General features: G+C 44.5%; 1 protein-coding gene across 4 annotated transcripts; it reads right to left on the reverse strand.

Moving 5' to 3' along the window:
• Positions 1 to 513: 513 nt before the first annotated feature.
• LOC115132268 (histone deacetylase 7-like) lies at positions 514 to 89,584 on the reverse strand. 4 transcript variants are annotated; one of them, XM_029664727.2, is made up of 26 exons: positions 76,336 to 76,608; positions 75,815 to 75,881; positions 34,324 to 34,505; positions 33,953 to 34,040; positions 31,751 to 31,871; positions 30,290 to 30,390; positions 29,592 to 29,714; positions 29,316 to 29,440; positions 15,427 to 15,528; positions 15,083 to 15,254; positions 14,536 to 14,738; positions 14,141 to 14,341; positions 13,199 to 13,409; positions 12,809 to 12,942; positions 12,553 to 12,673; positions 11,893 to 11,942; positions 10,969 to 11,076; positions 10,790 to 10,845; positions 10,285 to 10,372; positions 8,035 to 8,154; positions 7,703 to 7,800; positions 4,692 to 4,810; positions 3,895 to 4,028; positions 3,596 to 3,677; positions 1,806 to 1,944; positions 514 to 1,666 (listed from the first exon to the last, which is right to left on the reverse strand). In XM_029664727.2, the coding sequence occupies exons 3-26, from the start codon at positions 34,468 to 34,470 to the stop codon at positions 1,624 to 1,626; spliced, it is 2,886 nt and encodes a 961-aa protein (XP_029520587.2). In that variant the 5' UTR covers positions 34,471 to 34,505; positions 75,815 to 75,881; positions 76,336 to 76,608; the 3' UTR covers positions 514 to 1,623. The 4 variants fall into 4 exon arrangements, with proteins under 4 accessions (XP_029520587.2, XP_029520585.2, XP_029520586.2 ...); XM_029664725.2 differs by lacking the exons at positions 75,815 to 75,881; positions 76,336 to 76,608 and adding an exon at positions 89,368 to 89,584 and having other exon boundaries at positions 29,331 to 29,440; XM_029664726.2 differs by lacking the exons at positions 75,815 to 75,881; positions 76,336 to 76,608 and adding an exon at positions 89,368 to 89,584 and having other exon boundaries at positions 15,083 to 15,227.
• Between the last annotated feature and the right edge of the window lie 22,689 nt (positions 89,585 to 112,273).

A 112,273-nucleotide genomic window follows, 5' to 3' on the forward strand; every position in this document is an offset into this window, starting at 1 on the left:
AACAATGTATAAAGACATGTGTCCATGTGAACAATGTATAAAGACATGTGTCCATGTGAACAATGTATAAAGACATGTGTCCATGTGAACAATGTATAAAGACATGTGTCCATGTGAACAATGTATAAAGACATGTGTCCATGCGAACAATGTATAAAGACATGTGTCCATGCGAACAATGTATAAAGACGTGTCCATGTGAACAATGTATAAAGACATGTGTCCATGTGAACAATGTATAAAGACATGTGTCTATGCGAACAATGTATAAAGACATGTGTCCATGCAAACAATGTATAAAGACATGTGTCCATGCGAACAATGTATAAAGACATGTGTCCATGTGAACAATGTATAAAGACATGTGTTCATGTGAACAATGTATAAAGACGTGTCCATGTGAACAATGTATAAAGACATGTGTCCATGTGAACAATGTATAAAGACATGTGTCTATGTGAACAATGTATAAAGACATGTGTCCATGTGAACAATGTATAAAGACATGTGTCCATGTGAACAATGTATAAAGACATGTGTCCATGTGAACAATGTATAAAGACATGTGTCCATGTGAACAATGTATAAAGACATGTGTCCATGTGAACAATGTATAAAGACATGTGAACAATGTATAAAGACATGTGTCCATGTGAACAATGTATAAAGACATGTGTCCATGTGAACAATGTATAAAGACATGTGTCCATGTGAACAATGTATAAAGACATGTCTAAGAACAGCAGTGGAATAATCAGAATACAATCAGGGCAAACAGGAAGTTTTTGCAAATGCACTTAGAAATACTAATTTGTGTATACATGCATGAGTCTTCTTAGAATGTGAGTGGATTTCAGAGGAGAAAAATATCTTCCAATCCTCAAAGTTGAACAGATAATTAAATAATCTAGAGCCCCCCCCCCCTCGACGTTTGGAATTTTCAACGGTTCACATTACGGAATGCACAGTGCAAAAACAGATAAAACCACATCTTCATTTTCTTCTTTAGTGGTTAAACTGAATATTAATGACATCATCAAGGATTGACTGAGCCATTCAGCAGTTGCCAGGTGCTGGTCGGTCTCGGTCTCTCCCTCTCTCTCCAGGGCCATCCTCAGAGCCACTGACTGGTGTCTGCTCTGCTCACTGACACAACAAGAGACACCCACAGACCTGGTGCTAGTATTGCTTTACTGTAAAAATAAAAAAGTTTTGAAAAGGCCAAAAAGTGGTCAATATCACGGCACCGGGCTGGTATCCTTCTGAATACACACAATATAAATGATTCTGTATTGCTGACCATGGACAGAGTTAGTTTAATAATCAGTTGTATGTGTATATCTTTTATCTCACATATACACTGACAGGGCTTTGGTGTGGTGTCAGAAGGCTACATGAGTTCCACTGTGTTGAGTTCATTCTTCACTGTGTTAAGGTGCGCTGCATATAGTCTGAGGAGAATGGACGGTGGTCTTTGAGGCACTGTGTGATTTTAGGGCCTCATTGGTTAAGGCAGAGATCCACAATCTACACTCCTCCCCCTCGTCGTGTGACAGGGAAGGATCTCCGAGGCTATTGGGATGTCCTGAAGGAGAGGTCTGTGAGGTTAAAGGTCAGCATCTTCTACATGGAGTCCTCATCTTGCTCCATAGGCTCGTCTGGGTGGCTGGGGGAAACACAGAGAAAATGGTTAGGAAAAACATAACGCATCACATTTGTAACATACTGTACAGAGGAGTCTGCCCTTCACTGTGAACATTGTGGGGAGTATTTAGGAGTGTTGGGTACTGGTGGTCAAGTCATACCTCCTGCTGGTCAGGACCCCCACAGACAGAGAGGCCAGAGCATTGACAGCATCAGTCTCCTCACAGTCTCTCCTCTGAGCACCCAGGTAGGACAGTCCCACAGAGCTACTGAACAGCTTCAGGGACTGCCAATACTGACCTGAAAAACAGGTCACTTTATTTGCCTAAACCAAAGCCAGTAAGCACAAACACTTGGATGAGAGCTGTGGGCACTTCGGCTGCAGTCAGAAGGTCTGGACGTCCAACTGACATAAATGCTAGTCCCTCCTACCACATGGGTCCATATGGTGAAAGATCAATATCATTAATAGCCTTGTAGCCTACTGTATTAAATCATTGTGTGTACTCGGGAAGTCTCTGCATTTTACAATAATTAGGATCAGACAAGAATAAAGGGATATACAGTGGGGCAAAAAAGTATTTAGTCAGCCACCAATTGTGCAAGTTCTCCCACTTAAAAAGATGAGAGAGGCCTGTAATTTTCATCATAGGTACACTTCAACTATGACAAAATTTTAAAATAAAAATGTATTTGCAAATGATGGTGGAAAATAAGTATTTGGTCAATAACAAAAGTTTATCTCAATACTTTGTTATATACCCTTTGTTGGCAATGGCAGAGGTCAAATGTTTTCGGTAAGTCTTCACAAGGTTTTCACATACTGTTGCTGGTATTTTGGCCCATTCCTCCATGCAGATCTCCTCTAGAGCAGTGATGTTATGGGGCGGTTGCTGGGCAACACAGACTTTCAACTCCCTCCAAAGATTTTCTATGGGGTTGAGATCTGGAGAATGGCTAGGCCACTCCAGGACCTTGAAATGCTTCTTACGAAGCCACTCCTTCGTTGGCCGGGAGGTGTGTTTGGGATCATAGTCATGCTGAAAGACCCAGCCACGTTTCATCTTCAATGCCCTTGCTTATGGAAGGAGGTTTTCACTCCTCTACATGGCCCCATTCATTCTTTCCTTTACACGGATCAGTCATCCTGGTCCCTTTGCAGAAAAACAGCCCCAAAGCATGATGTTTCCACTCCCATGCTTCACAGTAGGTATGGTGATCTTTGGATGCAACTCAGCATTCTTTGTCCTCCAAACACGACGAGTTGAGTTTTTACCCAAAAAATATATTTTAGTTTCATCTGACCATATGACATTCTCCCAATCTTCTTCTGGATCATCCAAATGCTCTGTGAGGTGAGAACTTGCATGGAGCCCCAGATCGAGGGAGATTACCAGTGGTCTTGTATGTCTTCCATTTCCTAATAATTGCTCCCACAGTTGATTTCTTCAAACCAAGCTGCTTACCTATTGCAGATTCAGTCTTCCCAGCCTGGTGCAGGTCTACAATTTTGTTTCTGGTGTCCTTTGACAGCCATAGTGGAGTTTGGAGTGTGACTGTTTGAGGTTGTGGACAGGTGTCTTTTATACTGATAACAAGTTCAAACAGGTGCCAATAATACAGGTAACGAGTGGAGGACAGAGGAGCCTCTTAAAGAAGAAGTTACAGGTCTGTGAGAGCCAGAAATCTTGCTTGTTTGTAGGTGACCAAATACTTATTTTACACCATAATTTGGAAATAAATTCATTAAAAATGTGATTTTCTGGATTTTTTTCCTCATTTTGTCTGTCATAGTTGACGTGTACCTATGACGAAAATTACAGGCCTCTCTCGTCTTTTTAAGTGGGAGAACTTGCACAATTGGTGGCTGACTAAATACTTTTTTGCCCCACTGTACAAAAATACAATAGAGAGAGAAACAACTTTATTTGAGACATGGCTGTTTACCTACCATGTATCTGTATGACTCTCAGTAGCGAGCGAACACTGTTAGCATTGGGCTTCTGCAGCAGCACCTCCTCTGACAGAGGCTCCTGTATGGACAACACAGTGAGAGAGGAAGGCATCAGACCACTCATCAACAACATTCACCTTAACAGCCCTCCCTAGATTTCCTCTTACTCATATCATTGAATATTCCTTATGAGGGAATACACTTCACATAAACCTGTGTGGTATACTTAACATGATTTAGGAAGGGGTTTTAAAGTAGTTTATAAACTGCTTTAGTGCACCTTAAACCAGTCTCACCTCAATACCCAGCAGAGCGCTGACGCAGGCCTCAGAGGCGTCACAGATGGCCGTGAGGTCGTGACCTCCCTCCAGAGCCATGATCACCCGGCCTCCAGCCAGACCCATCAGCTGCCGGGTAAGAAACCCAAAACCTGACGGACGCATCCACATCAACACAGTTAATATGGGATGTGGTGGCCAACTAAGCACGGGAACTTAGCATGTAGCCTAAATCATGTTCAATACGGCATTTCAACCCCTTTTCTCGACTGACAACATGGGAATATACTGCAGGGCATGTATCAATCTTTACAACATTTACAGCGCAGATTAACATACAGTAAATCCCTAAAGACACACACTTACAACACTAACAAAAATACAACTACAGATGTAGGATCTTAATTTGAGCCAGTTTGCAACAGCAGGAAAATAATCCTGCAGCAACAGGAAATGTAAATGATTATGTGGATTTTTGTAGGAGTTGATCCATTTTTCGTGAGGGGAAAATCAAGTCTGAAATTTCAAAGTGGAAAGTACAAACTTTAGGAGCCTTTTTAAACATCAAATACACTACAAGTTGAACAGTTCCTAAATTTCAGAAAAGTTATCCTGCAACAGGGTGATTAAATTAAGATCCAACATCTGTATTGTCCCTCCAACTTGATTTTTTATCATGCCATTTTATATTGTGTACCAGGTCAATGCTTATAAATGTCTTACCTTCCATTTATCAAGAACTAACTAGCAAAGATGTAAAACCACTTTATAGGCTAGCTCGGGGTCTAAAGTGTACTGAGGAAAACCTTGCTTACATTTGGAGGTGACCTTGTAACCCCCTAGAGGTGCAGGGTGTCCCTCTGCTGCATCGAACCCCGAGGAGACCAGGACCACGTCAGGGGAGAACTCCTGAGCTATGGGCATCACCACCGTCCTGCAGGGAGAAACATTAAACAACTATGTCATTTAGTCCACTAACAGCCCTGCCTGGCTGTTTCAGACAGTGAGGAGAGCATGGTTGGGGTTGAGCTGCTAGGGAGTGGGCCTCCTGTTGTTTTCTGGGCTGGTGTCCATCACCCCTCTCTGTCAGAGAGTCAACCAGCACAGTGCAGAGCGGAGCCGCCAGCTAGCAAGGAAGCTAAACGCAGGCATCTCCGCTGCCGCCCGAGTTCAAAGCCGCCATAGGCGCGTCTGGTTCCCATTTGGAGCTTGTCACTCTCCTCACGTCACTGACAGCCTGCCATCTGGGATCCATTTGGGTTCATTATCCTGCGTTTGGATTCCTCCAGCCCAGACCCCCCCACTCCCCACCACACTAACTAACCCCGCCTCCCCTGTAGACCAATAAAACCTTCCATACTCCCCTGTGAGCCCAGCTATAGACAGACTACAGGGAGAACAAGAGAGAGAGGGAGAGGGCTCATTAAAGATCAATCAGAGAGAGGGAAGGAGAGAGGAGAACAGGAATGAGAGAGGAGACAGGGAGGTGGGGAGGGGTGTAGAGGTATGTGGTGGATGGCAGCATTCCCTACCCCTGGAGTTTAGAGAAACCGACTGACAATATTTCACCAACAAATTTGTTGCGCTTTCTAAATCTGTGTGGGACAGACGTGTGGCAACAAAATATGTATTTTCAGATAACAAAAACAGAGTTATAATTATTATTTCCTAGGATGGTGCATTATTGTGTGGAAAAGTAAGGTATATTAGGAATACTCTGGTTTGTTACTAATTACGTTGAAGTGAAAAACTTTTGTTGAAACTTTTCCAGTACTATGTTGTCATTCTCATTTTGTTACGCTGGCTTAACGGTGGGGCCCACCCACTTGGTTGTCTGCCTGCAGTGTGGACCCTCTTACTGTGTGGTTGCTACAGTTTCCTATGGTTGCCACCAGACAGCAGACCAAACAAACATATAGAGACTTCATTAGAACTTTCAACTTCCCACCGGTGGCAATTAAGTGCCATGGAGGAAATGTCAGTGAAATGTCTGTTTAATACAACAACAACCAAACCTGGAGACAATTTAATCTTACAAAAAATCTTATTAAAATGTTAATAATTGGGACCATACACATGCACTTCAAATGACTGGGATTCAGAAGTGTGTCATTCAATTTACAGTATATTGACAGCAGTGCTCGGTAAACTGGAGTGAAGGACACTGTGCCCCATGTTGTTTTGACGAATTGTAGAGCAAACTCTCCCCAGTGAGCAGTAGACTGAATCACGGTGACACCTAGATGGTTACTACCAATATTACCATTTATTTCTCGTGTTGGCTGCTATCCTAATCAAAATCAAATCAAGTGGGATGGAACAAAATGGCCACGTTAGCTCCCTACCGCCAGCGACATGTGGCATGTCACAGTGACATCCAGATGGTGACCAAGATGTTTCTCCCTCACCCGTCGAAATAAACATCACTTCATTTTACACCTTTTAACTAGAGTCATGCTGCATCATGAACTAGCTAGCTGGGAACACTGGCTGCTTAGGGGTTATCAGGACAACTGAGGAAACTAACCCTTCGTCTCCACCCGACTTTCAACTGTGAGACACGTCATTGATTTGGGCAACATGTCCGTAGAGCTTCCAACGTGTTGTTTAGTTTGGGAATCTTTTAGTGATGTCACTTCTTGCCACTGGGGAGCAGTAAAACAACGTGATGGGTCAGGTCAAGTTACATTAGGTTTAAATGTAGAGTCAGCGAGATGACAAAGACGCACCAAGTACACAGTAGTAGTGGGTCAATTTCCTCAACAACCAGGAGCGTTGAAACGTGAGGCTAAACCTCTCTGCTGTTTTGGTCCTGAAGCTACCATGTGGTAGCAGAGTGAAACGCACCCGTGCACATGCGCAGGTACTCTGTGTGACTGTGTGAGAGCAGTCTTGCATCGCACTTATCTCAATGGGCACGTTTCTCTACTCAGACGTTGCTGACGTCTGCCAGATCTCACAATACTGCTATAGCATATGATGTGGTTAACTGATACGTATAATATCTATCTATCTATCTATCTATCTATCTATCTGTTGTAAGATCTGGCATGCGTCAACAACGTCTGAGCAAAGGAACACAACCAACATGTTATCGCAATCTGGTGCCCGACTGCACAGTCGATGACATGGTTGATTCATGCAAGGTCTGAGCAGGGGAACGCGACCATTAGCTGCGGCGCTCACCGTGGCAACGTCATCTCACCGAGTAGCCCTTTCCTGCAGTCAATGACCAAAAGCGCCGTCTTTGACCCTATGGGTGGAATGTTGTTCATAATTTTCATAATTTCATAATAAAAACATGACAACAATCCAGTGTTTCTATGTCAAACAGTTTCGATATATTTATATTCTGTGATTTATGTAAAGTGTAATATTGGGATGCAAACTCAAAATGTTATACATTTCAACTCTATATCTGACATGGTCAAGTGTCTTGTTTTTTTTAGGTCTATACTTTTATTTCAAAGTAGATTTGTTTAAGACTACCAATTATTCATTCCTTTCCTGATTTAGCCCACTGCAGCAAAAGTGAATCTCAATGTGACCTTGCTTGAAAACCCCATTACAAAAAAGCTAGAAATCCCATTGAAAACTCCATTATATTTTTGCCAAAACTTTTAAGAAAGAGAACAAAAACTGAACATAATTCATTATGGTTTTTATTTTGGTTAGTTTTGGAGTCAGTCAAAGATAACAGTTTCAGTATAATTTTAGTATTTTCTGTTAGTTCATTATTTTATTTCAGTTGACTTTTTTCATGATTCGTTTTTGTTTTAGTTTCAGTTTCAGTTTACTATAATAACCTTGGTCGGAGCTGTCTTACCTAAAAGCAGTGATGTACTCAGCATCACTCATAGGGGGGTCCAGACCTCCAGTCCAGGCCACATTAACATTGAAGCCCTCTCCAGCACCAGATCCCACCTACAACACAGACAGAGACCTACTGAGACAAAGCATTCTCCATAGAGAGGAGGATACAAGTCAATAAGAGTAACATAGAGGTGCTAGAGGCACAGCACATGTAGTATAATCTCGACAGACATCTCTCCACTGTAACTTTGGAACCTAGCTAGCTCTTTGAGTTTCTGTTGACGTCGTCTGAGCCTACTAGCAGAATTCACCGTGTAGAGCTGAACCAATGATGATGTCAATTACCTCAGCCGGCCCGCCGCTGCCAGGGAAGAAGTTGCCATCGTCATAGCGATGCAGTGAGATATACAGCACACTGGGATCATTGTAAAACACTTCCTGGGTCCCATTACCATGGTGAACATCCTAACCGCAGGACAGAGATGGAAGAGAACATTTGGTAACATTAAAACCAATAACTGCTGTCTCGTGTTATGTCATATCCTAGGCCTAATCAATAGTAACCGGTAACTAATGTGAGACAGAACTCATGTGTATACTGTACCTGTTATGTCATATCCTAGGCCTAATCAATAGTAACCAGTAACTAATGTGAGACAGAACTCATGTGTATACTGTACCTGTTATGTCATATCCTAGGCCTAATCAATAGTAACCAGTAACTCATGTGTATACTGTACCTGTTATGTCATATCCTAGGCCTAATCAATAGTAACCAGTAACTAATGTGTATACTGTACCTGTTATGTCATATCCTAGGCCTAATCAATAGTAACCAGTAACTAATGTGTATACTGTACCTGTTATGTCATATCCTAGGCCTAATCAATAGTAACCAGTAACTCATGTGTATACTGTACCTGTTATGTCATATCCTAGGCCTAATCAATAGTAACCAGTAACTAATGTGAGACAGAACTCATGTGTATACTGTACCTGTTATGTCATATCCTAGGCCTAATCAATAGTAACCAGTAACTAATGTGAGACAGAACTCATGTGTATACTGTACCTGTTATGTCATATCCTAGGCCTAATCAATAGTAATCAGTAACTAATGTGAGACAGAACTCATGTGTATACTGTACCTGTTATGTAATATCCTAGGCCTAATCAATAGTAACCAGTAACTAATGTGAGACAGAACTCATGTGTATACTGTACCTGTTATGTCATATCCTAGGCCTAATCAATAGTAACCAGTAACTCATGTGTATACTGTACCTGTTATGTCATATCCTAGGCCTAATCAATAGTAACCAGTAACTAATGTGAGACAGAACTCATGTGTATACTGTACCTGTTATGTCATATCCTAGGCCTAATCAATAGTAACCAGTAACTAATGTGTATACTGTACCTGTTATGTCATATCCTAGGCCTAATCAATAGTAACCAGTAACTAATGTGAGACAGAACTCATGTGTATACTGTACCTGTTATGTCATATCCTAGGCCTAATCAATAGTAACCAGTAACTAATGTGAGACAGAACTCATGTGTATACTGTACCTGTTATGTCATATCCTAGGCCTAATCAATAGTAACCAGTAACTAATGTGAGACAGAACTCATGTGTATACTGTACCTGTTATGTCATATCCTAGGCCTAATCAATAGTAACCAGTAACTAATGTGAGACAGAACTCATGTGTATACTGTACCTGTTATGTCATATCCTAGGCCTAATCAATAGTAACCAGTAACTAATGTGAGACAGAACTCATGTGTATACTGTACCTGTTATGTCATATCCTAGGCCTAATCAATAGTAACCAGTAACTAATGTGAGACAGAACTAATGTGTATACTGTACCTGTTATGTCATATCCTAGGCCTAATCAATAGTAACCAGTAACTAATGTGTATACTGTACCTGTTATGTCATATCCTAGGCCTAATCAATAGTAACCAGTAACTAATGTGTATACTGTACCTGTGTTTACATACATGTACACATACTGCCAGAATAAAGGAAACACAAGTAAATGAGGGATACAAAGTGTATTAAAAGCAGTGCTTCCACACAGGTGTGATTGCTGAGTTAATTAAGCAAATAAAACATCCCATAATGCTTAGGGTTATGTCTAAAAATGCCCAGTTGTTCATTATTTTGGCTACCATGGCTAGAAGAGATCTCAAAGGAGCATAGGGGGTTTAAAGGGATTCTGGAGCGGCGCCTGAGTGTTTTCCACCACCATCAACAAAACACCAAATGATGGAATTTCTCATGGAAGAATGGTGTCGCCTCCCTCCAATAGAGTTCCAGACACTTGCAGAATCTATGCCAATGCGCATTGATGCTGTGCTGACGGCTCGTGGTGGCCCAACACACTATTAAGACACTGTTGGTGTTTCCTTTATTTTGGCAATTACCTGTACATAATTCATGTGTTTATACATACAGTACATCATGAAGGTCAGTACTAGTAGTTATTGTCAAAATAGTACTAAGTCAACTGAGACGAGGACACCAGCAACACAAATAGCGCTGCTACTGTCAATGTTACAACCACTCCAACTGTAGTCCCTTACCCAGTCAACGATGAGGATCTTGTTGGCACTCAGTTTCTGTTGCAGCTGTTTGGCTGCAATGGCCACTGAGTTGAAATAGCAGAAACCCCTGTAGCAGAGAGAGAGAGAGAGGGGCAGAGAGAGAGAGGCAGAGAGGCAGAAAGGCAGAGAGAGAGAGGCAGAGAGAGAGAGGCAGAGAGAGAGAGAGAGGGTGGAGGGCAGAGAAACATACATTATCACTACAAGATGATAGTGGTTAGGATAAGAGAGAAAATGGTGGAATTCCTAGGAGCCAACTCAGCACACTAATCGGAGGAGAGTAGAGAAGAGGCATAAATCTTCTCTGTTCTTCTCCTTCCCAGCTTCACTATCAGGCCATAAATATCCATCGTCAGACAGGCTGCTGACACTGCAAAGCTCAGCAGAGCCCGCTGTGGTTAGCCTGGGCACGCACCACCACAAGGAGTATAGTATACACGAAAATCAACACACACACAGTAGATATGAGAATATGAAACAGACTCACATTGGGTTGGAGGGGTCAGCATGGTGGCCCGGGGGTCTCACCACTGCAAAGCCATTCTGGAGAGAAACAGTCAAACAAAACATTATCATTCAGCATTCTTTGTCAAGTGGCCTAAGGCAGTTGGTGAGGCAGACCAGAGCGTGATTGGATGAGGAGTGGAGTACAGATCGGTGTCTTACCTTGAGTTCTCCTTTGGCCACTCTGAAGGCCAGCTCTGTGACGCTGCCTGCAGCCATGCGCGACGCCGTGGATGTATGAGACTCGTTCCAGATTGTGTCATTATCCACCTGCCAATCAACAACAAAACAACATGAGGGTGAGTGACAGGACAGCAGTCAAGCTGGATGGAACCGGTCATAAGCATGTGTTTAGAATCTGCTAGCATGCTATAGGGAGTTCCAGTGCATCAGGTGAAGTGTTTTTCTTTCCATGGTTTAAACAACACCAACTAATAGTACTACAGGCACACTGGTTTTGGAGGCAAACAGACCTCACCTCAATCATTTACGGGACTATAACATAGCTGTGTGATATATTTACACAGACACACTCTGTGCCATAGAGATTTGCTATCCAGGCAACAGAGGAACAGGACCATGCATACATGGTGTTGTATATACAGACCTGAGGGGTTGGCATTCCCTCAGGGACTTAAACATTCTCCTGTCCACTCCATTTTATCTATCCATTTTTTCTGTTTGTTCACAAACTCGCATTTCTAGCTGTCTGGCTCAGACAATGAAATTGGAGGCATGTCTTTAATCCCTCGTCATGCGCATATTGTTTCTATTAGTTTGAATTGTCATGGTCCGATGGAGATCGTCAGGCAATTTATTGACATGTCCCAACGCACTCATGTTTTCCTCTTTCATTTCCACCGCCTCGTCTTCTCATGGCCCTGGAAACAACAGCAACAACTACCATCACTCTAATCAATCTGAATGGACTGTATCATATAACCCTTGTCAAGGACTTGGAGGGAAGAATTACCAACTGAAATCGAGAAATGTTGTGCATGTTGTGAGTGAGAGAGAGCTAGGGGAAAATGTGTGTGTGTGTGTGTGTGTGTGTGTGTGTGTGTGTGTGTTGGGCCTCTCACGTACCCCTACTCCTCCACATGGCAGCATCACAAACATCCTTTGAGAGAGAATGCCTGAGGGAGAAAAATGCAAAGAGGATTTATTAACCAAACAATCAATGTTAACAGCTCCTTTTCAAACAATTTTACATTAGAAATGAGTATCAGACATTACTGTATGTTTGTGTACCATCACTGTAGTGACAACTTAAATACATGACTGAGTTGACTACTAAACATAACGGATTCCAAAGTGCTATCAATACTGTAACTTTAACCAAAGGCAAATCCCTAGTTACTAGGGACACCAGAGTTACTAGGGACACCAGAGTTACTAGGGACACCAGAGTTACTAGGGACACCAGAGCAAGTAGCTTTACTTTACAGTGCTGTTGCCAAACTGTTACCAGTTACGTATAGCAGTGGTTCCCAACTCCGGTCCTCGAGTACTCCCAACAGCACACATTATTATTGTAGCCCCTGACAAGCACACCTGATTCAACTTGTCAACTAATCTTTAGGCCCACAATGAGTTGAATCAGGCATGTTGGTCTAGGGCTACAACAAAAATGTGTACTGTTAGGGGTACTCAAGACCAGCGTTGGCAGCCACTGACCTAAAGGCTTCTGGCACAAGGCCGGATGCAGTAGACCAGTACATCATAACATCTGTAGTGAGGACGTACCGGACAGCTTGCGGTTGTCCAGTTTGAGACGGTTGAGAGGGTTGGTGCCATACAGAAGGACATGACGCTCTGAATGGACCGACTGCAGCTCCTCCAGAGTGGCCTTCCTACCTCGGATAGTCTGTTGGAACACAGACCAGACAGAGCAACAGATAAGGGACCAGGTGGATACAGCTATGGTGTCTTCTAGTAACTTGTAATCAGTGATATGGATGTATGTGTAATACGTGTGTAATGATAATGGTGATGTTTGTACCTCACACTGGCCCCTGAGACCTCTCTCCTGGAGACGTGACCAGATACTCTGGATCCTCCCAGCATGCTCTGGGTGGCTGCTGTTGTCACCACATGTGCACTGGTGCTTCAGCATCTGAGAGTCATAAACCAGACCTGCAACCAAACACAGACAGACATTAACGAGACTATTTCCAGTGGTTCCTACCCATTTCCTCCAAATCAACAGCTATAAGACAGATCTAACCACAATGAGAAAGTTCATCAAAAAAATGCAATTAAATAATATCAACTTATCAGAGAATCCCTGACCAGGCCTCAGATTGAAATACGGCCACAGTAGGGATAATAACGTACACCTAGGTAGGTCCTCGTGGTGGCAGTGTGCCTGTGTGTGTGGTTCACTTCTTACCGGTGGTGAAGCGTGGTTTGCTCTGTGGTTCTGGGGTGGACAGGGGTAGGGGTTTGTCTGGCAACGTGAGGGATGTGGAGGCTGGCGAGGACTGGGTACGGGAGAGGGGGCGGTGGGCACCGCCAAGCATAATGGGTACTGCCAGTGTCTCCATGTGGGCTGTCTGGCGACGCAGCTGCTGCAGCTGTTTCTGTTTCTCCCATAGCAATGACTAGAGAGAGAGAGGGAGGGAGATAGAGCGAGAGGGAGGGAGATAGATCGAGAGGGAGGGAGATAGAGCGAGGGAGATAGAGGGAGGGAGATGGAGATAGAGCGAGGGAGATAGAGCGAGAGGGAGGGAGATAGAGGGAGGGAGATAGAGCGAGAGGGAGGGAGATAGAGCGAGGGAGATAGAGGGAGGGAGACGGATATAGAGCGAGGGAGATAGAGGGAGGGAGATAGAGCGAGAGGGAGGGAGATAGAGATAGAGCGAGGGAGCGAGAGGGAGGGAGATAGAGGGACAGGGAGATAGAGCGAGAGGGAGGGAGATAGGAGAGGGAGGGAGATAGAGCGAGAGGGAGGGAGATAGAGATAGAGCGAGGGAGCGAGAGGGAGCGAGATAGAGCGAGAGGGAGGGAGATAGAGGGACAGGGAGATAGAGCGAGGGAGATAGGAGAGGGAGGGAAATAGAGCGAGAGGGAGGGAGATAGAGATAGAGCGAGGGAGATAGAGGGAGGGAAATAGAGCGAGAGGGAGGGATAGAGATAGAGCGAGGGAGATAGGAGAGGGAGGGAGATAGAGCGAGAGGGAGATTGTTGTGATTTTCAACCCACAGAAATCTATATAAATAAGAGTATGCCAAACCTGCACGAAGAAAATATAAAACCCTTTGCTGCTCTCTGCTGGAAGTTGAAGGAGACATGTTCTAGTGTTCCTCTACCATCCTCTGTGTCTGTATCTTACCTGGTTGAGTATGAGTGTGTGTTGCAGGTTGATCTGTCCTCCCTGGCTGTCTGCCGCAGACACGAGCTCCGCCTCCCTCAGTGACTCCGCCCTTGATCTGCCCTGATAGATATCGCTGGGCGCTGGCCCCACCTCCTCAGAGTCCATGTCCTCTGAGGGGATCTGTTTGAGACGAGGCTTCTCACTGGTCTTAGACATCAGCTTGAACACACAAATAATGATCCATTTAGCTTTATTCACTCAATTCTATCAATGTATTTTTGCCAAAAAAAGACAGCTGCTGGCAGATGAAGCCCTCCTTGGATTGTACAAAAAGAATCCATTACAACAGAGTGAGTGAGCATGAGAGTATATGTGAGCAAAGAGGGATTTGTGAGGGTGTGTAAGTCACTCACCTTTCCCAGATGTGTCTGCTGTTTAAGTCTCTCCAATAGTTGGCTGTTGTGGTGCTGCTGCAGCAGATGGGGGTGAAGGGATCTGGGGCTCTGGGGCAGGGGCTCTGAGCGAGTCCGGCTCAGAGGCTTGTGAGGGCCCCCTTCCGGGGCCAGATGATCCATCTGGGGGGAAAACTGCAGAGGAACAGGGCCCAGGCCTGGAACTGAGACCAGAGGAGACAGACAGAGTGTGGCTATAAGTCTGACTGTTTGTCAAGGCCACAAGGTGGCAGTGTCACAATACCTATGACAGCAGCATAAACATTTTCTTCATAGCTCTTTCACGGGAGGCTGAAGAAAAGTCCTGATGCCGACAGAATCCAGTTTAGCAATTCAGTATTGTTTCAGACTTTTAAGTAACACATTCCTGGCAAGGACTTCTCCTGTTCTATGTCAAAGTCAAGTTACATGTGAAAGGAATTTTCACTACCATATAGAAAGGCAATGTTTATTGGACGTCAAACTTATTTACAAGCCAGAATTGTATTTGAATGCTGTGGTGTCTCACCAGTGAGCATTGGGGCGTGCACCAGTCCGGAGGGCTCCAGGATGAGGACAGGCTGGAAGTGAGGGGACAGCGACCCACTCTGCTCCTCCCTCCCCAGGGGAAGGTAGACAGACTGGCCTCCCGTCACCATAGGCACCCGACCCACCTTCAGAGGGGACAAGTCTCCATCACTCTGCACACATACACATAGAATGTGGCCAAAAGTTAACTAGTTGCTATCAAAGAAGAATCTTAGTGTTGTTATTTTTTGCAATCTCATTATAATAATGAAAAGCATTGAATTCATAACCTCCATAACATCTACAGGTCTACATACTTTTCTTCAGGTTGTGTGATATGCTTACCCTGGCATTGGCTGGCAGGCCCAGGGTGATGGTGGGTAGGACTGAGGAACTCTGGACGGTGAAGTGGGCTAGAGACCCATCCTGGAGCAGCAGTCTCTGGGCCTGAGGGGATACAACATGAATTCAACCATATTGCCTTGACTGTGTACTGAGGTACCTCCGCAGGTGCAGGTCTTGTGTGTACTGTACGTGTACGTGATTAAGTGATTTTATGTTAGTGAATAGATAGTGAGTGTGTGTGAGAGTGTGTGTGTTTGTGTAGTGTTTAAGTGTATACACAAGTGAGAGTATCATACAAAATGCATGTGGGACAGCCTGCTTATTCTGATAAGCCAAGGCTAGACGACGAAGTGGAGAGGGTTTGATTAGGTGATCTGGTGTTGTGTTCAACTAAGTGGAGAGAGATTGATTAGGTGATCTGGTGTTGTGCTCAACTAGGTGGAGAGAGTTTGATTAGGTGATCTGGTGTTGTGTTCAACTAGGTGGAGAGAGTTTGATTAGGTGATCTGGTGTTGTGCTCAACTAGGTGGAGAGAGTTTGATTAGGTGATCTGGTGTTGTGTTCAACAAGGTGGAGAGAGTTTGATTAGGTGATCTGGTGTTGTGTTCAACTAGGTGGAGAGGGTTTGATTAGGTGATCTGGTGTTGTGTTCAACTAGGTGGAGAGGGTTTGATTAGGTGATCTGGTGTTGTGTTCAACTAAGTGGAGAGAGATTGATTAGGTGATCTGGTGTTGTGTTCAACTAGGTGGAGAGAGTTTGATTAGGTGATCTAGTGTTGTGTTCAACTAGGTGGAGAGAGTTTGATTGGGTGATCTGGTGTTGTGTTCAACTAGGTGGAGAGAGTTTGATTAGGTGATCTGGTGTTGTGTTCAACAAGGTGGAGAGAGTTTGATTAGGTGATCTGGTGTTGTGTTCAACAAGGTGGAGAGAGTTTGATTGGGTGATCTGGTGTTGTGTTCAACTAGGTGGAGAGAGTTTGATTAGGTGATCTGGTGTTGTGTTCAACTAGGTGGAGAGAGATTGATTAGGTGATCTGGTGTTGTGTTCAACTAGGTGGAGAGAGTTTGATTGGGTGATCTGGTGTTGTGTTCAACTAGGTGGAGAGAGTTTGATTAGGTGATCTGGTGTTGTGTTCAACAAGGTGGAGAGAGTTTGATTAGGTGACCAGATCTGGTGTTGTGTTCAACTAGGTGGAGAGAGTTTGATTAGGTGATCTGGTGTTGTGTTCAACAAGGTGGAGAGAGTTTGATTAGGTGACCAGATCTGGTGTTGTGTTCAACTAGGTGGAGAGAGTTTGATTAGGTGATCTGGTGTTGTGTTCAACAAGGTGGAGAGAGTTTGATTAGGTGACCAGATCTGGTGTTGTGTTCAACTAGGTGGAGAGAGTTTGATTAGGTGATCTGGTGTTGTGTTCAACTAGGTGGAGAGAGTTTGATTAGGTGATCTAGTGTTGTGTTCAACTAGGTGGAGAGAGTTTGATTGGGTGATCTGGTGTTGTGTTCAACTAGGTGGAGAGAGTTTGATTAGGTGATCTAGTGTTGTGTTCAACTAGGTGGAGAGAGTTTGATTGGGTGATCTGGTGTTGTGTTCAACTAAGTGGAGAGAGTTTGATTAGGTGATCTGGTGTTGTGTTCAACAAGGTGGAGAGAGTTTGATTAGGTGACCAGATCTGGTGTTGTGTTCAACTAGGTGGAGAGAGTTTGATTAGGTGATCTGGTGTTGTGTTCAACTAGGTGGAGAGGGTTTGATTAGGTGATCTGGTGTTGTGTTCAACTAGGTGGAGAGAGTTTGATTAGGTGATCTGGTGTTGTGTTCAACAAGGTGGAGAGGGTTTGATTAGGTGATCTGGTGTTGTGTTCAACTAGGTGGAGAGGGTTTGATTAGGTGACCAGATCTGGTGTTGTGTTCAACTAGGTGGAGAGAGTTTGATTAGGTGATCTGGTGTTGTTTTCAACTAGGTGGAGAGGGTTTGATTAGGTGATCTGGTGTTGTGTTCAACTAGGTGGAGAGAGTTTGATTAGGTGACCAGATCTGGTGTTGTGTTCAACTAGGTGGAGAGAGTTTGATTAGGTGATCTGGTGTTGTGTTCAACTAGGTGGAGAGAGTTTGATTAGGTGATCTAGTGTTGTGTTCAACTAGGTGGAGAGAGTTTGATTGGGTGATCTGGTGTTGTGTTCAACTAAGTGGAGAGAGTTTGATTAGGTGATCTGGTGTTGTGTTCAACTAAGTGGAGAGAGATTGATTAGGTGATCTGGTGTTGTGTTCAACTAGGTGGAGAGAGTTTGATTAGGTGATCTGGTGTTGTGCTCAACTAGGTGGAGAGAGTTTGATTAGGTGATCTGGTGTTGTGTTCAACTAAGTGGAGAGAGTTTGATTAGGTGATCTGGTGTTGTGTTCAACTAAGTGGAGAGAGATTGATTAGGTGATCTGGTGTTGTGTTCAACTAAGTGGAGAGAGATTGATTAGGTGATCTGGTGTTGTGTTCAACTAAGTGGAGAGAGATTGATTAGGTGATCTGGTGTTGTGTTCAACTAGGTGGAGAGAGATTGATTAGGTGATCTGGTGTTGTGTTCAACTAGGTGGAGAGAGTTTGATTAGGTGATCTGGTGTTGTGTTCAACTAGGTGGAGAGAGTTTGATTAGGTGATCTGGTGTTGTGTTCAACTAAGTGGAGAGAGATTGATTAGGTGATCTGGTGTTGTGTTCAACTAGGTGGAGAGAGTTTGATTAGGTGATCTGGTGTTGTGTTCAACTAAGTGGAGAGAGATTGATTAGGTGATCTGGTGTTGTGTTCAACTAGGTGGAGAGAGTTTGATTAGGTGATCTGGTGTTGTGTTCAACTAGGTGGAGAGAGTTTGATTAGGTGATCTGGTGTTGTGTTCAACTAGGTGGAGAGAGTTTGATTAGGTGATCTGGTGTTGTGTTCAACTAGGTGGAGAGAGTTTGATTAGGTGATCTGGTGTTGTGTTCAGCTAGGTGGAGAGAGTTTGATTAGGTGATCTAGTGTTGTGTTCAACTAGGTGGAGAGAGTTTGATTGGGTGATCTGGTGTTGTGTTCAACTAGGTGGAGAGAGTTTGATTAGGTGATCTGGTGTTGTGTTCAACAAGGTGGAGAGAGTTTGATTAGGTGACCAGATCTGGTGTTGTGTTCAACTAGGTGGAGAGAGTTTGATTAGGTGATCTGGTGTTGTGTTCAACAAGGTGGAGAGAGTTTGATTAGGTGACCAGATCTGGTGTTGTGTTCAACTAGGTGGAGAGAGTTTGATTAGGTGATCTGGTGTTGTGTTCAACAAGGTGGAGAGAGTTTGATTAGGTGACCAGATCTGGTGTTGTGTTCAACTAGGTGGAGAGAGTTTGATTAGGTGATCTGGTGTTGTGTTCAACAAGGTGGAGAGGGTTTGATTAGGTGACCAGATCTGGTGTTGTGTTCAACTAGGTGGAGAGAGTTTGATTAGGTGATCTGGTGTTGTGTTCAGCTAGGTGGAGAGAGTTTGATTAGGTGATCTAGTGTTGTGTTCAACTAGGTGGAGAGAGTTTGATTGGGTGATCTGGTGTTGTGTTCAACTAGGTGGAGAGAGTATGATTAAGTGATCTGGTGATGTGTTCAACATGGTGGAGAGAGTTTGATTAGGTGACCAGATCTGGTGTTGTGTTCAACTAGGTGGAGAGAGTTTGATTAGGTGATCTGGTGTTGTGTTCAACAAGGTGGAGAGGGGTTTGATTAGGTGATCTGGTGTTGTGTTCAACTAGGTGGAGAGAGTTTGATTAGGTGATCTGGTGTTGTGTTCAACAAGGTGGAGAGAGTTTGATTAGGTGATCTGGTGTTGTGTTCAACAAGGTGGAGAGAGTTTGATTAGGTGATCTGGTGTTGTGTTCAACAAGGTGGAGAGGGTTTGATTAGGTGATCTGGTGTTGTGTTCAACTAGGTGGAGAGGGTTTGATTAGGTGATCTGGTGTTGTGTTCAACAAGGTGGAGAGAGTTTGATTAGGTGATCTGGTGTTGTGTTCAACAAGGTGGAGAGGGTTTGATTAGGTGATCTAGTGTTGTGTTCAACTAGGTGGAGAGAGTTTGATTGGGTGATCTGGTGTTGTGTTCAACTAAGTGGAGAGAGTTTGATTAGGTGATCTGGTGTTGTGTTCAACTAAGTGGAGAGAGATTGATTAGGTGATCTGGTGTTGTGTTCAACTAGGTGGAGAGAGTTTGATTAGGTGATCTGGTGTTGTGCTCAACTAGGTGGAGAGAGTTTGATTAGGTGATCTGGTGTTGTGTTCAACTAAGTGGAGAGAGTTTGATTAGGTGATCTGGTGTTGTGTTCAACTAAGTGGAGAGAGATTGATTAGGTGATCTGGTGTTGTGTTCAACTAAGTGGAGAGAGATTGATTAGGTGATCTGGTGTTGTGTTCAACTAAGTGGAGAGAGATTGATTAGGTGATCTGGTGTTGTGTTCAACTAGGTGGAGAGAGATTGATTAGGTGATCTGGTGTTGTGTTCAACTAGGTGGAGAGAGTTTGATTAGGTGATCTGGTGTTGTGTTCAACTAGGTGGAGAGAGTTTGATTAGGTGATCTGGTGTTGTGTTCAACTAAGTGGAGAGAGATTGATTAGGTGATCTGGTGTTGTGTTCAACTAGGTGGAGAGAGTTTGATTAGGTGATCTGGTGTTGTGTTCAACTAAGTGGAGAGAGATTGATTAGGTGATCTGGTGTTGTGTTCAACTAGGTGGAGAGAGTTTGATTAGGTGATCTGGTGTTGTGTTCAACTAGGTGGAGAGAGTTTGATTAGGTGATCTGGTGTTGTGTTCAACTAGGTGGAGAGAGTTTGATTAGGTGATCTGGTGTTGTGTTCAACTAGGTGGAGAGAGTTTGATTAGGTGATCTGGTGTTGTGTTCAGCTAGGTGGAGAGAGTTTGATTAGGTGATCTGGTGTTGTGTTCAACTAGGTGGAGAGTTTTGATTGGGTGATCTGGTGTTGTGTTCAACTAGGTGGAGAGAGTTTGATTAGGTGATCTGGTGTTGTGTTCAACAAGGTGGAGTGGAGAGTTTGATTAGGTGATCTGGTGTTGTGTTCAACTAGGTGGAGAGAGTTTGATTAGGTGATCTGGTGTTGTGTTCAACAAGGTGGAGAGAGTTTGATTAGGTGACCAGATCTGGTGTTGTGTTCAACTAGGTGGAGAGAGTTTGATTAGGTGATCTGGTGTTGTGTTCAACAAGGTGGAGAGAGTTTGATTAGGTGACCAGATCTGGTGTTGTGTTCAACTAGGTGGAGAGAGTTTGATTAGGTGATCTGGTGTTGTGTTCAACAAGGTGGAGAGGGTTTGATTAGGTGACCAGATCTGGTGTTGTGTTCAACTAGGTGGAGAGAGTTTGATTAGGTGATCTGGTGTTGTGTTCAGCTAGGTGGAGAGAGTTTGATTAGGTGATCTAGTGTTGTGTTCAACTAGGTGGAGAGAGTTTGATTGGGTGATCTGGTGTTGTGTTCAACTAGGTGGAGAGAGTATGATTAAGTGATCTGGTGATGTGTTCAACATGGTGGAGAGAGTTTGATTAGGTGACCAGATCTGGTGTTGTGTTCAACTAGGTGGAGAGAGTTTGATTAGGTGATCTGGTGTTGTGTTCAACAAGGTGGAGAGGGTTTGATTAGGTGATCTGGTGTTGTGTTCAACTAGGTGGAGAGAGTTTGATTAGGTGATCTGGTGTTGTGTTCAACAAGGTGGAGAGAGTTTGATTAGGTGATCTGGTGTTGTGTTCAACAAGGTGGAGAGAGTTTGATTAGGTGATCTGGTGTTGTGTTCAACAAGGTGGAGAGGGTTTGATTAGGTGATCTGGTGTTGTGTTCAACTAGGTGGAGAGGTTTGATTAGGTGATCTGGTGTTGTGTTCAACAAGGTGGAGAGAGTTTGATTAGGTGATCTGGTGTTGTGTTCAACAAGGTGGAGAGGGTTTGATTAGGTGATCTAGTGTTGTGTTCAACTAGGTGGAGAGAGTTTGATTGGGTGATCTGGTGTTGTGTTCAACTAAGTGGAGAGAGTTTGATTAGGTGATCTGGTGTTGTGTTCAACTAAGTGGAGAGAGATTGATTAGGTGATCTGGTGTTGTGTTCAACTAGGTGGAGAGAGTTTGATTAGGTGATCTGGTGTTGTGCTCAACTAGGTGGAGAGAGTTTGATTAGGTGATCTGGTGTTGTGTTCAACTAAGTGGAGAGAGTTTGATTAGGTGATCTGGTGTTGTGTTCAACTAAGTGGAGAGAGATTGATTAGGTGATCTGGTGTTGTGTTCAACTAAGTGGAGAGAGATTGATTAGGTGATCTGGTGTTGTGTTCAACTAAGTGGAGAGAGATTGATTAGGTGATCTGGTGTTGTGTTCAACTAGGTGGAGAGAGATTGATTAGGTGATCTGGTGTTGTGTTCAACTAGGTGGAGAGAGTTTGATTAGGTGATCTGGTGTTGTGTTCAACTAGGTGGAGAGAGTTTGATTAGGTGATCTGGTGTTGTGTTCAACTAAGTGGAGAGAGATTGATTAGGTGATCTGGTGTTGTGTTCAACTAGGTGGAGAGAGTTTGATTAGGTGATCTGGTGTTGTGTTCAACTAAGTGGAGAGAGATTGATTAGGTGATCTGGTGTTGTGTTCAACTAGGTGGAGAGAGTTTGATTAGGTGATCTGGTGTTGTGTTCAACTAGGTGGAGAGAGTTTGATTAGGTGATCTGGTGTTGTGTTCAACTAGGTGGAGAGAGTTTGATTAGGTGATCTGGTGTTGTGTTCAACTAGGTGGAGAGAGTTTGATTAGGTGATCTGGTGTTGTGTTCAACTAGGTGGAGAGGGTTTGATTAGGTGATCTGGTGTTGTGTTCAACTAGGTGGAGAGGGTTTGATTAGGTGATCTGGTGTTGTGTTCAACTAAGTGGAGAGAGATTGATTAGGTGATCTGGTGTTGTGTTCAACTAGGTGGAGAGAGTTTGATTAGGTGATCTAGTGTTGTGTTCAACTAGGTGGAGAGAGTTTGATTGGGTGATCTGGTGTTGTGTTCAACTAGGTGGAGAGAGTTTGATTAGGTGATCTGGTGTTGTGTTCAACAAGGTGGAGAGAGTTTGATTAGGTGATCTGGTGTTGTGTTCAACAAGGTGGAGAGAGTTTGATTAGGTGATCTGGTGTTGTGTTCAACTAGGTGGAGAGAGTTTGATTAGGTGATCTGGTGTTGTGTTCAACTAGGTGGAGAGAGATTGATTAGGTGATCTGGTGTTGTGTTCAACTAGGTGGAGAGAGTTTGATTGGGTGATCTGGTGTTGTGTTCAACTAGGTGGAGAGAGTTTGATTAGGTGATCTGGTGTTGTGTTCAACAAGGTGGAGAGAGTTTGATTAGGTGACCAGATCTGGTGTTGTGTTCAACTAGGTGGAGAGAGTTTGATTAGGTGATCTGGTGTTGTGTTCAACAAGGTGGAGAGAGTTTGATTAGGTGACCAGATCTGGTGTTGTGTTCAACTAGGTGGAGAGAGTTTGATTAGGTGATCTGGTGTTGTGTTCAACAAGGTGGAGAGAGTTTGATTAGGTGACCAGATCTGGTGTTGTGTTCAACTAGGTGGAGAGAGTTTGATTAGGTGATCTGGTGTTGTGTTCAACTAGGTGGAGAGAGTTTGATTAGGTGATCTAGTGTTGTGTTCAACTAGGTGGAGAGAGTTTGATTGGGTGATCTGGTGTTGTGTTCAACTAGGTGGAGAGAGTTTGATTAGGTGATCTAGTGTTGTGTTCAACTAGGTGGAGAGAGTTTGATTGGGTGATCTGGTGTTGTGTTCAACTAAGTGGAGAGAGTTTGATTAGGTGATCTGGTGTTGTGTTCAACAAGGTGGAGAGAGTTTGATTAGGTGACCAGATCTGGTGTTGTGTTCAACTAGGTGGAGAGAGTTTGATTAGGTGATCTGGTGTTGTGTTCAACTAGGTGGAGAGGGTTTGATTAGGTGATCTGGTGTTGTGTTCAACTAGGTGGAGAGAGTTTGATTAGGTGATCTGGTGTTGTGTTCAACAAGGTGGAGAGGGTTTGATTAGGTGATCTGGTGTTGTGTTCAACTAGGTGGAGAGGGTTTGATTAGGTGACCAGATCTGGTGTTGTGTTCAACTAGGTGGAGAGAGTTTGATTAGGTGATCTGGTGTTGTTTTCAACTAGGTGGAGAGGGTTTGATTAGGTGATCTGGTGTTGTGTTCAACTAGGTGGAGAGAGTTTGATTAGGTGACCAGATCTGGTGTTGTGTTCAACTAGGTGGAGAGAGTTTGATTAGGTGATCTGGTGTTGTGTTCAACTAGGTGGAGAGAGTTTGATTAGGTGATCTAGTGTTGTGTTCAACTAGGTGGAGAGAGTTTGATTGGGTGATCTGGTGTTGTGTTCAACTAAGTGGAGAGAGTTTGATTAGGTGATCTGGTGTTGTGTTCAACTAAGTGGAGAGAGATTGATTAGGTGATCTGGTGTTGTGTTCAACTAGGTGGAGAGAGTTTGATTAGGTGATCTGGTGTTGTGCTCAACTAGGTGGAGAGAGTTTGATTAGGTGATCTGGTGTTGTGTTCAACTAAGTGGAGAGAGTTTGATTAGGTGATCTGGTGTTGTGTTCAACTAAGTGGAGAGAGATTGATTAGGTGATCTGGTGTTGTGTTCAACTAAGTGGAGAGAGATTGATTAGGTGATCTGGTGTTGTGTTCAACTAAGTGGAGAGAGATTGATTAGGTGATCTGGTGTTGTGTTCAACTAGGTGGAGAGAGATTGATTAGGTGATCTGGTGTTGTGTTCAACTAGGTGGAGAGAGTTTGATTAGGTGATCTGGTGTTGTGTTCAACTAGGTGGAGAGAGTTTGATTAGGTGATCTGGTGTTGTGTTCAACTAAGTGGAGAGAGATTGATTAGGTGATCTGGTGTTGTGTTCAACTAGGTGGAGAGAGTTTGATTAGGTGATCTGGTGTTGTGTTCAACTAAGTGGAGAGAGATTGATTAGGTGATCTGGTGTTGTGTTCAACTAGGTGGAGAGAGTTTGATTAGGTGATCTGGTGTTGTGTTCAACTAGGTGGAGAGAGTTTGATTAGGTGATCTGGTGTTGTGTTCAACTAGGTGGAGAGAGTTTGATTAGGTGATCTGGTGTTGTGTTCAACTAGGTGGAGAGAGTTTGATTAGGTGATCTGGTGTTGTGTTCAGCTAGGTGGAGAGAGTTTGATTAGGTGATCTAGTGTTGTGTTCAACTAGGTGGAGAGAGTTTGATTGGGTGATCTGGTGTTGTGTTCAACTAGGTGGAGAGAGTTTGATTAGGTGATCTGGTGTTGTGTTCAACAAGGTGGAGAGAGTTTGATTAGGTGACCAGATCTGGTGTTGTGTTCAACTAGGTGGAGAGAGTTTGATTAGGTGATCTGGTGTTGTGTTCAACAAGGTGGAGAGAGTTTGATTAGGTGACCAGATCTGGTGTTGTGTTCAACTAGGTGGAGAGAGTTTGATTAGGTGATCTGGTGTTGTGTTCAACAAGGTGGAGAGAGTTTGATTAGGTGACCAGATCTGGTGTTGTGTTCAACTAGGTGGAGAGAGTTTGATTAGGTGATCTGGTGTTGTGTTCAACAAGGTGGAGAGGGTTTGATTAGGTGACCAGATCTGGTGTTGTGTTCAACTAGGTGGAGAGAGTTTGATTAGGTGATCTGGTGTTGTGTTCAGCTAGGTGGAGAGAGTTTGATTAGGTGATCTAGTGTTGTGTTCAACTAGGTGGAGAGAGTTTGATTGGGTGATCTGGTGTTGTGTTCAACTAGGTGGAGAGAGTATGATTAAGTGATCTGGTGATGTGTTCAACATGGTGGAGAGAGTTTGATTAGGTGACCAGATCTGGTGTTGTGTTCAACTAGGTGGAGAGAGTTTGATTAGGTGATCTGGTGTTGTGTTCAACAAGGTGGAGAGGGTTTGATTAGGTGATCTGGTGTTGTGTTCAACTAGGTGGAGAGAGTTTGATTAGGTGATCTGGTGTTGTGTTCAACAAGGTGGAGAGTTTGATTAGGTGATCTGGTGTTGTGTTCAACAAGGTGGAGAGAGTTTGATTAGGTGATCTGGTGTTGTGTTCAACAAGGTGGAGAGGGTTTGATTAGGTGATCTGGTGTTGTGTTCAACTAGGTGGAGAGGGTTTGATTAGGTGATCTGGTGTTGTGTTCAACAAGGTGGAGAGAGTTTGATTAGGTGATCTGGTGTTGTGTTCAACAAGGTGGAGAGGGTTTGATTAGGTGATCTAGTGTTGTGTTCAACTAGGTGGAGAGAGTTTGATTGGGTGATCTGGTGTTGTGTTCAACTAAGTGGAGAGAGTTTGATTAGGTGATCTGGTGTTGTGTTCAACTAAGTGGAGAGAGATTGATTAGGTGATCTGGTGTTGTGTTCAACTAGGTGGAGAGAGTTTGATTAGGTGATCTGGTGTTGTGCTCAACTAGGTGGAGAGAGTTTGATTAGGTGATCTGGTGTTGTGTTCAACTAAGTGGAGAGAGTTTGATTAGGTGATCTGGTGTTGTGTTCAACTAAGTGGAGAGAGATTGATTAGGTGATCTGGTGTTGTGTTCAACTAAGTGGAGAGAGATTGATTAGGTGATCTGGTGTTGTGTTCAACTAAGTGGAGAGAGATTGATTAGGTGATCTGGTGTTGTGTTCAACTAGGTGGAGAGAGATTGATTAGGTGATCTGGTGTTGTGTTCAACTAGGTGGAGAGAGTTTGATTAGGTGATCTGGTGTTGTGTTCAACTAGGTGGAGAGAGTTTGATTAGGTGATCTGGTGTTGTGTTCAACTAAGTGGAGAGAGATTGATTAGGTGATCTGGTGTTGTGTTCAACTAGGTGGAGAGAGTTTGATTAGGTGATCTGGTGTTGTGTTCAACTAAGTGGAGAGAGATTGATTAGGTGATCTGGTGTTGTGTTCAACTAGGTGGAGAGAGTTTGATTAGGTGATCTGGTGTTGTGTTCAACTAGGTGGAGAGAGTTTGATTAGGTGATCTGGTGTTGTGTTCAACTAGGTGGAGAGAGTTTGATTAGGTGATCTGGTGTTGTGTTCAACTAGGTGGAGAGAGTTTGATTAGGTGATCTGGTGTTGTGTTCAGCTAGGTGGAGAGAGTTTGATTAGGTGATCTAGTGTTGTGTTCAACTAGGTGGAGAGAGTTTGATTGGGTGATCTGGTGTTGTGTTCAACTAGGTGGAGAGAGTTTGATTAGGTGATCTGGTGTTGTGTTCAACAAGGTGGAGAGAGTTTGATTAGGTGACCAGATCTGGTGTTGTGTTCAACTAGGTGGAGAGAGTTTGATTAGGTGATCTGGTGTTGTGTTCAACAAGGTGGAGAGAGTTTGATTAGGTGACCAGATCTGGTGTTGTGTTCAACTAGGTGGAGAGAGTTTGATTAGGTGATCTGGTGTTGTGTTCAACAAGGTGGAGAGAGTTTGATTAGGTGACCAGATCTGGTGTTGTGTTCAACTAGGTGGAGAGAGTTTGATTAGGTGATCTGGTGTTGTGTTCAACAAGGTGGAGAGGGTTTGATTAGGTGACCAGATCTGGTGTTGTGTTCAACTAGGTGGAGAGAGTTTGATTAGGTGATCTGGTGTTGTGTTCAGCTAGGTGGAGAGAGTTTGATTAGGTGATCTAGTGTTGTGTTCAACTAGGTGGAGAGAGTTTGATTGGGTGATCTGGTGTTGTGTTCAACTAGGTGGAGAGAGTATGATTAAGTGATCTGGTGATGTGTTCAACATGGTGGAGAGAGTTTGATTAGGTGACCAGATCTGGTGTTGTGTTCAACTAGGTGGAGAGAGTTTGATTAGGTGATCTGGTGTTGTGTTCAACAAGGTGGAGAGGGTTTGATTAGGTGATCTGGTGTTGTGTTCAACTAGGTGGAGAGAGTTTGATTAGGTGATCTGGTGTTGTGTTCAACAAGGTGGAGAGAGTTTGATTAGGTGATCTGGTGTTGTGTTCAACAAGGTGGAGAGAGTTTGATTAGGTGATCTGGTGTTGTGTTCAACAAGGTGGAGAGGGTTTGATTAGGTGATCTGGTGTTGTGTTCAACTAGGTGGAGAGGGTTTGATTAGGTGATCTGGTGTTGTGTTCAACAAGGTGGAGAGAGTTTGATTAGGTGATCTGGTGTTGTGTTCAACAAGGTGGAGAGGGTTTGATTAGGTGATCTGGTGTTGTGTTCAACTAAGTGGAGAGAGATTGATTAGGTGATCTGGTGTTGTGCTCAACTAGGTGGAGAGAGTTTGATTAGGTGATCTGGTGTTGTGTTCAACTAAGTGGAGAGAGATTGATTAGGTGATCTGGTGTTGTGTTCAACTAAGTGGAGAGAGATTGATTAGGTGATCTGGTGTTGTGTTCAACTAAGTGGAGAGAGATTGATTAGGTGATCTGGTGTTGTGTTCAACTAGGTGGAGAGAGTTTGATTAGGTGATCTGGTGTTGTGTTCAACTAGGTGGAGAGGGTTTGATTAGGTGATCTGGTGTTGTGTTCAACTAGGTGGAGAGAGTTTGATTAGGTGATCTGGTGTTGTGTTCAACTAGGTGGAGAGAGTTTGATTAGGTGATCTGGTGTTGTGTTCAACTAGGTGGAGAGAGTTTGATTAGGTGATCTGGTGTTGTGTTCAACTAGGTGGAGAGAGTTTGATTAGGTGATCTGGTGTTGTGTTCAACTAGGTGGAGAGAGTTTGATTAGGTGATCTGGTGTTGTGTTCAACTAGGTGGAGAGAGTTTGATTAGGTGATCTGGTGTTGTGTTCAACAAGGTGGAGAGAGTTTGATTAGGTGATCTGGTGTTGTGTTCAACTAGGTGGAGAGTGTTTGATTAGGTGATCTGGTGTTGTGTTCAACTAGGTGGAGAGAGTTTGATTAGGTGATCTGGTGTTGTGTTCAACAAGGTGGAGAGGGTTTGATTAGGTGATCTGGTGTTGTGTTCAACTAGGTGGAGAGAGTTTGATTAGGTGATCTGGTGTTGTGTTCAACAAGGTGGAGAGAGTTTGATTAGGTGATCTGGTGTTGTGTTCAACAAGGTGGAGAGAGTTTGATTAGGTGACCAGATCTGGTGTTGTGTTCAACTAGGTGGAGAGAGTTTGATTAGGTGATCTGGTGTTGTGTTCAACTAGGTGGAGAGGGTTTGATTAGGTGATCTGGTGTTGTGTTCAACTAGGTGGAGAGGGTTTGATTAGGTGACCAGATCTGGTGTTGTGTTCAACTAGGTGGAGAGAGTTTGATTAGGTGATCTGGTGTTGTGTTCAACTAGGTGGAGAGGGTTTGATTAGGTGATCTGGTGTTGTGTTCAACTAGGTGGAGAGAGATTGATTAGGTGATCTGGTGTTGTGTTCAACAAGGTGGAGAGAGTTTGATTAGGTGATCTGGTGTTGTGTTCAACTAGGTGGAGAGAGTTTGATTAGGTGATCTGGTGTTGTGTTCAACTAGGTGGAGAGAGTTTGATTAGGTGATCTGGTGTTGTGTTCAGCTAGGTGGAGAGAGTTTGATTAGGTGATCTGGTGTTGTGTTCAGCTAGGTGGAGAGAGTTTGATTAGGTGATCTGGTGTTGTGTTCAACTAGGTGGAGAGAGTTTGATTAGGTGATCTGGTGTTGTGTTCAACTAGGTGGAGAGAGTTTGATTAGGTGACCAGATCTGGCGTTGTGTTCAACTAGGTGGAGAGGGTTTGATTAGGTGACCTGGTGTCGTGTTCAGCTACAGGGCTACAGACAGATGTCCTTCTCCAGTATCACTGTTTTAATCATTTCATTACCCAGACTGCATAGCTTAGAGAAACACACTGAACAAACAGTCCAGAAACTAAGGCACTACTGGTCCCATCTCCACACAAACACACTAGAGAGGAGAATCAAAACTTCATGCATATTTATAGGTGTATGTGTGTGTAGGGGAAGGGAGGCTGGGTAAATACCAATCGGATAATAACCTCATGGGACAGCCCGCCAACAGATTGCAGCACTCCGTTCTCATTGGGTAGACTGTCGTTAGGCGAGCTGCAGCCAGACACTGGTGTGCTACTGCTGCTGGGGGACGAGTCTGCAGAGAGAAAAAGGGAGAAAGGGAGGGAGAGAGAGAAAGGGAGAGGGAGGGAGAGAGAGTTCATAACACAACATGTCCCAGTCATTCTATTAGCCCTGGCACCACAAAGTCTAGCGGGCAGCAGTGTTTGGGAGAGTGAGGTACTTACCCAGAGTGTCGGGCACCCGGTGTTTGATGGGGGACGGGGCACTGTCCTTGCGTGTCAGAGGACTCTTACGAGTGTTCAGGTGTTTCTTCAGCTTGTGTTTCACCTTCAGGTTGGGCTCTGAGGCTGCTCAACGACAGAGATAACATCATTAGTATAAATTTCTCCCAAAACTATCCAATACAAAAGAAAGTTTGTAGCTGAGTACAATGTAGAAATCGGGATCAATACCATTGAAAGATAGAATTTCCTCTCCATTCATACATTCTCAGCAGTTTAATTCTGCTGATGTACAGAATGTACCATATGTAGGAAACATTTAGACTTACCGTGAGCTTCTCTAAAACAGGTTCTACAGGCATTGTGAAGCCTAGATCCGATTCCAAACAGGTATTATGAACAGGATGACAGTGATGTGCAGCCCGAGGCTAATTAACTGTGTGTCAAAACGGTGTTATAATGAATACTCTGTCAGTCTTCTCTCTGGGCTGTGTGAAGGGCAGGCAACCGTGTTTCAGCTTACAGCATTACAGCTTTGTAACAAGGATCTTATGGGCTAATTGTAGAGTGTAGCCTCATAGCATCAGGCCCTGAGGCACAAGGCATGTGAAAACTAAACATTTGCATGGCAAACACCTGGTTTAGTGTGTGTGTGTGTGTGTGCGTGCGTGCGTGCGTGCGTGCGTGCGTGCGTGCCTCACCTGCCCTGCGTAGAGGAGTGTCATCTGAGCCGTCGCTGGAACCCTGTGCGGGGGAGGACACTAGAGGCTGGGGCGGCCCACTGGGGTCTGGAGCCAGCTCCCTACAGAAACAAAACAAAACACAGACACTCATCACAGTCTGTCGGATAATCAATTGGAACCTGAAATCAAGGTGAAATGACTCAGCACAACACACATACTGACACATAATGCAATGGTAAAAAATGAAAGCATGCTTCTGAAGGTGTAAAGAGTTCTCACCTGTAGCCCACATGCTACTGAAGGTGTAAAGAGTCCTCACCTGTAGCCCACATGCTACTGAAGCGGTAAAGAGTCCTCACCTGTAGCCCACATGCTACTGAAGGTGTAAAGAGTTCTCACCTGTAGCCCACATGCTACTGAAGGTATAAAGAGTTCTCACCTGTAGCCCACATGCTTCTGAAGGTGTAAAGAGTTCTCACCTGTAGCCCACATGGTTCTGAAGGTGTAAAGAGTCCTCACCTGTAGCCCACATGCTTCTGAAGGTGTAAAGAGTTCTGACCTGTAGCCCACATGCTTCTGAAGGTGTAAAGAGTTCTCACCTGTAGCCCACATGCTACTGAAGGTGTAAAGAGTTCTCACCTGTAGCCCACATGCTACTGAAGGTATAAAGAGTTCTCACCTGTAGCCCAAATGCTACTGAAGGTGTAAAGAGTTCTCACCTGTAGCCCACATGCTACTGAAGGTGTGAAGAGTTCTGACCTGTAGCTCACATGCTACTGAAGGTGTAAAGAGTTCTCACCTGTAGCCCACATGCTACTGAAGGTGTAAAGAGTTCTCACCTGTAGCCCACATGCTTCTGAAGGTGTAAAGAGTTCTGACCTGTAGCCCACATGCTTCTGAAGGTGTAAAGAGTTCTCACCTGTAGCCCACATGCTACTGAAGGTATAAAGCGTTCTCACCTGTAGCCCACATGCTACTGAAGGTGTAAAGAGTTCTCACCTGTAGCCCACATGCTTCTGAAGGTGTAAAGACTTCTCACCTGTAGCCCACATGCTACTGAAGGTGTAAAGAGTTCTCACCTGTAGCCCACATGCGTCTGAAGGTGTAAAGAGTTCTCACCTGTAGCCCACATGCTACTGAAGGTGTAAAGAGTTCTCACCTGTAGCCCACATGCTACTGAAGGTATAAAGAGTTCTCACCTGTAGCCCAAATGCTACTGAAGGTGTAAAGAGTTCTCACCTGTAGCCCACATGCTACTGAAGGTGTGAAGAGTTCTGACCTGTAGCCCACATGCTACTGAAGGTGTAAAGAGTTCTCACCTGTAGCCCACATGCTACTGAAGGTGTAAAGACTTCTCACCTGTAGCCCACATGCTACTGAAGGTGTAAAGAGTTCTGACCTGTAGCCCACATGCTACTGAAGGTGTAAAGAGTTCTCACCTGTAGCCCACATGCTACTGAAGGTGTAAAGAGTTCTCACCTGTAGCCCACAGGGGGACCACTGAGAGGGTTGGAGCTGGTTCTTCCCAGGGCTTGTTGTTTCTGCTTCTTCAGAATCACCTCCTGGAGTTTCTGCTTCACCAGGGAACTGGCCACAGCACCTGTCAATCAACACAGATATAGAGACCATCAGACCAATCACTCTGCAGGGATTGGTAACTGAACTCCTGTCACAACTACCTCATCCCCATACAGTATTTATTTACTTATCTTGCTCCTTTGCACCCCAGTATCTCTACTTGCACATTCATCTTCTATACATCTATCATTCCAGTGTTTAATTGCTATATTGTAATTACTTCGCCACCATGGCCTATTTATTGCCTTAACTCTCTTATCCTAACTCATTTGCACTCACTGTATATAGACTTTTTCTACTGTATTATTGACTGTATGTTTGTTTATTCCATGTGTAACTCTGTGTTGTTGTTTGTGTCGCACTGCTTTGCTTTATCTGGGCCAGGTCGCAGTTGTAAATGAGAACTTGTTCTCAACTAGCCTACCTGGTTAAATAAAGGTGTTCTCAACTAGCCTACCTGGTTAAATAAAGGTGTTCTCAACTAGCCTACCTGGTTAAATAAAGGTGTTCTCAACTAGCCTACCTGGTTAAATAAAGGTGTTCTCAACTAGCCTACCTGGTTAAATAAAGGTGTTCTCAACTAGCCTACCTGGTTAAATAAAGGTGTTCTCAACTAGCCTACCTGGTTAAATAAAGGTGTTCTCAACTAGCCTACCTGGTTAAATAAAGGTGTTCTCAACTAGCCTACCTGGTTAAATAAAGGTGTTCTCAACTAGCCTACCTGGTTAAATAAAGGTGTTCTCAACTGACCTACCTGGTTAAATAAAGGTGTTCTCAACTAGCCTACCTGGTTAAATAAAGGTGTTCTCAACTAGCCTACCTGGTTAAATAAAGGTGTTCTCAACTAGCCTACCTGGTTAAATAAAGGTGTTCTCAACTAGCCTACCTGGTTAAATAAAGGTGTTCTCAACTAGCCTACCTGGTTAAATAAAGGTGTTCTCAACTAGCCTACCTGGTTAAATAAAGGTGTTCTCAACTAGCCTACCTGGTTAAATAAAGGTGTTCTCAACTAGCCTACCTGGTTAAATAAAGGTGTTCTCAACTAGCCTACCTGGTTAAATAAAGGTGTTCTCAACTAGCCTACCTGGTTAAATAAAAGTGAAAAAAAACAACAAAAAAACAATGGGAATGGCCCTCTATCAGTCTCTCCCTCTATCCACAGATGGACTTGACCTTCCCAGTGTGTGTGTGTGTGTGTAAAGCAATGGGAACAGTGGGCTCTGTGTGAGGACCAGGTAACACGTGATGTCTAGCATGCCTCAGCTCCAGCCCACAACACACAGAGATAAGCAGCTCAGAGCCACAATGGTCCATTGACAGCCACTCACAGAGAACCAGGTTTGGGACCCACAGGGCAGAGGTCAAAACATCATTACTCAGCTCATCCTCTCCCCTCCCCTCCAGGGCCCTACCAGATACTGTCTGACTGGAGGAATGCTCCGAGACCACACAGACGTATTTATGGCCACACAAAGACAGAGCACAACATTACTGTTTTCCTCTGCTTGTTGTGAGAGATTTGGTATTACTTTTGTATAGGTACAATTGATGATGACTCAGTTTGCTGGGAAAAGGCCTCTCAAATGGGTGGGTCTACATGTTTTCTTCAGCACAAGGCATTCTTCAGTTAGTTGGGGTGAAAATGTACATTTGCAGAGTGTGTGTGTGTGTGTGTGTGTGTAGGATGTTTATCTTGTGAAAGTGACATTGATGGATCTATCTCTTTACACCAGATTGTGCAGAACATTTTCAAATCAGGGCAACAATACTACAGTGTACAAGCACACACACACACACACACACACACACACACACACACACACACACACACACACACACACACACACAATCATGTATGTTTTTCTATCCTTGTGGGGACCAAACAATTGATTCCCATTCAAAATCAAATTTTTCCTACACCTAACCTACCCTTAACCACTAACCCTAACTGTAAATCTGCCTAAAATAGCCTTTATCCTTGTGGGGACCAGCGAAATGTTCACACTTGTCCGAATTGTCCCTTGTTTTACAGTCTTTGTGAGGACTTCTGGTCCCCACAAGGATAGTACAACTAAACACACACACACACACAGTGAAACTCACTCTGTTGGCTCTTGTCCTTGTGCCACAGCTGCTGCAGCTCTTGCTGTTTCTCCTGCTCCTGCTCACGTCTCCGTTGTTCCATGTTGAACTGAAATACAATGAGACACTCAGTAAAGTATGTGTGGAAACAGGAAAAAGTGCCCCTCTGAACTGGGAATGTGTGACATATGGTTGACAAAAAGACTTGGACTAATGAGCTCGAATGGAGCATGAAAGTCATTACTAATATGATTTGCACAAATGTAAACATTACAGGTTTTAAACATTAAATACAGTACATGTAATGAAATGCATGGATTGGCAGTGTGTGAGTGTTTGGGGACTGTGTGCTGGGACTGTGCTGGGACTGGGCATAGCCATACAGAACGTACCCGTATGTGCTGGTGCAGCTGCTGCTGCGAGAAAGGGGTGCAGGGCTGGGGGGAGAAGGGGCTGAGGAGCAGCGGGGGGTGCAGGGGGGTCAGCAGGGCTGTGTCCGAACCCGGCCGCATCACACGCTCCGTCACACGCAGGTCCATGGGGACTGACCCCAGGGGCGCCGACACCGAGGACTCTGATAGTGGGAGGGAGGGAGGGAGGGAGGGAGGGAGGGAGTTGAGTTTCTCAGAAAATCAATTCCTTACTACCAACCTCTGGACTTCAGATCAAGTGTTTTCTTACAGTACAGCAGTAGCACTTAACTCCCAGGGCTCGATGTTCCTCCACTGGGCTGCACTCCTCTCCTAACTCTACATTCTTCAGTGACATAAATGGCAGATGTTTATGGCTTTGCATGCTGCTCTGGGACATTTGCATTGCATGGGGGAGTCAGTGGGAAGATGCCTCACCACGTTCAACAGGATCCAGGAAGGGTTTGGGAAAGAGATGCATGTCTTCATACACAGTACTGACACGTGCACACACACCCACCCACACACACCCACCCACCCACACACACCCACCCCCCCACACACACACACACACACACACAGACCAAAAAATGAAACACAAAGACTTGACATGACATTTCCCAGCCAGTCTTGGGTAGAGAGTTTATAACTACATGACATTTCCCAGCCAGTCTTGGGTAGAGAGTTTATAACTACATGACATTTCCCAACCAGTCTTGGGTAGAGAGTTTATAACTACATGACATTTCCCAGCCAGTCTTGGGTAGAGAGTTTATAACTACATGACATTTCCCAGCCAGTCTTGGGTAGAGAGTTTATAACTACATGACATTTCCCAGCCAGTCTTGGGTAGAGAGTTTATAACTACATGACATTTCCCAGCCAGTCTTGGGTAGAGAGTTTATAACTACATGACATTTCCCAGCCAGTCTTGGGTAGAGAGTTTATAACTACATGACATTTCCCAACCAGTCTTGGGTAGAGAGTTTATAACATTTCCCACATGACATTTCCCAGCCAGTCTTAGGTAGAGAGTTTTATAACTACATGACATTTCCCAGCCAGTCTTGGGTAGAGAGTTTATAACTACATGACATTTCCCAGCCAGTCTTGGGTAGAGAGTTTATAACTACATGACATTTCCCAGCCAGTCTTGGGTAGAGAGTTTATAACTACATGACATTTCCCAGCCAGTCTTGGGTAGAGAGTTTATAACTACATGACATTTCCCAACCAGTCTTGGGTAGAGAGTTTATAACTACATGACATTTCCCAACCAGTCTTGGGTAGAGAGTTTATAACTACATGACATTTCCCAACCAGTCTTGGGTAGAGAGTTTATAACTCCATGACATTTCCCAGCCAGTCTTGGGTAGAGAGTTTATAACTACATGACATTTCCCAGCCAGTCTTGGGTAGAGAGTTTATAACTACATGACATTTCCCAGCCAGTCTTGGGTAGAGAGTTTATAACTACATGACATTTCCCAACCAGTCTTGGGTAGAGAGTTTATAACTACATGACATTTCCCAACCAGTATTGGGTAGAGAGTTTATAACTACATGACATTTCCCAACCAGTCTTGGGTAGAGAGTTTATAACTCCATGACAGGTCAAATTATGTACATGTCACTCATATGAAAGTTGACTTGGCTTGTGTCCAAATCATGAGCAGCACCAGTAAAAAAAGGGGAAAGAGGAAAATACTGTATAAACACAGTGTTTCTGTCTAGTGTAAAGATCTGCAGGCAGCAGAACTTCACCTCACAGCTGGGTTAAAGAGGTTGTGTGTCGTGACTGAGGGTGAGAGACCGTAGATTCCATTAACACTGCTGTTGAATTGTGAGAATAGCACTATATATTGTAATCGCCACCTAAGCATTGTGATAATATCGTTTGGTGAGGTCCCTGGCAGTTGTCAGCGTTAGTGTTTAGTGTAGTGCGCACTGTGTTTGAGGAGGAAAGCCCCCTTCATACACACCTCTATAGCCAGCTGTGTGCTCTCAACCCCTGAATGGGGAAAACGGATGATGTAACTCTTGCTTTAGTTGGGACGTCCATGGAAATCAAAGGGCTGTTTTACAGGCCCTCACAATGCACAGCATCAACATATACTGTGTCATTAAACAAACAGTCCATTGTTCACTAGACTATTACTGTTAGACTGCATCAATCCCTCCCCACCGCTAATGAACAAACAATAAAACACTGTGTTTATCAGTAGAATGACAAATGTGCTTTTCACAACCCTATTGTACGAATGAAAACGAACTGATGAGGTGTGTGTGTGTGTGTGTTTGCGTGAGTGCTAACGCCGTAGTGTGTTTCTGTGTAAGAATGTGGTGGGGGGGGGACCATTCTGACAGACATTTTTGTCTGTCAACGTCCAGTTGTTGTTTGCGTGTAAACGCAGCTGTAACACCTGTGCCCTAACATGTTCTGACACAGCCCTGGGTTTAGGGCCTCCATATGAGGAGGCTGGAGTGAAGGAAGAGAAGGACTGGGCAAGGGGCTGCATGAACGCCATCAATGTTTGGAATGATTTCAATCCTTCTTGACGAGGAGTCAACAGGCTCTGTGGATGCGTTCAAATGGCACCCTATTCGCTATATAGTGCACTACTTTTGACCACAGCCCTATGGGCCCTAGTCAAAAGTAGTGTACTATATAGCGAATAGTGTGAGATTCGGGAGTTGGAAGAACACATGGATTATGCCAGGAACGTAACAGCAGCGACTCATACAAGGAAACAGAGGGGGCCACTCATCAGCAGAAAACACCAGGGTCATTCCTGTTTCCATCTCTCTTCCACTGCCAACTATATTTAGAACACACAAAGAGAGGGACCACATTTACCTACACAACTATTCTGTTTCTCACAGGAAAGACACTTAAGACTCGCCTTTAGTTTCCACAGTAATGGATCCTACTGGGAAAGGGGGTGAGTGTGTGGGTGCTGTGAGAAAGAGACCCTGTTTGTCTGACCCTCCCACAGGTACGGCTGTGGCAGTCATGACATTGTCATCTGGTTATTGTCATGCAAAAGATTGCCTCTCTCACGGTAATTAACCGTTAATGAACATAAACACGGTTATCATCTCCAGGCCACTGATGTGTGCCTTTGGAACAAATACATTTTTTGTTTTTTAAAGTCTAATAAATCAATTGAATACACACCATCACAATAAATCCATTATTTAGTTTAGCCGGGTCTAAAGAAACATGATGAATCAAATGTATTTCAGAAGAACAGAATATGAGTTGGTCTACTGTATGTTATCTGTCAATGCTCAATGCCGAAGGCTGTAGGCTTGTTCCTTTAGCAGAAAATATAGAAGTCCCTTGCCTCTATCTTATATGATTTTATAGTAAGAAACACATAATTGAACTGAGCTGAATAAAATAGAAAGGCAATTTGCCCCATTCCAGAGCAGGTGTGCAGGTGGATTGTCTGTGTCGAGCATAAAAGTGATCATTTCAAACAGGTCCAATAAGCTAGAAACTTTAGAATTGATACCAACCTTAGAATGCCTTGGAAATCAAGAGATACGCTACCGTTCACAAGCTGGGGGTCACTTACAAATGTCCTTGTTTTTGAAAGAAAAACAAAGGTTTTGTCCATTAAAATAACATCATATTGATCAGAAATACAGTGTAGACATTGTTAATGTTGTAAATGACTATTGTAGCTGGAAACGGCAGATTTTTTATGGAATATCTACATAGGCGTACAGAGGCCCATTATCATTAACCATCACTCCTGTGTTCCAATGGCACGTTGTGTTAGCTAATCCAGTTTATCATTTTAAAAGGCTAATTGATCATTAGAAAACCCTTTTGTAATTATGTTAGCACAGCTGAAAACTGTGCACAACTGAGCAAGTGGATAAATACATTAGAGGGTCTAGTTTGAGAAACAGAAGCATCACAAGTCCTCAACTGACAGCTTCATTAAATAGAACCCGCAAAACACCTGTCTCAACGTCAACAGTGAAGAGAGTTCTCAGCTGTGCTAACATAATTGCAAAAGGGTTTTCTATTTTCTAATTTTATTGGTCATACACATGGTTAGCAGATGTTAATACGAGTGTAGTGAAATGCTTGTGCTTCTAGTTCCGACAGTGCAGTAATATCTAACAAGTAATCTAACCTAACAATTTCACAACTACTACCTTATACACACAAGTGTAAAGGAATTCATATATAAATATATGGATGAGCGATGGCCGAACAGCATAGGCAAGATGCAGTAGATGGTATAGAGTACAGTATAGACATATGAGATGAGTAATGTAGGGTATGTAAACATTATATAAAGTGGCATTGTTTAACGAGGCTAGTGATACATTTATTACATCCCATTTTTAATTATTAAAGTGGCTAGAGATTTGAGTCAGTATGTTGGCAGCAGCCACTCAATGTTAGTGATACATGCCTGCCGGTGTGGCGGTAATACGGTCAGCCCTGCTCACAGGTCAACTGTGCGTCTTGACAATGAGTGTCTGAAATCAGAAACTGGCGGATGGAAAAACTGTTCCTCAGAGCCAACAAGTCATGGTGTGATGATGAAGATCAGATGTGTCTGTTGAAGCCCGGTTCAGGGCTAGGATGAGTCCCACTGGACACTGAACAATCAGTCTCTCCTCCTCATCTCCTTCCCAGAACTCTATCGTTCTTCGCCCTAGATCGGTTCTACCAGTATGACCAGTGTGTACAGGAACCTCTATCCCTCAATATTATTAGGCAGAACACAGAACGACTGATTGAGTGTCACGCCTTGGTCTTAGTATTTTGTGTTTTCTTTATTTATTTGGTTAGGCCAGGGTGTGACATGGGTTTATTTGGTGGTGTGTTTTTGTATTGGGGTTTTAGTAGGTATTGGGATTGTGGCTGAGTAGGGTTGTCTAGGAAAGTCTATGGTTGCCTGAGGCGGTTCTTAATCAGAGGCAGGTGATTATCGTTGTCTCTGATTGGGAACCATATTTAGGCAGCCATATTCTTTGAGTATTTCGTGGGTGATTGTTCCTGTCTTTGTGTTAGTTTTCACCAGATAGGCTGTGTAGGTTTTCACGTTCCGTTTGTTGTTTTGTATTGTTCGTGTTTTTTTCGTCTATTAAAGATGTATCGAACTAACCACGCTGCATTTTGGTCCGACTCTCCTTCAACGGAAGAAAACCGTAACATTGAGAAAGAAAGAGAAAGTCTTTCTGTAACTTGAACCACTTTACCTCTATCACCACTCATGAGTTGACATGTTCATTTTGAATGAATCAATGATTTGTACACTATCATAACTGTAGTACAAACCTGGAGTAAGTACACACATCCAGGGAAAGAAACTGAGTAAGTACACACATCCAGGGAAAGAAACTGAGTAAGTACACACATCCAGGGAAAGAAACTGAGTAAGTACACACATCCAGGGAAAGAAACTGAGTAAGTACACACATCCAGGGAAAGAAACTGACACGTGTGAACTGCTGATTTGTGTCCTTATTTTGGGGTTACAAAACAAGTCAAGTCTGGTAAAAAAGATAGTTGTGGCAAGTCTGTGGTGATGGAGGCAGGCAGACAGACACACTGAGCTGACGCTGAGTGATGTCCTCTGTGGTCAGGTGATGTCCTCTGTGGTCAGGTCTGCTAGGAGGAAAGGGAAACGGGAACAATGGGAGCCAAAGACTCAGTGTAAATCTCAGGCCCAACTCCACACATAGAGCCAAAGACTCAGTGTAAATCACAGGCCCAACTCCACACATAGAGCCAAAGACTCAGTGTAAATCACAGGCCCAACTCCACACATAGAGCCAAAGACTCAGTGTAAATCTCAGGCCCAACTCCACACATAGAGCCAAAGACTCAGTGTAAATCTCAGGCCAAACTCCACACATAGAGCCAAAGACTCAGTGTAAAGCTCAGGCCCAACTCCACACATAGAGCCAAAGACTCAGTGTAAATCTCAGGCCCAACTCCACACATAGAGCCAAAGACTCAGTGTAAATCTCAGGCCCAACTCCACACATAGAGCCAAAGACTCAGTGTAAATCTCAGGCCCAACTCCACACATAGAGCCAAAGACTCAGCGACTGGCTGGCCCTCCAAATTAGCCGTCTCAAAATAAAAAGGCCAACAAAACAGGAAGTGTTGACCAAGTGACATCTGCTCCACTTTGGTCAGACACCTCCCCCTCCGTCCTTCTCCCTCCATCCCCCCCTCCTCCCACTCTCCCTCCCCCCCTCCTCTTGTTGACCCTGACTGGAATGGAGTCTCTAATTGGCATGGATTCCACATCTATTTTGGGGTGGAACACTTCTTTCAGGCTTTGCTGCTAATTTCAATGGTGACTTTTGTTTGTCCTCCTCATCAGAGGTCCTGATCCATCGGCCGAGAGGATATGTAGCACAAACAACATCCTCCAAGGAAAAAAGGCTTGGATATGTCTGAGCATAATGTGTATGCAGTTTTTAAAAAGTAACATTGCTGAAGATATTCACAGTTGAAACGATAACAAAGTGAACCACTGAACATCATTAATAAGTTATATCCTTCAAGAATCAATGGGTACATATCATTAATGAGTTATATCCTTCAAGAATCAATGGGTACATATCATTAATGAGTTATATCCTTCAAGAATCAATGGATACATATCATTAATGAGTTATATCCTTCAAGAATCAAAGGATACATATCATTAATGAGTTATATCCTTCAAGAATCAATGGATACATATCATTAATGAGTTATATCCTTCAAGAATCAATGGGTACATATCATTAATGAGTTATATCCTTCAAGAATCAATGGGTACATATCATCAATGAGTTATATCCTTCAAGAATCAATGGATACATATCATTAATGAGTTATATCCTTCAAGAATCAATGGATACATATCATTAATGAGTTATATCCTTCAAGAATCAATGGATACATATCATTAATGAGTTATATCCTTCAAGAATCAATGGATACATATCATCAATGAGTTATATCCTTCAAGAATCAATGGATACATATCATTAATGAGTTATATCCTTCAAGAATCAATGGATACATATCATTAATGAGTTATATCCTTCAAGAATCAATGGATACATATCATTAATGAGTTATATCCTTCAAGAATCAATGGATACATATCATTAATGAGTTATATCCTTCAAGAATCAATGGATACATATCATCAATGAGTTATATTCTTCAAGAATCAATGGATACATATCATTAATGTGTTATATCCTTCAAGAATCGAAAATGGATGTAGCAACTGCAGATTGCCCATTTAATGCAAAGGTGCCCCCCAGTATCTGAGTGTGAGTGTTAGTGTGCACAGGTTCTTAGGGTTTGTAGATAAGTCTTGTCACTCTGTACACACTAAAGTATTGAAGACAGTCTATAGAACTGTCAGTGTTGACAGTCAGGGATATAACCATTGTCTACCACACTCTATCACCACTGTATCCTCTGGTCTACATTCCAGTGTATGCTAAAATGTTCCTTTTTAATACAAAATTTACTCCACTACGACACACTACAAAGCACTATACTTGCCCAAGCTGAAAACACAAGTCAAGTTCAACAGCGGAAGGGTTCAGTTCAGTGCACGCTGCGATTATTATTTGACTCTGCTGGTCATATATGAAGGTTTGAATATCTTGAAGAACAATCTGTCCTTAATGGCCATGTACTCTTATAATCTCCACTCAGGGAGAGGGGAGAGGAGGAGAGGGTAGAGAGCAGAGGGGAGAGGAGGAGAGGGTAAAGAGCAGAGGGGAGGGGAGAGGAGGAGAGGGGAGAGGAGAGGGGAGAGGAGGAGAGGGTAGAGAGCAGAGGGGAGAGGAGGAGAGGGTAAAGAGCAGAGGGGAGGGGAGAGGAGGAGAGGGGGAGAGGAGAGGGGAGAGGATGAGAGGGTAGAGGATGAGAGGGTAGAGAGCAGAGGGGAGAGGAGGAGAGGGTAGAGAGCAGAGGGGAGAGGAGGAGAGGGTAAAGAGCAGAGGGGAGGGGAGAGGAGGAGAGGGGAGAGGAGAGGGGAGAGGATGAGAGGGTAGAGGATGAGAGGGTAGAGGATGAGAGGGTAGAGAGCAGAGGGGAGAGGAGGAGAGGATAAAGAGCAGAGGGGAGGGGAGAGGAGGAGAGGGGAGAGGAGAGGGGAGAGGATGAGAGGGTAGAGGATGAGAGGGTAGAGAGCAGAGGGAGAGGAGGAGAGGGTAAAGAGCAGAGGGGAGGGGAGAGGAGGAGAGGGGAGAGGGTAGAGGATGAGAGGGTAGAGAGCAGAGGGGAGAGGAGGAAAGGGTAGAGAGCAGAGGGGAGAGGAGGAGAGGGTAGAGTGCAGAGGGGAGAGGAGGAGAGGGGGATATAGCAGAGGGGAGAGGAGAGGGGAGAGGAGGAGAGGGGAGAGAGCAGAGGGGAGAGGAGGGTATATAGCAGAGGGGAGAGGAGAGGGAAGAGGAGGAGAGGGGAGAGAGCAGAGGGGAGAGGAGGAGAGGAGAGAGGAGGAGAGGGAGAGGAGGAGGGGATATAGCAGAGGGGAGAGGAGAGGGGAGAGGAGGAGAGGGGAAAGAGCAGAGGAGAGAGGATGAGAGGGTAGAGTGCAGAGGGGAGAGGAGGAGAGGGTAGAGAGCAGAGGGGAGAGGAGAGGGGAGAGGAGGAGGAGGGGAGAGAGCAGAGGAGAGAGGAGAGGGGAGAGGGGAGAGGGTAGAGAGCAGAGGAGAGGGGAGAGGAGAAGAGGGTAAAGAGCAGAGGGGAGAGGAGAGGGGAGAGGGTAGAGAGCAGAGGAGAGGGGAGAGGAGGAGAGGGTAGAGAGCAGAGGGGAGAGGAGAGGGGAGAGGGTAGAGAGCAGAGGGGAGAGGAGAGGGGAGAGAGCAGAGGAGAGGAGAGGAGGAGAGGAGAGAGGAGGAGAGGGGAGAGGAGGAGAGGGTAGAGGAGGAGAGGGGAGAGGAGAGGGGAGAGAGCAGAGGGGAGAGGGTAGAGAGGAGAGGGGAGAGGGTAGAGAGGAGAGGGTAGAGAGGAGAGGAGGAGAGGGTAGAGAGGAGAGGGGAGAGGAGGAGAGGGTAGAGAGGAGAGGGGAGAGGGGAGAGGAGGTGAGGGTAGAGAGCAGATGAGAGGAGGAGAGGGAGAGGAGGAGAGGGTAGAGAGCAGAGGGGAGGGGAGAGGATAAGAAAAGGGAGAGAGGTCGAAGCAGGGGATTGTTATGACAACCTGACACCCCTGAGAAAGTCACCGTGTTATTATGATCCACCCTCTATGTGTGTGTTGTACTCCTGAGGAGGAGTCTTTCACCATCTCTCAGTATAATTCAACACCTCCTTCCCTCTTCCTGCAGGCCCACCTATTGCTGTGTGTGTGTGTGTGTGTGTGTGTGTGTGTGTGTGTGTGTGTGTGTGTGTGTGTGTGTGTGTGTGTGTATGTGTTTAGTGCACGGGGTCAACCCTGGCATGCCATTCCTGTCTGCAGCACAGGATTTCCTGCAGGGTTAGCTGTGCTGTGTACGTCTCGGAGCTGCTCTTTGTTTTCAACATGTGGAAACATAACGGAACTGTTCCAGCCAAACACAACTTTTAGGATGGACACCACATCACATCAGCTACAACAGGTAGCATAGCCCAGTAAACTGGCTGTGACGGCCTTGAAATGTGAGAATATGGTACTTGGCCAGGCCAATGTACACGTTCACCGACATAACTATTCAGAAAGAAACAAGTGGCTTTTATCTCTGCAACTTTTACCATTATTATCAGTAGCATATTAGTATTCAAGTTATTACCTCTAAGTATTAGTCTAGTCTACAGATTAAGAAATGGAAGATTGGAGAGGACTGTCACAACATCACACAGAGGTAATAAGAAACATAGGTAATAAGAAACATAGGTAATAAGAAACATAGGCAATAAGAAACATAAGTAATAAGACACATAGGTAATAAGACATAGGTAATAAGAAACATAGGCAATAAGAAACATAGGTAATAAGACACATAGGTAATAAGAAACATAGGCAATAAGAAACATAGGTAATAAGAAACATAGGTAATAAGAAACATAGGTAATAAGACACATAGGTAATAAGACACATAGGTAATAAGACACATAGGTAATAAGACACATAGGTAATAAGACACATAGGTAATAAGAAACATAGGCAATAAGAAACATAGGTAATAAGAAACATAGGCAATAAGAAACATAGGTAATAAGAAACATAGGTAATAAGAAACATAGGTAATAAAAAACATAGGCAATAAGAAACATAGGTAATAAGAAACATAGGCCATAAGAAACATAGGTAATAAGACACATAGGTAATAAGACACATAGGTAATAAGAAACATAGGTAATAAGAAACATAGGCAATAAGAAACATAGGTAATAAGACACATAGGTAATAAGACACATAGGTAATAAGACACATAGGTAATAAGAAACATAGGTAATAAGAAACATAGGCAATAAGAAACATTGCATTTTCACTATTGCACCCTGCTACTGGTTTTTCCTTTTTGTATTGTTTTGTTGAAATGTTACTGTTCTCTTAGGCCTATATAGCCCTATGTAAAAAGGGGAGGTAACAATTCTGTTTGTAGACTTTTATATGAATTTACTTCCAAATATATATTTTTTAAACAAGCCATTACACTTTTTTTATTATCATGGCATTACATCATTATTATTTAGGTTATTACTTATAATTTATATTATATTAATATATAATATAGACAGTAAGAAATGGCAGATTGAAGAGGATCTGTTGCATTTTCGTATGTCTACCTTTCCTGCACATAAAAAAAGTACTTACTTATCCTATTTTGACGCACCGAACCAAAAACACTCCCACTTCTAAAGTCACAAACCCTGCTGCTGCGGTCATTCGATGGCAGTGTAGAGAGGACACCGTAATGAGAGAAATTGTCACACCCTGATCTGTTTCACCTGTCTTTGTTCTCGTCTCCACCCCCCTCCAGGTGTTGCCCATCTTCCCATTATCCCCAGTGTATTTATACCTGTTTTCTCTGTTTGTCTGTAGCCAGTTCATGCTATCTGGTCAAGCCTAACAGCATGGTTTTCCGTGCGCCTGGTTTTCCTAGTCTCTGTTTTCTAGCCCTCCTGGTTCCAACCTGTTCGGCCTGCCTGACACTGAGCCCGCCTGCCTGACCATTCAGTCTGCCCTGACCTCGAGCCTGCCTGCCAGAGGTGGGACCAAGTCATTGGTTTACAAGTCACAAGTAAGTCTCAAGTCTTAGCACTCAAGTCCCAAGTCAAGGCAGGCAAGTCCGAGTCAAGGCTCAAGTCCTAAACTTTGAGTTTTGAGTCTTAAACAAGTCATGTGCTCTTCACCAAATGTAATACCATTTCATATTTTTAACGAGTAATAGTTAGTATATTACATTTACGCAAATCATGAATGCTTTTATATATATATATATTACTTTCCAAATAAACATATGTCCATGTTAATACATGGGTAGCCATGAGAAAGACCCCCACTATGGGGCACAATCGGGTGATGTAGGCTTGTACACAATCACCCAACCTTCTCTCACACACTCTGTAGGCTCACTCTGTGTGTGGTTACAGTAGTAGTATGTCAATGGTTTTAGGAGCAGCAGTAACATCAGGCAGGATTTAGGCTACCAACTGCCTTGCCAGTTGTAGCTCAATCTTGGGTGCAATGATCACATTCCCGCACTGGCTGACTGTTTGGAGGCTCATTGATTTAACGTTATGTTAGCCTACATGCTATACTAGCAAAGTTATATATAGCTGTCGGCTATATTAGCCACGATTTACCGTTCTTTGTGCAGCTTCAAATGTCGAACAAAGTTGTAAGTTGTTGCGCCTCCATCTGTCATTTTCTTCCCGCATGTTTGGCAAGTTGCAATCCGTTTTTTGTTGACGACAACGTAGTCTTTATATCCGAAAATAATACTTTAGGGTATCATCTTTCCAGGGTCTCCAACTGAATTCACCCACCGACGTTCCTCTGCATTGTGTAACTTTTGTGTAACTTTTTCTCAGCCGGCACAATTTGATTGGCTGCTGTCCGATTCAAACTGCAATCCGTTAAATGAAGAGTTGAGGCCCTGCACACTTTTTAATAGCATCATCTGTGTCTGCATCTGGGTCTCGCCCTGTGTTGTTATAGTACTAGTACTATAGTACTCTTACCTAGCTGATGAGTCTGGTCTTTTACTGGACAGGCGGATATGTAATGGCCTGTAGCACCACAACAGGCAACTGTTTGACTCTGTAGTCGTCCCTGAGGTGACAACCTAGCTCTGCCCCATTGCGTAGGCACAGTAGAAAATGAGTGTCAATATAGCAGCGTTCTTGATCATTGTCATGCCGTTGTTGACAACAGAAGCCTATGTATCTGGCTGTGGGTCAGTCAGGGTAGGTATTCACTAGTGAGGTCTGGCTGTGGGTCAGTCAGGGTAGGTATTCACTAGTGAGGTCTGGCTGTGGGTCAGTCACAGGGTAGGTATTCACTAGTGAGGCCTGGCTGTGGGTCAGTCAGGGTAGGTATTCACTAGTGAGGTCTGGCTGTGGGTCAGTCAGGGTAGGTAGTCACTAGTGAGGCCTGGCTGTGGGTCAGTCAGGGTAGGTATTCACTAGTGAGGTCTGGCTGTGGGTCAGTCAGGGTAGGTATTCACTAGTGAGGCCTGGCTGTGGGTCAGTCAGGGTAGGTATTCACTAGTGAGGCCTGGCTGTGGGTCAGTCAGGGTAGGTATTCACTAGTGAGGCCTGGCTGTGGGTCAGTCAGGGTAGGTAGTCACTAGTGAGGCCTGGCTGTGGGTCAGTCAGGGTAGGTAGTCACTAGTGAGGCCTGGCTGTGGGTCAGTCAGGGTAGGTAGTCACTAGTGAGGTATGTGTTGCTGTGATGGTCGGCCTGGATCCTACTGGGAGTCTAAACTATGTTCCAGTCCACTGCAGAGGATGAAGGGCTTTATTGGATTGAACCTTTCCCCTCCCCTCCACCCTGCTCTTTCCTTCCAGTCCTCTCCTCTCTATTCTCTTATCCTCTCCTTCCTGTCCTCTCCTCTATTCTCTTATCCTCTCCTTCCTGTCCCCTCCTCTATTCTCTTATCCTCTCCTTCCAGTCCCCTCTCCTCTATTCTCTTATCCTCTCCTTCCAGTCCTCTCCTCTCCTTCCAGTCCTCTCCTCTATTCTCTTATCCTCTCCTTCCAGTCCTCTCCTCTATTGTCTTATCCTCTCCTTCCAGTCCCCTCCTCTATTCTCATATCCTCTCCTTCCAGTCCCCTCTCCTCTATTCTCTTATCCTCTCCTTCCAGTCCTCTCCTTCCAGTCCCCTCTCCTCTATTCTCTTATCCTCTCCTTCCAGTCCTCTCCTCTATTCTCTTATCCTCTCCTTCCAGTCCTCTCCTCTCCTTCCAGTCCTCTCCTCTATTCTCTTATCCTCTCCTTCCTGTCCTCTCCTCTATTCTCTTATCCTCTCCTTCCAGTCCTCTCATCTATTCTCATATCCTCTCCTTCCAGTCCTCTCCTCTATTCTCTTATCCTCTCCTTCCAGTCCTCTCCTTCCAGTCCTCTCCTCTATTCTCTTATCCTCTCCTTCCAGTCCCCTCTCCTCTATTCTCTTATCCTCTCCTTCCAGTCCTCTCCTCTATTCTCTTATCCTCTCCTTCCAGTCCTCTCCTCTCCTTCCAGTCCTCTCCTCTATTCTCTTATCCTCTCCTTCCTGTCCTCTCCTCTATTCTCTTATCCTCTCCTTCCAGTCCTCTCATCTATTCTCATATCCTCTCCTTCCAGTCCTCTCCTCTATTCTCTTATCCTCTCCTTCCAGTCCTCTCCTCTCTATTCTCTTATCCTCTCCTTCCAGTCCCCTCTCCTCTATTCTCTTATCCTCTCCTTCCAGTCCTCTCCTCTATTCTCTTATCCTCTCCTTCCAGTCCCCTCTCCTCTATTCTCTTATCCTCTCCTTCCAGTCCTCTCCTCTATTGTCTTATCCTCTCTTTCCAGTCCTCTCCTCTCCTTCCAGTCCTCTCCTCTCTATTCTCTTATCCTCTCCTTCCAGTCCTCTCCTCCCAGTCCTCTCCTCTATTCTCTTATCCTCTCCTTCCAGTCCTCTCCTCCCAGTCCTCTCCTCTATTGTCTTATCCTCTCCTTCCAGTCCTCTCCTCTATTCTCTTATCCTCTCCTTCCAGTCCTCTCCTCTATTCTCTTATCCTCTCCTTCCAGTCCTCTCCTCTATTGTCTTATCCTCTCCTTCCAGTCCTCTCCTCTATTGTCTTATCCTCTCCTTCCAGTCCTCTCCTCTATTCTCTTATCCTCTCCTTCCAGTCCTCTCCTCTATTCTCTTATCCTCTCCTTCCAGTCCTCTCCTCTATTGTCTTATCCTCTCTTTCCAGTCCTCTCCTCTCCTTCCAGTCCTCTCCTCTCTATTCTCTTATCCTCTCCTTCCAGTCCTCTCCTCCCAGTCCTCTCCTCTATTCTCTTATCCTCTCCTTCCAGTCCTCTCCTCTATTCTCTTATCCTCTCCTTCCAGTCCTCTCCTCTATTCTCTTATCCTCTCTTTCCAGTCCTCTCCTCTCCTTCCAGTCCTCTCCTCTCTATTCTCTTATCCTCTCCTTCCAGTCCTCTCCTCCCAGTCCTCTCCTCTATTCTCTTATCCTCTCCTTCCAGTCCTCTCCTCTATTCTCTTATCCTCTCCTTCCAGTCCTCTCCTCTATTCTCTTATCCTCTCCTTCCAGTCCTCTCCTCTCCTTCCAGTCCTCTCCTCTATTCTCTTATCCTCTCCTTCCAGTCCTCTCCTCTCTATTCTCTTATCCTCTCCTTCCAGTCCTCTCCTCCCAGTCCTCTCCTCTATTCTCTTATCCTCTCCTTCCAGTCCTCTCCTCTATTCTCTTATCCTCTCCTTCCAGTCCTCTCCTCTATTCTCTTATCCTCTCCTTCCAGTCCTCTCCTCTCCTTCCAGTCCTCTCCTCTATTCTCTTATCCTCTCCTTCCAGTCCCCTCTCCTCTATTCTCTTATCCTCTCCTTCCAGTCCCCTCTCCTCTATTCTCCTCTCCTTCCAGTCCTCTCCTCTCCTTCCAGTCCTCTCCTCTCTATTCTCTTATCCTCTCCTTCCAGTCCCCTCTCCTCTATTCTCCTCTCCTTCCAGTCCTCTCCTCTATTCTCTTATTCTCTCCTTCCTGTCCCCTGTCCTCTATTCTCTTATCCTTTCCTCCCTTGTCCCCTCTCCTCTATTATTTTATCCTCTCCTCCCTTGTCCTCTCCTCTATTCTCTTATCCTCTCCTCCCTTGTCCTCTCCTCTTTTCTCTTATCCTCGCCTCCCTTGTCCCCTCCTCTATTCTTTTATCCTCTCCTCCCTTGTCCACTCCTCTTATTTTATCCTCCCTTGTCCCCTCCTCCCCTCTCTCTGAGCTGTAGCAGTATGATAGACAAAGTCAGGTCAGATAAGAGGGGTTGCGAGAGCGCAGCAGTATGTATATTTTCTCTGCAGGGTAAGTATGTCAGGAATTACAGCAGGAATGTTCATGGCCCACTGTGTCCATCGACCTCCCACTAATAAAGGTTTAGAACATAACTTACAACAAAGAGCACACACAACAGGGACATCAGAAAAGAAACTCCAGCTTGAAAAAGCACCAGAGATGAGTATGACTTCTGAAATACAGTTGCTTAAACTTTCCCAGAGGAAGAAAATATAACCAGCTGTGGAATAATACATTGTATCCAGTAAATGGCTTCTCTCAGGCTGGTGTGTGACTGTTATAGTGTGATTATGTCAGTGTGACTATGTCATAGTGTGACCCTGTTATAGTGTGATCCTGTCAGTGTGACTGTCATAGTGTGACCCTGTCAGTGTGACCCAGTCAGTGTGTGATCCTGTCAGTGTGTGATCCTGTCAGTGTGTGACCCTGTCAGTGTGATCCTGTCAGTGTGTGACCCTGTCAGTGTGATCCTGTCAGTGTGATCCTGTCAGTGTGACCCTGTCATAGTGTGACCCTGTCAGTGTGATCCTGTCAGTGTGTGATCCTGTCAGTGTGTGATCCTGTCATAGTGTGACTGTCATAGTGTGACTGTCAGTGTGTGATCCTGTCAGTGTGACTGTCAGTGTGATCCTGTCAGTGTGTGATCCTGTCAGTGTGATCCTGACAGTGTGTGATCCTGTCAGTGTGACTGTCAGTGTGATCCTGTCAGTGTGTGATCCTGTCAGTGTGACTGTCAGTGTGTGATCCTGTCAGTGTGTGATCCTGTCAGTGTGACTGTCAGTGTGATCCTGTCAGTGTGTGACCCTGTCAGTGTGTGATCCTGTCAGTGTGTGATCCTGTCAGTGTGTGATCCTGTCAGTGTGACTGTCAGTGTGTGATCCTGTCAGTGTGACTGTCAGTGTGATCCTGTCAGTGTGACCCTGTCAGTGTGACTGTCAGTGTGATCCTGTCAGTGTGATCCTGTCAGTGTGATCCTGTCAGTGTGTGATCCTGTCAGTGTGACTGTCAGTGTGACTGTCAGTGTGATCCTGTCAGTGTGATCCTGTCAGTGTGACTGTCAGTGCGATCCTGTCAGTGTATGATCCTGTCAGTGTGTGATCCTGTCAGTGTGACCCTGTCATTGTGACTGTCATTGTGTGATCCTGTCAGTGTGACCCTGTCATTGTGACTGTCATTGTGTGATCCTGTCATAGTGTGACCCTGCCAGTGTGACTGGTATAGTGTGACCCTGTCACAGTGTGACCCTGTCATAGTGTGACTGGTATAGTGTGATCCTGTCAGTGTGACTGGTATAGTGTGACCCTGTCACAGTGTGACCCTGTCACAATGCGATCCTGTCATAGTGCGATCCTGTCAGTGTGATTGGTATAGTGTAACCCTGTCACAATGCGATCCTGTCATAGTGCGATCCTGTCAGTGTGACTGGTATAGTGTGACCCTGTCACAGTGTGACCCTGTCACAATGCGATCCTGTCATAGTGCGATCCTGTCAGTGTGACTGGTATAGTGTGACCCTGTCACAGTGTGACCCTGTCACAATGCGATCCTGTCATAGTGCGATCCTGTCAGTGTGATTGGTATAGTGTAACCCTGTCACAATGCGATCCTGTCATAGTGCGATCCTGTCAGTGTGATTGGTATAGTGTGACCCTGTCACAATGCGATCCTGTCATAGTGCGATCCTGTCAGTGTGACTGGTATAGTGTGACCCTGTCACAGTGTGACTGGTATAGTGTGATCCTGTCAGTGTGACTGGTATAGTGTGACCCTGTCAGTGTGACTGGTATAGTGTGATCCTGTCAGTGTGACTGGTATAGTGTGATCCTGTCAGTGTGACTGGTATAGTGTGACCCTGTCATAGTGTGACTGGTATAGTGTGATCCTGTCATAGTGCGATCCTGTCAGTGTGACTGGTATAGTGTGACCCTGTCACAGTGTGACCCTGTCATAGTGTGACTGGTATAGTGTGATCCTGTCATAGTGCGATCCTGTCAGTGTGACTGGTATAGTGTGACCCTGTCATAGTGCGATCCTGTCAGTGTGACTGGTATAGTGTGATCCTGTCAGTGTGACCCTGTCATAGTGTGACTGGTATAGTGTGATCCTGTCAGTGTGACTGGTATAGTGTGACTGGTGTAGTGTGATCCTGTCAGTGTGACAATCTATAGTGTGACTGGTATAGTGTGATCCTGTCAGTGTGAACCTGTCATAGTGTGACTGGTATAGTGTGATCCTGTCAGTGTGAGCCTATCATAGTGTGGCTGGTATAGTGTGATCCTGTCAGTGTGATCCTGTCAGTGTGACCCTGTCATAGTGTGACTGGTATAGTGTGATCCTGTCAGTGTGACCCTGTCAGTGTGAACCTGTCATAGTGTGACTGGTATAGTGTGATCCTGTCAGTGTGATCCTGTCAGTGTGAACCTGTCATAGTGTGACTGGTATAGTGTGATCCTGTCAGTGTGACCCTGTCATAGTGTGACTGGTGTAGTGTGATCCTGTCAGTGTGATCCTGTCAGTGTGATCCTGTCAGTGTGACCCTGTCATAGTGTGACTGGTATAGTGTGATCCTGTCAGTGTGATCCTGTCAGTGTGACCCTGTCATAGTGTGACTGGTATAGTGTGATCCTGTCAGTGTGATCCTGTCACAATGCGATCCTGTCATAGTGCGATCCTGTCAGTGTGATTGGTATAGTGTAACCCTGTCACAATGCGATCCTGTCATAGTGCGATCCTGTCAGTGTGACTGGTATAGTGTGACCCTGTCACAGTGTGACCCTGTCACAATGCGATCCTGTCATAGTGCGATCCTGTCAGTGTGACTGGTATAGTGTGACCCTGTCACAGTGTGACCCTGTCACAATGCGATCCTGTCATAGTGCGATCCTGTCAGTGTGATTGGTATAGTGTAACCCTGTCACAATGCGATCCTGTCATAGTGCGATCCTGTCAGTGTGATTGGTATAGTGTGACCCTGTCACAATGCGATCCTGTCATAGTGCGATCCTGTCAGTGTGACCCTGTCACAGTGTGACTGGTATAGTGTGATCCTGTCAGTGTGACTGGTATAGTGTGACCCTGTCAGTGTGACTGGTATAGTGTGATCCTGTCAGTGTGACTGGTATAGTGTGATCCTGTCAGTGTGACTGGTATAGTGTGATCCTGTCAGTGTGACCCTGTCATAGTGTGACTGGTATAGTGTGATCCTGTCATAGTGCGATCCTGTCAGTGTGACTGGTATAGTGTGACCCTGTCACAGTGTGACCCTGTCATAGTGTGACTGGTATAGTGTGATCCTGTCATAGTGCGATCCTGTCAGTGTGACTGGTATAGTGTGACCCTGTCATAGTGCGATCCTGTCAGTGTGACTGGTATAGTGTGATCCTGTCAGTGTGACCCTGTCATAGTGTGACTGGTATAGTGTGATCCTGTCAGTGTGACTGGTATAGTGTGACTGGTGTAGTGTGATCCTGTCAGTGTGACAATCTATAGTGTGACTGGTATAGTGTGATCCTGTCAGTGTGAACCTGTCATAGTGTGACTGGTATAGTGTGATCCTGTCAGTGTGAGCCTATCATAGTGTGGCTGGTATAGTGTGATCCTGTCAGTGTGATCCTGTCAGTGTGACCCTGTCATAGTGTGACTGGTATAGTGTGATCCTGTCAGTGTGACCCTGTCAGTGTGAACCTGTCATAGTGTGACTGGTATAGTGTGATCCTGTCAGTGTGATCCTGTCAGTGTGAACCTGTCATAGTGTGACTGGTATAGTGTGATCCTGTCAGTGTGACCCTGTCATAGTGTGACTGGTGTAGTGTGATCCTGTCAGTGTGATCCTGTCAGTGTGATCCTGTCAGTGTGACCCTGTCATAGTGTGACTGGTATAGTGTGATCCTGTCAGTGTGATCCTGTCAGTGTGACCCTGTCATAGTGTGACTGGTATAGTGTGATCCTGTCAGTGTGATCCTGTCAGTGTGACCCTGTCATAGTGTGACTGGTGTAGTGTGATCCTGTCAGTGTGACCCTGTCATAGTGTGACTGGTATAGTGTGATCCTGTCAGTGTGAACCTGTCATAGTGTGACTGGTATAGTGTGATCCTGTCAGTGTGAACCTGTCATAGTGTGACTGGTATAGTGTGATCCTGTCAGTGTGACCCTGTCATAGTGTGACTGGTATAGTGTGATCCTGTCAGTGTGACCCTGTCATAGTGTGACTGGTATAGTGTGATCCTGTCAGTGTGAACCTGTCATAGTGTGACTGGTATAGTGTGATCCTGTCAGTGTGACCCTGTCATAGTGTGACTGGTATAGTGTGACTAGTATAGTGTGATCCTGTCAGTGTGACCCTGTCATAGTGTGACTGGTATAGTGTGACTGGTATAGTGTGATCCTGTCAGTGTGACCCTGTCATAGTGTGACTGGTATAGTGTGACCCTGTCGTAGTGTGATCCTGTCAGTGTGACCCTGTCATAGTGTGACTGGCATAGTGTGATCCTGTCAGTGTGACCCTGTCAGTGTGACCTGTGTGACTGGTGTAGTGTGACTGGTGTGACCCTGTGTGATCCTGTCAGTGTGACCCTGTCATAGTGTGACTGGCATAGTGTGATCCTGTCAGTGTGACCCTGTCTGGTATAGTGTGATCCTGTGTGTGACTGGTGTGACTGGTGTGATCCTGTCAGTGTGACCCTGTCATAGTGTGACTGGCATAGTGTGATCCTGTCAGTGTGACCCTGTCATAGTGTGACTGGTATAGTGTGACTGGTATAGTGTGATCCTGTCAGTGTGACCCTGTCGTAGTGTGACCCTGTCGTAGTGTGATCCTGTCAGTGTGACCCTGTCGTAGTGTGATCCTGTCAGTGTGACCCTGTCGTAGTGTGATCCTGTCAGTGTGATCCTGTCAGTGTGACCCTGTCGTAGTGTGATCCTGTCAGTGTGACCCTGTCGTAGTGTGACTGGTATAGTGTGACTGGTATAGTGTGATCCTGTCAGTGTGACCCTGTCATAGTGTGACTGGTATAGTGTGACTGGTATAGTGTGATCCTGTCAGTGTGACCTTGTCATAGTGTGACTGGTATAGTGTGATCCTGTCAGTGTGACCCTGTCATAGTGTGACTGGCGTAGTGTGATCCTGTCAGTGTGACCCTGTCATAGTGTGACTGGTGTAGTGTGATCCTGTCAGTGTGACCCTGTCATAGTATGACTGGCATAGTGTGATCCTGTCAGTGTGACCCTGTCATAGTGTGACTGGTGTAGTGTGATCCTGTCAGTGTGACCCTGTCATAGTGTGACTGGCATAGTGTGATCCTGTCAGTGTGACCCTGTCATAGTGTGACTGGTATAGTGTGACTGGTGTAGTGTGATCCTGTCAGTGTGACCCTGTCATAGTGTGACTGGCATAGTGTGATCCTGTCAGTGTGACCCTGTCATAGTGTGACTGGTATAGTGTGATCCTGTCAGTGTGATCCTGTCAGTGTGACCCTGTCATAGTGTGACTGGTATAGTGTGATCCTGTCAGTGTGATCCTGTCAGTGTGACCCTGTCATAGTGTGACTGGTATAGTGTGATCCTGTCAGTGTGATCCTGTCAGTGTGACCCTGTCATAGTGTGACTGGTATAGTGTGATCCTGTCAGTGTGATCCTGTCATAGTGTGACTGGTGTAGTGTGATCCTGTCAGTGTGATCCTGTCAGTGTGATCCTGTCAGTGTGACCCTGTCATAGTGTGACTGGTATAGTGTGATCCTGTCAGTGTGATCCTGTCAGTGTGACCCTGTCATAGTGTGACTGGTATAGTGTGATCCTGTCAGTGTGATCCTGTCAGTGTGACCCTGTCATAGTGTGACTGGTGTAGTGTGATCCTGTCAGTGTGACCCTGTCATAGTGTGACTGGTATAGTGTGATCCTGTCAGTGTGAACCTGTCATAGTGTGACTGGTATAGTGTGATCCTGTCAGTGTGAACCTGTCATAGTGTGACTGGTATAGTGTGATCCTGTCAGTGTGACTGGTATAGTGTGATCCTGTCAGTGTGACCCTGTCATAGTGTGACTGGTATAGTGTGATCCTGTCAGTGTGAACCTGTCATAGTGTGACTGGTATAGTGTGATCCTGTCAGTGTGACCCTGTCATAGTGTGACTGGTATAGTGTGACTAGTATAGTGTGATCCTGTCAGTGTGACCCTGTCATAGTGTGACTGGTATAGTGTGACTGGTATAGTGTGATCCTGTCAGTGTGACCCTGTCATAGTGTGACTGGTATAGTGTGACCCTGTCGTAGTGTGATCCTGTCAGTGTGACCCTGTCATAGTGTGACTGGCATAGTGTGATCCTGTCAGTGTGACCCTGTCATAGTGTGACTGGTGTAGTGTGATCCTGTCAGTGTGACCCTGTCATAGTGTGACTGGCATAGTGTGATCCTGTCAGTGTGACCCTGTCATAGTGTGACTGGTGTAGTGTGATCCTGTCAGTGTGACCCTGTCATAGTGTGACTGGCATAGTGTGATCCTGTCAGTGTGACCCTGTCATAGTGTGACTGGTATAGTGTGACTGGTATAGTGTGATCCTGTCAGTGTGACCCTGTCGTAGTGTGACCCTGTCGTAGTGTGATCCTGTCAGTGTGACCCTGTCGTAGTGTGATCCTGTCAGTGTGACCCTGTCGTAGTGTGATCCTGTCAGTGTGATCCTGTCAGTGTGATCCTGTCAGTGTGACCCTGTCGTAGTGTGATCCTGTCAGTGTGACCCTGTCGTAGTGTGACTGGTATAGTGTGACTGGTATAGTGTGATCCTGTCAGTGTGACCCTGTCATAGTGTGACTGGTATAGTGTGACTGGTATAGTGTGATCCTGTCAGTGTGACCCTGTCATAGTGTGACTGGTATAGTGTGATCCTGTCAGTGTGACCCTGTCATAGTGTGACTGGCGTAGTGTGATCCTGTCAGTGTGACCCTGTCATAGTGTGACTGGTGTAGTGTGATCCTGTCAGTGTGACCCTGTCATAGTGTGACTGGCATAGTGTGATCCTGTCAGTGTGACCCTGTCATAGTGTGACTGGTGTAGTGTGATCCTGTCAGTGTGACCCTGTCATAGTGTGACTGGCATAGTGTGATCCTGTCAGTGTGACCCTGTCATAGTGTGACTGGTATAGTGTGACTGGTGTAGTGTGATCCTGTCAGTGTGACCCTGTCATAGTGTGACTGGCATAGTGTGATCCTGTCAGTGTGACCCTGTCATAGTGTGACTGGTATAGTGTGACTGGTATAGTGTGATCCTGTCAGTGTGACCCTGTCGTAGTGTGACCCTGTCGTAGTGTGATCCTGTCAGTGTGACCCTGTCGTAGTGTGATCCTGTCAGTGTGACCCTGTCGTAGTGTGATCCTGTCAGTGTGATCCTGTCAGTGTGACCCTGTCGTAGTGTGATCCTGTCAGTGTGACCCTGTCGTAGTGTGATCCTGTCAGTGTGACCCGGTCGTAGTGTGATCCTGTCAGTGTGACCCTGTCGTAGTGTGATCCTGTCAGTGTGACCCTGTCGTAGTGTGATCCTGTCAGTGTGACCCTGTCGTAGTGTGACTGGCATAGTGTGATCCTGTCAGTGTGACCCTGTCATAGTGTGACTGGTGTAGTGTGATCCTGTCAGTGTGACTGGTAAAGTGTGATGTGATCCTATCAGGCCAGCTCATTTGATTGTGTGGTAGGACAGGGCTGCCAGAGAGCTATTTATAGACAACCAATGCAAGGTGTGCTTCCAGCCCTCATCGTTATGTAAATCACCTGAGGCCTACCTCTGTGTGTATGTGTGTGTGTGTGTTATCTGATTGCAGCAGCTCTAGCAGAGAGAGAGATCAGCATTGAAAGGTTCTGCCCACAGGGCAGCTTGTATAACAAGGATAACAAACATAGCGAAGTGAAATGGACCTGTCAACAGTGGCTGACAGCTCCAGGGAAAACACAGACCAGTTTAGTTTCTGAATAAAAACAGACAAGCACATCTCGTTATATATATACACTGTTCAAGACAGAATAGATTACAGGTACCTGTAGACAAGGGAAACAACGTCAAAGCTAACCAATGTCAACTCACAATGTGTGTGTGTGTGTGTGTCTACCTCTTTCTTTGACAGTGGAGCAGAGGTTTATGCATTATGCATTCTGTCCAGGCTAAAGTTTCCTCTGTCCGGACCTGAGTTTCCAAAACAGGTCAGGTTTCCGTTTGCAGGTTCAAATCAAAATCAAATCAAATCAAATGTTATTTGTCACATACACATGGTTAGCAGATGTTAATGCGATTGTAGCGAAATGCTTGTGCTTCTAGTTCCGACAATGCAGTAATAACCAACAAGTAATCTAACTAACAATTCCAAAACTACTGTCTTATACACAGTGTAAGGGGATAAAGAATATGTACATAAGGATATATGCATGAGTGATGGTACAGAGCAGCATAGGCAAGATACAGTAGATGGTATCGAGTACAGTATATACATATGAGATGAGTATGTAAACAAAGTGGCATAGTTAAAGTGGCTAGTGATACATGTATTACATAAGGATGCAGTCGATGATATAGAGTACAGTATATACGTATGCATATGAGATGAATAATGTAGGGTAAGTAACATTATATAAGGTAGCATTGTTTAAAGTGGCTAGTGATAAATTTACATAATTTCCCATCAATTCCCATTATTAAAGTGGCTGGAGTTGAGTCAGTGTCAGTGTCAGTGTGTTGGCAGCAGCCACTCAATGTTAGTGGTGGCTGTTTAACAGTCTGATGGCCTTGAGATAGAAGCTGTTTTTCAGTCTCTCGGTCCCAGCTTTGATGCACCTGTACTGACCTCGCCTTCTGGATGATAGCGGGGTGAACAGGCAGTGGCTCGGGTGGTTGATGTCCTTGATGATCTTTATGGCCTTCCTGTAACATCGGGTGGTGTAGGTGTCCTGGAGGGCAGGTAGTTTGCCCCCGGTGATGCGTTGTGCAGACCTCACTACCCTCTGGAGAGCCTTACGGTTGAGGGCGGAGCAGTTGCTGTACCAGGCGGTGATACAGCCCGCCCGGATGCTCTCGATTGTGCATCTGAAGTTTGTGAGAAGTTTGTGAGTGCTTTTGGTGACAAGCCGAATTTCTTCAGCCTCCTGAGGTTGAAGAGGCACTGCTGCGCCTTCTTCACGATGCTGTCTGTGTGAGTGGACCAATTCAGTTTGTCTGTGATGTGTATGCCGAGGAACTTAAAACTTGCTACCCTCTCCACTACTGTTCCATCAATGTGGATAGGGGGATGTTCCCTCTGTTTCCTGAAGTCCACAATCATCTCCTTAGTTTTGTGGACGTTGAGTGTGAGGTTATTTTCCTGACACCACACTCCGAGGGCCCTCACCTCCTCCCTGTAGGCCGTCTCGTCGTTGTTGGTAATCAAGCCTACCACTGTTGTGTCGTCCGCAAACTTGATGATTGAGTTGGAGGCGTGCATGGCCACGCCGTCGTGGGTGAACAGGGAGTACAGGAGAGGGCTCAGAACGCACCCTTGTGGGGCCCCAGTGTTGAGGATCAACGGGGAGGAGATGTTGTTGCCTACCCTCACCACCTGGGGGCGGCCCGTCAGGAAGTCCAGTACCCAGTTGCACAGGGCGGGGTCGATACCCAGGGTCTCGAGCTTGATGACGAGCTTGGAGGGTACTATGGTGTTGAATGCCGAGCTGTAGTCAATGAACAGCATTCTCACATAGGTATTCCTCTTGTCCAGATGGGTTAGGGCAGTGTGCAGTGTGGTTGAGATTGCATCGTCTGTGGACCTATTTGGGCGGTAAGCAAATTGGAGTGGGTCTAGGGTGTCAGGTAGGGTGGAGGTGATATGGTCCTTGACTAGTCTCTCAAAGCACTTCATGATGACGGAAGTGAGTGCTACGGGGCGGTAGTCGTTTAGCTCAGTTACTTTAGCTTTCTTGGGAACAGGAACAATGGTGGCCCTCTTGAAGCATGTGGGAACAGCAGACTGGTATAGGGATTGATTGAATATGTCCGTAAACACACCGGCCAGCTGGTCTGCGCATGCTCTGAGGGCGCTGGGGATGCCGTCTGGGCCTGCAGCCTTGCGAGGGTTAACACGTTTAAATGTCTTACTCACCTCGGCTGCAGTGAAGGAGAGTCCGCATGTTTTCGTTGCAGGCCGTGTCAGCGGCACTGTATTGTCCTCAAAGCGGGCAAAAAAAGTTATTTAGTCTGCCTGGGAGCAAGACATCCTGGTCCGTGACTGGGCTGGATTTCTTCTTGTAGTCCGTGATTGACTGTAGACCCTGCCACATGCCTCTTGTGTCTGAGCCGTTGAATTGAGATTCTACTTTGTCTCTGTACTGACGCTTAGCTTGTTTGATAGCCTTGCGGAGGGAATAGCTGCACTGTTTGTATTCGGTCATGTTACCAGTCACCTTGCCCTGATTAAAAGCAGTGGTTCGCGCTTTCAGTTTCACGCGAATGCTGCCATCAATCCACGGTTTCTGGTTAGGGAATGTTTTAATCGTTGCTATCGGAACGACATCTTCAACGCACGTTCTAATGAACTCGCACACCGAATCAGCGTATTCGTCAATATTGTTATCTGACGCAATACGAAACATATCCCAGTCCACGTGATGGAAGCAGTCTTGGAGTGTGGAGTCAGCTTGGTCTGACCAGCGTTGGACAGACCTCAGCGTGGGAGCCTCTTGTTTTAGTTTCTGTCTGTAGGCAGGGATCAACAAAATGGAGTCGTGGTCAGCTTTTCCGAAAGGGGGGCGGGGCAGGGCCTTATATGCGTCGCGGAAGTTAGAGTAACAATGATCCAAGGTTTTTCCACCCCTGGTTGCGCAATCGATATGCTGATAAAATTTAGGGAGTCTTGTTTTCAGATTAGCCTTGTTAAAATCCCCAGCTACAATGAATGCATCCTCCGGATAAATGGATTCCAGTTTGCAAAGAGTCAAATAAAGTTCGTTCAGAGCCATCGATGTGTCTGCTTGGGGGGGATATATACGGCTGTGATTATAATCGAAGAGAATTCTCTTGGTAGATAATGTGGTCTACATTTGATTGTGAGGAATTCTAAATCAGGTGAACAGAAGGATTTGAGTTCCTGTATGTTTCTTTCATCACACCATGTCTCGTTAGCCATAAGGCATACGCCCCCGCCCCTCTTCTTACCAGAAAGATGTTTGTTCCTGTCGGCGCGATGCGTGGAGAAACCCGCTGGCTGCACTGCCTCCGATAGCGTCTCTCCAGTGAGCCATGTTTCCGTGAAGCAAAGAACGTTGCAGTCACTGATGTCCCTCTGGAATGCTACCCTTGCTCGGATTTCATCAACCTTGTTGTCAAGAGACTGGACATTGGCGAGAAGAATGCTAGGGAGTGGTGCACAATGTGCCCGTCTCCGGAGTCTGACCAGAAGACCACCTCGTTTCCCTCTTTTTCGGAGTCGTTTTTTTTGGGTCGCTGCATGGGATCCATTCCGTTGTCCTGTTTGAAATGCAGAACACAGGATCCGCGTCGCGAAAAACATGTTCTTGGTCGTACTCATGGTGAGTTGACGCTGATCTTATATTCAGTAGTTCTTCTCGACTGTATGTAATGAAACCTAAGATGACCTGGGGTACTAATGTAAGAAATAACACGTAAAAAAACTTTAAAAAACTGCATAGTTTCCTAGGAACGCGAAGCGAGGCGGCCATCTCTGTCGGCGCCGGAAGTTCAGGAGGTGCAGAGCGAAAACAACACGATGGGCCATGTATTATGAGGGCCTCACTGTCTCTCCATGCAGTATGTTACTACGGAACAGTGCATTACTGTAACATGGGTTATTGAAATACGACTGGTATTAATTGGGTGAGATTTGTCACTGTTCAAAAAGTTGGACAAAAGCTCTCAGAACTGGGCCTTGAAACCTCCTGCGCCGCTCTTAAAGGGGTCACAACCAAGTGTCTGCGTCCCTCTGCACTTATCCAGTTTCTCTATCCCCTCTCTCCCTTTCTCTCGCTCTCCACAGGCTTCTGTTTTGTTTTTGTAACCAGCCATTACTCCCTTTACAAAGACAGAGCAGTGTGAATATGAGTTCCAGAGAGCCAGACAGCCCCAGAAAGCAGGGAGAACAGAGCAGTGTGAATATGAGTTCCAGAAAGCCAGACAGCCCCAGAAAGCAGGGAGAACAGAGCAGTGTGAATATGAGCTCCAGAGAGCCAGACAGCCCCAGAAAGCAGGGAGAACAGAGCAGTGTGAATATGAGCTCCAGAGAGCCAGACAGCCCCAGAAAGCAGGGAGAACAGAGCAGTGTGAATATGAGTTCCAGAGAGCCAGACAGCCTCAGAAAGCAGGGAGAACAGAGCAGTGTGAATATGAGCTCCAGAGAGCCAGACAGCCCCAGAAAGCAGGGAGGACAGAGCAGTGTGAATATGAGCTCCAGAGAGCCTGACAGCCCCAGAAAGCAGGGAGAACAGAGCAGTGTGAATATGAGTTCCAGAGAGCCAGACAGCCCCAGAAAGCAGGGAGAACAGAGCAGTGTGAATATGAGTTCCAGAGAGCCAGACAGCCCCAGAAAGCAGGGAGAACAGAGCAGTGTGAATATGAGCTCCAGAGAGCCAGACAGCCCCAGAAAGCAGGGAGAACAGAGCAGTGTGAATATGAGCTCCAGAGAGCCAGACAGCCCCAGAAAGCAGGGAGAACAGAGCAGTGTGAATATGAGTTCCAGAGAGCCAGACAGCCCCAGAAAGCAGGGAGAACAGAGCAGTGTGAATATGAGCTCCAGAGAGCCAGACAGCCCCAGAAAGCAGGGAGAACAGAGCAGTGTGAATATGAGCTCCAGAGAGCCAGACAGCCCCAGAAAGCAGGGAGAACAGAGCAGTGTGAATATGAGCTCCAGAGAGCCAGACAGCCCCAGAAAGCAGGGAGAACAGAGCAGTGTGAATATGAGCTCCAGAGAGCCAGACAGCCCCAGAAAGCAGGGAGAACAGAGCAGTGTGAATATGAGTTCCAGAGAGCCAGACAGCCCCAGAAAGCAGGGAGTACAGAGCAGTGTGAATATGAGCTCCAGAGAGCCAGACAGCCCCAGAAAGCAGGGAGAACAGAGCAGTGTGAATATGAGCTCCAGAGAGCCAGACAGCAGGGAGAACAGAGCAGTGTGAATATGAGTTCCAGAGAGCCAGACAGCCCCAGAAAGCAGGGAGAACAGAGCAGTGTGAATATGAGCTCCAGAGAGCCAGACAGCCCCAGAAAGCAGGGAGAACAGAGCAGTGTGAATATGAGTTCCAGAGAGCCAGACAGCAGCCAGAAAGCAGGGAGAACAGAGCAGTGTGAATATGAGCTCCAGAGAGCCAGACAGCCCCAGAAAGCAGGGAGAACAGAGCAGTGTGAATATGAGTTCCAGAGAGCCAGACAGCCCCAGAAAGCAGGGAGAACAGAGCAGTGTGAATATGAGTTCCAGAGAGCCAGACAGCCCCAGAAAGCAGGGAGAACAGAGCAGTGTGAATATGAGCTCCAGAGAGCCAGACAGCCCCAGAAAGCAGGGAGAACAGAGCAGTGTGAATATGAGTTCCAGAGAGCCAGACAGCAGCCAGAAAGCAGGGAGAACAGAGCAGTGTGAATATGAGTTCCAGAGAGCCAGACAGCCAGAAAGCAGGGAGAACAGAGCAAGAGCTTTAATCTTCACCAGAAAAGCGCTCAGCCTTTTTTTTTTTATTAGACATACGCACACAAACAAACAAACACACAACCCTCCCCACCAACTGCTCCCCTGACTTCATTTTTGATAGTAGTCTATTGTTTGGTTTCCTGCTCAAGCATGGACGTCTTAGTGATCAGAACTCATGTTTCAGCCACATACAGGGGGACAGAGACCGGGACAGAAACAGGGCCAGGTTCCAAACAACAAGCCAACCACGCTTCAAAATAGCAAGATATGAGAACACACACAGCAGCACTTCTGCCTCTGCTTTCTGTGCTCTATAATTAGTCAGAGGTGCTACACCCTTCTCTTCTCTACTCATCTTTGAGCAGACCACATCCTCCTTCTATCACTCTTACTGACGTTATTCAGGCTCAGCTCCCAGACAGACAGAGCCTTGCTCTGCTTTGCCCTGGGCCATCCCATAAACACCACCAGAGATCAGGGGGCTGATGTAACCATGGCAACCACAGCAGGCAAAAGGAAGTGCAGTCTATAAAAATACAACAATGAGACAGAAAGAAACACTTCCTGTTTGCAAAGTTTAGCCTCGGTTTGGTTTCTTCCCAGCCAGTAACTTCTGGTGAGATGGTATTATGTAAAGCTATAACCAAAGCCAAGCTCAGTGGCCAAATGAACGCAAATACACAGTTCAGATGCAAACATAGAACATATGCACTTTAATACTGTTGTTAAATAACCACGTGACGCTGTTCTGAAATTAACAGTAGTAAACAATGTACACCAGATGTTTCTACAAATAAACCACGAGTGTAGAGATATAACTCTACAACTATTCAGACAGGCTCTGTCTCTATTCCTGTAGAGGGTGAAAAAAAAGAGTTTCTTCCTCACATGGAATTTGAGCTGAAAGACGAGGGGCCAGAAGGACTCTCCTCTCCAGCCTCCCCAGCCTCAGCTTCATTCAGCCAGTAGCCCAGCCAGTAAATGGCTGAAGGGGAGCTGCTACCCATTCAACTGAGTGACTTAATGGATAACTCACTACATAGGCGCCAGGACAACAAACACATTAACCAACAGAGAGAAGAGAGATGGAAGAGTTAGTAAGGGATTGATAGTTAAAACCGACTCTGTTTCATCAAGGCCATTGACTCCTATAAACCTGAATGTATTAGTAATAATGTAGTGTAAAACATGTGTCTTCCTCAGCATTCAGTGGTGTCTTGCCACAGTCATGATATTGGTGTTTTTCTCTTAACTGTTGCTAAACCAACCTTGTTTCAAGACAGGATTTCCAATCATAACACCTGTCACTCACATACTGTATACCCTGATACCTCCCTCTCTCTTTTTGTTGTTGAGGGTCTGAAGGAATCCACAGCTGTCAGTGCCATTCAGACCATCTGCTTCAGAAGCAGCTGGTGAGGCTATCTGGTCAGGGGGATAATCCCACCCACACAAAGAAAATCATGAAACTCCTGTCAATTTGGTGAAAGTCTATGCTCTATCAGTGGTTAAAATACAAATGGTCACCATGATTTTACTTCTAAGTCTGTGAAATGAGGAAATCGTGTAGGAACTTGTCATTCCTTGTTAATGAAGAGAGCATTATCCCTTATCACATTTCATAACAATTTAAAATGATGACCTGCACTTCAGATCACCAAATCAGCCAATAGATGGTATGGGCATACTTGTCCAGAACACATCCATCAGTCTATATCGTCATGACATTCTTTATCAGACACACTTATCCAGAGCAACTTACAGGAGCAATTAGGGTTAAGTGCCTTGCTCAAGGGCACATCGACAGATTTTTCACCTAGTCGCAACGCGCCCGCTGTGTCTGTGGGAAACGTGGGAAAGGGCTGTTGTTGCCGTAGCAACATACTGGGCAGCTGAGACAAACTGCAGGTTGAAATTCTTAAATTAATAGTGCAGTTGGTTTAGGTGATTTTACAGCTAGCTAGCTACTTCACATGCTGATATTGACTTTGGTAGTTTTGTGTGTAGCTAGCTAGCCAGACAGCGTAAGAAAGAGCATTGCATTGTGGGTTTTGTAGTCAAATTGAGCTGCAACAGATTTGCATAACTATTTTCACAAAATGAAACATTTGTCCACATAAAAATATTGTTTTCCCATATTAATGTTATGTATCAGTGTTAATCATAGGAATTAGTGGTTTGGATTATCCCTTTAAAGCCTGTGTGTGTGTGTGTGTGTGTGTGTACGCGCGTGGGTGTGGATGCCTGCTCGTTTGTCTCAGAGTATTTCGAGTGTTTCTCTGTTTGTCCATACCTTAGTCTTCAAGTGCATAATATAGTGTGTGTCCTGCCATAGCGTTTGTCTTAGTGGTGCTTGCAACCTACGCTAACCTCTGTGTATAATTTAGTCCAATGGAATCGCAGGATTCCAAAATAAAGCTTATGAAGACGTGTAAAGGGCCTTTAAAAAGCTGAACTTATTCTGAGCAGTCATAAAAACAAGATTTAAATCATTGCGTGTGTTTTTAGAATCATTTTTACAAGGCATTCCATGCACGGCAGGCACGTCAAAGCTATACTAGACCATTCTAAATTCAGATCACATTCACGACATAAACATTCCAGTCATCTCCGTCCCTCTGTGTCGAAATGACCCTAAAGCGATGGCCCTAGTGGACCAACCACATCACAAATAGGGGGCGGCAGGGTAGCCTAGTGGTTAGAGTGTTGGACTAGTAACCGGAAGGTTGCAAATTCAAACCCCCGAGCTGACAAGGTACAAATCTGTCGTTCTGCCCCTGAACAGGCAGTTAACCCACTGTTCCGTCATCGAAAATAAGGGCGTCATTGAAAATAAGAATTTGTTCTTAACTGACTTGCCTAGTTAAATAAAGGTCAAATAAATTTAAAAAATACACACCGCTGAATGATCAGTTCAATAATTGTTTTGAACAGTAAATGCACTATGCGTTATGTGGGTTGAATGCTGTAACACAGAATAAATCAATTAATAAAAGTGATGCTACTGACTGTCCATTACTGCTTATCATTTATTCACATTACTTTACAAAATATTTCATTTGTGTATACTACATTTTTTAAATTGTATTGTTTAATTCTAAGTCATCATCTCATCTCTATAGAGCTGTTGTCTGACAATCACTATTTTAGTAGTTCTTCAAAGTAAATAAGGCATACTTTTACGACCTCTGAATACCAACTATCAATCACTTAGATATATATATTTTTTAGGTAGAGATACCTCGAAGCAACTGCTTTCTATCCCTCAATCACGCCTTCTGTCTCTTATGTATCGGGTATAAAAGAAACAGACAAGACAAGTAGGCGCGCAATGGATTATGGTCATTGTAGTTACCACGTTTCTGTGCTAAACTAGGTTGAATATTGGTCTGTTGGAAACTACATCACACAGTTCGGGCTTGATCTTATTTATTTATAGAAAACTGCCATTGAGCTCACAGAAAGAAAAAATAAATACATTGAAATAATTGAACAGTGGTGAATTAGTTTAAAAAAACGAAAATAACCGAAATTCCATGCACACAAACACACAGGAACTGATGAACGATAGATTACATGGTTCCCTGGAAGTGTGCTGTAGCTAAGATGTGACAGATGACATCTTTATCTCTCAAGAGTGACAATATCAGTCTTACCCTACACCCTTCAGGTCTGCTCACCGACCCGATGCCCCTTGTGTCTCCACCCACCCCCCGAAATCAAACACATTCCGGACACATACGGACAGACGAGTCACATCAAGTGCCGCTGAGCCGCAGATATGGAAGGTTGCCCTTGTCTTGCATGCATCAATTACTGCTGTTTCATTCTAGGTCATGTTGTTTAGAGAATGCACCCAGTAACGGCCTCCATAGCAGCCTCTCATCCCAGGAAGGGTGTGTCACAAGCCTATTGCACTGAACCATGGAGGAGCAACCACAAATCTGAGATTGCGCGGGAGGGGATGGCTGCCGTTTTCCGGGCTCCTAACCAATTGTGGCACTGTTTTTTTTGGCGTAATTTGTAACTAATTTTGTACATAATGTTTCTACCACTGTCTCTTATGACCAAAAATACCTTCTGGGTATCAAGACAGCGATTACTCACCTCGTACTAGATATAAAATGTTTTCTTTAACGAGTTGGACGCCAAGGATTTACTGCTAATACCCGACAAGGCCCAAATCCTTGTGATTCAAAAAGAAACTGAGATATTGGGGACGTAGGTCTGCGTGCCTTGTAAGGATCCGACGGCGAGTGGGTCATCCACCTCTACCATCAGTCCGATTAGCCCATGTGCAATCATTGGATAATAAAGACTATCCTACTAACTGGACATTAACGGTAACATCTTATGTTTCACCAAGTCGTGGCTGAAGGACGACATGGATAACATACAGCTAGCTGGGTTTTCCGTGCATCGGCAAGATAAAACATCTGTCTCCGGTAAGACAAGGGGTGACGGTCTGTGTATATGTCAATAACAGCTGGTGCACAAAATCTAATATTAAGTTAAGTTAAGCCTTGGCTTACAGGTAACATCCGCACTGAACCAAAGGGTAGAGCTGCCGCTTTCAAGGAGCAAGACTCTAACCTGAACGCTTAAGAAACTCCGTTATGCCATCCCATGAAGCATCAAAAAGGCAAAGCGTCAATACAGGACTAAGATTGAATCGTATTACACTGGTTCTGACGCTCGTCTGTTGTGGAAGGGCTTAAACTATTACGGACTACAAAGGGAAACACAGCCGCAAATTGCCCAGTGACACGAGCCGACCAGATGATCTAAATTACTTCTATGCTTGCTTCGAGGCAAGTAACACTGAAGCAGGCATGAGAGCAACAGCTGTTCCGGATGACTGTGTGATCACGCTCTCTGCAGCTGATGTGAGCAGGTCCTTCAAACAGGTCAACATTCACAAGGCCGTAGAGCCAAACGGATTACCAGGATGTGTACTTCGAGCATACGCTGACCAACTGGCAAGTGTCTTCACTGACATTTTCAACCTGTCACTGACGAGTCTGCAATACCAACATGTTTCAAGCAGACCACCATAGTCCCTGTGCCCAAGAACACTAAGGTAACCTGCCTAAATGACTACCAACCCGTAGCACTCACGTCTGTAGCCATAAAGTGCTTTGGAAAGCTGGTCATGGCTCACATGAACACCATTATACCAGAAACCCTAGACCCACTCCAATTTGCATACCACCCCAACAGATCCACAGATGATGCTATCCCAATTGCACTCAACACTGCTCTTTCCCACCAGGACAAAAGGAACACCTACATGACTGCTAATCATTGACTACAGCTCAGCTTTCAACACCATAGTGCCTTCAAAGCTCATCACTAAGCTAAGGACCCTGGGACTAAACATTGTCCTCTGCAACTGGATCCTGGACTTCCTGATGGGCAGCCCCCAGGTGGTGAGGGTAGGTAACACATCTGTTACACATCTGCCACGCTAATCCTCAACACTGGGCCCCTCAGGGGTGAGCGTGCTCAGTCCCCTTCTGTACTCCCTCTTCACCCATGACTGCATGGCCAGGCATGACTCCAACACCATCATTAAGTTTGCCGAAAACACAACAGTTTTAGGCCTGATCACCGACAACGATGAGACAGCCTATAGGGAGGAGGTCAGAGACCTGGCAGTGTGGTGCCAGGATAACAACCTCTTGCTCAACGTTATCGAGACAATGGAGATGATCATGGACTACAGGAAAAGGAGGACTGAGCACACCCCCATTCACATCGACGGGGCTGCAGTGGAGCAGGTTGAGTGCGTCAAGTTCCTTGGTGTCCACATCACCAACAAACTAACATGGTCCAGACACACCAAGTCAGTCATGAAGAGGGCACGACAAAACCTATTCCCCCTCAGGAGACTGAAAAGATTTGTCATGGTTCCTCAGATCCTCAAAAAAGTTCAACATCTGCACCATCGAGAGCATCCTGGTTGCATCACCGCCTGGTATAGCAACTGCTCAGCCTCCGACCGCAAGGCACAACAGAGGGTAGTGGGTACGGCCCAGTACATCACCAGGGCCAAGCTTCCTGCCATCCAGGACTGCACGGCAAGTGGTACCAGAGCAACCAGGTTGAGTGCGTCAAGTTCCTTGGTGTCCACATCACCAACAAACTAACATGGTCCAGACACACCAAGTCAGTCATGAAGAGGGCACGACAAAACCTATTCCCCCTCAGGAGACTGAAAAGATTTGTCATGGTTCCTCAGATCCTCAAAAAAGTTCAACATCTGCACCATCGAGAGCATACTGGTTGCATCACCGCCTGGTATAGCAACTGCTCAGCCTCCGACCGCAAGGCACAACAGAGGGTAGTGGGTACGGCCCAGTACATCACCAGGGCCAAGCTTCCTGCCATCCAGGACTGCACGGCAAGTGGTACCAGAGCAACCAGGTTGAGTGCGTCAAGTTCCTTGGTGTCCACATCACCAACAAACTAACATGGTCCAGACACACCAAGTCAGTCATGAAGAGGGCACGACAAAACCTATTCCCCCTCAGGAGACTGAAAAGATTTGTCATGGTTCCTCAGATCCTCAAAAAAGTTCAACATCTGCACCATCGAGAGCATACTGGTTGCATCACCGCCTGGTATAGCAACTGCTCAGCCTCCGACCGCAAGGCACAACAGAGGGTAGTGGGTACGGCCCAGTACATCACCAGGGCCAAGCTTCCTGCCATCCAGGACTGCACGGCAAGTGGTACCAGAGCACCAAGTCTAGGTCCAAAAGGCTTCTTAACAGCTTCTACCCCCCAAGCCATAAGACTCCTGAACAGCTAACCCAGACTATTTGCATTGACACCCGCCCAACCCAAATTTTTACACAGCTGCTACTCAGTTTATTATCTATGCATAGTCACCTCTATCTACATGCACATTGACTCTGTACCAGTAACCCCTGTATATAGCCTCGAAACTGTTATTGTATTGTTGCCCTTTAATGATTTGTTATTGTTTTTTACTTGTAATTTATTTTTTCAGTAAATACTTTCTTTACGCTTATTTTTCTTAACTGCATTGTTGGTTAAGGGCTCGTAAGTAAGCATTTAACTATATGGTCTACACCGGTTGTATTCGGCGCATGTGACAAATAACATTAGATTTAATTTACTATATAACCATGACTTCAAAGAGAAACACTATGCGAGATGCTTTCATTAAAGTCAAACTTTATGTGGAGTTTGTCATTACAAATAAAACATGACAGTTCCAAGTCCAGTTCCAATGTTGGAGTACTGTTCGTCCCTGAAGCCTCTTCTTCCCTTTTCACCCTCTCTTCCTACATCACCCTGAGAGCGGAACAGGAAAACAAAAGTTCTGACACATAACTCAGAGGTCAGCATTATGGGAGTGTTGTGTATTGAGTCGTGGTCTGGCTCCTGGGTGGAGAATGCTGGAGGAGAGGAAGGCTCCTGGGTGGGGAGAGATGGAGGAGAGGAAGGCCCCTGGGTGGGGAGAGATGGAGGAGAGGAAGGCCCCTGGGTGGGGAGAGATGGATGGCCCCTGGGTGGCTAAACCTAAGGTACTGTGAAAACAGAACAAGCAAAGGCCAGCTTGGCAGAGACAGTCATGAAGGAAAGTTTCTGCTACGTTTACTGCTTCCTGAGCAGGAGAGGCTACAGTATAATTCAGTGGTTAAGTTAAACTGCACATGAGCACACACAAACGCAGATAATTACATATTTCTGACATCCTTACATCTGCCTACTCCCTTCTATCTCTCTCTCCCGCCATCTCGCTCTCTCTCTCTCGCTCGCCCACCATCTCGCTCTCTCTCGCTCGCCGGCCATCTCGCTCTCTCTCGCTCGCCGGCCATCTCGCTCTCTCTCTCGCTCGCCCGCCATCTCGCTCTCTCTCGCTCGCCCGCCATCTCGCTCTCTCTCGCTCGCCCGCCATCTCGCTCTCTCTCTCGCCCGCCCTCAAGCTCTCTCTCTCTCTCGCCCGCCCTCAAGCTCTCTCTCTCTCTCTCGCCCGCCCGCCCCCTCTCACCTGCCCGCTCTCTCGCTCTCTCTCGCCCACCCTCGCTCTCTCTCGCCCACCCTCGCTCTCCCTCCAGCCTGCTCTTTCACTCCAGCCTGCTCTCTCTCTCCAGCCTGCGCTCTCTCTCCAGCCTGCGCTCTCTCTCCAGCCTGCGCTCTGTCTCACGCGCTCTCTCCCCCACTCTCCCGCCCGCTCACGCCCGCTCTCTCTCTCTTACGCGCCCGCTCTCTCTCACGTGCCAGCTCTCTCTCTCACCCGCCAGCTCTCTCTCTCACCCGCCCTCGCTCTCACTCTCGCCCGCTTATGCTCTCTCTCTCGCCTTCTCTCTCTCTCCCCTGCTCTCTCTCTCCCCCGCTCTCTCTCGCCCGCTCTCTCTCTCGCCCGCTCTCTCTCTCTCGCCCGCTCTCTCTGCCCCGCTCTCTCTCTCTCTCCCGCTCTCTCTCTCCCCCGCCAGCTCTCTCCCGCTCTCTATCGCTCCCCGCCAGCTCTCTCTCTCTCTCGCTCTCTCTCTCTCGCCGCTCTCTCTCTCTCGCCAGCTCTCTCTCTCGCCAGCTCTCTCTCCTTCTCCCGCTCTCTCTCTCTCGCACGCCCTCTATCTCTCTCGCACGCCCTCTATCTCTCTCGCCCGCTCTCTCTCGCCCGCTCTCTCTCTCGCCCGCTCTCTCGCGCCGCTCTCTCTCTCTCTCCCGCTCTCTCTCTCTCTCCCGCTCTCTCTCTCCCCCCGCCAGCTCTCTCCCGCCTCTTTCGCTCCCCGCCAGCTCTCTCTCTCTCTCTCTCCCCGCTCTCTCTCTCGCCAGCTCTCTCTCCTTCTCCCGCTCTCTCTCTCTCGCACGCCCTCTATCTCTCTCGCCAGCTCTCTCTCTCTCACCCGCTCTCTCGCCCGCTCTCTCTCTCGCCCGCTCTCTCTCCCGCTCTCTCTCTCGCACGCCCGCTCTCTCTCTCGCACGCCCGCTCTCTCTCTCTCTCGCCCTCTCTCTCTCTCGCTCTCTCTCTCTCTCTCACTCGCCCGCTCTCTCTATCTATTTCTCTCGCCCTCTCTCTCCCGCCCGCTCTCGCCCTCTCTATAGCCCGCCCTCTCTGCGGCGAGCTCATTCTGCGGCGAGCTCACTCTTCACTCTGCCGCGAGCTCACTCTCTCCTGCCTGCTCTGTTGCCCTTCTTTTTTTTATACCAAGTTTGAGTCTCTCTGCAGTTATCAAGTTTTTTTCTCCCCCTATCTTCTCTCCGACTCTGAGACTTTAAACTTTAACAACTGTTCTGGGAAAACCTTTGAAGAGAACACACCTCATGAATATGCAGTCACACTTTTCTGACTGAATGAACAAAAACAAGAGGATGTTAACATTCTTGGTAACGCACACACATACTGAATACATAACTGCAAACCCAGTCGTTATCAGAGACCAGAAACGTAGCAATCTCTAAATCCAGTAAACAAGCCTCCCATCTAGAAGTAGACTCATTTTCTTGGTTCCTGGCATTTAGTTACCACAGGAAAGCCATGTTATAAACTAGTGGTGCTCTGTGAACAGCCATGTTCTAGTAAAGCAAATGGGATTTTGTCTATCGGCGACATTGCGGTGTCAAGCAAGAGAAAATAAAGAGAAGGGGTGATGTGGAGGATAGAGTCAGGTGAGACTATGATTCCCTGCTTGTCGTTATAGCACAGCCTCACACGAACTGATCTGACCCGACTACCAGACAACGGCAGAAAGGAGAGCCACAGTGCATCCTGGGAAAGCAGCTCTCCATGGCCTTTGCTCTTTTCTCATGGTCTGCATTACACAGGCCAGACGCCGGAGACTAAAGGGGATCACATGACCTGCCTGGCAACAGCAGGCAATCTGATCCTGGACCAGTACAAGTCACCCACGGTCATGGGTCTATGAGTCTGACTGCCACCGCACAAACCATTGACAGCCAATAGACCAGCGCCCAGACCACCACTACCTGAGTACAGAGACAGAGCTCCTGGTGCAGAGCTGGAAGTTGAACTTTCTAGCATGTCCAACTGGCCTCAGAGGCAAATGCTATAGGCATATGCTGCCATTACTAAAGCTAATTCTGGACAACTTAAATAGGGGCAAGTCACCAGGTTAAACCCTGACTAATTGATTTGACACAGCAGAATTTACAGGCCTGCGTTAGCTCAGGGGTCCAGACTCCACATTTAACGTTCAACATTGTTTGGTTCCAGAGATCACAAGGTCTGGACCTACAAGGATAATAAAACTCTAACCATATCAAATGACTTCATGGATGTAAGGCACCGCGAACGATCAATCCATCCGACTTCAGTAGTGTCGTACATACAGTAGGAATAAGACAGGAATGAAAGTCTCCGGCTCCCTGACTAAGAATAAAAGAGTTAAGTTCAACCCTCTGGGCTTTTTCTCTCAAGACAGCAGCGACGGCGTGGAGGGAAGGAGGGAGTCAGCTGACCCTGGTTTCAACCAGAAACTTGATCTTTACTGCAGCTCCCTGCAAAACAATCTTGCTATTGTGATCACTCTACATATTCCTCCTTTCCTGGTATGTTAAGGAAATGTAAGACTATGTTTATTAGGTTCCCATCCTCTTCACTCTCGGGAATCACAACCCTTCACTACGTGGTTTTACAAGCAACAGATACCTCGTCCAGGCAAAGACCCAACCACAGACACGTACTTGGATCCAGTCTCTGAACAGGGTGGCATGATCCAAATCCAAATGACTAGAAAAGATATTTAACTGATGCTGAGCTTCATAATGTTTCCGTGGTGGGTTATCTTCCCTCTACAAAAACCCGTTGTGACAGTAGAATCACACCAGGAGGAGCTGAGTAACAACCACAACAAGGTACTGACTGACCACAGACTAGTTTTAATAACCTCGTTGACTTCACTTCATTAGGGGGGATTGTTGTGTTTCATCGGCGCAGCATTAACAGCTACAGGAGAATGAGAGGCAGAGCGTTCTGATGAATAGGGACAGATTAAAAGGTTGTAAAGCTACCGGTCATTTAACAAAGTTAATGAAATCTTCAGTAATTTTGGTAATTAACAGAATCTATGGCAATCTGTCGTAACTTTGGTCATTTATACTTGAATAACTTTTTAATATTTAAAAAAAAAAATTATTCATATAGTTTTCATTTATTGTATTTGTATCCATGAGTTTCTAGTAGATAAACCACATGGTTCATTAGAATATAGCCTAATTAATGGAAAAATCATCTTAACAACCATTTTAATTAACTCTGCAACTCTTCCAACTATTGTCTTTTTTCACAACTGCCACCAGTTTGACGCCAAAAACATTGAAAACAAATACATATTGAAATAGTGAAATAAATACACCATATTAAACGCCGATGGTATTCACTAAGGTGGAGGATAATGTTTAACAGCTTTGTCATTCCATTTTTTATCATGTTATTTCATTATTTCAAATGTGAGACGGCCACACAGAAGGCCAGACATGATTACAGACACCTGTGATAATCGGAAGTACCAAAAGGGTTACTAGATGTCTTGTGATAGATGACATAAAATCCTTGAAAGATACCAAAATGATGGTAGTTTACTGGTCAACTAATACACCCTCGTTTTTCAACCCTAGACAGATTAGAGGGACACTAAAGAGATTGGCCGTGTCAGTTGGCCCGGACTGACACATGAAATGGGACACTGCAGCTTCGGACATGACCTCCCTCCGTTTTTCCAGGAAGATGGCCTCTTTTGCATGGATGGAACATGTGCCTGGCACAGCAAGAGCTTGGGCTATCACTCAGATCTAATGCACAGTCAGACTTTTAACTCTCAGTGCTAACTATTCCACACACATATTAGCCTTTCTAAAAGTACTAAATAAACAGATGCTGTACATGTTTTACTTCTTCATATGTACTGTGTTGACTTTGTTATTCTGGTAGTACTTTGTGGTGTGAGAACATAAGAACATAGGATCTCCTAGCCAGTGTCACCCTACTGTAGTCTTGTGGTGTGCTTGCATGCTCTCGCTTCTGTGTTGCTGTAAAAGTAAATATATCTAGAGAATCATGCTAGTGACTAATCATGAAAAAAAAATAAACATGTTCATTAGCAGCATATACCACAACAAAATGTTTCTTCTCAATATTTCGATATTTGCCAGTGCATGGATGGGCTAGTTTCTGAAAACGGCATTACTTTTGAGACCTGTTCAAACAACCGTGAATAGTTGGTTGGGGATGACTAATTTGCAAACAGATGTAGCCTATCTAAATGTATGGCTCATTCTGGAGGAAAAAGCTATCATATTTGTAAGTCTACTATTCTGAAGACAGTGAGGTGATATGTGGCAATGAGTAGTTACATATTTGTTAGTGCGCGGTTCAAGGGACAATGGGGGCTACCTGACACTTGATAAAAAGCTGTCCCGTCGGGCTTTGTCTACCGTAGGTCCCGACGCCGTGATTCCATCTGCAGACGGGGAGATATCGTTTATTACTCACAACCATCAGCAATTAATTACCCATGCCCCCTAAATGATAGCTAACTTCAAGTATATGAAAAGTGTAGTCTGTTTTAAAACAAATAACCTACAAATTGTAATAGATTTTCCCGAGAAATGTGTAACAATTCCGCAATGGAATGCGGTCTCTCACTCTGGAAAAGAACTGCTGCCCTGAACATCTGCTTACAGAGAGCAGCGTTTAAAAGACATCCCACCAGGATACGATGGTTGTAGCCCCTTTGAAATCGACTTATGTTTCGAAATGTAGCCTATTTGTAGAATGACAGACCTAACTGCACGTATCAATAATAGGCTACACTATGTCAGTTAGTTTCATCGGGTAGGTAGGTTAGCCTACTGCTGCAATACTGTATAACACAGAACAATTATCTGGTATGCACATGAAAGAAAATGTGTTACCTTGTAAGAATGTCACAACAACGCAACAGGTTCTAAATCCACATGATAAATATTCCTCCAAAAAGCCAATGTCGTATGTTACTAGTCCTGTGAAGCCTATTTGTGAAATGACTGTCGAGTAACATACAGGGAAAGAGACCGGTGGCCAAGGATGAGATTCGTCAGTAGGCTACAAGTGAGGGAGAAATAATTAGTTATCGCAAGCAACTTGGTATGTCCAGCCCCTGAAGAAGACGAAAATAGAAGTCTAAGCGGGTAGCACCAAAAATAGCGTCACACGACTTCTCTCTACCATTGTTTCCGCATATGAGCTTTCTATTGGTACACTATGTAGCCAATCCGAACCACTACTTATCAGTGTCTGAAACTTTGTTCACAGTTTGTTGTCAGATGGCTTCTACAGCTCCACCTGCTGACATAGCAACAGCTGTTTATTGGAACAGAATAACTGTTACGACAGTCCTTTACTTGCACTTTCTGGACAACACTACTATAAACATGTTACAACTTGTGTAATAACGCATATCCACTCTTCCAAAATGTTTCTCAAAGTAGCATTTTCATGTATGGTTAAAGCTACATTTGTACATGCATGACCACAATCAAGTAAACTGCACAGTATGATAAAGTGTTTACAAGTGCTCAAGTAGTTATTGGCTCATGTAGCAGGCAGCATAGCAGGGAAATATGAAACTCTGAGAAAAGACTCAAGTGAAAACGTCATGTTTGTCAGCTTTATCTGAACAACTTGAATTCTACAAAATGTCTTAATGAGTGCATAGCCTTCTAGGAAACGGTGCTCCTTGACCAATACCTTTCTCCCCCTGTTATGAGTCACATCATAGATGAATGTTTCTTGGAAGAGGAAGGAATAGTTACCAAGGGCTTCCTGTGTATTTCTCAGACAAGGTAACCCATACACGTCCCTTTATCTGTCACATGATGCACAGGCCTCCCACTGCCTCTTCCTGTGACCCTGATGCTTTGTATAATAGTAATGATATAAACAGTGACGTTTAGATTAAAACATTCGAATGACAGTTGCCTGCATTGTTTGTAGAGAAGCGTAGAATACAATGTGAGGGTTTGAGAAGAAGGTTGAGCATCACCTGCATGGGTTGTGTGTTTTGAGGACAGGAAATGACAAAGTGCTCAATGAGATGAGGGTTTATTTAATCTTTCAAAGGCTGTTTTCCCAGCTTGAGCACTGCTTTTATTTCCACTCAGCATCTGTGATCCAGTTTCCAAGCCCACCAGTAAAACAAACCGTTCATGCACACCAAAAACGAAACCTAGCCCATACTCACCTTTAAATGCATACGCTCAGGGGGAGCCCAGCACCCTTACCAGAAATCCTCCCAAAGTGTGGGTGTTTATGTATGTGTGCGTTTGTGTGGTTTGTCTTGTCAATTACACAATTCCCCAATCTGAATCACATCCGGTATGAGCTGAAAATAACGAGAACACAGCCTGTATGACAGTGAAATGGCACAGCAGTCTAGCAGCCCACAGCAAGATACACACACACCAGTGTAGGCTCCTCAGAGGAGGAAGGGGAGAACCATCCTCCTCAGTGAATTTCATAAAGATAAAAATAGTGAAACATTAAAGTTAGGGTTAGATTAAACTATAATACATATAATCACATCACCAAATAATTCATTCAAAACGCACTGTTTTGCAATGAAGCCTACAGTAGCCTCAACAGCACTCTGTAGGATAGCTCCATGGTGTAGCCGGAGGACAGCTAGCTTCAGTCCTCCTCTGGGTACCTTGACTTCAATACAAAACCTAGGAGGCTCATGGTTCTCACCCCCTTCTATAGACTTACAATGTAATTATGACAACATCCGGAGGATGTCCTCCAACCTATCAGAGCTGTTGCAGCATGAACTGACACGTTGTCCAAACAATCACAGATCAGAGAATGAATCTAGTACTGAAAGCATAAGTTACAGCTAGCTTAGCACTGCAGTGCATAAAATGTGGTGAGTAGTTGACTGCTAAACTGCATGATTGGAGTGGGTTTACTAACACGTTAGTTCTAGTAGTTATGTTGACTAGGACGTTAGCTAATATGGTGGTAACAATGTAGGCTGTGTGTAGCGGTTATGGTATGAAGGTTTGGCTTGGAACGTTTTTTTCCCCTGGTCACTGTTGTGTTGTGTAAGCGAAGGGAAAAGGTGAGAGGAGGAAAGCGTGTAGATGCGAGAAGGAGTTATACAATGAGCAAAGTGATCATGCTGTTTATGTGGCTGCTATGAAAGTGAACTGTGTTTGCGGGTGATCAGGGATGTATTCAATCTGCCATTCCTGTTAAAAAAGAAACAATTCTTAAACAGAAGCAAATGTGGATAAACCTACCTGAATTTGTCCAATAGCAACTCTTGTTTGCAATTGTTGGACTAATGATTACACCTGTAGATCAACTAGATGCAGGCAAGAGTGTGCAAGGCGTTATTGAATGTCAGTCTGTCACCTTAATTACTAAGAGTGTTCATGACCTGTGCAACTACATTGTAAACCATAATTCGTTGGCTAGGTTGTAGCAACCTCATGGTGGGTATAGGGAAAAATCAAGTATCATGTAGTAGCCTAAACCAGGGCTCTCTAGCCCTGCTGCCGTTCTGTAGGTTTTTGCTCCAACCCCAATCTAGCACACCTGATTCTAATAATCAGCTGGTTGATAAGCTGAATCATCTTAGTTACAACTGGGGTTGGAGTGAAAACCTACAGGAAGGTAAGCTCTCCAGGGACAGGGTTGGAAAACCCTGGCCTAAACCTATTGATGTTACTACATTGAGCTGTGTGAATCCAAATGCTGTAATAGAAATAAGGCCACGCTCCGAAATAAAGAAAATCGTCCACCCTCATCTTAAACGGCACCGACGGCCACTGCACACACATATGATCAAACACAGGCACAAGCTTAGGTTCACAGGAGGCAAGGCGCTGGCCAAAGTGAACCACGCTGTATGTAACACCCAAATGGAAAAGACAGCAGTCAATCTGTTTCTCTAGACTGATGCTAAACTATTTTATTTTCCCCAGATGAAGCAGTGCCTAATTTTTGAAAACAATCTTTGAAAGCCAATGCAACACACTCTTAGGACTTCCAAGAGTTTAATTGAATCAAATTGATCCAAAATGTCCAAACAGAAGCTAGACTCAGAGAGGACACTGTGAAAACATGTTGAAATGTCTCTTTTGTAAGATTCTTAGCATTTTTCAGATGTCAGTTAATTTGAGAGGAAGAGGCCTCCATGTTAGTTCTATATGTACAGGATGTGGTCAGCTGTGTTCTACATGTGCGTAGTTAACTCCCACCTGCACAATTACACAACCTGACAAGGATTCACTCTCTCACACAGTTTTAAATGTCAAATCACTACACAAAATAAGTCAAAGCTTCCAAAAAGATGCAAGATGAGTACTCTCAAATACATTTCCCAAACCAAGTTCCACGGCAAGATCGTGGGCTTCCTCGAAGTTACATTAGAATAGGCAAGATGTACTTTTCTGTATATTCTAAGTCATTTAACTAGATACAGATATTATTTTAGGCCTTTCAGGATCAGACCTGGCAACCTCTGCCCCAGATCACAAGGTGGTCCAGAGAGGATGGAGGCAGACAGGGATGAAGGCAGCCATTGTCTGGGTACCAGGCAGGGCTCAGCTGGGCCCCTGGGACACCAAGCTCCATGCTGTGGCACCATGCGGCACACGGGTTAGAGTAAACACTGAGCCCAGCCTCTAGCCTAAACCTTCAGTACTGGTTATTGTCTCTGAGCAGGCAGGCAGACACACACACACACGCACACTCTAAATAATGTCCCTCAATGAAATACAAGGTCAAATTTAGATTCAGCTAAGATCGTCTTTGTCAGCCCCACTTCTCAGAATGGCAGCAACAGCGCAGTCAACTGTCTTTTTGCTGAAATGTAGTTCCTGATAATGACATGTCTGATGTGTTCATTTAAATCAAAGTCAATCATGTGAGTCGAAAGGGATAGAAACCATGCTAAAACTGAACAAAAACAACTACACAGAAATCAATGGCACTGGGATCTAAAATATAATAGGTTCTATCTGCAAAAAGATGATCCTGAGATTACTGGCTTCAAAGCTCCGAACCCTCATTGGTTTGAATGGTGTCAGCAATTTGAATTGTGGTATTTAGAGAAATATATAGGTAGAGAACATTGAACAGAACAAGGCTACGTCAATAATTACATTGACAAAAATGCAGATAGAACCTTAACCTCCCGACATACACTACTGGTCCAAAGTTTTAGAACACCTACTCATTCAAGGGTTTTTCTTTATTTTTACTATTTTCTACATTGTAGAATAATAGTTAAGACATCAAAACTATGACACAACACATATGGAATCATCATCAAAAAAGTGTTAAATCAAAATATATTTTATATTTGAGATTCTTCAAATAGCCACCCTTTGCCTTGATGAAAGCTTTGCATCATCTGTGGATCTGTTGGGGCAGTATGCAAATTGGAGTGGGTCTAGGGTTTCTGGGATAATTGTGTTGATGTGAGCCATGACCAGCCTTTCAAAGCACTTCATGGCTACAGATGCGAGTGCTACGGGTCGGTAGTCATTTAGGCAGGTTACCTTAGCGTTCTTGGGCACAGGCACTATGGTGGTCTGCTTAAAACATGTTGGTATTACACTCGGACAGGGAGAGGTTGAAAATGTCAGTGAAGACACTTGCCAGTTGGTCAGCGCATGCTCACAGTATACGTCCTGGTAATCTGTCTGGCCCTGCGGCCTTGAGAATGTTGACCTGTTTAAAGGTCTTACTCACATCGGCTGCGGAGACCGTGATCACACAGTCTCCCGGAACAGCTGGTGCTCTCATGCATATTTCAGTGCCATTTGCCTTGAAGCGAGCATAGAAGTAGTTTAGCTCGTCTGGTAGGCTCGTGTCACTGGGCAGCTCTCGGCTGTGCTTCCCTTTGTAATCTGTAATGGTTTGCAAGCCCTGCTACATCCGACGAGCATCTGAATCGCACTACACCGGTTCTATCTTAGTCCTGTATTGAAGCTTTTCCTGTTTGATGGTTTGTCAGAGGACATAGCGGGATTTCTTATAAACTTCTGGGTTAAAGTCCTGCTCCTTGAAAGCGGCAGCTCTAGCCTTTAGCTCAGTGTGGATGTTGCCTGTAATCCATGGCTTCTGGTTGGGGTACGTACAGTCGCTGTGGGGACGTCGTCATTGATGCACTTATTGATGAAGTCAATGACTGATGTGGTGTACTCCTCAAAGCCATCGGAGGAATCCCGGAATATATTCCAGTCTGTGCAAAACAGTCTTGTAGCTTAGCATTTGCTTCATCTGACCACTTTTTTATTGATCCAGTTCATTTTAGCTTGTAAGCAGGAATCAGGAGGATATAATTATGGTCAGATTTGCCAAATGGAGGGTGAGGGAAAACTTTGCATGCGTCTCTGTGTGTGGAGTAAAGGTGGTCTAGAGTTTTTTTTCCCCCTCTGGTTGCACATTTACATGCTGATAGAAATTTGGTAAAACGGATTTAAGTTTCTCTACATTAAAGTCTCCGGCTACTAGGAGCGCCGCCTCTGGGTGAGTGTTTTCTTATGGCAGAATACAACTCATTCAATGCTGTCTAAGTGCCAGCCTCTGACTGTGGTGGTATATAAACAGCTACGACAAAGACAGATAAACTCTCTAAGTAGATAGTGTGGTCTACAGCTTATCAGGAGATACTCTACCTCAGGCGAGCAATAGCTCGAGACTTCCTTAGATATCGTGCACCAGCTGTTATTTACAAAAATACATAGACCGCCACCCCTTCTCTCACCAGACGTAGCTGTTCAACCTGCCGGTACAGCGTATAATAGTGTTATCGTTCAGCCACGACTCCGTGAAGCATAAGATATTGCAATTTCGAATGTCCCGTTGGTAGTTTAATCTTGCCCGTAAGTCATCTATTTTATTCTCCAAAGATTGCATGTTAGCTAGCAGAATGGAAGGAAGTGGGGGTTTATTCGATCGCCTAGGAATTCTTGGAAGGCAGCCTGCCCTTTGGCCCCTTTTCTCCGCCTCCTCTCATTCCCGAGAAAGCAGTATATCGTTCACGTCGGGCACGTTAAAGGAAAAAAGGATTCTGCCAGTCCATGGTTAGTAAGTCGCAGTCCTGATGTCCAGAAGTTATTTTCGGTCATAAGAGACGGTAACGGCAACATTATGTACAAAAGACATTTTTAAAAAATCAGTTACAAAAAAATGCAAATGAACAAACAAAAAAACAATCGGTTGGGGACACGTAAAACCTCTGCCTTCTTCTCCAGCGCCATTATCACTTGAGAGCCAGTTTCATCATAGCGCTCTATGGTTTTTAATACTGCACTTGAAGAAACTTTTTTTCCAAATTGACTGACCTTCATGTCTTAAAGTAATGATGGACTGTTTCTCTTTGCTTATTTGAGCTGTTCTTGCCATAATATGGACTTGGTCTTTTACCAAATAGGGCTATCTTCTGTATATCCCACTACCTTGTCACAACACAACTGATTGGCTCAAATGCATTAAGAAGGAAATCAATTCCACAAATTCACTTTTAACAAGGGACACCTGTTTATTGAAATGCATTCCAGGTGACTACCTCATGAAGCTGGTTGAGAGAATGCCAAGAGTGTGAAAAGCTGTCAAGGCAAAGGGCAGCTATTTGAAGAATCTCAAATATAAAATATATTTTGATTTGTTTAACACTTTTTTTGGTTACTACATGATTCCATATGTGTTATTTCATAGTTTTGATCTCTTCACTATTACTCTACAATGTAGAAAATAGTAAAAATAAAGAAAAACCCTTGAATGAGTAGGTGTTCTCAAACTTTTGACCAGTAGTGTGCCTTCATACACATACAGTATACAGAAGTGTATGTCAGCGTTCAGTCAGTCAGGCACACACAACACAAGCACAGTGTGTCTTTGTCATTGTGACCTTTAGTGAAACCTCTTGGCCCTTGAATGCCAGCCAGCCTGCAAACCCGGTCATATGAAACAACTATATCCGATTACATCTCTCTCTGCCTGCCCTGGCCTCAATGCATCTACTCTACACTCTTGTCTCCAACACACAGAAACACACGCACACACTCATTTACAAACAGGGACTTTTAGTTTTTCTGATGTCTAGTACAATGTCTGATCAAGATGACCAGGGAAGGGGTAGCATAGCTATAAAGCCATCCATTTAGGGAGTTTAATCCGATTCGATGTGGCATTCAGCTACCGGGAGACCAGAGGTTGCCAACAGTGGTGGTTGTTGTTTAGTGTAAAATGTCAGGCCGACAGCCTGAGCTTACCACAACTCATGTAACACCCTGCCTCTCAACTGATCTTTACACACACAATTTAACATTCTGTTGTATAAATGATGCCTTACAGGCCTACTCCATCACCACTGAACAAATGATCAAGATAAGAGATATCCACACCAATTCAGCGTCTAAGTGTATATGGTTTAAGAAATAATACAGATGTTGTTTTCTCACTATCTAAATATAGGCATGGTTGTGAATGGGTTTCTTCCTGAATAGAGCTTTTTAGAATTTACATTTGTGAATTTTCATCTATATTTGTGTGAAATATGTTTCCCTGCCGTGAATCACTTCTGTTCTGTGTTTAAATGAGAATCACTTCTGTTTTGTGCTTAAACGAGAATCACTTCTGTTCTGTGCTTAAAAGAGAATCACTTCTGTTCTGTGCTTAAAAGAGAATCACTTCTGTTCTGTGTTTAAAAGAAAATCACTTCTGTTCTGTACTTAAAAGAGAATCACTTCTGTTCTGTGCCTAAAAGAGAATCACTTCTGTTCTGTGCTTAAAAGAGAATCACTTCTGTTCTGTGCTTAAAAGAGAATCACTTCTGTTCTGTGCTTAAAAGAGAATCACTTCTGTTCTGTGCTTAAAAGAGAATCACTTCTGTTCTGTGCTTAAAAGAGAATCACTTCTGTTCTGTGCTTAAAAGAGAATCACTTCTGTTCTGTGCTTAAAAGAGAATCACTTCTGTTCTGTGCTTAAAAGAGAATCACTTCTGTTCTGTGTTTAAAAGAGAATCACTTCTGTTCTGTGTTTAAAAGAGAATCACTTCTGTTCTGTGCTTAAAAGAGAATCACTTCTGTTCTGTGCTTAAAAGAGAATCACTTCTGTTCTGTGCTTAAAAGAGAATCACTTCTGTTCTGTGCTTAAAAGAGAATCACTTCTGTTCTGTGCTTAAAAGATAATCACTTCTGTTCTGTGCTTAAAAGATAATCACTTCTGTTCTGTGCTTAAAAGAGAATCACTTCTGTTCTGTGTTTAAAAGAGAATCACTTCTGTTCTGTGCTTAAAAGAGAATCACTTCTGTTCTGTGTTTAAAAGAGAATCACTTCTGTTCTGTGCTTAAAAGAGAATCACTTCTGTTCTGTGCTTAAAAGAGAATCACTTCTGTTCTGTGCTTAAAAGTCCTCCTAAAGCAGCAAGTTGGTAATTACAAGCATTTTAATTCAATATAGAAACAGATGTAACTACATTAGAGTTCTGTGGACCAGCTGTTTAGATTCATGAGGCTGTTTAGATCAAGGCACTGTTGGGCTTTATGTTAGCTACATGTGTGGACAGTATGCAATTGTCTGCTTGTGAAAATTCAGCACTCTGCATTTACTTGAATGTATATAAATGAGATCATTTTAAATCTGTGGAGTATGACTCATAGGTCACCAATATGAAACACAATACACAATGGTGTGAATAGTATCAGTAGTGTAGTGACTTTATGCAGAAAACCTCCTGGTAAATATCCTTGAACAGAAACACTAGCCCGTGGGAGAGTGAAACAGAGAAATATACACTTACAAAACATTAAGGACACCTTCCTAATATTGAGTTGCACCTGGTCAGTCATGTCAAGGAAAGAGCAGATATCCTTAATGTTTTGTACACTCAGTGTATGTCAATTGATAGGCTTCTACTTTGTTACTGCAGTGTGAGAGAAAAAAACTAAAAGCTGGAAAGGGAGAGGAGGGAGTAGTGCGTCTGCTGTGAGGTCCCAGTGGCCAGCATGGTCCTTCTCTTTAAGAAGCCAGCAGGAATGTGATGAATATTGGATAAGGAGTTATGGAAGCAGCCATACAGTTATAACACTAAGAGTATTTTGAGAGCGAGAGAGAAGGGACTTTTTTGCAGGACAGTTTTTTTGAGAATGAGATCAGTGGAAGTTTAGAGAAGGGTGGAGTCGCATGTCTGTGTGTACTGTGTGTGTGTTTGAAAGAGGTTGACAGAAATTGGATAACAGGGTGTGCTAGCTTTGTAAAAGCAGGGAGCAGCAGTGAGGGAGGGTGTGGTCTGGGTTTACAGTACAGGATTGTGAGTCATTCCACATCTACACCAAGCCAATATTCCAATGCTGCTGCAAGACTAAAGCACATTCTGTACAACAGTAATGCCTGAAAAAGAATCTCAACTCTCTGACAAGCACTTAGCACCTTGGTGGAAATCCCATGTTACAAGTTTTAAATGAGAAAAGTGCTCAGTCGGTTAAGAATAGGCCATATTTGGGGGTCTTCTTTGGTTTTATGATAAAACAAATATAATACTCTCCTCTTAACCCTGTGTGTGGTTCTGCACAATATGGTAAAACTACTGTGCACACTGTTTGTAGTAAAACGATGCACTCTGTTATATGGCTACATGAAGAAATAGTCGAACTGGAACCAGTTTGGTATAATCCTGTCACTGAGGCAAAGTTCCATCAGGTTTATTTACAGTAGTATCCCTTCATCTTACAGTACAGAAACCAAAACATCCCTGTACACATACATTACTAACTGTAGTGGACACCAATTAGGATGGTGAGCATACTGTATGTCAGTTGGCCCTCGCTTATCTGTCACACGTACATCTACTTCATACACAGATACTTCATACACACAAATTCACAGGGACACGCATAAACACATTTTCCATGTGTTTTAGTGTCCATTCATTCACTAACGTGGTGGGCGGGTGTGTGAGAGCGAGCGTCTGAAACATACGGCTGTGTCAGAGGCCCAACTGGAACGTCTCGGTTACAGCAGCTCATCCTCGACATTATCAGCAGCTCTGTTCACACTCAGTACCCCACCAGCAGCCCACGCGGCGGTCTCTCTAGAATAGTTATCAACCTCAACTGTTGTCATGAAAAAAAAATAAGTCAAGCAAAGTAAATCTCCTACTCAAATGGAACTTAACACTGATTTCATGCATTTTGTTTGTAGACAATATCAATATGGTACGAGAAAACAAAATAGCCCAGGGGGAATCCCAGAGGGGCACCACAATATCTGTAACGACATTCAGAATGAGATTTCATATCGCAACAATAACAAGACAAAGGAGGTGGGTGTTGGAAACGGAAATCCAAAAACAGCTTGTCACTCTCTCTCCTGTTGTCTTTCCTTTGTCTCTCTTTGCATCGGTTACTTGTATGATGCCAAGGAAACGGTTGCCTATCTAGTCCTTGTATGTGATAACTGTATGTACCTAGAATTATATAAAATGTCACACGAGTACTAAGTTAAAATACTTTCTGATTGTAACGATCAACACTGTTTGTTATGAGGCCTGAAGTTCAGCATCTGTAGTTACACTCTATCACCAGAGGGGGGCAGGCAGTCAGGTAGGAAATCACTCCACTGTTTTATCTGTCTCCTCTGGACCATTTGCTGCCCTGTGGCTTCATCTTCTCCATGACCCCTCTAACTCCACCTCATTACGCTCAACCCCTTCATCTGAATCACCTCTTCACTTAAAGACTTCATGTGGACTCCACAGGGATAAGAACATCTCTGGAATACCAAACACAACAAAACAACAGGTCGGCTATAATTTCCCAACTTCCATATTGATTCACTAGGCACAAATCAGGCCTACCGTTGTCTATCGTCCAACATCAAATACACCAAACAAGTTTGCCATAGATACACAACCCTTGGATGGCAACGTGCAAACTTTCCGTGTCGCTCCATGTGTTTTGAGACGTGAGTGACATTTTACACCAGACCAATACCCACCCTGCCCCCTGCCTTCACTCTCAGCTTTGACTCCAAGCTCCAACACAGCCCTCCGTGCCTGGGAATAGAGGGGAGAGAGAACCATATCCTGACAGGATATCCTGCTCTGAACTCCTGCTCCTGGGCTCCACGTGACCCCTTAACCCTTCCTGACCTACAGCTATAGACACAGCTCAGACCCAGCACACGCAGCCACTGTGCACCCTCCACACCACTATGCTACCTCCAGTCTGAAAGAGGTGTTACTCGTTAAGGGCATTAAATCACAGCCACTCTGATCAAAATAATTGTGTGTGGGTGAGGGTGCATGCCTATCCATGTGTGTTGCGAGCTGTTCACATGCTGAGAGTGGAAGAGGGTTCCCAGTGGACGCAGCACAGGGTTGCCCAGAGACTGGAGTGGAAATCAACACTTCCTGCCAGGACAGGAAGGGCTACTGCTGTTGCCCCTTATCACTGACTACACAGGCTGCCCTGCCAGCAGGGGGGAAGAGATGAGTGACAGACAGCGACAGTCAGATTGAGGGAGAAGACAAAGGCTACATGGATAGAAAGTTAGATAAATTGATAGGATTAGAGTGGAATGTAAGGGATGTGGATAGGGAATGATAGGCTACTCTAAAGTGAGGTGCCACATTATCAGCCTGATTAAGGTATCGGTTATGGTCGGTGACAAAAATACACAAATCTAACAACTAAGATTAGATAGAAAGCATTCTTTGAGATTGTCTGTTTGTACAGTATATGAACGTAAAACAAATCTGCATGCGGTTCATTGTGATCGATTTTGAGTTTGTAGTGACAAGGTGGTTAAATACTGTATGTATCGCCATAACAAACCCCTGGTGTTATTATGATAACATGCAGGACACCGTCAGCGGCTATGCATCGACTTCTCCCAGCCTACGTATAGTCAAGTTAACTCTGCTACTCCTCCAACAGTTGTGTATGCAAAGGGAAACAGTGTTTGGGAGCAGGGTGAGGAAGGTCTCAGCACTCAGCACTTGGGATTGTCCCAGATGAACACAAGCCACTCCCTCCCTTTCCAGGGCAGAGGCCAGAGCACCCTCCTCTCCGGTTCCTAAGTACATGTAAACTAAGGGGATGAAGTGACATCAACAGAATAACCAAAAACAAATTCCCTCTGCCTTTAGCAGGTCCTCTCTTTGACATTTTTTCTGCCCTCTTAAAGTTAACACTCCACAAATGCGGGGTGACTCACTAGTGTGGGTGGGTCTGTTTCCCATTTTCTCACCCCTCTGCCCAAAAAAGAAAACGTTATTCCAAAAACAACAAAACACGCAACAAAAAAAGCCACACTTAAATGTTCCACTCTATTAAAGACACAGGCCAAATTAAAGCAGCTCCATCTTGTGGCTCCGCAAACGCTTCTCATTGTTTTCCTTCCTTTCTTTGAGGGAGCGTGGGAGCACACTCAGAGCAGAGGAGAAACCTGTGCTGAAAACCACAGGAGGAAGCCGGTAACATGAGCAGGGGGATGCATAATGAGCCGGGGGAGAAGAGAAGAGAGGGAAAGAAGCCAGGGAAAGGGCGAGAATGATAGAGTGAGAGAGCACTTTTACTGGGTACTAAGTTCATATCTAAAGCACAAACTTTAAAAAACTAAACTTTACATAGAACAAAGTTATTACGCCAGTGACTTGTTATATTAACAGCCAGGCATTTCTACATAGAGACTTTCTCCTTCCACAATCGTGGGGGGAAAAAAGGTGCTATCTAGAACCTTAAAGGGTTCTTCGGCTGTCCCCATAGGAGAAGAACCTTTGAAGAACCTTTTTTTGGTTGCAGGTAGAACCCTTTTGTGTTCCATATAGAACCCTTTCCACAGAGGATTCTACATGGAATCCAAAAGGGGGACAGCCGAAGAACCCTTTTGCAATCCTTTTTTCCCAGTGCATACTATCACAGTTAGAGTAGAGCTGAAGCAGGCTCTTACCAGCTCGTAGGGTGAACATCCAGTTAGGTTAGCGTCAGGGTGTCTCTACGCCATATCCAGTCCACAGCATGCAGGTCAGCTCCCTCTATCCAGGCTAGCAGGGAGAAAGTGAGGGGCGGGAACAAAAGGCACAGAGGGAGAGAGTGAGGAAGTGGGAGAAGGAGATGAACCACTCTGAGCTGACTGGTGGACTCTCACACACAGTCACACGTATGCCCAGCCTGTACGCTGAGGAAGAGAAAGAGAGGATTAGAGTGTGGGTAGCGATGTGTGTAGTGGTGTGTGTGTGTGTGTGTGTGTGTGTGTGAGTGAGGGAGCTGCGGCGAGGGGGGTTAAGGTAGGAGGGACCTGCACTGTTCGGAGAGGGCCAGAGGCAGTCTACTAAAGACAATGGCAGGAAACACTATATCAGGAGGCAACACACAGATGCAAAAATCATTTAAAAGGGCAAAAAGAATGACATCCACATAGAAAACAAACTATGCCTCGACTGCAAACAATGATATACAAAACAACAATGGTAAAGATAAGAGATGTTTAGCCCTGCTGTTTGTCCTACTGTATACCAACATCACTGTTTCACTGCTAGGAATGCACACACACACACACAAATCATATCTTCTGATAACAGTAGCTCCCCCAGTACTCCCTGTTTAGCTTTTGCTGCTGGGCCACAACAGGCAGTAGTCTGTCCCCAGTCTGACTGCACACACAAGGGGATGGATTTCACCCTAATTCAATTTCTTCTCCAGGGGGAAAGGTGAACCAGGGGGACATGGATTAACGTGTCTCTTGTGGGGCTGCCCGTCTCACACTGTGGAGAGCTGATAGTAGATGGGATGATTAGCTAATTGTTAGTAAACTGTTGACTGGGTCAGTTTGACTAATTAGTCTGCAGTCTTGTGGATCAAACTAGAGAGCAGAGTTCCATTAACAAAAACAGTCCAAGCCCTTCACATTCATTACTGTAATACGACATGATAAATTGGCTGCAGGTTATGAAGACTGTTCAAGCCAGATGAATTTCGTTCTGGAAAAATAAAACAATGCTGTGCGTCACTGTCGGCAGAGCAGCGTGGCAAACACAGTGAACGTGTTTATCATTAACAAGACTAAATACATGGCTGAGGTCCTACTAGAGTGGGTAGGTAACATGCACACTCACAAACACCTACAGATGTGGATGTGTGATGTTTGCAGTGATTGATCTGTGTCCTCTCCCCTCTGTTTAGTTACCAACCTCTCTGCTAAGCCTTAAATCTAACGCTGCTCTCCAACTGACAGGAGAGAGAAGGCACTAAGTCTAGACTCCCTGTAGCCTTGCTTACAATGTACACCGCTTTGAAAGAGATGTGGAATGAATGTACATGATCTTCTTTCGCAATGTTTACTTCCAAAAATTGGAACCATGCAACCGTGTGGTTGATGGAGAATGTACAGTATTTGAAAAATAACTTAATCTTTGAATCTGAGTGTAGGGGATGTAATGTGAAAATATTATTTTCTGAATCTAGATTTCATGATACTGTAGATCTGTCTGTTAGAGAACATGGTGTGGAATATATATCATTCTAGTCTAGGTGGATGTTGACTCGATGCTAAAGGCCACAGTTAAATGAGTGTAGAAGTAGAAAGGCACGAAGGATAGGTACTGGTCTCAGTCAGACTGGGGGGGTCTGTGGAGCAGAACCCATACACTTTTAGGAAGAAAGAAAAAGGTGCTATCCAGAACCTAAAAGGGTTCATCGGTTGTCCCCATAGGAGAACCGTTTGAAGAACCCTTTTGAGTACCATGTAGAACCGTTTACACAGAGGGTTCGATATGGAACCAAAAAGGGTTCTCCTATGGGGACAACTAAAGAACCCTTTTGGAAGCCTTAGAGTATGAATGGAATGTTTCACTGACAGACTGTTGCTGTATATGTTACTATGTCTATTAGCTTTATTTTCATCACACAAATGAGTGAACCATGGATTTATAAAACTAAACTGTATGACAGTGGCTAGGGGGATGTCTTATTTTACATTCCCCTCACTGTATCCTGAAACGAGCTCCGTTACAATCCCCTTGTAAAATGCAACATTAAAAATAAAAAAAACGACATGTGACGACTCCCCTTTGGGAAAGAGGAATTCCTTCTCTGGGCTGGAACCAAGTCAACCTCCCTTTCTCCTGCTTCATTTAGGCTTTCATCTTGTTTAATACTGGCCTGTACACAACCCTTACAACCAGTCAAATAAATATACCCCTATGATAACAATACTCAGATTGTTTTTGGATCACTGTGCATTCAGCTGCAGACTCCTATTTCATTTCTAGTATAATTTGTCTCTTCCTCTTCCGCATACTGACAAATAATCTTCAACATTTAAATAACAATATGGTGGAAAGAAAAACATGGGGAACTGAGGACATAGAATGACAGAGGAAACAGTGGGATTAATACACACACAGCGAGAGTAAGAGGGAGAGATTCTGTGAGAGGTGGGCAGAGAGTCCCAGCGGGGTCTTGGTGTCTGTGTGGTCTGGTCCGGCTGTGTATGTGGTGCTGTTGGGAAACAGGCCTGACTCACTACAGCACACAGAACCACAGTAACGCTATGTAGCCTTCAGCTTCACATGCAACCAGAACAGAGCAAGAATGCATGCTCTTCTCTCGTCCTCCGTGTCCAATCCCTCCCTCCCTATTGCCCAGGCTGCAGATGCTTGCCTGGGCCTGGGTTAAAATCTCTGAGGCCCATCTTTAAGGCCATATCTGATGATTGCAGCAGACAGAGCTCTCAGCTCAAGGACATAGTGGTGGGTTTAACAGCATGTTTTGGATGCTTCTGCACCATGTATTAGACACCAATATCAGTCACACAAGAGGATGTTTAACATCTCCAGAAGACTGTTTCCTTGGGTTAAAATCTGGTACATCATGTCCCCTCTGTCGTCCTCAACTGGATCACATGGTCAAACCATGGTTGAGCACAGGTCCAATCGGCTTGGTCTGGTCCTGAGAGTTGAGAAAGTTGAGTTGAGAGGCCATGGTGGATAATGCTAATTAATGCTGGTCTTGATTGTGATGTAAGAGCAGACATAACCCTTTGACCCCTGACCTTAGTAATGATTCTGAGATTCATAATGGATTCCATGGAGACAGAGACACTGGGCTGCTGCTGCTCACTCAGAGAGCCTACTCTTTCTGTTCCACCAAGTGGAACATATCTACCTGCTGTTGAAAAACAACAACAACAATTGGATAAAAAAAAATATTCTATCGCTTTGTTTCACGGAGGAGGAGGAATTAGTTGGGAAATAGTTTTAATCCCGTTTTAATTTTGACACGGCCAGAACTCAAACTCAAAAACATTATTAAGAACAGAAAAAAAAAGTGAACAGAACATAAAGGTGTGTTGAGAAGGTGATTTTAAAGGGCTGGTGCTCTTTTTTTCTCCTGTACAGCGAACAGGCATTTGGGGCGGAACATCCAGGCGACTGTAGAGGGCCCTCAACCCCATCTGCTTTTGTAGGTCACCATTACATCAGCATGTTTATGGAAAAGACTTAGAAACACTTTTCATCTTGACCTACTTTTAGATTTATGTATGTGGCAATACTCTGGTTTCTCAACATTATTCACTGTATCAATTATGGAGTAAGGTTACCATGGTTTCCAGTAATGAGAGAGAAATGGATGCGCAGATTAGAATATTTCCTTATTAATGAAGTTCAAAAGTAATATGTAAGAAGTTAGGGTGCACATTATGTGAAGGGGTTGGGACTCTTCAGGATCGGTGGCACGCACGCACACACCTATACCGAAGATATGAACACACACACCCTGTGCATACTCAATGTCCTACTGTCCTCCTAATATTGACGTATCTGACAGACTATTAATTGACCTTTATTGTTATTACATCTGTGCACATTAGCTTCATTATTTCATCCCAGTAGATATTGGTGTAGTACTTAATTTTCCCCCTGTTACTGAAATTCCCATGGAGAGAGCGAGTCTGGGAGAAACAGGAAGGAAAATGGCAGCAAGGAACCAGAGGCTGGATCTTCCAGGGGCCAGCAGAGCCAGTTGTCTCAGGGCATGTAGAGGCTGATTGGATAGTGTTCTCCCCACCGTCCGGTCGGTCCAGCCGTAAATGTAGACGAGGAACATGGAGGGGTTTTAGAAAGCCATCAGAAAAGGCTCTGGTTTGGTAGAGACAAATGTGCTTTAGACACACTAAGGTATTTGTGTGAGAGACTGGGTGAGGGATTGTACGTGTGTGTGCGTGGGTTGGGGTGTGTGATGGGGGATTGCTGTTCCAGTCAGCTGTGGCCTGTCTGTCAGAGACACAGCTATTTCAGATCCTCAGCCAAGTAAACATTTATCTTGCAAAATAATTATAACATCATGCAAACATGGTGCTTGAAGAGATTTGGCAGATTAACACAGTTGGTAAATGCGATAAGCATGAACACACACAAATGATAATGCACAGTGCCACCTACGTACATTACATTACCAAAAGTATGTGGACACCTGCTCGTCGAACATCTCATGGCAAAATCATGGGCATTAATATGGAGGTCGGGCACTGATGTTGGGCAAGAAAGCCTGGCTTGCAGTCGGCGTTCCAATTCATCCAAAAGGTGTTCGATGGGGTTGAGGTCAGGGCTCTGTGCAGGCCACTCAAATTCTTCCACACCGATCTTGACAAAACATATCTGTATGGACCTCACTTTGTGCACGGGGGCATTGTCACGCTGTAACAGTAATGTTCCTTCCCCAAACTGTAGAAACAAAGTTGGAAACACAGAATCAACTAGAATATCATTGAATGCTGTAGAGTTTCCCTTCACAGGAACTAAGGGGCCTAGCCTGAACCAAACTTTAGCGTTGTCCTGGCATCCACCAAACCCATATTTGTCCTTCGGACTGCCAGATGGTGAAGCGTGATTCATCACTCCAGAGAATGCGTTTCCACTGCTCCAGAGTCCAATGGCGGCGAGCTTTACACACTCCAGCCGACGCTTGGCATTGTGCATGGTGATCTTAGCCATGTGTGTGGCTGCTCGGCCATTGAAACCCATTTCATGAAGCGACTGACGAACAGTTATTGTGCTGATGTTGCTTCCAGAGGCAGTTTGGAACTCGATAGTGAGTGTTGCAACCGAGGACAGATTATTTTTTACACGCATTGCGCTTCAGCAAAGTCAGTCCCGTTCTGTGAGCTTGTGTGGCCTACCACTTTGCGGCTGAGCATTTGACCAACTAACTTGTAGGAAAGGTGGCACCCTATGATGGTGGCATGTTGAAAGTCACTGAGCTCTTCAGTAAGGCCATTCTACTTCCAATGTTTGTCTTTGGAGATTGCATGACTGTGCACTTGATTGTAAACACCTGTCAGCAACGGGTGTGGCTGAACTAGCGAAATCCACTAATTTGAAGGGGTGTCCACATACTTTTGTATATAGTGTATTAAGCATACATATTATAACAACTGCCCCCCAAACCAAATTCTCTCTCTCATGCAGCAGCATGAGTAAGAGGAGCAGCTGCAGAGCTCAGGCAGGAGGAGGGAGGAATGTGAGGGGTGGACAGACCCAGAGGAGGGAGAGAGCCAGGGGCCAAGGCTCTGCCCAGATACAGTCAGTTCCCCATTCACTAGGTTAGCAGCAGCAGGGTCCCACAGGGCTTGGCTGGGGGGTTCAGACAGCTTTGATGGTGTGAAGCTGCAGACAGAGACTGAGGAACTACACACTGTCTCACATCCCCACACTGTCTCACATCACCACACTGTCTCACATCACCAATTCTGCAACTGCATAGAGGCACTACTGATGAAGTAATCAAACGACCCTGTCACGTGCAAAGATACAGGAATTTTAAGAAACACAGTACACATGGTACAGGACGGTTTCTGTTTCCACACTGAGCTAAAGGTTAGAGCTGCCGCTTTTAAGGAGCGGGACACTAATCCAGACACTTGTAAGAAATCCCGCTACGACCTCCGATGAGCCATCCAATAAGCATCCAATAAGCCACAACCCATAAGATTGCTAAATAGTTCATCTAAAAGCTACCGGGACTATCTGCATTGACCCCCCTTTGCACGTAACTATTTTGACTCATCACACGCTCCTACTAATGCTTATTATCTATCATGTTGCCTAGTCACTTTACCCCTACCTATATGTACATAGGCTATCTACCTCAATTACCTTGTACCCCTGTACCTTATGTATGTAATCAAGTTATTGTTACTCATTGTGTATTAATTCCTTGTGTTATGTTTTTAAAAAATTTCTCTCGGCATTGTTGGGAAGGGCTGTAAGTATTTCACTGTTATTCTACACCTGTTGCTTACAAAGCCTGTGACAAATAACATGTGATTTGATTCAATTGGATAAATTTAAAAAAATGTGCAGACCATCACCGCTCTTTTTTCAGGGACTTTTCTGCAGAGTGAATGCTTTCAGAGGGGGAGTCATCAAAACAGGAAACTTTTTATGTTGCTGAAACATTCCTTTTTTAACTCTCACAGGCGAACTAAAATAAATAACCCACTTTAGGCTGTCTGAGGCTGAACTGAAGGATGCGGCCCAAGAGAGAGAGAGAGAGGGACCAGAGAGACCAACCCCAGAGAGGGGTGGAGGTCCCAGCACCTTGTGAAGTCATTTCCTGTAAGACAGCACAGCCCTGACTCTGTGGCTGCTGCAGCCTGCCGTCATGACTGCAGTCCTCCATACTGTAACATGTCTGGGGGCTACACCCTCATCTTCAGACCCAGCAGTAATAGCACCACCATCTAGTCATCAAATACATCTGGCTGCTCTACTATAGTCTATAACCTTATTTTACACTTCTACTCATAGACTGAAGGTGGCTGATATTCTTAAGGCACCTTCGATAATATTTCCTAGCCCCTTTGAGAGGTATCCATGTATACCATATCCCCTATAAAAATATGAACACTTTTTTTTTCTTCCAGTTGACCAAAGTGGGATTAAAAAAGTTTATTTTTTTGGCAAACAATCTACACAAAATACTCTGTAATGTCAAAGTGGAAGAACATTTGTAGCATTTTAATAGGAATGAAATAACTAAAATAGTTGGTGCAGGGGTGTTCAGTCCGCTGAGTAAATTCATGTTATAAAACACCTTAGGCGGTGATTACAGCTGTGAGTCTTCTTGGGCAAGTCTCTAAGAGCTTTACACACCTGCATTGTGCAATATTAGTCCATTATTCTTTTCATAATTCTTCATGCTCTGTCAAGATGTTGGGGATCATTACTAAAGAGCCATTTTCAAGTCTTGCCATAGAAATTCGAACAGATTTTAGTCAAACTGTAACTTGGCCACTCAGGAACAGTCACTGTCTTTTTTTGGTAAGCAACTCCAGTGTACATGTATCCTTGTGTTGCAGATTATTGTCCTGCTGAAAGGTGAATTCCTCTCCTAGTGTTGTGTAAAGCAAACTGAAGCACGTTTTACTCTAGGATTTTGCCTGTGCTTAGCTCCATCTCGTTTCCTTTTATCCTGGAAAAACTCCCCTGTAATCGCTGATGTCAAGCATACCCATGCCATGATGCAGCCACCACCGCTTGAAAATAAGGGGGCAGTTACTCAGTGATGCATTTAAACCTAAAAGTGTATTCTTTAGCATTATTATGACCATCAAGACCATGGTGCTTGCCTACGGAGCTGTGAGGGGAACGGCACCTCAGTACCTCCAGGCTCTGATCAGGCCCTACACCCAAACAAGGGCACTGCGTTCATCCACCTCTGGCCTGCTCGCCTCCCTACCACTGAGGAAGTACAGTTCCCGCTCAGCCCAGTCAAAACTGTTCGCTGCTCTGGCCCCCCAATGGTGGAACAAACTCCCTCACGACGCCAGGACAGCGGAGTCAATCACCACCTTCCGGAGACACCTGAAACCCCACCTCTTTAAGGAATACCTAGGATAGGATAAAGTAATCCCTCTCACCCCCCCTCCCCCTGAAAAGATTTAGATGCACTACTGTTCCACTGGAGGTCATAAGGTGAATGCACCAATTTGTAAGTCGCTCTGGATAAGAGCGTCTGCTAAATGACTTAAATGTAAATGTAAATTATTACTTTGGTGCCTTGTCGCATACAAAATAGTGTTTGGGAATTTTTCCTCTGTATATTTGTATTATTTTCACTGTCATTTAAGTCATTATTGTGGAGTCACTACAATGTTGTTGATCCATTCTCAGTTTTCTCACAGCCATTGAACTCTGTATCTGTTTTAATGGCCTCATGGTAACATCCCTCAACAGTTTCATTCCTGTCCTGCAGCTCAGGTCAGAAGTATGACTATCTTTGAGCTGTCTGGGTGGTTTAATACATCATCCACAGCATCCTTATTAACTTGACTACGCGTAAAGAGATATTCAATGTCTGATTTGTTATTGTTACCCATCTACCAATCACTGCCCTTCTTGGTGAGGCTCACCCTGTTCTTCGTAGTTTAATCTGTGCTTGAAATGCAGTACTTGATTGAGGGACCTTACAGATGTTGTATGCGTGGGGGACAGAGGAAAGGTTAGTCATTAGAAAAATAATGTCAAGAGTGAGTCCATGTAACTTATGTGATTTGTTGAGCCAAATTTGACTCCTGAACTAACGTTGGCTTGCCTGAACAAAGGGCTGAATATGTATGTTTTAGTAATCAAATTTCTATTAATCAACCACTTTGACCTTTGAATATTTTGAGTAATCCCACTTTGTAACACAATAAAATGTGAAGAAATCCCAGGGGTATAAATGATTTTGGAAGGCACTGTAAAGGCCTACAACTGGAGACAATGAGGACATGCGGAACAAAATACGCACACATACAAAACCCCTCTGTATGAAATGGCGCAGCAACTGTGGAAATTATTTCCTCTTGCAGCCAATCATCTGGGCCATTCCCAGCTCTGAAGACACACAGGCACATCTTTGTTTGTGCACGCTGCATGATTCTATGTTTTCTATTAGTCACAGTTACACTATCTGGCCGGCCCCTACAGAAGACCGGCCAACCGTCTGCACCCTGACTGCTGCTGAATACTATGATCTCTGAAGGAGATGACAAGTCATTGAGGAAACTGTCACTAACAGAGACAAGCCTCTAGATGTGACACTAAGCCAATATGAACCTGTTATCCCCAGCCAGGTCTTCATCTCATCCAGGAGCAGCAGAGAGACTTGACTCACCAGAAGATCCAGTCACCAATCCAGCGAAGACAGCCACTTCTCTCCACTCCATCTCCCAGCTGCTGCAGTGAAATGATGACAGGCTGTGGAGGCTGGTCTGCAATTTGGAGCTGGACAGAGAGGAGACATACACACTGACAGACAGATGGACACACTGGCATACACACAGACTACAGACATTCTAATTATGGATAACTTAGAGTGGAATGGGCCTTTGATTCCTATAGAATTCTCCTTTGTTAACTCAGAGGTAAACATGGTACAGTAGGCCAGTCCAAGACTGCCAGTTATCCAGGGTCTATTGGTATTTGGTGTGCTGCTGTGCTTAATGTGCCCCTTGAGGTAGTGGCCATGGATTCCTGAAATGAATAAGGATCCGCCGCTTTTTTACAATTTTCTTGGTACCATTTGAAAGGAAACATTTCCACTTAAGTTTGTGGAAATGTGAAAGGAATGTAGGAGAATATAACACAATAGATCTGGTAAAATACACACAAAAAAAACGTTATTTTGTATATTTTTGTAACATCATCTTTGAAAAGCAAGAGAAAGGCCATAATGTATTATTCTAGCCCAGGTGCAGTATAAATTTTGGCCACAAGATGGCAGCAGTGTATGTGCAAAGTGTTAGACTGATCCAATGAACCATTGCATTTTACATCAAAATTTTGTATCAAGACTGCCCAAATATGCCTAATTTGTTTATTAATAACTTTGTTCAAAATTGTGCACTCTCCTCAAACAATAGCATGGTATCGCTGTAATAGCTACTGTAAATTGGATAGTGCAGTTCGATTAACAAGATTTGAAAGCTTTCTGCCAATATCAGAAATCTATGTCCCAGCAACCATCCCGTGGAAGGGACACTGATCCCTTCCCTTCCGGGCTATCTGCATTGTGTCCCGCCACCCACCAACCCCTCTTTTTACGCTTCTGCTACTCTCTGTTCATCATATATGCACAGTCACTTTAACCATATCTACATGTACATACTACCTCAATAAGCCTGACTAACCGGTGTCTGTATGTAGCCTTGCTACTCTTTTTTCAAATGTCTTTCCACTGTTGTTTTATTTCTTTACTTACCTACACACACACACACACACACACATTTGTTTTGGGCACCATTGGTTAGAGCCTGTAAGTAAGCATTTCCCTGTTAGGTTTACACCTGTTGTATTCAACTTTGATTTGATCCCGAAGAAGTTAACATAATTCAAACCAAAAGTCACAGCAGAGGAGGATTCTCCAATGACAGAATTCCTCTCAACCCACACATACTTCTTACAGTTACAGCCGTCAACATGTCATCAGCTGGTATGAAGAGCAGTGGAATTGAGGAAAAAGAGCTGCTGTTCCATAGAAAAGTTACGTGACAGTTATACGATAAATCATTGGGATTTCAAATGGACAATTACAATGTTCCAGTTTCTATTGTCTAGAGGGTGAGTGTTTTTTTTAACCATTTTCTGTGGAGTGAGAAAAGTATGATTCCCCATCATGCAATCTGAGCAAACCCCTGGGATACACATTTCAATCCCAATTCCAGTCCCCAAAAAAGACGTCCTATTTTTACCAGCGTTACACTCCATAGAGGGAAAGCACCAGCCCTCAGCTTTTGGTTTTCCCGCAGATATGTTGTCCCTCCAGAAATGAAAATAAACACACGGAAAACCACAAGGATAAATGTGGCTGCTTGTGTGGAAAAGACATGTTTTCTGTCTCTGTGATGCTCTCTTGCATCCTTAAAAATAGATCGTTGAGGGGAAACGTTGGGGGGGGGGGGAGTAGTGGATGATTAAGTATATTAATGGCTGGCATTGAGTGTCCACAGAAACAAAGAGGGAATCATTGATATTTTGCTTATAAACATGAATAAAAACATGAATACGCCACAATGCATAGATCACCCAGAATATCTATGGTATACATGCAATTCAAAACTAACAAATGCCAAGTAAGAATGTAGGATCCTATGAGTATCATAAGACAGTGTAATGCAAAAGACAGAAACAGAAGTGATGTTAAATTACACATGCAAAACTGTGTTCATCAGAGGAGGGTTGGCGCTCACTGGCTAAATAGGCTGCTGAGGTTTGTTCAATTCTGTCTGCTTAGCGTTGGCTAATGGACACAGTATCACCTGTTGGTCCATATCTAACTGGGAATCCCACTGGGTAATGTGGGAAATGTCTCGCTGAAATAACTGAAACTGTCCAGCTTTGGTATCACAAACAGATACATTTTTTGACAAATTCCTCCCAGTGCAAGCCAGTGATATAGCAGCTACATGTAGCAACTGCCAAAATAAATGAACCACTTAAGTAAGTGGGGGATACAAAGTATATTGAAAGCAGGTGTTTGTTCCTGAGTGACTTAAACAATTAACATCGTTTCATGCTTAGGGTCATGTATAAAAAATATCTAGTTGCCTATTATTATTTTACTGTCCTGGCTAGAAGAGATCTCTGACTTTGAAAGAGGGGTCTCAAAAGGAGCATAGGGTGTGTGCCTGTCTGTCACCAGATCTCAAACCAATGTAAAACTTAAGCCTGAGAAAGCGTTTTCCACCACCACCACCATCAACAAAATACCAAATTATGGAATTTCCAAACACTTGTAGAATCTATACCAAGGCGCATTGAAGTTAGTCTGGCGGCTCAAAGCCATTTAAGTGATTTTATGATGGTGTTTCCTTTATTTTGGCAGTTACCTGTATACTGTAGCTGGTGTGCAGGGTGGGGCTGGTATAAAGTATAGTGTGCCTCTTGGCAGTGACAATGGATGCTTCACTTCTCCAGCTGCAGTAACAGTTGTCAGCTGCTCTTCCCGGATCTCCACGGTAACGTGAGCCACGCTGTTATCGGATCCAGGGAGCTTTTCCTCCCCGGGAAAGAAAAATATGTAGGGGAGGAAGAGAAGGAGAGAGCGAGAGAGGGGGGCAGAGGGTTTGGTCATGGCCCCATGTGGGAGTATTTAATAACAAACATTAAAAATACCACAGAAATCCTTAACCACATTCCCACGGTCTGACTGTAGCCAGGCCCTGACAGCAGGGTTAGAAATACCCGCCCCTGGACTTGCTCCAGAGTGTGCACGCACGCACAAATACTGTTGAGCGTGAAAAACCCAGCAGCGTTGCAGTTCTTGACACAAACTGGTGCACCTGGCACCTACTATCATACCCCATTGTAAAGACACTTACAATGTTTCCGGAAAGTATTCAAATCCCTTACATTTTTCCACGTTGTTACATTACAGCCTTAATCTAAAATGGTTTAAATTTGTTTTGTTTTTACTAAAAAGATTTTTAAACAGAAATATATTATTTACATAAGTATTCAGACCTTTCGCTATGAGACTCGAAATTGAGCTCAGGTGCATCCTATTTCCATTGATCATCCTTGAGTTGTTTGTACAACTTGATTGGAGTCCACCTGTGGTAAATTCAATTCATTAGACATGATTTGGAAAGGCACACACCTGTCTGTATAAGGTCCCACAGTGGACAGTGCATGTCAGAGCAAAAACCAAGCCATGAGTTCGAAGGAATTGTCCGTAGAGCACCGAGACAGGATTGTCGAGGCACACATCTGGAGAAGGGTACCAAAATATTTCTGTAGCATTGAAGGTCCCCAAGAACACAGTGGCCATCATCTCTATTTTTATTTGTACTTTATTTATAGATTATTTTATTTATAGACATCCAGTGAAAGAGGACAAGATGGCGAGCTAGCAGCGAGGTAAATTCACCTGATGTGTGGTAGTATTCCGGTCTAGGGGATGTATCCCAAAAATGGCAGTGAATGGGTTGAGGCTAACAGTTGTATTACACATATGTGAGAATGCCTCAAAATGGGGTCCCAGAAGCCACTCAAAGATTGGCATGACCAAAATGTGTCCCACAGTCACTGGACACTGGTGTCATGTCAAACACTTGGTCATTATTTTGATATTTTTTTGCCAATCTGTCATTAGAGTAATGGAGACAGTGCAAAATGTTTAACTGAATGAGCTCATGCCTTTCCAAAATGATGAGATGTGGATATGCTCAATACTTTGTTACCAATCATCGTCGGGCAGCTCGCCACCCATGTCTTGCTCCCATGCAGATTTAGAATTTGCCAAGGAAGGCGGGATTAATGTTCTGTATTATGTCATATAATCTGGAGATTGTGCCCTTCAGATACATACGGGTTGAGATCTAAGCACCTCTCGACTGGACACTTAGTGATTTGATTAATTTTTTGGGGGGCTCGAGTAGAAATTAAGGGAAATGTTTTTTGGCAAAGCTGAGAGTTTGCAGGTATCTAAAAAAGTGGGTATTGGGAATATTATGGTCAACCCTCAGAGCATTGAATGAGACAAATGTGTCACAAAAAAACACCAGACCATTCCTATGCCAGAACTGGAATGCCGTGTCAATCTGTGATGCTGGGAAGAGATTGGCCAATTTTTTTGCCTTACCGCCTCACGCCATTTGCACACACTGTATATATACACACTTTCCTTTTTTTCTATTGTGTTATTGACTGTACACGCTTGTTTATTCCATGTATAACTCTGTTGCTTGTGTCACACTGCTTTGCTTTATCTTGGCCAGGTTGCAGTTGTAAATGAGAACTTGTTCTCAACTAGTTAAATAAAGGTTAAATAAAGGTGAAATTAAAACTTTTAAAAGATTAGATGTTAATGGAGAGAAGCAGTTTGCTTGTTTAAAGCTAAAGTGATTTTGGGAATTGGGACCAGATTATAAGGGAGTTCTTGACAGTGGGATTCAAAACATGGGTGCCAAGCTACCTACGGATAGACACTGAGCTCTCTCTGTCCATGTCTTAATATGATACCCTACTAACATACTGTGAGAGCATGTTTAATACTAACAAGTTTATACTCCCAAAGGATCACCTGTATTATTCTTTACTATTTGACTGGTTGGTCCGCCTTAGTGCTTAGGTTGTACAGACGGTAATTAATACTGCAGGACAGGTATTAATTACCAAGCATTTGCCAGTTATTTGTTGGTGTTCTGGCTTGTTAGGATGTTTAACCGAGGATTACATTTATACAAATGTTAAATTATACTGGATTTGTTTTCCAATTATTGTATCCCGAGTGGATGGGGTTGGTCGGGGGGACATACATAATAGTGAAGACATCAAAACTATGAAATAACACATATGGAATCATGTAGTAAACAAAAAAAGTGTTGTAAAATATTTATTTGTTTATTTGAGATTCTTCAAATGTCCACCCTTTGCCTTGATGACAGATTTGCACATTATTAGTATTCACTTAACCAGCTTCACCTGGAATGCTTTTCCAACAGGCTTGAAGGAGTTCCCACATATGCTGAGCACTTATTCGCTGCTTTTCCTTCACTCTGGTGCCCGACTCATCCCAAACCATCTCAATTTGGTAGAGGTTGGGGGATTGTGGAGGCCAGGTCATCTGATGCAGCACTCCATCACTTTCTTTCTTGGTAAAATAGTCCTTATACAGCCTGGAGGTGTGTTGGATCATTGTCCAGTTGAAAAACAAATGATAGTCCCACTAAGCACAAACCAGATGGGATGGCGAATCGATGCAGAATGCTGTGGTAGCTATGCTGGTTAAGTGTGCCTTGAATTCTAAATACATCAGTGTCACCAGCAAAGCACCCCCACACCCTCATACCTCCTCCTCCATGCTTTACGGTAGGAAATACACATGCAGAGATCCTCCGTTCACCCACACCACGTCTCACAAAGACACGGCGGTTGGAACCAAAAATTTGGACTCCAGACCAAAGGACACATTTCTACCGGTCTAATGTACAATGCTCATGTTTCTTGGCCCAAGCAAGTCTCTTCTTCTTATTGGTGTCCTTTAGTAGTGGTTTCTTTGCAGCAATTCAACCATGGAGGCCTGATTCACACAGTCTCCTCTAAACATTTGCTGTGTGTTACTTGAACTCTGTGAAGCATTTATTTGGGCTGCAATTTCTGAAGCTGGTAACTCTAATGAACTCATCCTCTGCAGCAGAAGTAACTCTGGGTCTTCTCATTTACAAGTGCATCCTGGCCAAGATAAAACAAAGCAGTGTGACAAAAAAAACAAGAGTTTCAAACAAACGTACAGTCAATAACACAATAGAAAAATCTATGTACAGTGTGTGCAAATGTAGGGAGGTAAGGCAATAAATAGGCCATAAGTGAAATAATTACAATTTAGCATTAACACTGGAGTGATAGATGTGCAGATGATGATGTGCAAGTGTGCTGATCTTGCCATAATAAGGACCTGGCCTTTTACCAGGGCTATCTTCTGTATACAACCCCTTCCTTTTCACAACACAACTAATTGGCTCAAATGCATTAAGGAAAGACATTCCACAAATGAACTTTTAACAAGGCACACCTGTCAATTGAAATGCATTCCAGGTGAGAAAATGCCAAGGGTGTGCAAAGCTGTCATGAAGGCAAAACCGTGTGGCTATTTGAAGAATCGCAAATATAAATTATAATATAAATATACATTTTGGTTACTACATGATTCCATATGTGCTATTTCATAGTTTTGATGTCTTCACTATTATTATTATATTATTATTATTAGAAAATTGTTCAAATAAAATAAAAACCCTTGAATGAGTAGGATGTTCTAAAACCTTGTACCGGTAGTGTATATTGTTATTATCCTTCAAATATGCATAAGATACATTAGAGAACACAGTTGGATAGAGCTCTACTGAGGCTCGGTTTAACATGGTAGTATTTTGCTCTAGTCTAGGAGAGGTAGATGCAGCAAGGCCAGCACAGGGGTCCAAGGTTTTCTGGGTATTTTGTGGGTATTTATTTTTCATTACTCTGACCTTTTCAGCACACTGGCCATGTGATTACAAATGAATGTTAGTACGATTACTATGACTATGCCTAATTCACATACTCCAGGCACCACTTGCTTTATCACCTGGGACTGAAAAGGAATTAACCATGTGGTCAAGCATAGTGTGTGCTCATCTTAAGTCTTTTAAATCCATTGTTTTTCTCCAAGAGACCCATCTCCAGTCCAGCGACCATGATAAACTGAAGAGAGGATGGGTAGACCAAATACTTCACTCCAACTTTGGTGCTAAAGTCAGAGGGGCAGCCATCCTTATCAGAAAAGGCATGTTGTGTGTCTCCTCCAAAGTCATTTCAGATACTAATGGCAGATGTGTTATAGTGATGGGGCAATTGTTTAGCACACAGGTTATTCTGGCTAACCTCTATGGTCCTAATTGAGATGACGCTCAATTTTTCTCAGACCACATTGCAACACTTCCCGACCTGATCTCTCATCATTTGATACTGGGTGGAGATTTCAATTGTGTATTACATCCAAGTATCGACAGATCCAGACTGAAGCCCAACAATGTTATTTCAAAATCAGGTTCAGTAATCAACTCATTTCTAGAATCCTATAATTTGTCTGATCCATGGAGGAGGAGCAATCCCACTGCTACACAGTCCACCGCTCAAACTCAGAATTGACTTTTTCCTGCTGGAAAATATAATTATTCATCTTCTAACTAATAGCCAATATCACAGCATCATTATCTCAGACCATAGACCTGTCCTGCTAGATAACCACTTTCCGGACAGTACTGTGTAACAACGCGCGTGGCGATTTGACCCACTACTACTATCCTGTAGTGCCTTTAAAAAATACATAACTCACATTGATGTCTTTTTACAGATCAACTGCACCCCTGACATGTCTCACTCTACTGTGCGGGAATCATTAAAAGCATATCTAAGGGGCCAAATTATTTCATACACAGCGCATGACAAAAAAAAGTGCACTAAAAGCTTATCAGAGCTATCTCAACTCATTCTAGATGTGGACAACAGGTATGCCTCTTCTTCGACTCTTGAACTCTACAAAGAGAGCCTGCTACACCAATTGGAATTTGACAATCTTTCCACTAAACAAATGGAGCAGCATTTGTTTAAGTCGAGGCAGCAATTTTATGAGCACGGAGAGAAAGCTGGCAAGTTCTCACCAGCATGGACAATCCGCTGCTAGCATCACCATACCTGAAATCTGTGTTGCAGCTGATTTAACTTCTACCAATCCCAAAGAAATCAATCAAATCAACTTAAGTAATTCTACTCTGCTCTTTACAATCTGGACATCCCTGGTCTCAATTCAGATGAACAAACTAACATGGATACCTCAATAAGTTATGAAGCTACTCTGGCACCCGAGTCCATGCAGAGCGTTGAAACTCCTGGGCCTGATGGCTTCCCTATTGAATTTTATAAAGAATTTCTCCTCTAAACTATCCCCTATCCTCAATGTGCATTGAAATCCTTTCTAGTCAGACACTGCCCCAGACACTTACCCAGGCGACTATTTCGGTTTTGCTTAAAAGGACAAGAATCCAAAAGACTGTGTCTCATACCGCCCTATAAGCCTTTTGTGCTGCGATTATGCAATTCTCACAAGGTCCATTCGCGCCATTTAAAGACAGTGATACCTAATATAATTAACTCAGACCAAACCTGATTTAGGTAGGTAATCTTTCTATAATATGTGCCGGCTATTTGTTGTTTATTCTGCCCACTCAACTCGACAGCCAGAGGTTGTCATCTCTCGATGCTGAGAAGGCTTACAACCGGGTTGAGTGGGAATATGTATTTACGGTACCAGAGAGATTTGGGTTTGACCCGTCATTCCTTTCCTGGATGAAGATGTTGTACTCGTCCCCAGTGGCTTCTGTTCCCTCTCCACAGGGGGGCCACGCAGAGTTGCTGTTTATCCCCTTTCCTATTTGATATGGCTATTGAGCCTCTTGCTATCAGCCTGCACGTGGACTAGAGGATTAAGGGAATACTAAGGGGCTACTGAACTCACAAGGTGTCCTTATATGCAGACAATCTTCTTTTCTACATCTCTAACCCTGTGGAGTCCATACCCTATCATCTATTGGACATTCTCTGGTTAGAAGTTAAACCTAACAAAAAGTGTGCTCCTCCCCATTATGCCAATTTCCCATTTAAGGTGGAGCATCAGGTCTACTTATTTGGGGATAAAGGTCACAAGCTCATTTAAGGCTCTTTAAACATAACTTCAAAACACACCTGGCGTGCACTAAGAAGGATTTCACAAGGTTGTCGTCTCTTCACATTTTCATTAGCAGGTCACATTAATTCTGTTAAGATGACTGTACTACCTAGGTTATTGCACGTGTTCCAAATTATTCCCATTTCCCAAGTCAATGTTCAAAACAACTGGACAGCTACATTTCCAACTTAATTTGGAATAAGTCAAATCCATTAATGAGAACGGTATATCCTTAATCCCCCAATTTTTTTACACTACTACTGATCAGCAAATGTATCTAAATGTGTTCATTAGGCTTATACATTTGAAAATAAGGATGGTCCAACTTGGGCCATCATGGAGTTACAGTCAAGCCTTCCAACGACTAGGCTAATTAGTACCGTGCCACCAAGCACCGAGGCTATTCAGCCGCAGCTAGTTGGTAAAAATAATGGTGCCATGTACTGTAAATAAAATACTATTCAAACTAGTATATTGTGATGCCTTACAGAGGACATCCTCCTTCCCAAGAAGGTAGTGGAATTTGACTACGATGGGTCTGGGCGGCTCCCCATTCTTCGATGTGGACTGTAAGCTTCTGTGAGTACGGTTAAGGGTGGGGGTGTAATCGAGACCTAGAATTTCTCATACATTAGCAGTTTAGTTATGAACAGGGTAGGCCACCATCCGCCTACAGTCTCAAGCTGTGGAACAAGTCTCTGAATGTCCTTGAGTGGCCCAGCCAGAGCCCGGACTTGAACCCGATCGAACATCTCTGGAGAGACCTGAAAATAGCTGTGCAGTGACGCTCCCCTTCCAACCTGACAGAGCTTGAGAGGATCTGCAGAGAAGAACGGGAGAAACTCCCCAAATACAGGTGTCCCAAGCTTGTAGCGTCTTACCCAAGAAGACTCGATACTGTAATCGCTGCTTCAACAAAGTACTGAGTAAAGGATCTGAATACATTTGCACAAAAAAGGAGTATTATGGGGAATTACGTGTAGATTGACCAGGGGGGAAAAAACTACTTTATCCATTTTAGAATAAGGCAGTAACATAACAAAATGAGAAAAAAGTGAAGGGGTTTGAATACTCTCCAAAACTGTTGTCTTGCCCATTCACCCACTGAACGGCACACATACACAATTCATGTCTCAAGGACTATATTTTTAAAATGTTATTTAACCTGTCTCCTCCCCTTCATCTAAACTGATTAAAGTGGATTTAACAAGTGACATCAATAAGGGATCATAACTTTCATCTGATAGGTCTGTCATGGAAAGAGCATGTTTTCCAAATGTTTTCTATACTCAAGTGTATACAGACTTATCAGTTTGTCAATAGAAACACACAATCACTAAAGATCAAGCAAGAACATGCTCACAACACAACATACAGTTGAAGTCGGAATTTTACATACACTTAGGTTGGAGTAATTAAAACTTGTTTTTCAACCACTCCAAAATTGTTTTGTTAACCAACTAGAGTTCTGGCAAGTCGGTTAGGACATCTACTTTGTGCATGACACAAGTAATTATTCCAACAATTGTTTACAGATAATTTCACTCATAATTCACTATATCACAATTCCAGTGGGTCAGATGTTGACATACACTAAGTTGACTGTGCCTTTAAACAGCTTGGAAAATTCCAGAAAATGATGTCATGGCTTTAGAAGTTTCTGTTTGGCTAATTGACATCATTTGAGTCCACTGGAGGTGTACCTGTGGATGTATTTCAAGGCCTACCTTCAAACTCAGTGCCTCTTTGCTTGACATCATGGTAAAATCAAAAAGAAATCAGCCAAGACCTCAGAAGAAAAAATTGTAGACCTCCACAAGTCTGGTTCATCCTTGGGAGAAATTTTCAAACGCCTGAAGGTACCACGTTCATCTGTACAAACAATAGTATGCAAGTATAAACACCATGGGACCACGCAGCCGTCATACCGCTCAGGAAGGAGACGCCTTCTGTCTCCTAGAGATGAACGTACTTTGGTGCGAAAAGTGCAAATCAATCCCAGAACAACAGCAAAGGACCTTGTGAAGATACTGGAGGAAACGGGTACAAAAGTATCCATATCCACAGTAAAACGAGGCCTATATCGACATGACCTGAAAGGCCGCTTCCTGACATCAGTCAGGAAGTTAAAGCTTGGTCGCAAATGGGTCTTCCAAATGGACAATGACCCCAAGCATACTTCCAAAGTTGTGGCAAAATGGCTTAAGGACAACAAAGTCAAGGTATTGGAGTGGCCATCACAAAGCCCTGACCTCAATCCTATAGAAAATGTGTGGTCAGAACTGAAAAAGTGTGGCGAGCAAGGAGGCCTACAAGCCAAAATTCACCCAACTTATTGTGGGAAGCTTGTGGAAGGCTCCCTGAAACATTTGACCCAAGTTAACCAATTTCAAGGCAATGCTACCAAATACTAATTGAGTGTATGTAAACGTCTGACCCACTGGGAATGTGATGAAAGAAATAAAAGCTCAAATAAATAATTCTCTCTACTATTATTCTGACATTTGACATACTTGAAATAAAGTGGTGATCCTAACTGACCTAAGACAGGGAATTTTTACTAGGATTAAATGTCAGGAATTGTGAAAAACTGAGTTTAAATGTATTTGGCTAAGGTGTATGTAATCTTCCGACTTCAACTGTATGTTGTGTCAAGATGGATCACACACACACACACAATAGTAAAGTGAGGAAGTGTTGATAACGGTAGATAGTACTGGTTAGCAATATCTTCCCTTCAAGGGAATGCTTTTTGGCAGTTTTCTCAAGCAGACACTTCCACCAGGCCACGTCCTGTCCTCCCTAGTTACAGATAGGAAGGCCGGACGGTGGCTTCTGTGCTGTGGGGAAGGAAACTAAAAGGTCCATTACTTTCCGCTGCTGAAACAATGCGTCTCAGGAGAGGCATGCTTGTTGGTCTGGAGTCGGTCTCCCCAGCTCGTGCTGCTCTGTTCACCCATCATGCTACAGTTTAATAAACTCTCCATGGAACACAACATTCTGGGTCGACGGTCCCTGGCATATAATGTAGACAGAAGAAAATAAGTAATTGATAGTTATCAAACTTTCAACAAGTGCTAGATGCTATCCCCTTTCCCTGGAGCACTTAGATCAAGTCAAATAATGAATAGGTAATTGTTAGTTGTCGGCTATCAGAGTGCTAGATTCTCCTCCCCTCATGTGGGTTGCAAAGTACATTCACGCGGTCGCCAGTGGCTCCATGACCCAGTCACTGGGATTAGAGATTCCTGCCAGGGATTCCATTTGCCCTCCCTTCATGTTTCAAATCGTGCGTCAGCACTGTTACAGTAGGCATTTTTTCTCCCCGAACCAACTCCTTCTCCCAAAGCAGTCTAGACCAAACCGCCACGCCACCGCCTCGAGCCCCCCTCTACTCCTTAGCTGAACTGAACCACCCAGCGCCCCTCTCGCTCTCCTCCCACTCTGCTCTCCACAGCTCAAGGTCAAGGACAACCTCCCTCCTCAAAGCTACCAAACTAGCCCTGTGAAACTCAAACTAGCCCATCTGAACCACTGCAAGTGGAGCGATCAGGAGGGGGAGCTTTAGGCTTGAACCCCATTACGCCAGATTCTCCTCAGGGTTATTTTGGCACACTGCAAGGCATACTCCCCTGTAAAACCACTTCATGTGTAGTCCAGCGGAGCTATGTTGGACATACAGTGCATTCAGAAAGTATTCAGACCCCTTCCCCTTTTTGTTACGTTAGAGCCTTATTCTGAAATGGGATACAACTACCCCTAATCAATCTACACACAATACCCAATAATGAAAAAGATGACATGTTTCTACAACTTGATTGGATTCCACCTGTAAATTACATTAATTGAACATGATTTGGAAAGGCACACACCTGTCTATATAAAAGGTCCCACAGTTGACAGTGCATGTCAGAGCAAAAACCAAGCCATGGGGTCGAAAGAATTGTCCGTAGAGCTCAGAGACAGGATTGTGTCGAGCCACAGATCTGGGGAAGGGATCTACCAAAAAATGTCCGCTGCATTGAAGCTCCTGAAGAACACAGTGGCCTCCATCATACTTAAATGGAAGAAGTTTGGAACCACCAAGACTCTTTAGAGCTGGCAAAATGAGCAAATCGGAGAAGGGCTTTGGTCAGAGAGGTGACCAAGAACCCGATGGTCACTCTGACAGAGCTCCAGAATTCCTCTGTGGACATGGGAGAACATTCCAGAAGGAGAACCATTTCTGCAGCACTCCACCAAATAGGCCTTTATGGCAGAGTGACCAGACAGAAGCCACTCCTAAGTTAAAGGCACATGACAGCCTGCTGGGAGTTTGCCAAAAGGCACCTAAAAGGACTCTCACCATGAGAAACAAGATTCTCTGTTCTGATGAAAACAAGATTGAACTCTTTGGCCTGAATACCAAGCGTCACACATCTGGAGGAAACCTGGCACCAGCCCTACAGTGAAGCATTGTGGTGGCAGCAGCATCATGCTGTGGGGATGTTTTTCAGCGGCAGGGACTGGGAGACTAGTCAGGATGGGGGAAAGATGTATGGAGCAAAGTACAGAAAGATCCTTGATGAAAACCTGCCCCAGACAGCTCAGGATACAAGCTTGTAGCG

Source organism: Oncorhynchus nerka, linkage group LG7 (assembly GCF_034236695.1).
Source record: "Oncorhynchus nerka isolate Pitt River linkage group LG7, Oner_Uvic_2.0, whole genome shotgun sequence".
NCBI classification, from domain to species: Eukaryota; Metazoa; Chordata; class Actinopteri; order Salmoniformes; family Salmonidae; genus Oncorhynchus; species Oncorhynchus nerka.

Excerpts from the sequence above, each read along its gene's own strand:
- LOC115132268 (XM_029664724.2), bottom strand. Across the intron at positions 29,715-30,289 it reads CACTCCTCTACGCAGGGCAG|CCTCAGAGCCCAACCTGAAG; the intron begins GTGAGGCACGCA and ends GTCGTTGAGCAG. Across the intron at positions 1,945-3,595 it reads GAGAGTCATACAGATACATG|GTCAGTATTGGCAGTCCCTG; the intron begins GTAGGTAAACAG and ends CCTGTTTTTCAG.